The sequence below is a fragment of the Mauremys mutica genome, chromosome 5, assembly GCF_020497125.1.
Source record: "Mauremys mutica isolate MM-2020 ecotype Southern chromosome 5, ASM2049712v1, whole genome shotgun sequence".
In the NCBI taxonomy this organism is placed as follows: domain Eukaryota; kingdom Metazoa; phylum Chordata; order Testudines; family Geoemydidae; genus Mauremys; species Mauremys mutica.
Window position 1 is genome coordinate 12341874 of NC_059076.1, and position 110948 is coordinate 12452821.

The 110948-nt window shown below is 48.4% G+C and overlaps 3 protein-coding genes across 9 annotated transcripts; all 3 read right to left on the minus strand.

Moving 5' to 3' along the window:
* Positions 1 to 8182: 8182 nt before the first annotated feature.
* Positions 8183 to 21407, minus strand: LOC123371281 (uro-adherence factor A-like). The gene is made up of 4 exons (XM_045018687.1): positions 21119 to 21407; positions 18888 to 18948; positions 12998 to 15588; positions 8183 to 8338 (listed from the first exon to the last, which is right to left on the minus strand). The coding sequence occupies exons 3-4, from the start codon at positions 15250 to 15252 to the stop codon at positions 8245 to 8247; spliced, it is 2349 nt and encodes a 782-aa protein (XP_044874622.1). The 5' UTR covers positions 15253 to 15588; positions 18888 to 18948; positions 21119 to 21407; the 3' UTR covers positions 8183 to 8244.
* An 8102-nt stretch (positions 21408 to 29509) lies between these two features.
* Positions 29510 to 43505, minus strand: LOC123371191 (sulfotransferase 1 family member D1-like). Its single transcript, XM_045018492.1, has 11 exons — positions 43358 to 43505; positions 41910 to 42035; positions 40685 to 40782; positions 37292 to 37357; positions 36498 to 36642; positions 36168 to 36265; positions 34667 to 34772; positions 34178 to 34278; positions 32135 to 32315; positions 30758 to 30801; positions 29510 to 29896 (listed from the first exon to the last, which is right to left on the minus strand). Exons 1-11 carry the CDS (start codon positions 43503 to 43505, stop codon positions 29828 to 29830), a joined length of 1182 nt encoding a protein of 393 aa, XP_044874427.1. The 3' UTR covers positions 29510 to 29827.
* Positions 43506 to 58473: 14968 nt separating this feature from the next.
* On the minus strand, positions 58474 to 109399 carry LOC123371282 (UDP-glucuronosyltransferase 2A1-like). Of its 7 annotated transcripts, none has more exons than XM_045018694.1 (7): positions 92843 to 93398; positions 87040 to 87082; positions 76556 to 76704; positions 69649 to 69780; positions 68866 to 68953; positions 62226 to 62445; positions 58474 to 59166 (listed from the first exon to the last, which is right to left on the minus strand). In XM_045018694.1, the coding sequence occupies exons 1-7, from the start codon at positions 93311 to 93313 to the stop codon at positions 58887 to 58889; spliced, it is 1383 nt and encodes a 460-aa protein (XP_044874629.1). In that variant the 5' UTR covers positions 93314 to 93398; the 3' UTR covers positions 58474 to 58886. The 7 variants fall into 7 exon arrangements, with proteins under 7 accessions (XP_044874629.1, XP_044874627.1, XP_044874628.1 ...); XM_045018692.1 differs by lacking the exons at positions 87040 to 87082; positions 92843 to 93398 and adding exons at positions 80242 to 80893; positions 83647 to 84449; XM_045018693.1 differs by lacking the exons at positions 87040 to 87082; positions 92843 to 93398 and adding an exon at positions 108516 to 109399.
* Between the last annotated feature and the right edge of the window lie 1549 nt (positions 109400 to 110948).

A 110948-nucleotide genomic window follows, 5' to 3' on the forward strand; every position in this document is an offset into this window, starting at 1 on the left:
TTTAATCATTAGTTTCGGCTGAGGAGAAAGACGGCCAATAGAAATCCTAAACATTAGTTAAGTCTTCAAAAACAGGGCTTCAAATGAGACTTAAGTGGCACATAAGCCTTGTGTTGATCCCTCTGATAGGGGTGAATTTAATCCTTTGGCTTTATCTGTGGTAGTACCACAGTATTTCCAGACAAAAATATTAACCATGGAAATGAGGGTAAGTACGGACTGTCTCATGATGCTCTTCATATATCGATTTGTTAGGGAAGTATGAGGATATGCCTCCTGTTAATTTTCCCATGCAGGGCCACTGGAAAGCATGTCACCGTCTCAGGGCTGTGAAGGTTAGCTTTTTTAACTGTAGCATGATTGGTATTTATTTGTTCTAATGTTTGTGTTACTTAGTATAGTAACTTACAGGGATTTTTTTTGGTCTAAATATTTTCTTTTCTCCCCCCCTTTTTAGAAAAAGATGTGGTGACACTAGTGGCCGCCAGCAGGTGGTGCGGTTATAAGCGGTGTGATAAGGTCTATTCAAGAAAGGCTTATTGGCATTGGGGAGGCAACCTGCCACCACAGCACTGAGCCTTGCCTGGGGAGAGGCTGCTATAGCAGGGGCCAGAGGTGGTGAATCCCCCATAGGGCTCTCTGCAATGAGGAGGGGCTGGTGCCTCCCATAGCCATCTGCTCCAAGGCTGGTGGGGAGAGCACCACTTTCCTGGCCCTCTGCCCTGAGGATGGGTGACCCATAGAACAGGAATACTGGGCCAGGGTAGCCCCCTCCCCTCAAAGTCTCATGAGTGGCAGCACCAGCTGTGGTGGGTTAGGGAGGAGTGAGCTTTGCCTGCTCACTGAAGGACCAGTGGTGGAGGCTGGAGGGCTTCCTCCTCCCTAAGGAGAGCCAGCAGCAGCGGTCAAAGGCTCCCCTGCTCCCATAGTAACCTGGGCTCCAACCCCTCATCCCTATCAGCTGCCTGAAGAGCAGAAACACACTAAGATTCATCTTAACCTTACTCACTGATAGCTTGGCTATCTACCAACTCACATCACTGTGTACATAAGGACATAAGAATGGCCATACTGGTCAAACCCATGTTCCACCTAGCCCAGTAGCCGATGCCAGGTGCTTTGAAGGGAATGAACAGAACAGGGCAATTATCAAGTGATCCACCTCTGGTCATCCAGTCTCACCTTTTGACACTCAAAGGTTTAGCCACTGATGGACCTATACTCCATGAACTTATACAATTCTTTTTTTAATCCACTTACACTTTTGGCCTTCACAACATCCCTGGCAATGAGTTCCACAGGTTGACTGTGTGTTGTGTGAAGTACTTCCTTTTGTGTGTTTTAAACCTGCTGCCTATTCATCTCATTGGCTGTTCCCTTGTTTTTGTGTTATGTGAAGGGGTAAAGAATTCTTCCCTATTCCCTTTCCACACCAATAATGATTTTATAGACCAATATCGTATCCCTGTTTTGCCATCTCTTTTCCAAGATAAACAATTCCAGTCTTTTTAATCTCTCCTTATACGGAAGCTGTTCATCATTTTTGTTGGCCTTCTCTATACCTTTTCCAGTTCCAGTGTTCAAGGTAGTGGCGTACCAGGGGTTTCTATAGTGGCACTATGATATTTTCTGTCTTATTATCTTTCCCTTTCCTAATGGTTCCTTACACAATAGCTTTTTTGACTGCTGCTGCACATTTGATGGCCACTGCACACTGAGTGGAGGATTTCAGAGAACTATCTAAAATGACTCCAAGATCTTTCTTGAGTGACAACCACTAATTTAGACCCCATCATTTTGTATGTATAATTGAGATGATGTTTTCCAATGTGCATTATTTTGCACTTATCAACATTGAATTTTGTGACATCTGTAAATGTTGCCACTTCACTATTTGTCCCCTTTTTCAGGTCATTTATGAATATGTTGACCAGCATAAGTTCTGATGCGGTTCAACAAGGACAAGTGCAGAGTCCTGCACTTAGGACGGAAGACTCCCATGCACTGCTACAGACTAGGGACCGAGTGGCTAGGCAGCAGTTCTGCAGAAAAGGACCTAGGGGTCACAGTGGACGAGAAGCTGGATATGAGTCGACAGTGCCCTTGTTGCCAAGAAGGCTAATGGCATTTTGGACGTATAAGTAGGAGCATTGCCAGCAGATCGAGGGACATGATCGTTCCTCTCTATTCAGCACTGGTGAGGACTCATTTGGAGTTCTGTGTCCAGTTTTGGGCCCCACACTACAAGAAGGATGTGGAAAAATTGGAAAGAGTTCAGCGGAGGGCAACAAAAATGATTAGGGGGCAGGAGCACATGACTTATGAGGAGAGGCTGAGGGAACTGGGATTGCAGAAGAAAAGAATGAGGGGGGGATTTGATAGCTGCTTTCAACTACCTGAAAGGGGGTTCCAAAGAGAATGGATCTAGACTGTTCTCAGTGGTAGCAGATGACAGAACAAGGAGTAAAGGTCTCAAGTTGCAGTGGTGGAGGTTTAGGTTGGATATTAGGAAAAACTGTTTCACTAGGAGGGTGGTGAAGCACTAGAATGGGTTACCTAGGGAGGTTGTGAAATCTCCTTCCTTGGAGGTTTTTAAGGTCAGGCTTGACAAAGCCCTGGCTGGGATGATTTAGTTGGGGTTGGTTCTGCTTTGAGCAGGGGGTTGGACTAGAACCTCCTGAAGTCCCTTCTAACCCTGATATTTTATGTCCCAGTACAGATCCTTAGGGGACCTTCTATTTATCTTTCTCCATTCTGGAAACTGAACATTTATTACTACACTTTGTTTCCTGTCTTTTAATGAGTTAGTGATCCATGAAAGGACCTTCCCTCTTATCACGACTCCTTACTTTGTTTAAGAGCCTTTTGTGTGGGATCTTTCTGAAAGTCCACGTATACTACATCAACTGGATCACCCCTGTCCACGTGTGCTGACACCCTCAAAGAAATAGATTGGTGAGGCATGATTTCCCCTTTACAAAAGCCATCTTGACTCTTCCCCAAGATATTGTGTTCATCTATGTGTCTAATAATTCTGTTCCTTACTACCAGATTGCCTAGAACTGAAGTTAGACTTACTGGCCTGGAATTGCCAACATCATCTCAGCAGTCTTTTTTAAAAAATAGGCATTACATTAGCCCTCCTCTAATCAGCTAGTAGTACTAGTACAGAGGCTGATTTAACAATGTTTTCTGACTGCCATGACCTTCTGAGCCTCTGTCAACACCCGTGAATATTTGTCACTCCCAATACCATCCAGCATAACTAGTAATTCACACATGACAACATTTAAAACACAGGCACCGCAAGTTCAACCCCATAGTTTCTACTTAGGTACCTAAATAAGTATCCTATGAAGCTTTTTCTGACTAATAGAAGTTGTGGGTACTCAAACCCTCTGAAAATCAGACCCGTTATTTAGATGCCTAAATGTGGATGTAGGAGTCTAACATGACATCCCCAATTTTGAAATTTTTGGTCTTTTTCATATTCAGACTTTTTAAATTGACAAAATTCCCCAAATCCATGAATCTAAAGCAAATTAAGGCAGTGTCCTGGAACAGTACAGTATATCTCAAATCAAAATCATTTACCATCACAATAATAATTCATACCTAGTTCTTATAATCAACAGGTAGTTTTTCAATTGCTACTAATTCTATGATTTAAGTAGACAAGTGGGGTTCACTTATATACCCCAATGCAGTTCACCACCAACCTCGTAACATTAACTATTCTGCCAGTGCCCGATTTTCACTAATCAATTTTACTGTTATGCGGTGGCTATTCCGGAATAGCCCCGCTGTGGACACACTATTCCAGAATAAAAATCACTGTATTCCAGAATAATCTGTGCACTCACAAAGTCCACTAATAATTCCAGAATAAAGTGACTTTTAGTCTGGAATAGACTGCCCAAACTGGGAGGTATTCTGGTTAATTTCCCCATGTAAACAAGCCCTAAGAGCTGATGCATATACATGTACCAGAAAGCAGTCTTCTTGGGCCCTAATCCGGCAACTGGTTCCTCTTAGTCAGATTTCTCCTTTGAAGCCTGAAAGCACAGATGCAGTTGCAAGACCTGGGCTTTGGTTTGCCTGTCATTATCTCAACAAGATGATCTTGTAAGAAGTCGATATAAAATTACATCACCAAACAAACAAAATATGGAACTTCCCCACAGAAAATTGCAGAAAAAAATCATGCAAAAATCTCTTACCTAACGGAACATCCTGATATATATTTAAACTAATTACTTCTTTTTCTTCATAATTAAGTCCAGTTTATGTCAACCTAATGTATTACCAACTGCACACTCTGTCCCATTGCTACTCACCTGATCTTTCCCTTGGAAGCTCTGGCAGCACTTGTGCTCTCGCAAAAATAAAAGGAGCTTAAATATGTTTACCCCGAATAGAGCTCTTAAACAGGAAGAAAGTAATATGATAAGCACCAGGAAATATTTTTAGGAATCATTTATCACCTTTTTATGCTCCAATTACTAAATAATAAATATTATTTCCACAGATCTAGTATGTGGGGGAACATCGTAATTGGCAACCTCCAATAGCCAAATAGGGCCAGATTTTCAAGTGCTAAGTATCTACTAGGGCCAGATTTTCAGAAGAGATCAATTCAGTTTAGGCATCTAAATCGATCAATTCAGTTTAGGCATCCAAATTCTCAAAAATGCTCAGCTCCACTGAAAAACGTGGGAACTTCTGAGTGCTGAGCCTTTTTAAAAATCTGCTCAGTTCATTTAAGTGCCTTTTCTGAAAATTTGACCCTTAAATAAAAGCCTAATTTTCAAAGTTGCTGAGCACTCAGTAGTTCCCCACCAAAGTCCAGAGAGAAACTATTGCTTGTGGTTTTTATTTACAATTTTCAGAAATGCTCAGTGGCTCACAGCTCCCATTGACTTCAGCAGGAGCTGCTGGGTCTGCAGCACTTTTGAAAATCAGGACTCGTACTTATGCATTTCATACACACTTAGGAGCCACCATTTTAGAAAATGTTGACCTTAGTATCACATTTCAATTTAAACCTTTCCGAAAAACCTTCAGAATGTAGGGCACATTCTACCATTAAAATCAGGCCAGAAAGGTGACTGTGAGGCAAGATTTTCAACAGTACCTATGGCCTTGTCTACATGGGAAAGTATAACCTATGATGTGAATTTAAACCAACATTGTCATACCACTATAACCTCACGTCAACACTTATTATGATATAACAGTATTTTTTTTGGTTTTGTTTATGTTGCGTTGGAAAGGATTTTGTTAAATCAAGATAAGGCATTCCTATACCATAAGTAGTGTCGACACAAGGGATTATATCTGTATAACTCTATTGACACAACTGGCAAAACTTTCTTAGGTAGACAAGAGATTAAGGGTATGTCTAAACCACAAATTAAGGTGTGATTGTAACACAGGTAGGCGTACAGTGCTTGCTTTAATCCAGTTTGTGCAGGTAACAACAGCAGCGAAAATGCGGTGGTACAAGACCTCCAGGGACTCTAGGTATGTACTTGAGTTGCTGACTTGCGCCGGGGTCCTTGCTGTCATATCTTCACTGATGTTGTTACCTGAAGGTAGTGGCAGGTATACCTGCTCATGTTGCAATTATACCTTTATTTGTGGTGTAGACCAACCCGTAGAAGCAAAAGTCCCTGTGAAAGTCAATGGAAGCAGTACTTCTAAATCTTTTAGGTGCTTTTGAAAACCTCCTTCTTAATAAATAGCTCCATGGGAAATTAGAGTCACTTCTAATGGAAGCAAAAAGGTTTCAAGTTCCAGTATTCTCAGTGGTTACTTTTCAAAGCTGATAATCAAATTATCCATAATGCAAAAAGGAGAAGAAAAGCCTTTTGAGAGGATTAACTGACAAAGAATTTTTTTAAGGTTTGTGTGGCAAACAAATGAGAAAGTAGGTTGGAAAATTGCAGGTGTTATGTTTCAGACCTGTTTCACAGTTCCAGTATTACAAATCCCAAATCCCATAGTAATTGACACATCTCTAACCTGCTTTAGTGGCCACTGGTTCTTCAAGGTTGAGATTTAGTCACACAAAAGTTATGAAATTCAGAGTTATGGTTCCCACGGAGACCTCTGGGACTTAAGCATATGCTAAAATTTAAGTACATGTACAAATTAAGTACTTTGATGAATCGTGGTCTAGGTGTATATGCAGCAAAGAATCCTGTGGCACCTTATAGACTAACAGACGTTTTGGAGCATGAGTTTTCGTGGGTGAATACCCACTTCGTTGGATGCAAGTAGTGGAAATTTCCAGGGGCAGGTATATATATGCAAGAAAGAAGCAAGCTAGAGATAACGAGGTTAGTTCAATCAGGGAGGATGAGGCCCTGTTCTAGCAGTTAAGGTGTGAAAACCAAGGGAGGAGAAACTGGTTTTGTAGTTGGCAAGCCATTCACAGTCTTTGTTTAATCCTGAGCTGATGGTGTCAAATTTGCAGATGAACTGAAGCTCAGCAGTTTGTCTTTGGAGTCTGGTCCTGAAGTTTTTTTTGCTGCAGGATGGCCACCTTAAGATCTGCTATTGTGTGGCCAGGGAGATTGAAGTGTTCTCCTACAGGTTTTTGTATATTGCCATTCCTAATATCTGATTTGTGTCTTTATATCCTTTTCCGTAGAGACTGTCCAGTTTGACCGATGTACATAGCAGAGGGGCATTGCTGGCATATGATGGCGTATATTACATTGGTGGACGTGCAGGTGAATGAACCGGTGATGGTGTGGCTGATCTGGTTAGGTCCTGTGATGGTGTCGCTGGTGTAGATATGTGGGCAGAGTTGGCATCGAAGTTTGTTGCATGGATTGGTTCCTGAGCTAGAGTTACTATGGTGCGGTGTGCAGTTACTGGTGAGAATATGCTTCAGGTTGGCAGGTTGTCTATGGGCGAGGACTGGCCTGCCACCCAAGGCCTGTGAAAGTGTGGGGTCATTGTCCAGGATGGGTTGTAGATCCCTGATGATGCGTTGGAGACCTTTTAGCTGGGGACTGTATGTGATGGCCAGTGGAATCCTGTTGGTTTCTTTCTTGGGTTTGTCTTGCAGCAGGAGGCTTCTGGGTACACGTCTGGCTCTGTTGATCTGTTTCCTTATTTCCTCGTGCGGGTATTGTAGTTTTGAGAATGCTTGGTGGAGATTTTGTAGGTGTTGGTCTCTGTCTAAGGGGTTAGAGCAGATGCAGTTGTACCTCAGTGCTTGGCTGTAGACAATGGATCGTGTGGTGTGCCCGGGATGGAAGCTGGAGGCATGAAGGTAGGCATAGCGGTCGGTAGGTTTCGGTATAGGGTGGTGGTAATGTGACCATCACTTATTTGCACCGTGGTGTCTAGGTGTATATGACATTTCTATTTTATTTCCAAATCATTTTTGAGCCATCCATAGCCAAGAAGATTCTGAACAGGAAAACAATGTTTCTTCATGTTGGGATCACTCCAAACAACTGCAGTTTTCCGTTAATTCTTCTGAAAAAAAGCAACTTCTGAACTGAAGGCTCCATTAGGAATCAAAGCCCAAAAAGCTCATTTTATTTGGGAAAATGATCAGACTGATAAAAGAAGAGGTCTATAATTTAAATCCCAATTCATTCCTAACTAGGGATGCTAGTTACAGTGCAATCATGCAGACGTAACATCAAGTTGAAATATCTGCAGTGGCACAAGTGTAACTGTTCAGTAAAGCAAGGCTTATGCTTTTATTATGGCAGAAGTAGTATCCACTGGAAATTTGTCCCAACTGGAGCAATTAATGGCCAGCCAATGATGTATCTGAACTGGTACAAACTCATAGTGTAGACAAGGAAAGTTGTGATTTGTATTGACCAAGCTTTGCCTGGTTTACGGCATGAGGCCTCATTTGAGCACTATGTTCCAAATTTTACTAGAATGTGGTGTAGCAACACAGTTTTGTGTGTGAATTACACAGTGTGCAATCTAGCAAATTAGTAAGGATGGGGACAGGACCAAAACCGGAGTTTACCATGCCAAGCAACTAACTATAACAGAGATTATGAAATGACAAAGTAAGAAATTACAGGTCAGATCTGCAGCTGGTGTGTATCTGCACAACTCCAATTACTTCAGTGAAGCTATGCCAATAAACACTAGCTGGGGCATGGCCCTGTGCATTCAAACTGTGAGGCCCATCTCCAGAAAAATCTCACAGGTTAAGTTTGTTATTTTACAAGGTTTTATTTGTTTAAATTCAAGTTTTTACTAGTTCTTTTTATTCCCATTCCGGCGCCGTGGAGTCATCTTTACATGTAAGTGCACAGATATTGGTGTTGCTCGTGTCGAGGTTTTTGCTAGTCTGCAACAAAAAGACAAACAATAAAAGGAAAGGGGTTTAACTATCCATGCCTTGTGATATATACTCATTTTCAATCCTTAGGTGGTGCCACCTCATTTTTTGGCTGGGACTACTATAAAATATGGTAACAGATTATTCAGAGCTGCTTAAAAGATCAGGACAACCAGTTCTTGCCAAAATTAATGGGTTTTTAGCACCAAATCCCCAAGGTTTGTAAACCTCACTTGATATAGGTCAACACATCTTAAAATGTTGACAATAACATTGGGCAAATTCTAATTTTCTTTTTGGCGCACTTCTGCAAAACTTGCTCCTCAAGATCTGAGGTGCTTTGGATATAGGACCCTTACATCCACATCCCCACAGTTTCAGGGCATAATAGATAAATGCTTCAGGCTCTGACCCATCTCTAGCTGCCAAGCATCTCAAGCTGCCAATCAGGGTTCAAACCAAATAATTTGTTTAGGGATGAGGGCAAGATAAGGCATTGCTAGGTCGATTCTCTGCCAGGAAATGCTGCTTATTTGGAGCAACTGGAGTCATTCCAAAGGAGAAAAGAAATTACTCTCCAAATATAAATAAATCATAATAAGAATAAGAATGTTTTAGTAGATATATAGTGCTTTTCATCTTGAAAGCACGTAATGTTAAAAGTAAAATAAATACATATATATCGTTATCATAAAAAAATAAAAATACACCAATTGCCTAAAGAGGATGAGCACATGAATAACAATCCAACATTTTAGGTGCATTTAAGGGAATACAACCTACTCTTCAGTTAAAAATTCAATCTTTCTGAACATACAAAAGAGCTATGCACTGAATGTTATAACGAACTCTTTCAGACAATTGAGAAACCCCCAAAAAGCCACCCCATTACTAGTCTCCAGACATCCAGACCCTTGAGTGTGTAAACAGGGGAAGTGATTTTGCCTCTGAACACAGCATTGGTGAGACCAATACCAGAATACTGCATCCACACCGATGCCATATTTTAAAAAGGATGTCAAAAAATTGAAGAGGATGCAGAAAAGAGCCACAAAAAGGATTTGAGGGCTGGTGAAAATGTCTTGCAGTAAGAAACTTAAAGAGCTACTTAGCTTATCAAAAGGCAGATAGAGAGGGGACTTGATTACAGTATCTAAGGGTATGTCTTCACTATCGCCGGATCTGCGGGCAGCAATTGACCCAGTGGGGATAGATTTATTGTGTCTAGACTAGACATGATAAATCGATCCCCAAATGCTCTCCCATCGACTCCTGTACTCCAGCTCGGTGAGAGGCACAGGCAGAGTCGACGGGGGAACGGCAGCAGTCGATGCACCATGGTGAAGACATCATGGTAAGTCGATCTAAGTATGTCGACTTCAGCCATGTTATTCATGTAGCTGAAGTTGCCTAACTTGGATCGATCCCCTTCAGTGTAGACCTGGCCTAAGTAAAAACAGTGAGGAGCCCGGTGGCACCTTAAAGACGAACAGATTTATTTGGGCATAAGCTTTCATGGGTAAAAAAAACCCCCACTTCTTCAGATGCATCTAAGTACCTTCACAAGAAGAAAACAACAGGTACTAAAGGTCTCTTTAATCATCAGAGAAAGACAGTACAAAAACCAATGGCTGAAAGCTGAAGCCAGACAATTTCAAATGAGAAAAAAGGCACATTTTTAACAAGGAGGGTGATTAACCATTAGAACATACTACCAAGGGAAGTGGCGGATTCTCCCTCTCTTGATGTCTTCAGATCAACATGGGATGACTTTCTGGTAGGGCTGTCAATTAATTGCCGTTAACTCAAGCGATTAACTCAAAAAATTAATCACAATTTTAAAAAATTATCACGATTAATCGCACTGTCAAACAACAGAATACCAATTGAAATTTATGAAATATTTTTGGATGTTTTTCCACATTTTAAAATATATTGATTTCTATTACATCACAGAGTACAAAGTGTACAGTGCTCACTTTATATTATTTTTATTACAAATATTTGCACTGTAAAATGATAAACAAGAAAGAATATAATATTATAATAATATATGGAGATATACCTATCTCATAGAACTGGAAGGGACCTTGAAGGGTCATTGAGTCCAGCCACCTGCTTTCACTAGCAGGACCAAGTGCTGATTTTGCCCCGGATCTCTAGGTGGCCCCCTCAAGGATTGAACTCACAACCCTGGGTTTAGCAGGCCAGTTCACCTTGTACAAATACTGTAGCGCAGCGGTTCCTCAAACTGTAGTCCATGAGTTCCATTCAGGTGGTCCATGGATAGTTCCTCTAAGGTGTGCGTCTGGGCGGCCGCATATGAGAGAATGAAGAGCCACAAACCTAATTAGTGGAGCCACACAGGCATGGCTCCGCTAATTAGGTGCCTGGAACCTGGAGAAGACGCACATGTAAGGTGAGTCGGTGGCCTTGGGGGGAATAGGGCATAGGTGGAAGGGGGCAGTGGAGTGAAATGAGCGAGTGTGGGGAACTTGGGACATGCAGGGCTGAAGCAGCCAGAGAAAGAGGAGACTTTCCCCAGCTCCAGGGCTGTGCCTGCTGGGGAGAGATGGCCCTCCTTCACAGCCTCAGCTCTATGGCTGTTGCAGCAGGGGAGAGAGCCCTCTCCTTCCCACCCCCAGCTCAGGGGCTGCTGTGGTGGGGGAGAGAGGGCACATCCATTAGAAAGGTAACACTACTGATATTAAAATATGAGTTGTGTGCTTTTATTTGTAGAACAAAAAAAATTAAATATATTTTTTTAAATACAGTATAGTGCTTTTATCCAAAGCACTTTACAATAGTTAGCTAATTGTACAAACAATATTTGGAAAGATCATTAAGTGGTCTGCCGAAACCCCCAGAAATTTTCAAGTGGTCTGCTGGAAAAAAAGTTTGAGAACCACTGCTGTAGTGCAATCTCTTTATCATGAAAGTGCAACTTACAAAGGTAGATTTTTTTTTGTTAAATAACTGCACTCAAAAACAAAACAATGTAAAACTTTAGAGCCTACAAGTCCACTCAGTCCTACTTCTTGTTCAGCCAATCACTAAGAGAAACAAGTCTGTTTACATTCACAGGAGATGCTGCTGCCCGCTTCTTATTTACATCACCTGAAAGTGAGAACAGGCATTCACATGGCACTTTTGTAGTCGGTGTTGCAAGGTATTTATGTGCCAGATATGCTAAACATTCGTATGTCCCTTCATGCTTCAGCCACCATTCCAGAGGACATGCTTCCATGCTGATGACGCTCGTTAAAAAATAAGGTGTTAATTAAAATTGTGTGACTGAACTCCTTGGGGGAGAACTGTATGTCTTCGGCTATGTTTTCCCCATGTTCTGCCATATATCTCATGTTATAGCAGTCTCGGATGATGACCCAGCACATTTGCATTAAAAATACTTTCACTGAAGATTTGACAAAACGCAAAGATAGCAGTGTGAGATTTCTAAACACAGCTACAGCACTAGACCCAAGGTTTAAGAATAAGAAGTGCCTTCCAAAATCTGAGAGGAACAAGGTGTGGAGCATGCTTTCAGAAGTCTTAAAAGAGCAACACTCAGATCTGGAAACTACAGAACCCAAACCACCAAAAAAGAAAATGAACCTTCTGCTAGTAGCATCTGACTCAGATGATGAAAATGAACATGCATCGGTCCTTTTTGCTTTGGATTGTTATCAAGCAGAACCCATCATCAGCATGGATGCATGCCCTATAGAAGGGTGGTTGAAGCATGAAGGAACATATGAATCTTTAGTGCATCTGGCACGTAAATATATTGTGACACCGGCTACAACAGTGCCATGCAAATGCCTGTTCTCACTTTCAGGTGATATTTGTACACAAGAAGTGGGCAGCAGTATCTCCTGCAAACTGTAACCAAGTTTGTTTGTCTGAGTGATTGGCTGAAGTAGGACTGAGCAGACTTGTAGGCTCTAAAGTTTTACATTGAAAAATAAAACAACGCAGTTATTTTTTTGTACATAATTCTACATTTGTAAGTTCAACTTTCATGATAAAGAGATTATACTACAGTACTTGTATGAGGTGAATTAAAAATACTATTTCTTTTGTCTTTTACAGTGCAAATATTTGTAATAAAAAATAAATGTAAAGTGAGCACTACACTTTGTATTCTGTGTTGTAATTGAATCAATATATTTGAAAATATAGAAAGCGTCCAAAAATATTTAAATAAATGGTATTCCATTATTGTTTAACAATGCAATTAATCACAATTCTTTTTTTTAATCACATGATTAATCAGGATTAATTTTTTTAATCGCTTGACAGCCCTAATTTCTGGAAGAGATGCTTTAGCCAAACAAGTTACTGGGCTCAGTACAGGAGTAACTGGGTGAAATGTAATGGCCTGTGCTATACAGAAGCTCAGATTAGATGATCGAATGGCTCCTTCTGCTCTCAAATCCTCTGAATCTATGGATACAAAGAATGTACTGGTGGTACAAGAGCTACAGGTTTTTCTGAAGAGATGAGTAAACGGTAAATGACTTCACAGCTAACTTTCAACCCAATCCTTTCAAATCTGCACAAAACTGAACACTGTATTAGCTTTCTACAATGCTGATCTAGAAGAAAAGATTGGATGCTCAGCCCTGCAGCAGGGAAAGTATGGCAGAACTAGCTTTTTCTACTTACTTCTTCGATGCTGCATGCTCAGTGACCTTCTTTACCACCCCAGTACCTTGTGGAGGCAAAGTCTTGCTCTTCACAACTGGGAGTTCTTGATATGAAGTTTGCACCTGGGCCTCGGTACATAAACGGGATGAACGCCTCTTCTGCCCCACAGGTATTTCAACAAGTGAGGTCTGCACCAGGGCCTCGGTATATTCAGGGCATGGAAGCTTCAGCTCTACCTCCTCCTTCAGCATCTCCTCTTCTAATATTTTAACATCTGGAGGAGTCAGAGGTGCTGCTTTCTCTTCTGTTATTTCAACCCTGGTGGTTTGCATCTCAGCCTGTGTTTGGGATAGGGAAGGAGCCTTCTCTTTTGCTTCTGGCAGTTCAAGCCTGGAGGTTTGCACCTTGGCTTCCACTTGTAGTCGTGACGAACGCCACTTATTCCCTGCTGGTATGTCTACATACGAAGTTTGCACCTGGGCCTCCATCAGTGTTAGGGGGAGGGGCTTCTCTTTGATTGGGGTTCTGGGCATCTCATCCTCCAACTCTGGTACTTCAAAATACGAAGACTGGATGTGAACCTCAGTTTGTGATGGGGAAGGAAAGGTCGTCTTTGCTTCTGCTTCTGCAAGTTTGGAGGTTTGCATCTCGACCTGAGTTAGTGAGGGGGAAAGAGGCATCTCCTCCACTTCCGTTACTGCAAGTTTGGAGGTTTGCACCTGGGCCACGGTTAGTGAGGGGGAAAGAGGCACCTCCTCTGCTTCTGCTACTGCAAGTTTGGAGGTTTGCACCTGGGCCTCGGTTAGTGATGGGGAAGAAAGCGTCTTCAGTAACTCAATACTTGACGTTTGCACCTGGGCCTCAGTTACTAAGAGGGAAGAAAGCGTCTTCAGTAACTCAATACTTGACGTTTGCACCTGGGCCTCAGTTACTAAGAGGGAAGAAAGCGTCTTCAGTAACTCAATACTTGACGTTTGCACCTGGGCCTCAGTTACTAAGAGGGAAGAAAGCTTCTTTAGTAACTCAATACTTGACGTTTGTACCTGAGCCTCAGCTTGTAGCCGTGACAAGCGCCACTTATTCCCTACCTGTATGTCCACATATGAGATTTGCACAGCAGCGTCAGCTACGGTTTGGGTGAGAGGCTTTTCTTCTATTGGGAATGGGGCTTCCTCCTCCTCTGCTTCTGTTACTGCAAGTTTGGAGGTTTGCACCTGGGCCTCGGTTAGTGATGGGGAAGAAAGCTTCTTCAGTAACTCAATACTTGACGTTTGCACCTGGGCCTTGTTTACTAAGAGGGAAGAAAGCTTTTTCAGTAACTTAATACCTGAGGTTTGCACTTGGGCCTCAGCTTGTAGCCGTGTCAAAAGCCATTTATTCCCTGCTGGTATGTCCACATATGAGGTTTGCACAGCAGCGTCAGCTACGGTTTTGGTGAGAGGCTTTTCTTCTATTGGGAATGGGGCTTCCTCCTCCTCTGCTTCTGTTACTGCAAGTTCGGAGGTTTGCACCTGGGCCTCGGTTAGTGAGGGGGAAAGAGGCACCTCCTCTGCTTCTGTTACTGCAAGTTCAGAGGTTTGCACCTGGGTCTCGGTTAGTGAGGAGGAAAGAGGCACCTCCTCTGCTTCTGTTACTGCAAGTTCAGAGGTTTGCACCTGGGTCTCGGTTAGTGAGGAGGAAAGAGGCACCTCCTCTGCTTCTGTTACTGCAAGTTTAGAGGTTTGCACCTGGGCCTCGGTTAGCGATGGGGAAGAAAGCGTCTTCAGTAACTCAATACTTGACGTTTGCACCTGGGCCTCAGTTACTAAGAGGGAAGAAAGCTTCTTCAGTAACTCAATACTTGACGTTTGTACCTGGGCCTCAGCTTGTAGCCGTGTCGAACGCCACTTATTCCCTGCTGGTATGTCCACATACGAGGTTTGCACAGCAGCTTCACTTTGAGTTGTGGGGACAGGCTTTTCTTCTACCAGGAATGGGGCCACCTCCTCCTCCATTTCTGTTAATGCAAGTCTTGAAGTTTGCACCTGGGCCTCGGTTAGTGATGGGAAAAGAGGCACCTCCTCTGCTTCTGTTATTGAAAGTTTGGAGGTTTGCACCTGGGCTTCCTTTTGTGAGAGGGAAGAAAGTGTCTTTAATAATTCATGATTTGAGGTTTGCACTTGGGCCTCGGCTTGTAGTTGTGTCGAACGCCACTTATTCCCTGCTGGTATGTCTACATATGAGGTTTGCACTTCAACTTCAACAAATAATGGGAATAAATTCTTCACCTGCATGTCTTGAAAGTCAAGATCTGGGGTCTGCTCCAGGGGCTCACTTTCGATGGGGAATAAACTCTCCGTATCTAGTACTTCAATAAGTGATGTTTGCACCTGGGCCTCCGTTTGCGATGGCAATGAAGTCTCCTCCTCTAATATTTCAAGATCTGAGGTTTGTACCTGGACCTCACTTTCAAATGGGAGGAAAGTCTCTTCGTCTGGTAGTTCAAGATTTGAGGTTTGCACCTGAGCTTCTGTTTGTAATCACGACCAACGCCACCTATTTCCTGGTGGTATGTCAACATAGGAAGTTTGCACCTGGACATCAGCACAGAATGAGTCTTCTGCAATATGCTGTAAACGACAAAAACCAAACCCCCATAAATATGGCCATCTACTTTTCAAAGCAAAAATGAAGCTCCTGTGATGTTGCCCTCCATATGTTTTATGGAAATATGCTTATGAGTGTAAATATGATGTAACAGGAACATGCTTTATGCAAAAGGTCTCTTGTAAGGTATCATAACAAAGGTTATAACCTACTGAATATATTCCTCCTATTTGTATGTATGTATCATTCTTGTATCTGAAGCTAGAAAAATATAAAGTAAAACTCTGGGGTCCTATTGTAATTATGCAAAGTGTTGGCCATTGATGGTGGTTTAGAATCTTGATGGCTCTCATTGACTAGGACAATTGGTTGTAAATGGCTCTGTTTACTTGCAAGCCTTCCTGTGTTTGTTTAAGCCAGCCCAGGAAGAATGGAGGCTGGGGGGGTCTCACAGGACATGTGACCATGTCACATGATGCTGAAATCCATCTTAAATCTGGTACTTTTCCATTTAGAAGGAGGATGGGGACCCAGAGAAACAAAAGATTCCTGACTTGGGCCAAAGCTATAAAAAGGGGTAGAACAGAACAAAGGGGGCTGCCAGTCATGAGAAATCCCCTAGTTACCACTTGAGCTGGAACTAACAAGGACTGTACCCGGGGAAAGGATGGGGCCCAGACTAGGAAGGCGTCTAGTCTGTGAAAGAAGCTTATTGGAATATCTCTGAGGGTGAGATTTTACCTATAAACAGTTTCTTAATGTATTAGGCTTAGACTTGCGGTTTTTTTGCTTTATTTTGCTTGGTGACTTACTTTGTTCTGTCTGTTATTACTTGAAACCACTTAAATCCTATTTTTGATACTTAATAAAATCATTTTATGTATTAGTAAACCCAGAGTAAGTGATTAATACCTGCAGGAGCAAACAGCCGTGCATATCTCTCTATCAGTGTTATAGAGGGTGAACAATTTATGAGTTTACCCTGTATACGCTTTATCAGAGTAAAACGGATTTATTTGGGGTTTGGATCCCATTGGTTGTTGGGTGTCTGGGTGCTGGAGATAGGGGACCTGCTGAGCAGTTTTTGGTTAAAGTCTGCAGCTTTGGGGGTGTGGACTAGACCTGGGTCTGTGTTGCAGCAGGCTAGCATGTCTGGCTCAACAAGGCAGGGTTCTGGAGTCCCAAGCTGGCAGGGATAGTGGGCTCAGAGGTAATTCCAGCATGTCAGGTGACAGTCCCAAGGGGATCTCTGTGACAGAACCTGTCACAGTGGTGCAGTCAGGAGGATCTGTGCACAGCTGATAGCTTTGAGACACTGGTAGTGATTTTTAAGTGTGGTGGCCAGAAAACAGAAAATGGATACTGGTTTGTTATTTTCTGTTTGCTTATTTCGGGTAAAGGAAATGGAGGCAGGAAAATCAACAAAAAAAGTGAGAGTGAAGCTCCGAAGAAGCTAGAACTGCACAGGTTTCAGACTGTTGAGAAGGAAAATGAACATAGAAGACAGATGGAATCAAGACAAATGGAAATTGATGAGCAAATTGCCAGGGAAAAAGCTGCTCACGAAAGAGCCATGGAAGCCCTCAGCTTAGCCCAACAAGCTGCTCAAGAAGAGAGACAGCATGCTCAGGAGAAGGAGGAAAGAGAGAAGCAGCTAGCCCTGGAGTTAAAAGACAAAGAAATCGAGGCCTAGATTGCGGCCCAGAAGCATGAACTGGCTGTAATGGAGTGGAAGAGGCAAAACCCTCCAGCAGCTGGCCCCACTTCCCCAAGAATTCACAAATGGGAACGGTTATGCCCTCAGTATGACGAATCCATTGATATATTGCTGAATATTTCATCACCTTTGAGAGACCGTGCACTCTACATGCGATTCCTGAGGACCAAAAAATGACCACTTTGGTTGCAAAATTGACTGGGAGAGCTCTGGACATATTCAATAAGATGCCTATTGCTGATGCTTCAAACTATGGTAAATTTAAGGAACTGGTTTTGAAACCGTTCCAGATTACAACTGAAGCCTACAGGGTAAAATTCAGGAGTCTTAAGAGGGGATCTGGATTGAGTAATCAAAGATTATTGGATGGTGGGGGAAAACACATGAAACAAATCAAAGGACAAATAAATTCCAAATCCTGTTAGAAACAGGAGGGCGGGAGGAGCTGTAGGATTTCATTATGTGCACAGTGGAAAAAGATAAAAACAGAAAGACATTTTATTCTTGAAATCAATGGAAGAATAAAATTACTTTTATATCCCTTGACAGTGTTTCTTTAAATTTTAAAAGGACTCATTCTTTGTAGCATAACAATAAATTGCAAGCTATTAAGAGCTAAATTCTGATACAGGTACTCCCAATGAATAGGACCTTACTCCACAAGTAGCACCTGTATGAATAAACGGGACTACTTCCGGAGTACACTAGCATTCAGCGTGCAGTAAGAGTATCAGGGGCTAGCCTTACATGATATATATTGTGATTTTCAAAAGCGCCTAAGAGAGGTAGATGCCCAACTCCCATTAAAATCCATGCACACACACAAATGGGGTAGGACATATCGAAAAGGCTAGTATCTTTCTGGAACGTACTAACAGGAGTGTTATTTGAAAGACACAGAAAATAATTGTCCCACGGCACTGGGGAGGCCTCAGCTGGAGTACTTGTCCAGTTCTGGGTGCCACACTTTAGGAAAGATGCTGACAAACTGGAAAGAGTCCAGAGCAAAGCAACAAAAATGAGGTTTAAAAAACCTGACCTGTGAGGAAAGGTTAAAAAAAATGGGCATGTTTAGTCCTGAGAAAAGAAGACTGAGGGGAGACCTGATGACAGTCTTCGAATATGCTAAGAGCTACTACGAAAGAGGATGGTTCTCCATGTTCACTGAAGGTAGGACTAGAAGTAATGAGCTTAATCTGAAGCAAGAGAGATTAGGAAAAACTTTCTAACTATAAGGGTAGTTACGCTCTGGAATACTCTTCCAAGGATGGTTGTGGAATCCCATCACTGAAGGTTTTTAAGAACAGGCTGGACAAACACCTGGGGATGGTCTAAGTTTACTTGGTTCTGCCTCTCAAGATCCCTTCCAGGCCTATAGGTCTATGATTTCTATGATATTATAACCCAAAGGCACTCCAGATGATGTCTATGTTTATCATAGTGAATTTAGCAGAGAGGCTGTCGGAAAGATGAGACTCAAAGTGCACACAACCCATGTGATTATATATAACAACACGCGCTGCGTCATGCATTATTTACTTAAAAGAGCATATGTAATTAAAGCTACCACTCACCACGGGTGCTTCTGCTCATGCAAATATTTACCTGTTTTATTTCTTCTGCCTCCTCAGCAGGTTCCTCTGGCTCAACATTGTTTATATTTATACTGCAACACGGGATGGGACAGAGAGATTCAGAGCCTGTTAATCTCTCTGTAATGGTGCATTTAATTAATACAATAAAACAGGGGTCCCCAACGCGGTGCCTGCAGGCACCATGGTGCCCGCTGGGGTATCTATGTGCGCCCGCCTACTGGCCACCGCACAAGCAGCCGCTGAAATGCCGCCGAGAACCAGCGTCATCAAGAAGCGTCACCGCTGAAATGCTGCTGATTTTCGGCAGCATTTCGACGGCGACACCTCTTGATGACGCTGATTCTCAGCGGCTGCTTGTCCGGCACCCGCCACACTAAAAGGTTGGGGACTCCTGCAATAAAATAATGCGTAGCTATCATAATACACAACACAGAAAATCTGTAAAATAGGAAGGACACGACCCCAACAGATTCTAACAATTTTGGGGTGACTTCAAGCAGAATGTCTTTCCCTCACGTTTGGCACAGGAAGGAATGATACTTGTAGAGGTGCTGTGCTTTCTCCCTTGCCACCCCTTATGTGTAGGAAAACTTCCTCATACAAATGCATAAAGTTGCCACCCTATATTCTTTCAGTCCCTCCTTAAAACCCACCTCTGCCAAAACACCTATAAATCCCTCCTGTCTGGCATTTTGGCAGGCAACCGGCAAGCTGAGACTTAAGCTTTCCTGCTAAACCTTCATTTTATTGTTACTTCACCTTCCAAACTTCAACCCAACACCCTCTCTGCAATCCACATTTGTTTTGTCCACCTAGCACATCCTGTCATATGTGAAATCCTGGTCCCAGTGACGTCAATGAGAATTTTGCCATTAACTTCAATGGGGCCAAGATTTCACCCCTATGTTGCCGGCACAGAGTGCCCGAGAGGCGGGGGCAACAGCGGGGTTCGTTGCCCGGTGTGCGTTGCGCCAATAAACACACCAGAGTGGAGAAGCTAACACAAGTTTATTTGAGCTCAAATAAGGTGCAAGGGAGAAATAGCAATCTCAAATCCTGCACACCCGCATGCAGGCGGGGTCCCAGTATTTATACCCCCTTTGTTTTTCTCTTTCTGTACTTTCCCACTGTGTGGGCTACTTTCTCATGCATATAACCTTGGTTACAGCATTTGTTTTCCATCTATTTTATCTAGTAGTGGCTGCATCTAGTGCTAACCGGCCTTGCAGCTGCTAGCAGTCAGCACATAGCACAGGAGGTTACAAAAGTTTAATAAGGCTAACAGAAGCGCTTAACATGGAGGTACTTTGGTTCACATAGGCCTAGAGCAAGAAGACTTCATCGACACTCGTGGTCTTCCATCCTCCCGAGTTACCTAGATTTATGCCTAGTGACACCAACACCTAGATTGTACACTCTCTAGGCCAGGGACTGGAGATTTTGCTACACATCTCTATACCTACAAACAGCAAAACACAAAACTGTCCTTTCTGAATTTCCATCTTTAACAATCCAGTGCTGAACATGCTTTCTGGGTGGAGGGCCAGAGGTGATGGCAAAGGTGGTTTTAAGCCCTCTTTGCAGTGAAATCTTCAATCACAGGGCCAGCTGGCTGTCAGTCTGGCCCCCAGCATAAAGTAGAGCAACCTCAAGGCTGTTCTACTTCACACTTGGCTGCCTACAGTCCCACACCCCTTTTTGTCTAGCCATGCCATCTCCCACTGGTGGAGAGCTGCTGGAGGAGCACCAAGCCAGTCCCCAGCCCCAGGTGCAGGGTTCATGTCGGGGCAAGGGGCACGAAGGGGCTGGAGCCAGAGCATACTGTGCTCCAGTTACTCTCTGCTTGGCTGGGTCCTTGAGGGCTATGGGAAACGGAGTGTGGGCCAGCAGCGGTTCTCAAACTGTGGGTCAGGACCCCAAAGTGGGCTGTGACCCCATTTTATTGGGGTTGCCAGGGCCAGCGACCCAGGGCTGAAGCTGAAATCGGAGCTCCACCTCCACCTGGGGCGGCAAGAGGCCTGGGCTCCGGCCCCATCTCCCCCCACTCAGGGCAGTGAGAGGCCCAGGCCCTGCCCCTCCTCCCCCCCCCGGGGATCACGTAGAAATGTTGTTGTCAGAAGGGGTCAGGCAGGGCCCAGAGGACGGAGAACAAAGCCGACCTCGAGCCCCTCCACCCTCCCCTGTGCTGGGCGTAGGACAGAGAGCTCAGACTGGCGCTGGGCTCTCGCCTCATGATTTTACCTCAGCTGGTGGAGCTTGAGCCGACGGCCCCTTGTTGTGTCTGCTGGGGGCAGGGCGCCCTGCTCTGGACTCACTCACACTCTCCCCTGGCCATGCCTGTGGCTGGCTGGAGGCCCTGAGAGTCCCCTGGTGACTCCTCTCAGCTCAGACCGCACCGTCCCTCCCACACACCCAGCCCAGCGGAGCCTGTCCAGGCCTGGCTCTGCACGGAGCCCACTTGGCCACCGGGGCAGCCAGGGTGCTAGCACCAAGGGCAGCAAGATGGCCTCTTTTCCTTGTGGGCACCCTGCCCGTGGAGCCACGGAGAGGGCACAGCTGGATGCCGCAGGGCCTTGCCAGCAGCCAGGTAAGACAGACACAATGAGGGGCAAATTGCTCGGGGGCCTGGCTGGGGGGAGGGAAGAGGACTTAAGAGGGAACAAGGTAGAGGGACAGCAGCTCCAAGAAGGAACATGGGGGTTCCCCTTGAGCCCTTCTACCTCCAGTCTGCCCTTCCATGAAGGGGGAGATTGGCAGGTCAGTCCCAGTCTCAGTTTGGGTCACTCTGTCCCAGCAGGATAAGCTCTGTGCACTCAAACCACCTGCACCGTGTCCCTGAAACATGCCACAGCCAGGGCTGGGATATCCATACAGACCATAGTATCCTCGTACTGCATTAGTAGCTGATGGCTGTGAACACTGTCCCTAGTATGCAGGAAGGTCAGGCCCAAGCTTTGTCTGCTTTGAACAGGGTCAGATGGTAAAGAGTTTGGGACCTGCTGGTCCAGCTAGGCCACCATTTGCTGACTTTCAGAGTGTTGCAAGGAACTATTATAAACATGCTATTTCCAGGAAGATAGGTGAATGGGAGAGAAGGGCTAAGGGGAAAGGCTCTGAATTTTATGGATTGGGAAGAATAATTATGGTTGAACTGAGTCAGTTTGAACTTTTGCATGTAATTGATGGCATTGTACAGGACTTGGGAGCACTGGAAAAGTGCATTTGATAAGGATGAACACCCAGTATTACTGTATTGTATTTCAGTTACCAACTTTTTGTTAAAGACAAAAATAAATTGCTGATAGTACATTTTCTTACATAAGGATTAAAAGGGAGCATAACAAATGCAAAAGGTAAGGGACTACAGCAGAGCTATGAGGAAAAGGGAATAAACAACATGCCATAATCACAGCATCTTCCTCACTTCCTTTCGTAAAGCATTGTGTAGTGTTCTTGTGAGCAATTAAACAGCTGCCGTGTTCTACCACAGAGGTGGCTGCATTTCAGTGAAGGATGAAGTGAGCCCTACATACTGTTATGCATAACTGTGCCCATAACCAGTCACACATTTAATACCTTCTGACAATCACAAACTGCATTGCTTTTACAAAATACCTGCAGCAACTTTGTTTAGCAAAGGTAATAAAAGGTAATAAAGGTAATAAAGCACCTTTCATCTCAAGGTTTCCTGAAGTGCTTTACAAGATTATATATGCAATGTATTGTTAAACTGTCTAACACCACTCAGCCCTCCATCAAAGGGCAGAACAAAGCCATGGAAAGCAGAACTGTTCTGGAAATGCCAACATCTCCCTATTAAAAGGGCCCCATCTCTCCCCTACCTTCCCCAGGGCCACGTATTGTCTCATACCAGACTTACAACTAAGGCCTTGTCTACACTAGATGGGGTGCCTATTTAGCTATAGTGGAAAAACACTCTTAGGGGAGACACAGTCTATACTGTGTGGCAAAGTACCTTCTTCTCCTCAGCAGGCTCAGTTCTTTTTAGCCTCAGGGTACGTCTTCACTACCCGCCGTATCGGCGGGTAGCAATCGATTTCTCGGGGATCGATATATTCATCTCATCTAGACGCGATATATCGATCCCCAAACGCGCTCCTGTCGACTCCGGAACTCCACCAACCTGAACGGCGGTAGCGGAGTCGACATGGGGAGCCGCGGACATCGATCCCGCGCTGTGAGGACGGTAGGTAATTCGATATAAGATACTTCGACTTCAGCTACGTTATTCACGTAGCTGAAGTTGCATATCTTATATCGATATTCCCCTGTAGTGTAGACCAGCCCTCAGAGACACAGGCTTGGGCAAGGCAAATCCTTACAGGTAGCACAGGGTTTGGCTAGTCCTTTCCTCAGTCAATCCCTTGTGCTGGTTTTCCTTCCCTTCTGGGGAGGGAGTGCAGCCTTCCTTCCTAGAAGGGTTCAATGTCTTGCTACACCTAGCCTACTGGCAACTTCCCTGCTTCTCTCACCCCTCCATGCAAGGGAGGGTTTAAAAAGGTCACAAGCAGTTGGAGCCAGCTGAACCTAATTAGTTCCCTGGTAACCCCTTTTCCAGCTGAACCTTATTTCCCCGTGGTTCTCTCTTGCAGTGGGTCGGCTGAGTCCTTTTAACCCCCTGGGACTAATCCCCCCCGCCCCGGCAGCTGTTTGTCCTGGGTTTACCACAACTAGCAAAAGAATTCTTACTGCTTATACCAGTTCCCTAAACAAAATAAGCTATACCAGCAAAAGGATGTTAGTATAACCGCATCTACATGAGCGTTTTTGCTGGCACAGCTGCTATATCAGATAGGGGGCAATTTTTCCACACTACCTACCTAGATAGATAAGCCAACAAAACTTTCAAGTTAGTCAATTCCTTAGAAACAGAAACGTGCCTTACCTTATTGAAGATTTTGTTTGCGGAGGGCCAGCACAGCAAAAACATTGTTTCCAGCTCCCTGTGAGCAGAACAGCAAAAGACAGAAGGACAGTAGGGCTTTTGCCTTCCAGTTTATTCATCCCAGGGATTTCAATGTACCCTAAACCTGGAAAGCGATTGATTTATAGCTTCCCAAGGTCAGAAGGGACATCTAGTTTGATCTCCTGTATAAGATAGGTGCTAGAATGCCCCCAAAATAGTTCCTAGAGCATATATTTTAGAAAAACATCCAATCTGGATTTAAAAATTATCAGGGATGGAGACTTTACCATGGTAAATTGTTTCCATGATTGATTACACTCACCATTAAAAATTTACACCGTATTAAGATGAACCCTGACTCTGGCTGAACTCTCTAAACCTAAACACAAACTGAGCAACTGGTGCTGATTAGACGCATAGGCTAGGTCTATACTAGGAAATGTTTGCAAAAGATTGCTACCATTGCAATGTTAGGAGCCCCAGTGTAGGTAGCTTTCTGGCTCTATCAGCCATTTTCAGCATCCGCTTATTTAAGCGAGCCTAGCTGACACAGTGCTGACACACTTCCTCACATGGCTAACACAGAAATATTAGCAACAGTGGAAACTCTTCTAGACAAGGCCATTCAGAAAAGAAAAATCTTAAAGGCATTGGGGACTCCTGTTTCTGTTAAGTGAGCATTTTTTTTGGAGTGGGAAGACATGACCAAATTAGTTCCATCATCAAACAACTCTACTGCCTCCCTATGCATTGCAAAATCCAGTTCTAAACTGACCACTTTAACTCATGCCCCTGGGATGCCAATCTCACAGATTTTGTCTAGCCCCTCTCCTTTCGCTTTTCACATCTCTTGTTTTAATGTGGCCGCCTCTGCTTCCCTCCGTGCAACCGGGTGCTGCCTGTGAAGGAGGCTTCTCCTTTGCCGTTATTGCCATCTGAAACAGCCTGATTGAATCTCTCTGCCTCTCCAGTTATCCATCTCATTTCAAACAGCTGGTGGAAACATAACTTTTCTCTCTGCTGTTATTGTGTTGTTTAACTCAGCAAAGCAATTTGGGATACAATTTGAATGAAAGAGAGAAAAAAGTAAGGTTTCAGAGTAGCAGCTGTGTTAGTCTGTATCCGCAAAAAGAACAGGAGTACTTGTGGCACCTTAGAGACTAACAAATTTATTTCAGCATAAGCTTTTGTGGGCTACAGCTCACTTCTTCGGATGCATAGAATGGAACTTAAAAAATTAAGCTGCATAGTGTACCAGTTATTCCTCAAAAATGCCATGTAAGAATCCTTGTGACAATTAGGTGATTTGGAAGCACCATAGAGGGACCCCAACATTTCTCATATGTGATGTAGCGCTATAATATAATAATGAAGTGGTACTTTGTGAAATAAGTTTTAGGTATCTCAGCTCTGCCTTGATATAACCCAGTAAAGGCTTCAGAGCATGATGCAAAATCCATGGATTTGTTGAGCCGCTCAGGAGACATCAGAGGACTGAGACACAATGACAACAGGCTCCCACATCAGAAACCCAAAGATGCTAGTGACTTTTCAAGCATTGTTACTATACACCAAGAGAAATACATAGACTCCCTGAACTGGTATAACCCCCAGCACAGACCATGTTTTAAACAACCTCAGGAGAAGGACATGAAACAGAAGTGTAAACACACCTCCTGGGGATCTGTGGCTTACTAAAGCTTTCCTGAGTTTTAGCCACATGGACTTGTCTGGATGGAGGGGCTTTTCTTAGATCACCAGGGCTGCTCTTGCTGACAAGTCCCAAGACTTTATTGTCTGGCCAGGGCATTTCCAGGTCAGGATCCAAATTTCTCCCTTTCTGGGTCCAAGGTATATTTGTTCTGGCAGGCCTTTCAGGAATCATCATGCTGGTAAATCTGCAGTTTAGTATTTTGGGCCAGCTGACTTGGACTGCGACTCCTGAGGGCAGAGTTGGGCTTGAACTGCCGCCATGCTCCCTGGATGCTAGCGCAATGGGTGTCATTTAAAATACATCTGGGGGAGCAGAGGGAGCCGGCAGCATTTCCAGCCTGGGGCCCAGGGCAGCTGCCAGCTGAGTGTGGGCTGGGACACCAGTGCTAAAGTGAGGCTGGGTACACAGGGAGAGCTGGGAGCCGGCCCTGTGCCCTATAGCTGGGGTTGCTGCGCCCCGCTGGCGCAGAGGGGCAGCCTGGTCTCTGTGCAGGGAAGCTCCACAGGGCAAGCCCCCTCCCTCTTAGGGTGACCAGATGTCCTGGTCCCTCTCACCTTTCTTCTCCCCCATAGCATCAGCTGCCTCTGCCCCTCTCAGCCCCACGCAGTGGGGCTGGGCAGCCGGTGGGGGGCGCTGGCTGGCTGCCTTCTCCGCCCCGCGCACTAAACCCCCTCCATCCCTCCCGCCCCGTGGGAAACTCAGGGACCCCGTGACGTCCCGAGGGGCTTTTCTGACGTCACGTGGGCAAATACCCAGCACGCAATACAGCCGGGCGCCTTTAGCTGGAGAGGAGCGTCCTGCTTGGGGTGGGCACGGCAGGGCTGCAGGCTGCCGGCTCGCCCCGCTGCGCTCCGGAGTCAGCGATCCGGGCTGCGCGCAACGTGGATCGAGCAGGCTCATCCGTGTGCACTGCCCTGCTGCGTCCACATGATTGTACCATGTCCACATGGTTGTATCGCTGCAGCCAGTGGCGATCTGGCGCTGTAATCTATGTGGATCCAGGAATACAGGCTATGTCCAGTGTCGAATCAGCAGTGTAATCCATGTACAAGTGTAATCATGATGTATGATTCATCAGCATGGTCCATGTGCAATATGGATTCACCACTGTAATCTGTCTGCTGTACTGGAGCTGGTGATTTGGATCTGATCATCTCTTTGCAGGCAGGCAAGAAGAGCATAGCAAGAAGTATTCATTCGTTTTGAGGGTATATATTAATATGTACTATTCTTATTTGATTTTTAGCAAAACAGAACAAAGTGCAGTAACTGCCAGTAAAAAATAAACTCTTGTAATGTATATATACCAAGAATGTATAATTTGATTTCTTGAAGCATTCTTTTCTAGGGGTACTTTATATTTAAAGAGTAGTGAGACTAGTTAATTGCTGGTGTGTTTAATCAACCCTTTCTCAGTGGTTAACGCTACAAAGAACTCACCCAGGGGTCACCCCAGAAGGGAACAGTCATGTTATTTGTTAAACTGAGATTTATAGTCAAAACTTCATTGTACAGTGAATACAAATATAATTATAAAGTTAGGAGTGCTCATAATAGTGAACTCTCTCTATATATATTCTAGCTGGTAGGCCTCCAGGTTTTCAGAGCAGCACAAGTCAAACAAGGCCAGTCGTTAAGTGTGAAAACGTGCAGTTGAAGATGACCAGTTTAAGTAACACTTCATCATAAAGACATTTTATTTTCCACTCATGTGAACCCTGCTGATATTTTTGCTCACTGCCCTGCTCATTAACAAAACTAGGGGGCAGCCTTTCCTCATGTTAAGCAGCACTTATTTGCAGAAGAGATCCCATTGTGCACCCAGGCACACACTCAAAAGTCCCCACTTGCAAGTGTTGAAGAAGGAGGCACACGCTGCTTGTTGCATGGGTGAATGGAAGGTGCACAGATACCAGGGTGACAGGAAGGCTACAAGAACCTGAATAGACTAAGCTACACAGGTGAGCAAGCACTTTTCAGTTGTAGAATTTGACTTTGTGTCAGCATAAACTAGAAGAAGGAGAAGTGGTTTTATACAGGAGTTCTCATATTTAGTCAGAATGGGGACCACTTCTTAAGAGAGAACTGGTCGCCCACCTCCCTGGCACTATCCCCTTTATGAGCCACCATTCTCTAGAGAAATTACAATACTTGATGAATCTGTACATTCAGAATTAATACCTTCAAGATCAAGAAAGCCTCCTTTCCCAAACCAAATTCCACTATTTCATTTTTCTCTTCATTGAATCTCCCCAGCACCTCCCTCCCCACCAAGCTACCTCTCCCCTCCTGTTTGCCCCACTCCCTTGTTAAAGTGTCTTAGGCCTGGTCTACACTAGGAGTTTATGTCGAATTTAGCAGCGTTAATTCAACTTAACCGTGCACCCGTCCACACCAGGAAGCTAATTAGTTCGACCTAGAGGGCTCTTTAGTTCGAATTCTGTACTCCTCCCCAACGAGGGGAGTAGCGCTAAATTCGACATGGCTATGTCGAATTAGCCTATGTGTGGACAGAAATCGACCTTAGTAGCTCCGGGAGCTATCCCACAGTGCACCACTCTGTTGACGCTCTGGACAGCAGTCCAAGCTTGGATGTTCCGACCAGCCACACAGGAAATGCCCAGGGAAAATTTGACACGCTCCGGCGCCTTGTGGATGTTCTGCAGGACCGCAGGCAGGAGGACAGAGCCCCCCTGCACTGTATCTGCAACCGCTCTCCCCTGCCACAAAGTCCCAAACCCCCCTCACCCAAAGTAACAAGAAGGAGGGGCAACAGGGGCCGTGAAAACTGTCACTGCACCCCTGCAGAGTGCACAAATACAAGAAGGCTCTCATTCCCTAAATGTTGAGAAGTCCTTCCCTTCCTGGCTCACCGAAGCCCCAATCCCAGTTTCATCCCCTAACTGTGTAGTTGATTATTAAAAGTAGTTTGCTGTTAATTACTATTTCCGTCAAGTTTTTCTACAGAAGACTGTCTGTGAAGGGGGGGAGGAAGGGGGTTGTTAATTGCATAGGACAGTCACTTTTATCAGGGTACAGACACGGGGGTCACACACACAGTGCAGTCAGTAGGCACCCTGGTCAGTCTGGGAGGTGTTTTCCATGTTCTGTGTGGGTGGGGGGTACGTGACTTTGTGGCATGGGAGGGCGGTTACAGAACTTATGCAGCGGTCCTTGTCCCGGACCACAGAGCCACGCAGCAGGGGAATCTGTAACCGTCCTCCCCCACCACAAGGTCACGTAGCCCCCGCACACAGAGTCCCGAAAAGGAGGGATGGCAGGCTCCGTTGAAACAACCAGTCCGGCACTGCAGACCGCTCTAGGAGCAGGATCCTATCATTCCTCGAGTGTAGAAGCGGTGTTAACATCACTGCACACCCTACCCACCACAGTCTGCATCCCTGTTTCAACCCTTTAACGCGAATTCATTAATAAAGAAAACGTTGTTAATTAACAATGTTCCATTAACTTTATTTTTAAACGTGTGTTGGAAGGGGGGAAAACGTGGTGAATGGGGTATGTAACCGCAGAAGAAAGTCAACAGTAACTGAAGCAGGGGCAGGTTCAGCTTCTCTGTAAAGAAACTGAACAGTCACAGGTTACCCTGCTCCCTGAGGAACCTAGCTTTCAAAGCCTCCTGGATGCACAGTGCTTCCCGCTGGGCTCTTCTAATTGCACGGCTGTCTGGCTGAGCGTAATCAGCAGCCAGGCGATTTGCCTCAACCTCCCATCCCGCCATAAAGGTCTCCCCCTTGCTCTCACAGAGATTGTGGAGCACACAGCAAGCTGCAATAACAATGGGGATATTGGTTTCGCTGAGATCCGAGCGAGTCAGTAAGCTTCGCCATCTCCCCTTGAGACGTCCGAAAGCACGTTGAATGATGACAGTTACCCAAGACCACGCTCGACACATTTTTCCCCCCAGCATGCATTGTGGGGAAATCCCAGAATTCAAATGGGCAGCGGGGACTGCGGGAACTGTGGGATAGCTTCCCACAGTGCACCGCTTCCAGTGTCGACGCTTGCCCCGTTAGTGTGGACTCACAAAGTCGAATTAGTGTCCTTAGTGTGGACACACAAATTCGACTTTGTGAGGTCGATTCCACAATTCCTCTGCTCTGGAGTGTAACTGCACCATGGTCTAGATGGCCCAAGACTCCAGGTTCAAGTGTCTGACCATCACCAGGGCACAGACACTTCTCAGTGTACTACTTCTAGTTGAAGAAAGGAGGTGGGGGGGAAAGCTATTCTCAACAGAAACGACAGAGAACCGTGAATTAGAACTACAGCACTAAGATGCCAGGCTCCTTCAGATCTCTGTTCGGAACTGCAGGTTGGTCCCAGCCATTTTCCTCTCGTAATCTTCATTGAATGTCTCATTCTGGTAGGGTGACCAGACGTCCCGATTTTATCGGGACTGTCCCGATATTTGCTTGTTTGTCCCGCGTCCCGACCGATGTTTGGTCGGGACACGGGACAAACAAGCAATTTTGCCCTCCGCTCCGGTGCATAGACGGAGCCCGGAGGGGCTTTCACCCCCCCACTTCCCCCGACCATCCCTCTTCTTCCCCCATTGGACCCCTCCCCAAATCCCTGCCCTGGACCCGCCCCAACCCTGCCCCTCACTGCCCCATTGGATCCCTCCCCAACTCCCCGCCCTGGCCCCGCCTCTTCCCCAAGCACGCAGCATTCCTCCTCCCTCCCAGGTTTGCACACGGGCCATGGCCGGGGCTGGGAGTGCAGTACGGAGGCTGCTCCAGCCCTGCAGCCTGCAGGGCAGCGTGGAGCAGGCAGGGGGCAGAGACACGTGTGGGGCAGACACGCTCCTGCCAGGAGGGGCCGGGCCCGGCTGCCTGGTTCGCCCCCTGCCCGGGGGGGGGGGGTGTCCCCGAGTTCCCTGCAGCCGGAGCGGGGCTGCCCGGGGCGAGTGTCCCAGGCGGGGCAGAGTGGAGCAGCCTCTGCTGAGGGGCTGGTGCTATGAAGCCCGGGAGCGGCTGGGCCAGGAGCTGCAAGAGGGGTCCGGAGCGTGGCTCGGCTGCACAGCTCGGGGCCCAGGAGCGAGGGGATGGGGGAGCTGGGAGTGTATTGGGGGTCAGAGCTGAGAGTTGGGTGAAGACGGGGCGCTCTGGCTTTTTTTTTTTTTTTGCTCCACACACCCCCCCCCCCCGCGTCTCGATATTTTCTCCACCCCCGCCCCCCCGCGTCCCGATATTTCATGTTTGTCATCTGGTCACCCTACATTCTGGGCCACAGTAAAGTGATTCTTCCAGTCCCCAGCAATCCCTGAAACAAAAACAAAAACAAAACAAAACAAAAAACAAAAAGACAGTGAATGAAACAGCAGAGCTCTTGGTGAAGCAAGAGAACTCCCAGTGGTGGAAATGCAATAGAAAAAGAGTATCAAGAAAACACTAATGGTCTAAATTCTACTCTCAGTTACATTCTTTTCTCTGGCTCAGGGGTTCTCAAACTGGGGATCATGACCCCTCAGGGGGTCACAAGGTTATTACATGGGGGGTCATGAGCTGTCAGCCTCCGCCCCAAACCCCACTTCACCTCCATCATTTATAATAGTGTTAGATATTTAAAATGCGTTTTTAATTTATAACGGGGTCACACTCAGAGGCTTGCTATGGGAAAGGGGTCACCAGGACAAAAGTTTGAGAACCACTGCCTCAAGCTCCAAAAGATTTGTGAGGGTGTAACTGAGAATTTGAACCTCGATCTATTAAGTGAATACATTTTTCTGTGCATCACAAACAAAAATATAGTTAAACTGAATGTTCATTGGATAAAAACTCCTAACAGCTTAACACTTTGAGCACCTTTTCCATATAATGAGCACAAAAAGGCATCAAGAAAAATGCTGGTGTCCAGGATAGCGAATTGATAAAAAGAGCAGACTTTGAAAAAAATGTTTTGGTAGCAATTAGCTTTTAACTGGAAATTAGTCACTGGAAAATTGGTGAACTGAAATATTGTATTGGTCAATTTGCTAACAGTTTGTGGAAGCACTGGGTGGATGCCAGAGAAAGCAAACCAGCTAACCAGATCCTGCATTCCATATTGATTGTTTTAAACATAGTTTTAGTATGGAAATTATTCCCTCTCACCTATATTATTATTAGTAAACATGTTTATTACGGTAGTGTCCAGGGAACAGCAAAACTGGGTCCCCATTGTGCTAGGCGCTGTACACACAGAGTAATAAAGAGGCTTAGTCCCAAATGGCTCACGCTGTATCATTCTGTCTTGTGGCAGAGCTCCGGCTTTGCCTCAGGGGGTCCTGCGCTTCTAGGCGGTTAGGGCTGGCCTCAGAGGTTTGCTGTGACCCTCAATTGAGCCTCTCTCCCCTCCTAGAGAGGAGGGTTACAGCTTACTGAGCCACCTTCAGCATCGGTCAGTCAATGGGTTTGGTGTCAGAGCCCTCTTGACTCCCTGTCTTCCTACTCAGGGAGCGCTTTTGTAGAGGTGTGGAGAGGGTTGGGGGGAACCCAGGCCCACCCTCTTCTCCAGGTTCCAGCCCAGGGTCCCTAATGGCACCAGCAACAGGTAGTTTTCCTACACTACCGGAGCGATAGCCCTTCCCTTCGCTAGTGCCTGTGCGAATCCTTACCTTTACGCATGAAAGGGGAGATGCTTTGATCCATAACATCATTTGGGGTCATCTTATAATTTGTGGTGGGATTCTCTTTCATCATTTCAAATGAAGTGTGATAGACGATCCTGTCCAGAACCTCTTCCTTCAGATCCTTCCCCAGGAAATGCATCACCTTGCGAATTTCACGCTTTGGATCCTACAGAAAAACAAGTGGCACTTCAGGTGGTGGGACCCAGTGGCTCAACTAGTCAGGTTACCACCATGTAACACAGTGAAAGTCTAGAACTTTTATGAGATGCCAGCAACCTTAGTTGTTCCACTGTATCAAAACTAATATCCAGCAACCCATCAATACATTTCATCAACCTTGCACCCAATTCTTACACACTTTCCCAAAACAGAACGGAGATTAATAGCCCAAAAAGAAAAAAACCCTTCTTTGTCTCCCTCCCTAGCATTAGCACATTGCACAGGCCAGCTTAATTCTGGCTCTGCCTAACTTTTGAGTACTGGGCTTTGCTACCCAAATAATGTTATTTTAACATAGTTTTTTGGGGGGTGCAAGATGTGTAGAGAGAGAGAGACCAAGACTGGTCTGTAACTCACCAATCCCATCACTTTATTTAGAAAGTGATGCAGACGGCCACTCCAGAGGGACCCTCATTTCAGCCACATCTTCCCCAGCCACGCACAGAATTCTTAGGGCCAGATCCGCAGCTGCTGCAGCCCTAACGACTACAGCAGTGGAACTCTGCTGATTTAAGGACCTGGCCCTTGCTCTCAAACGTCACTTCCTGTTCTTCAGCAATACGTGGATGCTAAGCTTCAGGATAACCCAGCTCCAAATACTAGCCCATATTACTGTTACTTGGGAAGGTAGTGATTCATTCCATTTCGTGTGGTTCAAAGCTATAGTTGGGATGTTTATCCAAATCTCTCTGGTACGGAAATCACCCAAGATCAGGCTCTCATGAGATTTCTGGTACTGCTGGGTTGGAAATACCCAATTCCTCTCCCAGCTAAAACCAGGAATTCCAGAGTGAAATTAAAGGGAACAGGAACAACTGTTCTTTTTCAAATCCCCATCTAAGGTTCACTTTGGGCCTGAGCAAGAGGTTAAGTCCCTTCTAGACTAGCTCCCCCATCTTTAATTATATGCTTCCCTAACTTCCCCCTCCCCTTCCTGCCTCTTAATAAATGTGCTACCTCAGCATTTTTAAATTAGAGGGGTAAAAGTCTCTTTAAAGAAAGGAGCTCTCTTTTGGTGCTTGCTCTTCAAGAGAAGCACTCCCACAAGCCTGAACTCCAGCATGGGCAAGAGGCTTTCGGAAAGCAAAATGGCCCAGTGGTTAGGGCACTAGCTTGGGACTCAGGACACCTGGATTCAGTTCCTTGTTCTGCCACACACTTCCTGTGTGACCCTGGGCAAGTCACTTAACCTCTTTATGCCTCAGTTCCGTAAAAATGGGGAATAGCAGCACTGACCTCCCTCACAGGGGTGTTATGAGGATAAATCCATTTGATATCATGAGGCTCATGATAAATCTAGACACATGGGGGAGGTTTAGGTTGGATATTAGGAAAAACTTTTTCACTAGTAGGGTGGTGAAGAACTGGAATGGGTTACCTAGGGAGGTAGTGGAATCTCCTTCCTTAGAGGTTTTTAAGGTCAGGCTTGACAAAGCCCTGGCTGGGATGATTTAGTTGGGTTTGGTCCTGCTTTGAGCAGGGGGTTGGACTAGATGACCTCCTGAGGTCCCTTCCAACCCTGAGATTCTATGATTCTATGATTTCTAGATAAGGGAGAATAAGTGGGGAAGGAGGGAGCTCAGGGGTAGTATTAGCACCAGCCAAAGCATTTAACGAGTCACAGTCTGGCCCTTTTACTCATGGTGGACCGCACTACCCTAGAGAGACAAATTCTCTTCAGGACAGCCAGACTGCTCTTCAGATGGACATTGCACAGTAGGGTAAGGCATTCAACAGGTGTCAGATTCGTTGCCTCCATCCTGGTGTGTGTGGAGTGGCCCCTCAAGTGGGTACCTCTTGCCCTCTCACCTCTTTCATGTCCTCATAGAACAGGTATAAAATGGGATGGTCCTTTCTCTTCTCCCACCAGCCTTTCACATGGTCATACCAGGAACCATACGCAACTAAACTTAGAGAAAAAGGCACACACACAAATACTCTTAGTAACATGAGCGTGTCAGGTCCCTGGGGGTCATGTTCTCTTTTGGCTCAATGCCACTGAAATGCATTGTGTGTGCAATTACTATGACATCACGTGTAAATTGGGTAACTGGGCACAAACCACCAGTTGCAGCTATTCGCCTACACTAGGTCAAATTCTTTGTCCCTTTGGTTCCACTGTCAGGTTAGAATCTTCATCTATTATTTTGTGTGACTGGAGCAGAAACTAGATATTAACAAACTCTTATATAAATACAGCTTAGGGCCAGATCCCAGCTGGTACTGGCATACTTTCAATGAAGTCAATCCACAGCTGGTGTAAATCAGTGTAGCTTCATTAAAGAAAATGGGCCAGATCCTTAGCTAGTGATCCCCAGCCGGGGTCTGGATGCAGCTTGTTCATCAGGTCAAAATGGTAGAAGGAGACAGCTACATCTTTGGCATTTCGGGCAACATAGATCATCTGTGGCAGGAAGAAGAGAAGAATCCATATTGCCTCGGTGTCCTTGAGTTCTGAGTGGCTCTAGACTTGGATTTTCAGAGGTGGCTAAGGGAGTTGGGTGCCTAATTGCCTTAGTCTCCTTTCAAAATCCCAGCCCTACTGCAGGGGATCCAAACTGTGGCTCAAGGCCCAGATTAAAGCTGCAGGGACTGGAAGTGCCCCTGGACACTGTGGTCTGAGAGTAGCGCACCATGGACTGGGCATGGGAATGGAAGCTACAGGAGCTCTAATCCTGGCTCGGACACTAGCTTTTCCACTGGCTCTGTGGTCTTGGGTCGAGCTCTCTGTTTCTCAGCTTCCCCATCTGTAAAAATGGGGAAAACAACACCACACATTTCTGCCAGTGTAACCTAGTGCACAGGCCCCGCAGGGATGGGAAATCTGGCGGTACTAGTACTCCACTAGGGGAACAACAAGCAGTCAGCACAACTGCCAAAGGGAGTGGTGTTTGCCAAGGAGGGATTGTGACCAGGATGCCTGGGGGATTAGTTAAGTCAGTGCATCCCCCTGGGGACCTCCTATGGAGCCTGAGTCGCAGGTTAAACCAGCCTACCTCTGAAGGATGGAAACAATGCGATCCCGATGTGCCCGGCCCTTGGGGCACATCGTCCTACTCCCCTGGGTGTAGCAGTCAGTGGGTCTGCTCCCATGTGTATTCAGACATAGCCATTCATATCATGGCAAAATACATCATGCCCTGCAGGGCCAACATGGCTACAGAGGAGTGAGCTGGATTGTACTCTGGCTCTCATACCATCAGGCGGAACTGTTAGTTGAGTTGCAATTGCAAGACCACATTTACCCCCCAGTTATGGGTTGGATAACCCCATTGAAGACAATGGGGATTGTCCAGGAAACAGTATTTTAAGTCAATGGCTGTTGCACAGATGTTGGTGATGTTGGCAAAATTTGCTTTCCAGGATCTTTGTTACTGATGGTGATGTATGAGCCAGGAAGAACCCAGTCTGATTGTCAGATCCCAGGGGGAGCCTGCAAAGCTGAAGGCTGGAAAAACACTCAACTAAAGGCACTGGAATCCCATGAGGCCAATTTTAATGGGAACTGGATGTCCGGATCCCTTAGGGATCTTTGAAAATCTCAGCCTAACTATGAATACAAACTTGCATCCCAATGTTGTCAAGGTAAAGCTGCAAAAATGCTGCTCTAGGTAGATATCACCATGGAAACTCACAATTAAACCTCTTCCCACTGGAGAAAAGAGTCAGTGGGTAAAAATGAGGAAGAGGAACCTGGCGGAGGGTGGGACTACCATGAGTATTCTGTGTGCTCAAGGCAAACGATACTTCCCCTATCATCCTATTGTCCAGAAGGTCTGAGTTCCCAGCTACTGGTTACCTTGCAGCCATTTTCCCAGAAGGACATTGGAAGGAGCTGGACTGGGAGGTGGGTTTTCACTAAACGAGGAGATGACTTCTCGGCCAGTTTCTCTGTACCTGGGAAGCAGAGGTTCAAAGGGATCATTGATGCCGCTAGAGAAGGCATTAAAGGTAACATTTCCAAAAGCATCCAAGTCTCACTGAAAGTCAGGAACCAAACCAAGATCTTCTGAGTCTTAGGCCAGTGCTCTAGCCACAATCCCTTCTTTCCTCTCCTGAGCTGCAAGCCAGCCACACAGAATCATTGACCTTTTTGTCTGGAATCACCCGACACTAGTCCTACGTTTACCTGGTGGCATCTTTCCAGGGGCAGCAAATTCCAACATGGGCACTTTGTTGAAAATTGCATCCCTCTTGCATTTGTCAGGATCTCCATCGTTCAGAATCATGTCCACAATTTCACTCATCCATGTAGTGCCTGGAAAGAAGACGAGAGAACAAAAATCCAGTCAAGAACCAAGTTTATCCCGCAAGGAACAGTCAAGCAGGAACCCCATCCACTGTTCTTCCAGCCAAAACAGCACTTACGGTATTCAGCCTATTCATTTAGGATCTTCAATATTCTAGCTCAGCGGTTCTCCCCTGTGGGTCGGGACCCCAAAGTGAGTCATGACCCCATTTTAATGGAGTTGCCAGGGCTGGCTTAGACTTGCTGGGACCCCCACCTGCCTGGGACTGAAGCCCTTGGGCTTTGTCTTTGGACTCCTCCCGCACCTGAGGCAGTGGGGGCGGGGCTCAGGCTTTGGCTATGGCCTCCAACCGGGGCGGCAGGGCTCCGGTGGACTCGGGCTTTGGTCCTCCCTCCTGGGGTCATGTAGCAATTTGTGTTGTCAGAAGGGGGGGTTGCAGAGTGGAATGAAGTTTGAGAACCGCTGTTCTAGTGACATCTCTTCTGCTCGCCTGAGGCTGAGGAGCAATGGAATAGCATTAATCTGTAGTCAAACATGATAGTGTGTGCCAGCGTTGTCAAATGCAGGTACTGATGGCAAGCGGCTCACTCCACAGCTCTTTTTGTGGCAGGCCTGCAAGCCCATGCCACCACACCCATTTTCAGGGATGGCGAGAGGCCTCTCCTAGGCCAACACAACTGCTAGTTGATTTTCCATTGTTATGTTTTTGATGGGCGTCATCACTGTGCTCAGCAGCTACCTACATGACACAGGAGAAGACATGGTTGCAGCCCCGAGGGGAGTTTACCATTTATATAATGCACCACACTGGCCTATCCCAGCTAATGTGGGACAAGAGAGATGCTGCTGCCCCCTCTCACATCCCAATGCTGGCCTTCAACATCTTAATTTCCCCTCTTCTAACCCCTGCCGGCTTCCCTATGAGCCAGTGCAGCAGAGCTGCTTGTGCTACAATCCTCCAAGCTATGCCATAGAGTCACAGCAAGGTTTGCCGACTGTGACTGGTTCCTTGCTGGAATGGTAGGTGATCTCTGTTTGGAAAGATGAATCAGTAATTTGAACTCTGAGCCCTTCTGGCTCACAACCATTTAAACCATCCACAGCATAATGGAGAAAATCCAGACCTTTAATTCCACCTCTTCTGAGCCTGCTGCTTTGTTTATGCTTAAAGTAAAATAAACAAACCACTCAAAATCAACCTATCAATTCCAGGGCCAGATTCTGCCGATGTTGCTTACATTTAATATTACTTCACTCTGGGAGCTATCCCCGGCAGGAAAGTGCTAATCAGCATGAGTGAAGGTGACAGAAACTGCTGCAAAAACCAGTAAATATTAATTAAATAAATAAATAAGACATTATTGGTCAGATGGCAAATGAACTGCCTGAGATTGCTCAGAATTCACCCGTCCCTGGAACCAAAGACCTTTTACTTGTTAAATGATTCATGGGTGCCTCAATTTCCCTCTTCTTCTATAGCACCTGGGCTCTAAGGCGCTGCACTGCGGTGATCACAGTTTGTGCACTGGTCTCCCTCCTTAATCAACCAGAACAACTCAAAGTATCCCAGGACCTGACCTTAGTGACTCCACAAAGTCTCCAGCCCCTTACAACTGAATAGTGTTATTCTGGAAACAAACATTAATAAATCGACCTAACGCAGCTTATGTCAGCCTAACTTTGTAGTGTAGACCAGGCCTGAGTCTCCAGCCTAGCAAGGCACATCCCCAAACACTAGGACAGCCCAAGAAAATACACCTCTACCCCAATATAACGTGACCCGATATAACACAAATTCAGCTATAACGTGGTAAAGCAGTGCTCGGCGGGGGGAGGGAATGCGGGGCTGCGCAGTCCGGTGGATCAAAGCAAGTTCAATATAACCTGCGGTAAGATTTTTTGGCTCCCCAGGACAGCGTTATATTGAGGTAGAGGTGTACTATGTTAAGTTTGTGCCTTTACGTTCTCAGGGAGGGGACGTGCCCATTCATCTCCCTGTGACTGCATGGTGCCTGGGTATTCCTCTTTCAGATGCTAGAGGCCATAGAAAGATAATTTCAGAAAGGAACCAATCCCAGTCCAGAAGGGTTTGGCATTACATTTGATGTGATCGTTTCCAACAGGGCCGGCTCTGGCTTTTTTGCTGCCCCAAGCAAAAAAAAAAAAAAGGGGGGGGGGGTGGCCGGAGCGGCAAAGCAGGGGAAAAAAACAAACAAAAACACAGCGCGGCCGGAGCGGCAAAGCGGGAGGGGGGGTAACCATGCGGCTGGAGCGGCAAAGCGGGGGGGGGAAAACACGGCGCGGCCGGAGCCGCAAAGCAGGGGGGACAGGACCGTGCGGCTGAAGCAGCAAAGCGGGGACGGGGGAACACAGCACGGCCGGAGCGGCAAAGCGGGGGAGGTGCGGGGGAACACAGCACGGCCGGAGTGGCAAAGTGGGGGGGGGGAACCGTGCGGCTGGAGCAGCAAAGTGGGGGGGGAACATGGCATGGCTGGAGCAGTAAAGTGGGGGGGAAACACGGCACGGCTGGAGCGGCAAAGCGGGGGGGGAACATGGCATGGCTGGAGCGGTAAAGTGGGGGGGAAACACGGCACGGCTGGAGCGGCAAAGCGGGGGGGGGGAACCGTGCGGCTGGAGCAGCAAAGTGGGGGGGAAACACGGCACGGCTGGAGCGGCAAAGCGGGGGGGGGCAGGGGAACAGTGTGGCTGGAGTGGCAAAGGGGGCGGGGGAATATGGCGCAGCCAGCAAAGCAGGGTTAAAAAACAAAACAAAAAAAAACCCCCGCATCTGGGTGAGGCGGCTGTGGAACATGGGGAGGAGGGCAGGCGGTTAGACAGTGGATGCAGTGGGGGTCTCTGCTCTTGTTGGTTTTCCTGCAGCTCCAACAGATGCTTTATCATGTCCGTTTGCTCCCCCATTAGCCTCAGCATCATGTCCTGCCTCCGCTCTTTGTGCTCACTTAATTCTTTCCTGGCCTCTGCCACTGAAGGCCTCCATGCATTAAGCTGGGCCCTATCAGTGCGGGAGGAGAGCATGAGCTCGCATGAGCATCGCGAGTGAGTTTTATACACAATAGACTGTTACGTAAATTAAGTTGTCATGGGATAAAAGGGAAGGTCTTTTCATGGATTGAGAACTGGTTAAAAGAGAGGGAACAAAGGGTAGGAATTAATGGTAAATTCTCAGAATGGAGAGGGGTAACTAGTGGAATGATCTGGAGAAAGGGGTAAACAGTGAGGTGGCAAAGTTTGCAGATGATACTAAACTGCTCAAGATAGTTAAGACAAAAGCAGACTGTGAAGAACTTCAAAAAGATCTCACAAAACTAAGTGATTGGGTGACAAAATGGCAAATGAAATTTAATGTGGATAAATGTAAAGTAATGCACATTGGAAAAAATAACCCCAACTATACATACAATATGATGGGAGCTAATTTAGCTACAATGAGTCAGGAAAAAGATTTTGGAGTCATCGTGGATAGTTCTCTGAAGATGTGCACGCAGTGTGCAAGGGCGGTCAAAAAAGCAAACTGCTGAGGGTATCAAATATGTCTGCAAAGTGCATGGATTGTAGAAATTCAGGGATGATATCTCATGTCAAATTAGGCTCATTTGAGTGATGCATTGAGTGATGCATCAGTACTTAGGATGGTGGTTGGATTTAGTCACTGAGAATCTCTGTGTATGTTTAAAAAAAACAACTAAACACACAGTAGCACTAGAATCCTATGGAAACTCCAGCTTAATCCATTAGTGTATTAATTTCCAGTGGCAAATCTCAGATAGAAGGCTGCTCATATGGAGAAGGCACTGCCTGAGATCTAGGTTCAGCTGCCGGATCTCTCACAGATTCATTATGTGATCTTGGGCAAGTCACTTAATCTCTCCATTCCTTAGTCCTCCATCTGTAAAATGGGTATAGTAGTGCTTCCTTTGTCTATTTATATTGCAAACTCTGCAGGGCAGGAATTTTCTCTTGCATGTGTATTCACAGAGTGTAGTGCAATGGGATGTCCATCTTGGTTGGAGCCTCTGCTACCGCAATGCAAAGAAATAATAATAACCTTGCAGTTGTTTTCCCAGAAGGAGTCAGGAAGGAGTTGAACAGGAAGATGGGTCTTTACTAATCGGGGAGAGGGCATTTTAGCCAGCTGTGCGACACCTAAAAAATACAAAAGGGATTAAAGGGAAAAACAGGACTATTACAGCTTTGATCGTAAACTGTTTATACTCAGAGGGCCATTGTTACGAAGAGAGGAATTGGGCCCGCAGCCACTAATAATCCTGAGCTGCCATTCTGTCTCTCTCTACTGGATGAAGTCCAGATAGATGTGGATAAGGATAGAAGTAGATTTAAGCAACTAAAGAACCATACATTGGTTCTGAAAGTGAAGCTGGTGAAATCTCCCTCACTGCTGGGTAGGCAAGTTGTGTGCACATCTGGCAGAGTTTCCACAGGGGGTAGTTTTCAGGAAGTGAGACTAGATCATCTAATCAGCCGTGTCCATCTCTAACTTTTCTGATACAAGTGAAATGTACTTATGTGAAGCTGTATGAGAAATCTTCTCTCCCCCACCCCCATCTTTTAATGAGGTGGGAATATAGCTCTGTAAAAATATAGTAGCACATCTTTAAAATGTCAGGGTGTGAACATATAATATTCTATACCCCTTTTAGGGCCAGATTTTCAAAAGAGCTCAGCACCTAACAACTCCCCTTGCAAACAGTGGAAATCTTACCTTTACGGTGGGATTTTCAAAAGAAAATATGAGAGTTAGGTGCTCAACCTCTGTTGATCATAACTGGGAATTCGGCACCTAATTCCTATAAACTCTTTTGAAAATCCCACCTTAATCCATTTTTGTATTAAGTTATTTTTAAAACATTTCAGTTCATATTTAAGTTCTTTGTGCACAGGATCCTAATACCATTGACAGTTTGCACTTATATAGGGTCAGATCCAGTGGGAATCTTTCCACTGACTTCAGTGCACTATGGATCAGATTCAGAGTGCCTTTCATTCCAAAGAACTCAGAGTGCTTTAGAAACAGTAAAGGCTAAATTCTATCCTCAGATCTATACATGCATCTCCCAGCACAGTCTGGGAGATTGGCTTGTATATATCTGAGGACAGAATTTGGCGCCAGTTAACCAAACCTCCCAACAGCCCAGGGAGGTAAGTATATATCCTCGTATTCAGTTTTGGGCAACACAATTCCTAAAGGGAGGGTTGTCAAAGCTGCAGCTCCAATCTCTCCGGGAGCCTGCCTGCAGTGTGCGAATCATTACCATTTGAAATTCCTGGGATGATCAGCTCCATGAAAGGGACCCGAACGTAAATCGCATCCCGTTTACACTTCTCAGCATCACCGTTGTTATAGATCATGTCCACAATTTCACTGATCCAGGTTGTGCCTGGAAATATAAAGCAACCTCGCTAAATACTCTTCTAGCATGCAGTAGGCAGGTCATAAACATGGAGTCAGATCCTCTCCCAGTGTACATTGAAGACAATGGAGTTATGCCAATTTACACCAGATGATGATCCCTTCTAGCCTCTGGCCTTTAGCAACAGACTTTGAGGGTGGTGAAATCAGTGCTCCTGGGCTTTCTTGGCCTGCGCTTGAATATGTGATGTCAGTAACGAAGTGACTCAAAGGGCCTATCATCATGGAAGTCCAATATCAACAAACTTGATATAACATCACAATGTTTCTGCTATTGCCTGAAGACCCAATGCAAATTTCCCACTAGGCTTGTGGGAAATAAACTACTCACAAATGGAGGTGTGAATTGATAGAATCCTGCCACTCTTCAGGGCTGAGCCTATGTTGAGGGCAAAAAGCCACTTCATCCATCCTGTGAAAGAAGAACTCACCCCCGGCTCATGTTGGTCAGAATCAAGTTGACAATTTCCCTTCCTGAACACTGAGTGAGGGCACTCCAGTGTTAGCCCACAAAGTCTATGGCATTCAGCAACAGGAGAGTCTATGGTAAATGATGGTAAGAGAGCAACATGGAAGGAATGTTTTGCCACTTTTTGAACACATCCCTGTTAGGACAAAGGGGGTTGTGGTCTTATTCTCTTTCTATGCACAGCATTGTCCCAGGGCATGGCTTCTCCCCAGCTTCCAAACACTCCCTGCCCTGCCCAGTCACCTTTGAGAAGGCTTATTTGCATAACACAGGCAAGAAGAGCAACAGAAAACAGTCTGGCACTTCTCCTCCTGGTAGTTCCCCACTGAGTTCTAATCAGCTCTGCTCCCTTCCTGGAGCAGTAGGCTCAGCGCTGCTTTCCTCAGCACCTAGCCCTTTGCTCCAGGGACCCACTGCAGGAGTTAGCTCTACTCCACCATGGCTTCCCTTCCCCAGGCACAGCCTATCCCACCCACTTCCTTCACCTCTTATTTCCTGCTCTCTGGCAGCCCTTTATAGGCCCAGGTGTAACCCAGCCCCCTTTAATTGGATGGATTGGGCTCACGTGCTCTGATGCAGGAAAGCTGGGCCCAGTTCTACTCACAGGGACCAGCTACTGAAGAAAAGGGATCACGAAGGCACAGATGGAGGAGGCTTTGAGTAAGAGATTTCTATACCTAACTGAGGAACTGATAAAGGGGTTATGATGTGAATGTGGCATGTATGTAGTATAAGAGTTGGGCAGTAGCCTCCATTTCTGCCCTGGGTTTGTGCCTTTAAGCTGCATAAGAAGAATCTCCTAATAGATCAGTGGCACTCACCTGATTTCGGGTAGGTGGAAATGAGAAGGTCATCTGGCCTCGCTTGGAATGATTCCACCTGGGCCCATTCTTCAACAATACTCCAGAATAGGGGAACACCACAGACCATTTCTAATTTCCTCCTTAATGCACTTTCATCATTTTCCATCCTGGTAATGCTAGGCTAAAGGAAGAGAAAAGAATGTAAATGGAAGTGGTCTGCTTCCATTAAAAAGTGCTGGGAGACCCTCTCTTCCACTTAGCATTTATTTTGCACAGTGGAGTTTGGGAGACTTGTCAATATTAAATTGCTAGTGATAACCCGAGCAACATTCCTGCTTGTGTAATAGTTTTAGGGCTTGTGTGCAATGTTGAATGTTGCCACTAGAAGGTGACGTGGCAAATAGACTTGAGCCTATCCCTAGAAGAGGGAAGCACAATTTACATATTCATTGGGCCAGATCCCCAGCTGGTTTAAACTGGCATAAAGTCAATGGGGCTCTACTGTACGCTACTGAAGAGCTGGTCCATAAAGTCCTGAATGTTAGAAGAGTTCTATCCTAATTCTCAGCAGCAGAAGTAGCCATGCTCTCAGCTGAAGGAAGGAACAAGATGAGAATAGTGGGGACAAGGGGAAAAATGGGGTATGGAATGGCTTCCGTATGAGAAGAGATTAAAAAGACTGGGACTTCTTAGCATGGAAAAGAGACAACTAAGGGGGGATATGATGGAGGTCTATAAAATCATGACTGGTGTGGAGAAAGTAAATAAGGAGCGTTATTTACTCCTCACAACACAAGAATCAGGGGTCACCAAATGAAATTATTAGGCAGCAGGTTTAAAACAAACAAAAGGAAGTATTTTTTCACACAGTGCACAGTCAACCTGTGGAACTCCTTGCCAGAGGATGTTGTGAAGGCCAAGGGTTCAAAAAAGAACTAGATAAGTTCATGGAGGATAGGTCCATCAATGGCTATTGGCCAGGATGGGCAGGGATGGCATCCTTAGCCTCCGTTTGCCAGAAGCTGGGAATGGGCGACAGGATGGATCATTTGATGATTCCCTGTTCTGTTCATTCTCTTTGGGGCACCTGGCATTGGCCACTGTCAGAAGACAGGATACTGGGTGAGATGGACCTTTGGTCTGACCCAGTATGGACACTCTTATGTTCTTAAACTGAATATGCATAGACATTTCTGTGGAAACCACTTCTTTTTTAGTGGACGTTTCATGTAGATTTAAAAATTGTTGTTGCCAGGTGAATCCAACTTGCCTCATTCTAGAATAAATCATTTTATGAGAGCTCATTAAACCTGGGCGGTGTCTTGCATGCAAGAGACTAGCTCTCTCTCAAAATAATGGACTACAATCTCTAAGCACGAGAGCATGAGAATGTTCTAGCTTCTGTAGCTGTAAAGCAGACCTTTCACCGAATATGAGGGCTTATCTATATTAGCAAAGATCACCAGTATATGTGAATCAATGTTAAATTGTTTTATTACATCAGAGCAAACTCCTAGTGCAGACACATTTAAACTACTTTAAACCATGTTTATACTGGTTCTCTGAATTCAGTAAAATAATCAGATCAAGCTAAACTGCTTTAAAAGTGACAAACCAGTTTAACTGCATGTACATTAAAAGTTTGCATTGGTGTAAGTTGATTAGGTTACAAAAGAGCAAAATACCATGTGGAGGTGTGCCCTCTAGATACCTGTATTTTATCCCTTTCACTCTAGCTAACTGATTAACCACCCAAAACAAAGCACAAATTGAGGGGATAGGTGGTTCTGTTATGCCCACATGTCTCAGTGATGCCAATAAGAAAAAACATGTTAAAAGGGGTGGGAAAAGTTGGCACATATCAACATTTATTCTTCCATTTACAGCAGCTCTCCACTCTGCAGTCAATACCAGGAATAGGCAACTATAGATTTTTAAAAATTTCATCTGCCTGGTGTGACAAAGTTCCTCTTCTACCTTGGTGGGTCCTGCGCTTCTTGGCGGATTTGCTCACCTCAGTGATCTTCCTCTCTGGTGGAACCCCCAGTCTGGGTCAACTCCTCCTGTGTCTGATCAGGAGTTGGGAGGTTTGGGGGGAACCCAGGCCCGCCCTCTACTCCAGGTTCCAGCCCAGGGCCCTGTGGATTGCAGCTGTCTAAAGTGCCTCTTGTAACAGCTGCAGGGCCACCCAGAGGATTCCGGGGGCCCGGGGTCTTCGGCGGCGGGGGCCCTTCCGTTCCGGGACCCGCCGCCGAAGTGCCCCGAAGACCCGCGGCGGGAGCCCCCCGCCGCCGAATTACCGCCAAAGCGGGACCCGCCGCCAAAGTGCAGCCCGGTCTTCGGCGGTAATTCGGCGGCGGGGGGGGGGTCCCCGCCGCGGGTCTTCGGGGCACTTCGGCGGCGGGTCCCAGAACGGAAGGGGCCCCCCGCCACCGAAGACCGGGCTGCGCTTCGGCGGCGGGTCCCGCTTCCCCCCCGCCCCAGCCCCAGCCCCAGCCTCTTACCCCCGGCTCCCTCCTCACCCGGAGTCTCAGCGCCTCGCCCGACAACCGCAGCGTCCCTCCAGCGGGGCCTGAGCTCCGTCCCGCTCAGAGCCGCGTGGTGAGGGGGTGGGGCTGGGAGCTCCACGCTGAGCGGAGGGAGCTGAGCTCAGCCCGGAGCTCCCAGCCCCGCCCCCTCACCACGCGGCTCCGAGCGGGGCGGGGCTCAGGGGCTCGGCCGGAGACATGTCGCTTGATGCGCTGAGGCTCCAGGAGAGGGGCGGAGGCAGGAGCCTCCGCTGTTCTCTTGGGGGCCCCTGCGGAGCCCGGGGCAAATTGCCCCCTTTGCCTCCCCCTCTGGGTGGCCCTGAACAGCTGCATGACAGCTACAACTCCCTGGGCTACTTCCCCATGGCCTCCTCCAAACACCTTTTTATCCTCACCACAGGTCCTTCCTGCTGGTGTCTGATAATGCTGGATTGTAAGATAATTCCTCAATCCTCCAGCAGCACACGCTCTCAGTCTCAGCTCCTTGTGCCTCTTGCTCCCAGCTCCTCACACGCACTTCTCTCCTCTGGCTCCTCCTCCCCTGACTAGCGTGAGCTCCCCTTTTAAACCAGGTGCCCTGATTAGCCTGCCTTGATTGGCTGCAGGTGTTCTAATCAGTGTAGCTATCTCCACTGCCTTCTAGAAAGATCTTAATTGACCCCAGGTGCCCTGATTAGCCTGCCTTGATTAACCTGGAGCAAATGCCATTTGGTTACCACAGTGCTAGGGATTTGTCCCATCACATATCCACCCCCTCTGCTCAACACCATAGGGTTGGGCAACTTGGGATGCCAGGCAGTGTGCTCGTGAAAGACCATCAGCGTTGCCGTGGTGGCATCCAGCCCTGTGCCGTATGCGGAACTGGAATGGTTGGAGGGATAAGAACCACCTGGTGACCCTTGCATTCTTTTCCTTATTTCTCTGCATCCACTGGAGGGGTGCATGGTCCGCCACAAGAGTAAATCGCCGGCCCAAGAGATAATAACGCAGTGTCTCCATGGCCCATTTGACAGCAAGGCATTCTCTCTTGACTACTGCATACTTCTGTTCTCTTGGCAGCAGCTTTCTGCTTAGGTAGAGAATCGGGTGTTCTTCATCTCCAATCATTTGTGACAGAACTGCCCCCAACCCCACCTCAGAAGCATCTGTCTGTAAAATAAATTCCTTGGTAAAGTCCGGGGCTATGAGTATGGGGTCATTACAGAGGGCTGTCCGAAGGTCTATGAATGCCCCCTCTGCAGCGTCGGGCCACTTCACCATGTCTGGACCTCGAGCCTTCACCAGGTCTGTCAGAGGACTCGCCCTACAGGCGAAGTGGGGAATAAAACGTCGGTAATAGCCTACCACGCCTAGGAACGCACGGACCTGCTTCTTTCGGGTCGGCCGGGGCCAGTTTTGAATCGCCTCTAGCTTATTAGTTTGGGGCTTCACTATACCCCTTCCTACAATATATCCCAGGTACCTAGCCTCTGCTAGTCCTATGGCACATTTAGCAGGATTAGCGGTGAGGCCAGCCCGCCTTAAGGTGCGTAGTACTGCCTCAACTTTCTCCAAGTGGGTTCCCCAGTCTGGCGTATGGATGATGACATCATCTAGGTATGCAGCTGCATAGCTAGTATGGGGGCGCAGCAGCTTATCCATGAGGCGCTGGAATGTGGCTGGGGCCTCATGTAACCCAAAAGGGAGAACAGTGTACTGGAATAGCCCGTCTGGGGTGGAGAACGCTGTCTTTTCTTTAGCTTCTTTGGTCAGGGGAATCTGCCAGTACCCTTTTGTCAGATCCAGTGTAGTCAAGAATCGGGCACTACCCAGTCGGTCAACCAGTTCGTCGATGCGTGGTATGGGGTATGCATCAAATTGGGATACTTCATTCAGTCGGCGAAAGTCATTACAGAATCTCGTGGTACCATCAGGTTTGGGCACTAGAACAATTGGACTGCACCATTGACTATAGGATTCTTCAATAACGCCTAATTCTAACATTTTCTTTACTTCGGCCTTGATTTCTTCTCTTTTGGCTGCTGGGATTCGGTAGGGTCTCAGTGTTACCTTGGCTCCAGGGATCGTGCGGATATGGTAATAGGTCTCAGTCGTCCGCCCCGGTTTTGTAGAGAACACATCTCGGTTGCGATTAATCATGTCGGCTGCCTCGATCTTTTGGATTGGCGTCAAGTCGGGTGATATCTTCACTTGCTCATGTAAGTTATCCTCCTGGGGAAGGGTCGCCCGGGTGACTAAGCATGCCTCTCGATCATGCCAAGGTTTTAGAAGATTAATGTGGTAAATTTGCTCCGGTTTCCTGCCGCCTGGCTGCCGCACCTTATAGTTTACCTCTCCCACGGCTTCAATCACTTCATAGGGTCCCTGCCAGGGGTGAGCTGCAGACGGTTCGCAACGGTTCGCGTGAACCGTTTGCTAAAATTAGACGCCGGACAGAGAACCGGATGCTAAAGTTCTCTGTCCGGCGTCTAATTTTAGCAAACAGTTGGCGCGAACCGTTGCGAATTCTACCTCCACCTCCTGCCATGAAGCTCCTCCTTGCTTCTCCTCCCCCACGGCTTCCCGCGAATCAGCTGTTCGCGCGGGAAGCCTGGGAGGGCTGAGAAGCAGGCAGGCTTCCCCGGCCCAGGAAGACGACCCTAAGGTAGGAAACTAGGGGGGCGTGTGTCCCGGCCGGTCCCTGGCCGCGGCCCGTCCCCGCCTCCCCGGCCGCGACCCTGCCCGGCCCCGCGTCCCCGACTCCCCCCGAACCCCTGCCCGGCTCCGGCCGCACCCGCCCCCCGGCCCTGCCGTGCCCCCACCTACCGTCCCCGGGTCCCCGCCCGACCCTCCCTGGCCGCGTCCCCCCCCCCCCCGCCCGGCCCCCCCCCCGGCCCCCCCCCCCGGCCCCGGGTCCCTGCCCGACCCGCACGGGCCTCCCTGGCCGCGTCCCCCCCCGCGTTCCCGGCCGCGCCCCTGCCCGGCCACCCGCCCCCCCCCCGTCCCCGGGTCCCCGCCCGACCCTCCCTGGCCGCACCCCCCCCCCCCCGCGGTCCGGGCTCCGCGGGCCCGGCCACGAGCCTGCCCGGCCCCCCCACCCTGGCCCCGGGTCCCCGCCCGACCCTCACTGGCCTCCCTGGCCGCGTCCCCCCCCGCGTTCCCGGCCGCGACCCTGCCCGGCCACCCGCCCCCCCCCCGTCCCCGGGTCCCCGCCTGACCCTCCCTGGCCGCATCCCCGGCCCCGCGTTCGCGGCCCTGCCCGGCCCCCCCCCACCCCCGGGTCCCCGCCTGACCCTCCCGGGCCGCATCCCCCCCCCCCCGCGGCCCTGCCCGGCCCCGGCCCCCCCCCCGTCCCCGGGTCCCCGCCCGACCCTCCCTGGCCGCATCCCCCCCCCGTGGCCCTGCCCGGCCCCCCCCGTCCCCGGGTCCCCGCCCGACCCTCTCTGGCCGCGTCCCCCCCCCGCGTTCCCGGCCGGGACCCTGCCCGGCCACCCGGCCACCCCCCGACCCTCACCGGCTGCGGCACGTCCCCGCGTCCCCGACCCCCCCCCGAACCCCTCCCCGGCCGCCCGGCTCCGGCCGCAACCCCCCCGGCCCTGCCATGCCCCCACCTACCGGGATGCTCGGCTCTGGACACGGCCCCCCACCTCCAGCCCGGCCTGGCCCCGTGGCTCCAGCCGCCCCTGCTGTTTTGCCAGGGGGCCGGGCTCCGGCAGCGCGGGTCTGGGCGTGGCGGCGGCCCCGGCTGCCCGGCTCCAGCTCTGGCCGCAGCCCTCCCTGGCTCCACCCGGCCAGCCACCTGGCTCCGGCCGCTGGGCTCCCGTCCTCCGGCTCCGGCTGCGTGACTCCTGTCCTGGCCCAGCCACGTCCAGGCAGCGTGGTAAGGGGGCAGAGAGGGGGTGTTGGAGAGAGGGTAGGGGAGTTTGGGGGTGGGGGGGTCAGAGGGCAGGGAACAGGGGGATTGAATGGGGGCAAGGGTCCGGGGGAGCAGTCAGGAAAGAGCAGGGTTGGATGAGGTGGTGGGGGCACTCAGGGACAGAGAGAAGGGGTAGTTGTATGGGGTAGGGGTTCTGGGGGGCCATTGAGAATGAGAGGAGGGGTTGGGTGGGGCGGCAAGGGGCAGTCAGGGGACAGGGAAGGGGGGGATGGGTCAGGGGTCTCGGAGTGTGTGTGTCAAGGAACATGAGGGTTGGATGGGGCACGACCCCCCACCCCCGGAGAGGGGGGGGGAATGAGCAGGGCCGTCCTTAGGATTTATGGTGCCCTAGGCAGGATTATTAAACTGGTGCCCCTGTGCCTGTCTTGCTCTTAGCAACACAAACATAAGCTTACACTGTTGGAAAACTTGCCACATGCATGTTATTAAAACCAGTTTAACTTAATGAAGGACACTGTAATGATGATGGACTAGCACTAAAGAAGTAGCACTATAGAAAAAATTCTGGTTTGACAGAATGATGCAAATAATATAATTTTTTTAATTTGTCAACATTTTATTGGCAATTTCTATGAAGAGGTATTGAAACAAGGATTAGTTTTTAATTAAAAGCATCTTTCTGGCTTTTTTGGCTGCAAAATCAGTAATAATGTCATTGTATGACAAAGACAAAGTGATGTCTTGTTTGATTGCAAGAATAGCAAGACCAGTCAAGTGTTCCTGACTCCTTGTAGAGTGGAGATAGTTTTTAATGAGCTTTAGTTTTGAGAAACTCCGTTCTCCTGATGCTACTGTTACAGGAATTGTCAGTAGAATACGAGTGGCAATGTACACATTAGGATATATGTCAACAAGTTTGCTGGTATGAGTAAACTGTACAATGTCCATTATCGATTTTGCATGTGGCAACATTGATGACAGTGTCCTCAATTCTTCATACAGTTCAAGTCCATTTAAAACGATCGCCGTGCTTCAGGAGGCTCTCTAGGTCAGGGGTCCACAACGCGGTGCCTGCGGGTGCCATGGCGCCCACAGGGGCCTCTCAGTGCACCTGCGTACTGGCTGGTGGATGAGCATCCGCCGAAATGCCGCCAAAATTCGGCGCCATTTCGGCAGCGACTCCTCTGGATGACGCTGCTTGCCGCCGATAAGCAGTGTCATCCAGAGGCGTCGCCGCTGAAATGCCGCCGAAATTCGGCTGATGCTCGTCCACTGCCACGGTCCTTCGTCTGGCGACCACTGCTCTCGGTTCTTGCACTTTGTCATTAGTTGCTCTTGTTTTCCTATTTCGTTGAATTTAGTCCTGCTCAGCCCGTTACCAGCTGAGTGAATGGAACCCCAGGCCGACAGTGGCTCAGCCAGGGTATCAGCCCCCGGCCTGCTCAGCCTGCTGCCAGCCTGGGGTTCCTTGGGGGTCCCCAGGCCAGCAGTGGGTGCTGAGTGGGGCTGGCAGCCGGGACCCCGGGTGGCAATGGGGCAGCAGCCAGAACCCCAGAGCAGTGTGCCATCGAAAATCAGCTCACGTGCCACCTTTGGCACGTGTGCCGTAGGTTGCCGACCCCTGCTCTATACATTAGTAAGGAGATGAGCATATTACAGTTGTTGGAGGGCTCTATTTAGCAGTAACAGAGCTATAGGAAAGTCAGTCAACATTTTTTGTTTCTCTGATGAAAACTGGCCCACTCCCTTCCCCATACCAAACTTGTCACAAATAATTGCCAACAACTTAATTTTCTGTTTTTGGCTAAGATATTGATTTAAAAAAAATATTGAAATTGAATTCAGGATTGTTAGCAAGCTCTTTTGGCAAACAAAGTTGTTAAATGACAATCTAAATGGCAACTCAGTACTGCTTCCTTGCTTGGCTCACCCCCCAGCCTGCTGGTCCAACAGCTGCAGTAGAGGAGGAGATAGGTGGAAAACTGCAGGACCCCAAAATCCACCTCTTGGGGTGCAGAGTGGCAACAGCAGCAGCAAACCCTCATCTCCGATCACATGCCAATGAGCACCACCGCCAGCCCAATGACCATGGTGAAGTTAGCACAGCATCTGATCTCAGGGACGGGGCACCCATGGAGCCACAGCAGCTCATCCTGCCCTGTGCAGCTCCCCCCGGGATGAGATGGATCACTGCCAGCCCGGGGGAGAGACGCACTCCCCAGCTAGGGTGATCAGATCCAGATGTCCTAATTTTATAGGGCCAGTCCCAATATTTGGGGCTTTTTCTTATATAGGTACCAATCACCCCCACCTAGGGTGACCAGACAGCAAATGTGAAAAATCGGGACGGGGGTGGGGGGAATAGGAGCCTATATAAGAAAAAGACCCAAAAATCAGGACTGTCCCTATAAAATCAGGACATCTGGTCACCCTACAGGTGAGTTCCTTCCCAGAGACCCCAGCAGCCCATCCCCTCCCTCAGACTGTTTTGCATTCGGCTCTCTTTAGGACTCAGCAGCCCTGCTCTTACATGCTCCACTGCTTCCCGTCTGTCCGGGCTCCCAGCAGAGCGGTGCCCCCAGACCTAGTGGTGCCCTAGGCGGCTGCCTGTTCTGCCTATGGCTAAGGAAGGCCCTGGGAAGGAGGGAACCCGTTGTTAAAAATTTGGCAGCTCATCACTGGTCCCTGCTACTGGGCCAACAGCTTGCTTTCTGCTGTGGGCACCAGGACCATTACTCGATCCCCTGTTTGGAACCGTCGAAGCTTTGCTTGGTGGTTATAATGGGTCCGTTGGGTCTCCTGTGCTTTCTCCAAATGTTCTCGTACAATGGGTGTAACTTGGGCTATCCGATCCCTCATCTGTAGTACATGCTCGACTATGTTCCTTCCGGGATTTGGCTCCTCTTCCCAGGCTTCTCTGGCTATATCCAATATGCCTCAGGGGTGGCGCCCATATAGTAGTTCAAACGGAGAGAAACCTGTGGAGGCTTGTGGAACTTCCCGGATGGCGAACATGAGGTAAGGCAATAGGGTATCCCAGTCTTTCCCATCTATCTCAGCCACCTCTTTCCTGACGTTATGATATCTAGGGTCCTCTGCCTGGTCCCGTCCGAAAGTCTCTCTCCCAGGACTAACCTGCCTGAGCTCCCTGGGGCCGGCTTCTGCTTCTTCCAACGGCTCGTCGCCATCACGGCCGGGGCCAGCCTCTGGCTCACCTTCCGTGTTGGTAGTTTCTCTGATGGCTGCTCGTGTCCATCTACCTACTAGCGTGGTCTTCTGGCCCTGGGTCAGGATCCGGGTTCCCAAAGCCTTCGCGGCCTTCCTTTCTTTTTTTGTCTTCCGGGCCTTTTGGGCGGCTGACAATAGATCCTGAGAAAACTCAGAAAACATTGGGGGTTGACATTCCCCCAATGATGAGTCGCTGCCAACAGGGTCTCCACCTCCCTCCAGCCTCTCTGGGGGGAGTAAATTATCAAACCCTGGATAGTCCCTCCCAATAACTACAGGATATGGGAGTTTAGGAACAACGCCCACTGTCACCTCAATGGGGTTCCCCTGGACCTCTGTCTCCACTGGGATGGTGGGGTAATGGCTCATGGCCCCATGCACACACGTCACTGCTACACGTTTGGCTTGCAGCAGCCAAATCAGTGTAGCTATCTCCACTGCCTTCTAGAAAGATCTTATTTGACCCCAGGTGCCCTGATTAGCCTGCCTTGATTAACCTGGAGAAACTGACATTTGGTTACCATGGTGCTAGGGATTTGTTTAGCCTGGGGCTAACATACCTGTTCCTCAGTACTTTACTGTAGCCATCTGGCCTTGCCCCATCACACTGGCTTTTGAAAATAAAAAGTTACTTTCTGCGTTGGAGATTTTAAAGCCATCAGGGATCATTATGATCATCTAATCTAACTAGCTGCATTACACAGGCCTGAGAATTTCATCCAGTGATTCCTACATCCATCCCAATCACTGATTTTAGAAGCCTCTCTCAGCACTACACAAAAGACCCAGAGAGCCATTATGGCAGCACTCTCCATAGAGAAAACCATAACACATAATACAAAGAGTGTTGAAAAAGTACTGGCCTCTGTCTTTTCAGCCCACTAATACTCAGCAGTGGCTTAAGCTGTTTCAGTAATTAGAGGAGTTTCTAGTTTCCTTTATAACACTCTTGTTTACTTTGTGGTGTAGGAGGTCATGAGAGATTAGCAAATTCCAGAGACTGACGTTAATAGTCTGAAAAGGTCTTTGCTGCTGCAAGTTTTCATTAACCCATATTTGTGCCATATTTGCCCGATAACTTGTCACATCACCCACTGTTATGCAGTCAGCCTATACTGATGAGTATGCCTGTAAATAAACCATGTAAGGAAAGGTCCTGCTATCATTAGGGTGACCAGACAGCAAGTGTGAAAAATCGGGATGGGGTGGGGAGTAATAGGAGCCTATATAAGAAAAAGCCCCAAATATTGGGACTGTCCCTATAAAATTGGGACATCTGGTCACCCTAGCTATCATTCACTTGCACATGAGCTTATGCTGCCATGAGAATTGAACAGTTTTCTCTCTGTTTTTGTTTTAAAATCTCAGACTTAACATTGCACTCACATAGATTGTCCCCTCTGGCATTAATAGCCATGACAGGGGAATGTTTACTGAAAATCCTCATGAAGATGAACCCAAATTGCCCCATTGGGAGCAAGGTTGCCATCTCCCAGACCTTTCGATTCCACAAGATTCACCTCGATCCTGGGGGGATCTGCAAGAGGCCACGGCCATCTGTACAAAGGCCCCACATTCCTTCTCTTGTTTGTTGGACACCCGAACCCCCTGCCAGTGCCATTGGATTCCCCCTGTGGCTGTGGAAGTTCCCAGGTTCCTGGGACAAGGGCTGCCAAGATAAGTCAATATGGCCTGGAACAGTATTATTTTTTTCAGGCATCTTCTGGGGAGTTGGAGGGTGGATGATATGCATCTCCCTGATTCTACTCCAGCCCTCTCCTCCCCCAGTGTGGATCTTAGAGCCTGCAGTGAGCCCTCTGCAGAGTCTAGGAAGTGCAGGGGGATGGTGCCAGGGAGGATCTGGAGCTCCAGTTACATGTGGAGGAGGGGAGATGCACACACCGGATCTCCATGCAGCTCTCAGCAGGGATGATTCTTACACTAGTCCTACTGTATGTGTTAGGCAGTGGAAGAGTTAACTGAGCTTATGGTTGTTTGGAGACCATAGGTGCCTATGTTAGCCTGGATTGGGAAAACAGGATGGCAGCTGCAGATTGGTTGTCATGATTGTGTCCCCATTAGGGCTTAGCTCTTTTATAATGTGTATTGGCCAAGGCCCTACTTAACTTGCAGAAACTGGGGATTCCGCAATATTAGGCTTCCACCACGATTTTGACAGTGGGAGCCCCCACTGTCAGCCCCATGTTCCTGCTCTCAGCCCCAGGCCCCTGCTCTCAGCCCCGGGTGGCCGATAGTGGAAAATGGCGGAAAAGTAATAATGGACTTTATTATTGCAAATAACAAGGTAATTACTTTTCCACAGCTTGTCTGCAAGTGAGCTGCAATTTTTTGACAATTGTGGAAGTAGGGAAAGAATTAACAAGGATTTGAAGGGGATCTTAATGCATGTCAGTCAGTTAGCAAGAGTCAGGCTAGTAGTTAGCAAGAGTTAGGCCACACTGTAACCCTAATGACGTGAGACTTGTAGAAGCAAGGATGGTGTGAGGCGAGAGGGAAAGAACTGTGTAAGAAGTTATTACGACCTTGCAACTGATGAACAAATATGTAGACTGGCGTCTCCTAGAAGTGAGAAAAATAAGATAGCAGGATGGCTTATGTATAAACAAAATGCAGTTGTTGCTCATTATTGTCTGTATTATTGCTTGTTATTGTCTGTAACAAAGGTATAAAGGCTTGCTGTAATTGTTTACCAGTTCAGAGACCTGTCCGGGACTGAGGCGACCCTGTGTCCTAGGATACTCCCTCCCTCTATTGAAGCAGCAAAGAATCCTGTGGCACCTTATAGACTAACAGACGTTTTGCAGCATGAGCTTTCGGGGGTGAATACCCACTTCTTCGGATGCAAGAAGAAGTGGGTATTCACCCACGAAAGCTCATGCTGCAAAACGTCTTTTAGTCTATAAGGTGCCACAGGATTCTTTGCTGCTTCTATAGAACCAAACTAACACGGCTACCCCTCTGATACCTCCCTCTATTGTAATTACTGGAGAAATAATAAAGTATTTGATTTTGCTGCACCCAAAGAAAAAGCGAGAACTGAGTTTTTCTCCAACAATTTGGGGGCTCGTCCGGGATGGCAACGCCCACGGACCCACAGACGGCTACTACGGATCGTTCCCCTTCGAACCCCATGGCGCCACATGAGAGGTATGAGACCTTTTGAAATCTCTATTGGGGTATCGGAGGAGGACTGTCCGTGGGGACGTCTGTCTCTGTTGGGCTCACGCCATCTGAACTTATTGACTGTGCAGCAAGATCAGATGCAAGTGGTATTGGGGAAAGGCCCCAACAAGGTTAGTTTATAGCAGTACTGGGGAACTGCTGGGTTGGCCAACAAAGTTAATGCATAGGTAAATACATTAGGTAATGCATAGGTAAATGCATTAGGTATGCACCGGTGCTGAGGGGTTTTTACTGCCTCAAGAGGGGTTGTCATACCGCCTCATGGTATTGGGTCCGGACGTAAGGTAAAGATGCATCGTGGTAATAGGAAATAAAGGCCTTGGTGTGTGTGTGTGTACACCAGTGTGAGTGACTGTTACCGGAAGATGACTAGAGTACCCTGTGAAGCGAAAGCTTGTGACCAGGACTACTCTAACGCAAGCACGGTGGGCTGACTCGGCCTGGCATCATCCGGCGAGGAAGCTACCTGGGTCCTGGAGCATGTGAACCCATCTTCCCTCCCCTTTCCTTTCCGTGTGGGCTACTGACAGTCTGATCATCTAACTGGATGCAATCAGAGTAAGCGGCGCCGTCTCCCAGAGACTAGCCGACACTCTTTGCTGAAGGGAGGTGTAGGAGAGTCGTGGTCATCCTCGTTAGTCTCTACTGTGTGAGTACCCTGTAGGGAGAGGCCCTTAGTTTATGAGCCGCTGGATCATATTTACAAATGCAACCCAACTCTGACAATGAAGGCAAGTTTAAAGGCACTCTTAGACACGATCTGTAGCAAGCCCCAGGCTCATAAGTGGGACAGACCTCAGCTGTTATAAAATTGGCACAGCTTCATGGCGCTCACCAGAATAACTGATACGGATCTACAGCTGCTGAGGAGTTGTTCCACTAGGCCGATAGTAGGTTTGCCCATTATGGAGGGAAATTCCACTTGGCGGTTCCAGGAGCATTTTAAGACAACCTCTTACAGACCAATGAAGCCACAGGGCCCATTATTCAGCAGGTCTCCTCTCCAGAAGCTCTGGAATGCTGTAGCACAGGTGCACCACTCCTGTGTATGGCAGCAGACGCTTGGGAATTAGTGATGGCACGATGAGCTAAGCCAGTAAAGGCCTGCGCCAAAGCCCGCTGACGTTAATACGAGTCTTCAGGGAGCGTTGGCAGCTGGCAGGATGTACAAGTTGCTGGTTCTGCTGTGGAGGCCAGCTAGCAAGATAAACAGAGACCATGTGCCCTAAGGCTAACTCCATGCCCCACAGAAGGGGGACCACGGGGAAGAGGGAATCCTGCAGCACAGGACTCCCTATACAGCAGGCCAGAAGAATGCATGGATGTGTGTATGGAGGGGATGGGACACAGTGGAATGCCTTCCCCCCACCAGTCTGTCTCCACACCTTGGTTGGGCAGAGCAGCTGTTTTCTTCAGCTTGCTGAGTTGCTTTGGGCCGGGGCTGGAGACTGAGCACTGGACTAGGGAGCAAAGGGGGCAGACCTATGCACATAAAACCCCTTGAGTTAGTCTGCCATTTCCTGGATCCCCTTGTGTACTGGTTTGACCATTGGGAGTTCTACGCTGTAGAGACTGATATTCCCAGCATATAGAGTTACTGCCCTTCAATTGCACGTCTGGGAAGGCTGCCGTTCTAACAGCCACCCCCTTTCTTGGGCCCATGCTCTAGCACATGCCTACTGAATTCCCAGCGCTATAATTCTCAGCCATCAAATTGTGGCTTCACCCACAGAAATTAAACTCAGGATAAAGTTTCATTAAATGTTGGAAAGATTTTTCACGAAAGCCAAAGCAGAAGGGATCCAATTGGAGCCCCCATAGCACTACACAAACCATTCCCATTTTATACTCCAGATGAGGCTTTCAGACACAGGCCATGAAGTTCTTCTCTTTGGCTGAGATTCTGAAAGGAGGCCAAGAGAGTATGGTGAAATTCAATGGGAGTGGCACACCTCACTAACATTGGATTTTCAAAGGAGCCTATTCCTCGATCCTCACCATGGTTGCTAAAAAAATCCCTGATTTTCAAACATGTTGAGCACCCAGCATCTCCAACTGAAGTCAGACGGAGCTGCTGCATGCCCAGAACATTTGAAAATCAGGTTATCTATTAAGACACTTAAATATGGACATAGGAACCTACAGGCAGATGGCTATTTTCAGAAGTCTTGGCCTTGTTAGGTGGGCATCTTCTAGGAGCATCTGACCACTTATCTGAGCTCCGAACTAGTCAGTGTCTGCTTTTCCAGGAGCCATACAACAGAGACACAGATATTCTGGTTCTGGGTGATCTAGTGAGGACACACTCTCACAGATCACAGGGTGGGCAAATCAACTTTAATACCTGCAGGTGGAAGACACAGCAAAGGACCTAAAACATATGGGCTTTGTCCTTTTAAAATAAAGTCTCCGGAAAGTTACATTCTGAAAATCATTGCCACAGTTAGCATATGACAAGTCCCTGTGTAATCACCGAAGGAGTCCGATTGGTGGATCAAGCTAATGATTCATTCTTATTCAAGCCAAAAGGAAATTACTGTAAACATCACATTTGCTAAGTGTGCAGCTTTCCTGATACATCACCAGAACATGGCCCTGATTACGCATGGGTATTACAGCGTGCGCCTCATTTTCAGCATATGCCTTGATCGACAGGACCACGAACAAGCTGAAGTACCTGGCTGAACCACGGCCTAACCAGAGACAAGTGTGGCCAATGGGAACAGCAAATCTACTCCGTTTTCTTTTTCTTTACAATCCTACCGCATTTCTTACAGCAAAACAAGCAGCACCTGACAGCAATGAAAACAGCAGCTGCTGCACAGATGAGCAAGAACGCCAGGACGTCCAGGCAGTGATACTGGTACCAGGTGAGCTCATGAGCTGCTGGTCTCAAGTGCTTCGCTCCTTTATGGCGCATGACAAATTCGATCCAGAAGACAGCTCGGTCCAGAGGCTTTATGGGCTGGTCGTGGTGAATCTCGGATAACCTCACTGCATTTTCCTTATAGCTGAAGAAATGGGGGGAAAACCAAAACAAGTGGTGGTTATTCTGAAACAGCGCTTTCCTCAACACAGCTACAGTATGGGGCACCTTGCAAGCAAAGGGATCGCTGACCAGACTCCCTGCTCCAAACTACAGGGTCAGGTCAATGTAAGCTGCGGAAGCATCTTCACTTAAATTTGGCGCTCACCGACGTAGGTGCCTCTCTATGCCAACTGAGTAACACCCCCTCCCCGAGCAGTGTAGAGTCATGGTCGATGTCATTAGGTCCATGCAGTGTCAGCGCAGACACTGCATTGCTTATGGAGACTGCTTTTAGGAGTAACAAGAAGGGTTTCTTTAGGTATGTTAGCAACAGGAAGAAAGTCAAGGAAAATGTGGGCCCCTTGCTGAATGAGGGAGGGAACCTAGTGACGGAGGATGTGGAGAAAGCTAGTGTACTCAATGCTTTTTTTGCCTCTGTCTTCACAGACAAGGTCAGCTCCCAGACAGCTGCACTCTGCAGCACGGTATGGGGAGGAGGTGACCAGCTCTCTGTGGAGAAAGAAGTAGTTCGGGGCTATTTAGGAAAGCTGGACGAGCACATGTCTATGGGGCTGGATGCGCTGCATCCGAGGGTGCTAAAGGAGTTGGCCGATGAGATTGCAGAGCCATTGGCCATTATCTTTGAAAAATCATGGCGATCGGGGGAGGTCCCGGATAACTGGAAAAAAGCTAATGTAGTGCCCATCTTTTAAAAAAGGGAAGAAGGAAGATCCAGGGAACTACAGGCCAGTCAGTCTCACCTCAGTCCCTGGAAAAATCATGGAACAGGTCCTCAAGGAATCAATCCTGAACCACTTAAAGGAGGGGAAAGTGATCAGGAACAGTCAGCATGGATTCACCAAGGGCAAGTCATGCCTGACTAACCTAATTGCCTTCTATGACAAGATAACCGGCTCTGTGGATGAGGGGAAAGCAGTGGATGTGCTATTTCTGGACTTTAGCAAAGCTTTTGATACAGTCTCCCACAGTATTCTTGCCAGCAAGTTAAAGAAGTATGGGCTGGATGAATGGACGGTAAGGTGGATAGAAAACTGGCTAGATGGTCGGGCTCAACGGGTGGTGATCAATGGTTCCATGTCTAGTTGGCAGCCGGTATCAAGTGGAGTGCCCCAAGGGTCGGTGCTGGGGCCGGTTTTAGTCAATATCTTCATTAACGATCTGGAGGATGGTGTGGACTGCACCCTTAGCAAGTTTGCAGATGACACTAAACTGGGAGGAGTGGTTGATACGCTGGAGGGTAGGGCTAGGATACAGAGGGACCTAGACAAATTAGAGGATTGGGCCAAAAGAAATATGATGAGGTTCAACAAGGACAAGTGCAGAGTCCTGCACTTAGGACGGAAGAATCCCATGCACTGCTACAGACTAGGGATCGAATGGCTGGGCAGCAGTTCTGCAGAAAAGGACCTAGGGGTTACGGTGGACGAAAAGCTGAATATGAGTCAACAGTGTGCCCTTGTTGCCAAGAAGGCTAATGGCATTTTGGGTTGTATAAGTAGGGTCATTTCCAGCAGATCAAGGGATGTGATCATTCCCCTCTACTCAGCACTGGTGAGGCCTCATTTGGAGTACTGTGTCCAGTTTTGGGCCCCACACTACAAGAAGGATGTGGATAAATTGGAGAGAGTCCAGCGGAGGGCAACAAAAATGATTAGGGGGCTGGAGCACATGACTTATGAGGAGAGGCTGAGGGAACTGGGATTGTTTAGTCTGCAGAAGAGAAGAATGAGGGGGGATTTGATAGCTGCTTTCAACTACCTGAAAGGGGGTTCCAAAGAGGATGGATCTAGACTGTTCTCAGTGGTAGAAGATGACAGAACAAGGAGTAATGGTCTCAAGTTGCAGAGGGGGAGGTTTAGGCTGGATATTAGGAAAAACTTTTTCACTAGTAGGGTGGTGAAGAACTGGAATGGGTTACCTAGGAGGTAGTGGAATCTCCTTCCTTAGAGGTTTTTAAGGTCAGGCTTGACAAAGCCCTGGCTGGGATGATTTAGTTGGGTTTGGTCCTGCTTTGAGCAGGGGGTTGGACTAGATGACCTCCTGAGGTCCCTTCCAACCCTGAGATTCTATGATTCTATGATTCTATGACTGCTACCGGCTTTCAGGAGCCATCCCACAATGCCCCACACTGACAATGCAGTCAACAGACGCGCTCCTGCTGAGGACGCGCACCGCCGACACAAGGACCCAAGCGTGTGCGCACACAAGCGATTTAATAACTGCGGTGACTGCTGACATAAGTTAGATCAACTTAATTGTGGAGTGTAGGCATGGCCTCGGTCAAGATGTAAAGTGAGCCGAAAAGGTGAACTAGCCCCTTTTTCTATTACATAATGAGACTCCTTCAGAGGGTTTGCCACAAGACACTCCTACCCTCCAGCTTTTTCTATTGTAATTTTCCCTTGCAAAAAATACTTCTGGGAAGATAATTTGCAGGGTTTTCCCTCCTGATCTGGTGTTTCGCAGCTTGAGACAGGTGGAATTCCCCCAGTGCCCTATGGACAGTGGTAGCAAGTTGGGAAGCTAAGATGCAGGGTCACAAACTAGCCAAGAAGGAAGTTTGCCTGTCGTCGCATGTGTGCATTGGAAAGGGCTGGGTGACTTCATTCGAACTCGCTGCAAGAAGGGAGCAGAAAACACAATCTCAGGGGCTGCTCAAGGCCTTTTCAGAGGGATCTTTCCCAAAGAGATCACAAAATACAGTGTGAGAGAAATTGATTTCCGGCCCACCCCTTCCAGGAGCTGTTGCTTGTGCAGATAGAGACATGCTTAATGCAAGAATCTGTGAGGTTACCACTTGGTTTATGCTCAGATTGTTCAGCATTTTTGGTGACAGAGTTCCCAGAAGAGAGAGCCAGCTGGGTTTCTCGCCTCAGCAGCACTGGGTTTCAGTAAACTGACCCTGTCCCATTAGAGATACAAGGTAATAAAAGATACCACCTCGCCCACCTTGTCTTCTTAGTATCCTTAAACCAACACAGCTACCACAACCCTGTCCCATTAGGCAGAGACTGAACTCACCTGGAGTTGTTAATGACCATATCCAATGCATCGATTAAATCCTGGGTTTGCATTGTGTTAAAATCCAGCTGCACTGCCATCCCTTTCGCTTTCATGTGAGCAATGTTATCCGGCTGGTCAGCGAAGATGGGAATCCCAACCATGGGAATCCCATGGTAGATAGCTTCATAGATCCCATTGGTTCCACCGTGAGTAATAAAGGCTTTGGTCTTGGGGTGGCCTGGAATAGGAGGAGAGAAGCGTTTAGGAACGATGGGTACATAAATGCTCAGATTCCAGAGAAAAGGCAACAATTTTGTACTAACTAGGTAAATAATGGTTTGTTTGACAAGGGGCTAGTCATGATTACTCCACATTAGCATTAGAAACGGATAATGGTGTGTACATGCACAAACGCCAGCCAATGGGGAAGTACCTTGCAAAACTTTACAAACTCTGCTATTGATCTCCGATTAAGGCTGACCCAGCAGGAAGTTATATTTCATTCACACCGATCCCTGCACAGGTTATGCTGCATGGGTGGAGCTGGAGAAGTAGGTCTCCTGGAGCCAGGCTGGCTCACATGTTCTGGGACCGGGACACAATCCTTATAGCTAGACGTAGGCAGGAGGGTTACGATGATGATAGATACAGAACCTCCCTAAAAACTACTTCCCCGAAGTGTGCTTTGGGATCTATCCAGTGATGAGCTGCCAAAATCTTAACAACGGGTTCCCTATAAAAAGTTCTGATTTAACAACGGGTTCCCTATAAAAAGTTCTGATTTAAGGGATGTGCGACAGCATGTATTTTTTGTACCAATAGGGTTACCATACGTCCATATTTTCCCAGGAGGTGATTAAGAACCGAAAAGCCTGACATGTCCAGGAAAATACAGATGTATTTTAACCCTACCTAAAGTTCTTTTTTAAAAAGATGGGGCTGAACTAGAAATGAGCTCCGTTTCACATGTGTGGGTGGTGATCAGGGACAGTCTCAATTTTTGGGTCTTTTTCTTATATAGGCTCCTATTACCCCTCACCCCCGTCCCGATTTTTCACACTTGCTGTCTGGTCACTCTAGGGTGTGCACATGTGTGGGTCCCAGCTGCTCCCTGCCCCCCCATCATTAAAGCAGGTGTGCAGGGTTACTGCCCTGGGAACTGCAGGGCACCAGTGGATGTGGGGCTGGCTGCAGATAGGGGCGTGGGGCAGGGCTAGCTGGAGGCAGGGAGTGACACGGGCTGGCTGTGGGCAGGTGATGCAGATGGGCGGGCTGCGGGTGGCTGTGGGCAGGGGGTGGCTGCGGGCGGCTGTGGGCAGAGGCTGGCTGCAGGCAGGGGGTGGCTGTGACAGGGGCTGCAGGCAGAGGCTGGCTGCGGGCAGAGGGTGGCTGTGGGCAGGGGCTGGCTGTGGGTGGCTGTGGGCAGAGGGTGGGGCAGAGGGCGGCTGTGGGCAGGGGCTGGCTGGGGGTGGCTGTGGCAAGGGCTGGCTGTGGGCAGAGGGCGGCTGTGGGCAGGGGCTGGCTGCGGGTGGCTGTGGGCAGGGGCTGCAGGCAGAGGCTGGCTGCGGGCAGGGGGTGGCTGTGGGCAGGGGCTGGCTGGGGCAGGGGGTGGCTGTGGCTGGCTGGGGGCAGGGGGTGGCTAGGGGTGGCTGTGGGTAGGGGCTGGCTGTGGGCAGGGGCTGGCTGCGGGTGGCTGTGGGCAGAGGGCGGCTGTGGGCAGGGGCTGGCTCCGGGCAGGGGCTGGCTGGGGGAGGGGGGCGGCTGTGGGTGGCTGGGGGCAGAGGCTGGCTCCGGGCAGGGGCTGGCTGCGGGCAGGGGGGCGGCTGTGGGTGGCTGGGGGCAGGGGGTGGCTGTGGGTAGGGGCGGGCTGGGGCAGGGGCTGGCTGTGGGTGGCTGGGGGCAGGGGGTGGCTGTGGGTAGGGGCTGGCTGCTGGGGGCAGGGGGTGGCTGCGGGCAGGGGGGCGGCTGTGGGCAGGGGCTGGCTGGGGCAGGGGCTGGCTGTGGGTGGCTGGGGGCAGGGGGTGGCTGGGGGTGGCTGTGGGTAGGGGCTGGCTGCTGGGGGCAGGGGGTGGCTGGGGGTGGCTGGGGGCGGCTGGGGGCAGGGGCTGGCTGCGGGCAGGGGGTGGCTGGGGGTGGCTGGGGGCGGCTGGGGGCAGGGGCTGGCTGTGGGTGGCTGTGGGCAGGGGGTGGCTAGGGGTGGCTGTGGGTAGGGGCTGGCTGTGGGCAGGGGCTGGCTGCGGGCAGGGGGTGGCTGGGGGTGGCTGGGGGCGGCTGGGGGCAGGGGCTGGCTGTGGGTGGCTGTGGGCAGGGGGTGGCTAGGGGTGGCTGTGGGTAGGGGCTGGCTGTGGGCAGGGGCTGGCTGCTGGGGGCAGGGGGTGGCTGTAGCAGGGGGTGGCTGGGGGCAGGGAAGGCGGGGGAGGGGCGCAGATACTCACACGGGGGGGGGGGGGCTGGGAGCAGCAGGAGGCAGCCGGGGACTCACGGGGCAGCAGCAGGAGCCCCAGGGCCAGAGGTCCAAAGAGCAGGAGCAGCAACAGGGCCAGGAGGCAGCTCACATGGCTCTCGCAGCACAGCACAGCGCCCCCCGGCGGCCGGGAGGAGGAATTACAGGCTTCCCAGGCAGAGCCCATCAAAGCTTCCCTCGCAGGGAAGCTAGTTAACAAGCGGTTCTAAAACCGCTTCTAAATTTAACAACGGGTTCACGCGAACCGGTGCGAACCGGCTCCAGCTCACCCCTGGATCTATCCCATCAGCTGGGCAACTCTCCAACTCACAGAAAGCTCGGCTCTCTAGAGCCAGGCTTCTAGCCAGACAACTGATTGCTCAGCTAGATTCCTGGCTCAGTGGCTTTGCTGACCTGGCAGTTAAAGGGCGGGTACCGTTTCAGAGAAGAGGGACCTCAGACCAAGTATTTTCAAATTGGTTAAACTTTTTGAAACTTTTGACTAATCCCTAGCGGATGGAAACAGAGATGTTACTCTCCTTCCCCCGCCCTTTCCTTCCCCTCTTTCTTTCCTTTCCTTCCCCTCCTTCACTTCTTGCTCTTTTTACTCCCTGGTTCTCCCCTTATTTTCATAAAAAGCAGATTCAATAGAATACAAATAAAAAGGGAAAGGCAGTGGCTGCCTTCTAGATACTGATGTTTAAATGCTACACACCAGTTACTGGGTCTGATTCACTCCCGTTTATCCCAGTGTAACTCCAGTTTTTGCACCACTTCTGCTCCCCTTCTTTGTGTTTACTCTAGTTTTTGTCACGGGAGCCACACACACTGATTCCAAGGGTAGTAGCACCAGGACAAAGCAATATTGTTCTCTCTGGTTTTATGGCAATGGTGTTTCAGGCCATGCAGCTGAGAACAGCACTGGCTGGTTTCAGGACTTTAGACCCAAAGCTGCTACCCAGATAGAGCTTTACCGTCGCTCCCACTTGGCTCACTGCTTTCCTAACAGTCAAGTGTGCAGTTTACACCCCGCTGCCCCCGGAGAAGAGTCTCCACTTGGCCATACTGAGTCTCACTCAGGTTGTTGCCTGTTCCACTCTCTCCATAGCTCTGGTCCCCAACACGCTTGTCTAACTGATCCCACGTAGGCCAACAGCAACCTGGGACACACACAGCTAGAAGAACACGTCTTCACTGCTGAAGCTGAACTACGAAGGGCCAGGGCCACACAGGTATTCAGGCTTCTAACTTCCACTGTTATCAGGGAGAGTTAAGCACCTTAGGGCTTGGCTACACTTGCAAGTTGCAGCGCTGGTGGAGGCTTTCCAGCGCTGCAATTATTCTCCATCCACACTTGCAAGGCACATCCAGCGCTGCAACTCCCTGGCTGCAGCGCTGGCTGTACACCCGGTCGGGTTGGGGTGTAGCGGTTGCAGCGCTGGTGATCCAGCGCTGCTCATCAGGTGTGGACACACACCAGCGCTTTAATTGGCCTCCAGGGAATAAGGAGATATCCCAGAATTCCTGTTCAGCCACTCTGCTCATCAGTTTGCACTGTACTGCTCTGGCCTCAGGTGACCCGCCCTTTAAGTGCCCCAGGAATTTTAAAAATCCCCTTCCTGTTTGCTGCAGCCAGGTGTGGAGTGCAATCAGTTAATCTTTCCAGGTGACCATGCCTCCACGTAGCAAATGAGCCCCAGCATGGAGCACTGGCGAGTTGCTGGACCTCATTAGTGTTTGGGGGGAGGAAGCTGTGCAGTCCCAGCTGCGCTCCAGCCATAGGAATTATGATATCTTTGAGCAGGTGTCAAGGTCCATGCTGGATAGGGGCCATGAGCGGGACGCGCTGCAATGCAGGGTTAAAGTAAAGGAGCTGCGGAGTGCCTATTACAAAGCCCGCGAGGGAAACCGCCGCTCCGGCGCTGCCCCCACGACCTGCCGTTTTTACAGGGAGATGGACGCGATACTTGGGGGTGACCCCACTGCCAATCCGAGGACCACGATGGACACTTCTGAGCAGGGTGGGGGACAGGAGCAGCAGGAGGAGGAGGAGGAGGAGGAGGAGGCAGGGGGGTGTGGAAACCGCAAGTGAAGCTACTGGGATGGGGGAAGACACCCCAGAGTCCCTAGAGGCATGCAGCCAGGAGCTCTTCTCAAGCCAGGACGAAGGAAGCCAATCGCAGCAGCCAGCAGTTGCTGAAGGACAAACAGAGGAGCGAGTTACCGGTAAGCGGCTTTTGTTTTCAGGGTGGAAATGTTTCGGGTGAGGAGGGGGGGTTAGGGCTGCATACATGCATGCCTAGATGTGGAATAGCCCATTGATGTGGTCTATCACGTCGCGGTAATCGGCTGCAGTACTCTCCTCAAAAGTTTCAGCCAGAGCGTGGGCAATGTGCCTGCGCAGGTTTATAGGGAGAGACACTGTGGTCCTTGTCCCAGTCAGGCTAACGCGTCCGCGCCACTGTGCCGCGAGGGTGGGGGGACCATTGCTGCACACTGGCAAGCTGCATAGGGGCCAGGGCGGAATCCGCATTGCTGTAGAAGACCTTCCCGCTCTTCCCTGGTGACCTGCAGCAGGGAGATATCTTCCAGGAGTAACTCCTGTGGAAAATGTTGGGAGACTGTTTAGTGCAGATCCCCCCTGTAGCTGTTTGCTGTCCCCAACGCACAGAAACCCCTGCACAGCCCTGAAGCAATCAGTACCCCTTACTCACCATTTCCTGTCTCCTGTTGTGTTATGTGTGGTCTTATTTGGTATGGGAAAAGAATGCTAAAGTGAACACTGAAAACTCCTTCAGTGTGTGGGAATTACTGCTTGGATGAGATAATTAACAATGCTACCCTGTTAAATGTTGCCATTTTTGCCTTCAAGAAGTGACCTTGACTGCTGGACTGCCCAGATCTACCACAGCACAGAGACTACAGAATCTGAGGAAAAAACCGCGAAAAACCAGGGAAGACATGCTGAAAACAGTTATTGATCACTCTGCTCGAGAGAGTAAACAGCTGCAGGAGTGGAGAGAAAGGGAAAGCAGGATCCGCCAGAGGGACAGCAGGATCCGCCAGAGAAACACAGTGGCCAAGAGGAAGAGCACAGAGCAGCTGCTAGGCATCCTGTCGCGCCAAGCGGACTCTATTGAGTCACTCGCAGCTATGCAAGCAGAGCAGTCCCGTGCTACTCCCCCGCCCCCCGTCCCAAAGCTTTTCCCCTTGTGCCCCAATGTCAGCTCAAACCCCCCTTCCCCAGCATCCAGGTTCTTACCACCACCAGCTGCCTCCAACACCTGTACGTTCACCAACCAGCCCTGAGAACTACGACCCTTACCCTCTGCACTCAACCCCCATCACCATGCAGTATATGCACCCTGAAGTGCAGCAGCCATTCCACAGCACTGCAGACAGGACATATGCAAACCTGTGACTGTACAGTTCACCAACCCACCCCCCTGCCCTTTTAGGTTCCTGAAATGTTGTGTGTCTGTCAAGGAAGTTTTTTTCTTTTCAATAAAATAAATCTTGGCTTTGAAAACAGTCTTTATTATTGCAGATGGTGAAAGATACCTTAGCCCAGTAAAGAAACAGGCACTGCAAATCATGTTAGGGATAATAGAATCCTAACAGTGTAACCACTGCACTTCACTCCCATGCAAGGCAGCAAACATTACTGTTGGCTTTCAGCCTCAAATTCTTCCCTCAAGGCATCCCTAATGACCCGCACCCTTCTGTCCCCTTCCCACAACCCACAGCGCCAAAATGGGACGAGGTGCTCTGTGGGATAGCTGCCCACAATGCACCTCTCAATACAGTGCTGCAAATGCTGCAAGTGTGGCCACACGGCAGCGCTGGTAGCTGTCAGTGTGGCCACACACCAGCGCTGTCCCTACACGGCTGCACGACCAGCGCTGTAACTCCCAGCGCTGCAATTTTCAAGTGTAGCCAAGCCCTCAGTACCTTTTGTGAATCCTATCCTTGTTCTGCTACCGTCACCAGTGTAATTAAGGCTGAGTAAGCACCTCTCCCTAGATCACCAACACACTAAATACCCTGGCCTCCAAGTGACCTCAGGTGCTGCATTTGGCTAGGGGATGAGCTTGTGTGTGTATAATGGGCAATCTAGTCTCTTTTTGTCATAAATGAAATGAGTAAAGAGGGGAGGGAACACGCTTGTCAATACTGAGAAAAGCTCAACTAGGAACAGTTCCAGCAGAGTCTTACCAAGCAGGTCATTCTGGGGTATCCAGTCATAAATCCTAGTGTTGGGTCCTAAAGTTTCTGGTTTCTTCCCTTTGTACCGCCAAAGAACCTGGAATGAAAACGTTTGAAGATACACGTGCTGTAGTTCAAGCTGCACCATCGCACTGCAGTGCAATCTGGGGCCCGAGCCAAAGCCCACTGACGTCTACTGGAGCCTTTCCATTGATTTCAGTGGGTTTAGATGAGGCCCTTGGTTAGCAAGGCTTCTTTTGAGCTGCTTGAGTTATTTACACGCACGTTTATAGTAAGGTATTATACTATTGATTAGATCTCCCACACAGCGCTTTGAGAGCAGTATCATTATCCCCATTGTACAGATGGGGAAACTGAGGCATGGGTGGGGACGTAACTTGCCCAAGGTCACCCAGCAGGCCAGTGGCCAAACCAGGAATGGAACCCAGTCCTGCTCTCTATCCACTAGTCCACACTGCCTCATTGTGGCATGGGAACTCACCCCACATGGTTTTATTCAAGTGAGTCATATACAAGAAAAATACTATCAAGTTAATTTCTGTGACCACTCAGGACTCAACCCTGTTTCTTTGCAAGCCCCAAACCCAGTTACTTCAATTGAAGCTGCAGGAGAAGAAAAAAATAAAAAATCAGAGCACTTATATTGAGAGGAAGTAAAGAGCCTACCTTTAGGCAATGCAGTTTGAAAGCTGTGGCCTGAGGGAAGCAGGGATTTTACAGGAGTGCTGCTGATCTTGTTGGCAGGAAAGCAGTTCACTGACAATAACTGACCTTTTGTGGAATCTGGCTGAGGGCCAAGGCAACCATGTTACTTTTCTCCTCGGTTAAGTTGTAAATCATCGAGCCAAGAGAAAACACCACGATACCATGTTCCCCTGAACTCTGGACAAACTCTTCCATTTCCTGGAGAGAGACAAGAGCCTTTTAATGTTGCAAAGCAGCCACACCATCCAGTGCTATTGTGTTCTGTTCACAGCACACCTACGAAATAAAACCGAAATACTCTAACCTGAAAGTCTAAGCGTAACACTGTTTTTTCCCTTAGACTCCAGAAATCTCTCACACAACCACCAAATCCAGAGCCGCACCTCAGGAAGAGAGGCACAACTCAATTGACCATGCCCTAGGCTGGCTCTTTTGCAGACTGACTGCTGATCTCCGCTTCCCTACAGGGTAGTCTGCAAACAGGAGCAGAAAACCCCTTAAAATGACACGCTATCCCTTTAAATTCTAACCCACTTTTCAAGGCACTGCATAGTGAACTAGGTGAAAGGTACTCAGTAGAAATACACATGGGAAGAGACATATTAATGTAAATACAAAGCTTATCAAAGAGAAGGCTAAAATGTTATTTGATCATGGTCTCTAAGCTCCTACATGGGGAAATTTCTTACCGCAGAGGGTTCTTGAATCTAGCTGACACAGGTATAATGAGCCAATGGCTAGCTTTTAAAAAAGGCGATTGCATGGGCAGCTGGTTTAACAAAGCTTTCATCGTCATCGTTTATTAGCTGCTCAGCACAGCAGGGCCGCCCGGGGGGGGGCAAGAGGGGCAATTTGCCCCAGGCCCTGGGCCTCGCAGGGGCCCCCACAAGAGTTTTTCAGGGCCCCTGGAGCAGGGTCCCTCACTCGCTCCTGGTCTTCGCCTGCGGGGGGGTCCTTCCGCTCCGGGGCGGAAGGACCCCCCCGCCGCCGCCAAATTACCGCCAAAGTGGGACCCGCCGCCGAAGTTCAGCTCGGTCTTCGGCGGTAATTTGGCGGCGGGGGGCCCTTCCGTTCCGGGACCAGCCGCCAAAGTGCCCCGAAGACCCGTGGCGGGGCCCCCCGCGGCCGAAGTCCCGCCGAAGACCGGGCTGCACTTCGGCGGCAGGTCCCGCTTCGGCGGTAATTCAGCGGCAGGGGGGCCCCGCCGCGGGTCTTCGGGACACTTCAACGGCGAGTCCTGGAACGGAAGGGGCCCCCGCCGCCGAAGACCCCAGGCCCCCGGAATTCTCTGGGCGGCCCTGCAGCACAGGCACATGCCTGGCGCCAAGCAGTTCAATCTGTCCATCATTCCTATCTGACTCAGGCGACGTCTACGCTACACACCACTTTCGTCGGCGCGAAAGGGCTCTGGCAGGGGGGGAGGCAGCAAGGAAAGCCTCAGTCTGTCCCTGCTGCCTTTTCCCGCTGCCAGAGCCTTTCCCTGTGGAGGGAGGGACCCTTTTCCTGATGCTTCCCCCCGCCAAAGGCTCCAGCGGCCAGATGTGATGCTGCTAAAAACAGCAATACAGAGGTGGGAGGCACAGCTTGGGTGAGTAGAGAGCCATGGGATGAGGGGTGTACTCGGGTATTTTTTAAGCTGAGCACTGGATTCACCACTGCTGTGCCTTAATGACCCTCTCCCCATAAAGATCCACAGGTGGGTCCTACACAGGGTCCTACCTCATCCAGTGCACTAAATACCTCAACCACAACTATGGGGTGGAGCCAGATAATAGCTACACTCTCGAATGAACTCACCCAGGAAAACGATAACAGACAAAAACACCCTGTCACCTGTGGGTGAGCATTTTTCACAGAACGATCGCTCCATATCGGAGCTCTCAGGCCTCATCCTCAAAGGAAACCTGCCCAGCACTTTCAAATGCCGAGCCTGGGAGCTTAAATTCACGACTCTGCTAGAGACTAAAAATCATGGACTGACACTGGATTTATTGTGGAAAAGCAACATCACTTGCCCCATAACCTAAGCCGTGCTGAACACAATGCCATCAACAGCCTCAAGAACAACTCTGACATCATAATCAAACAGGCAGACAAAGGAGGTGCTGTCGTCATCATGAATAGGTCGGAATATGAACAAGAGGCTGCTAGGCAGCTCTCTAACTCCACATTCTACAAGCCATTACCCTCTGATCCCACTGATGATTACCAAAAGAAACTACACCATCTGCTCAAAAAACTCCCTGAGAAAGCACAGGAACAGATCTGTACAGACACATGCCTAGAACCCCGACCAGGTGTATTCTATTTGCTACCCAAGATCCATAAACCTGGAAATCTTGGACGCCCCATCATCTCAAGCATTGGCACCTTAACAGCAGGATTGTCTGGCTATGTGGACTCTCTCCTCAGGCCCTATGCTACCAGCAGCCCCAGCTATCTTCAAGACACCACTGACTTCCTGAGGAAACTACAATCCATCGGTGATCTTCCAGAAAACACCATTCTGGCCACTATGGATGTGGAAACCCTCTACACCAACATTCCACACAAAGATGGACTACAAGCCATCAGGAACAGTATCCCCGATAATATCACAGCTAACATGGTGGCTGAACTTTGTGACTTTGTCCTCACCCACAACTATTTCACATTTGGGGACAATATATATCTTCAAGTCAGCGGCACTGCTATGGGTACCCGCATGGCCCCTCAGTATGCTCACATCTTTATGGCTGACTTAGAACAACGCTTCCTTAGCTCTCGTTCCCTAACGCCCCTACTCTACTTGCGCTACATTGATGACATCTTCATCATCTGGACTCATGGAAAAGAAGCCCTCGAGGAATTCCACCGTGATTTCAACAATTTCCATCCCACCATCAACCTCAGCCTAGACCAATCCACACAAGCGGTCCATTTCCTAGACACTACTGTGCTAATAAACGATGGTCACATAAATACTACCCTATACCGGAAACGTACTGACCGCTATACTTACCTACATGCCTCCAGCTTCCATCCCGGACACACCACACGATCCATTGTCTACAGCCAAGCTCTAAGATACAACCGTATTTGCTCCAATCCCTAAGACAGAGACAAACACCTACAAGATCTCTATCAAGCATTCTTAAAACTACAATACCCACCTGCTGAAGTGAAAAAACAGATTGACAGAGCCAGAAGAGTACCCAGAAGTCACCTACTACAAGACAGGCCTAAAAAAGAAAATAACAGAACACCACTAGCCATCACCTACAGCCCCCAACTAAAACCTCTCCAGCGCATCATCAAAGATCTACAACCTATCCTTAAAGATGATCCCTCACTCTCACAGATCTTGGGAGACAGGCCAGTCCTCGCTTACACACAGCCTCCCAACCTGAAGCAAATACTCACCAGCAACCGCACGCCATACAACATAAACACTAACCCAGGAACCTATCCTTGCAACAAAGCCCGATGCCAGCTCTGTCCACATATCCATTCAAGTGACACCATCATAGGACCTAATCACATCAGACACGCCATCAGGGGCTCGTACACCTGCACATCTACCAACGTGATATATGCCATCATGTGCCAGCAATGCCCCTCTGCCATGTACATTGGCCAAACCGGACAGTCTCTACGCAAAAGAATAAATGGACACAAATCTGACATCAGGAATCATAACATTCAAAAACCAGTGGGAGAACACTTCAACCTCTCTAACCACTCAGTGACAGACTTGAAGGTGGCAATTTTGCAACAAAAAAACTTCAAAAACAGACTCCAAAGAGAAACTGCTGAACTCGAATTAATATGCAAATTAGATACAATTAACTCTGGCCTAAACAGAGACTGGGAATGGTTGGGTCATTACACTAATTGAATCTATTTCCCTATGTTAAGTTCTCCTCACACCTTCTATGGGCCATCTTAATTATCACTTCAAAAAGTTTTTTTTCCTCCTGCTGACGATAGCTCATCTCAATTGATTAGACTTTTCCTGTTGGTATGCATACTTCCACCTTTTCATGTTCTCTGTATGTATAAATATCCCCTGTCTGTGTGCTCCATTCTATGCATCCGAAGAAGTGAGCTGCAGCTCACGAAAGCTCATGCTACAATAAATTTGTTAGTCTTTAAGGTGCCACAAGTACTCCTGTTCTTTTTGTGGATACAGACTAACACGGCTGCTACTCTGAAACCTGGATTTATGGCTTATTACAACAATCTGTAACCCCCTAAATGACACCCCCCCACAGGTGCTTTCCCCCCTGCCCCTTCCTTTCCTCCTAGCAGGGCCGGCTCTAGGTTTTTTGCCGCCCCAAGCAAAAACATTTTTGGCTGCCCTCCATCCCAGCCCTGGGCTCTCACTCCCTGCCCCCACCAGTGCCCTCCTCCAACGACACCCCCTGCCGCCCCAGCCCTGGGCTCTCTCTCCCCCTCACCCGCACCCCCTGCCGCCCCAGCCCTGGGCTCTCTCTCCCCCTCACCCGCACCCCCTGCCGCCCCAGCCCTGGGCTCTCTCTCCCCCTCACCCGCACCCCCTGCCGCCCCAGCCCTGGGCTCTCTCTCCCCCTCACCCGCACCCCCTGCCGCCCCAGCCCTGGGCTCTCTCTCCCCCTGTCCCGGACCCACGACCGCCCCTGCCGTGTGCTCTCTATCCCCCTGACCTGCACCCCCTGCCGCCCCAGCCCTGGGCTCTCTCTCCCCCTCACCCGCACCCCCTGCCGCCCCAGCCCTCGGCCCCCGCACCCCCCTCTCCCGCACCACCTGGCGCCCCAGGGCTTGTCTCTCTCACGGCCCCTCACCCGCACCCCCTGCCGCCCCAGCCCTGGGCTCTCTCTCCCCCCTCACCCGCACCCCCTGCCGCCCCAGGGCTGGGCTCTCTCCCCCCTCACCCGCACCCCCTGCCGCCCCAGGGCTGGGCTCTCTCTCCCCCTCACCCGCACCCCCTGCCGCCCCAGCCCTGGGCTCTCTCTCCCCTCACCCGCACCCCCTGCCGCCCCAGCCCTGGGCTCTCCCTCCCCCTCACCCGCACCCCCTGCCGCCCCAGCCCTGGGCTCTCTCTCCCCCTCACCCGCACCCCCTGCCGCCCCAGCCCTGGGCTCTCTCTCCCCCTCACCCGCCCCCCCTGCCGCCCCAGCCCTGGGCTCTCTCTCCCCCTCACCCGCACCCCTTGCCGCCCCAGCCCTGGGCTCTCTCTCCCCCCTCCCCCGCACCCCCTGCCGCCCCAGCCCAGGGCTCTCTCCCCCTCACCCGCACCCCCTGCCGCCCCAGCCCTGGGCTCTCTCCCCCTCACCCGCACCCCTGCCGCCCCAGCCCTGGGCTCTCTCTCCCCCTCACCCGCACCCCCTGCCGCCCCAGCCCTGGGCTCTCTCTCCCACCTCACCCGCACCCCCTGCCGCCCCAGCCCTGGGCTCTCTCTCCCACCTCACCCGCACCCCCTGCCGCCCCAGCCCTGGGCTCTCTCTTCCCCCTCACCCGCACCCCCTGCCGCCCCAGCCCTGGGCTCTCTTCCCCCTCACCCGCACCCCCTGCCGCCCCAGCCCTGGGCTCTCTCTCCACCCACACCCCCTGCCGCCCCAGCCCTGGGCTCTCTCTCCCCCCTCACCCGCACCCCCTGCCGCCCCAGCCCTGGGCTCTCTCTCCCCCTCACCCGCACCCCCTCCCGCCCCAGCCCTGGGCTCTCTCTCCCCCTCACCCGCACCCCTGCCGCCCCAGCCCTGGGCTCTCTCTCCCCCTCACCCGCACCCCCTGCCGCCCCAGCCCTGGGCTCTCTCTCCCCCTCACCCGCACCCCCTGCCGCCCCAGCCCTGGGCTCTCTCTTCCCCCTCACCCGCACCCCCTGCCGCCCCAGGGCTGGGCTCCCCCCCACCAGTGCTGACTCCGCCCGCTCCCCCCTCGCCTCCAGCCGGTCCGGCGCTGGCAGGGTCGGGGTAAGCAGCGGAGTCCCTCCAGCCAGGGCTCCCGTCTCCAGGACTGGCCGGGACCCGGGAGGGCAGAGCCAGGGGAGCACCCCGGCAGGGGGCTGAGGAGCCGGGGCAGGGCAGCTCCAGAGGGAGCGGGATGCGGGCCTCGCACGGCAGTGCCCCGCCCTCTATGGTTCTGCTGCTGCTTCTGGCCGCCCTGCTGCAGTCCCTGGGCGGCTCGGGCCACTTCGCCCAGCCCCAGCTGTGGCGCTGGGGGGTGGCCACCCTGCAGCACCTGCAGGCGGCTCCATGTGCCCTGTGGGGCAGCCCCAAGCCCGAGTGTCCCCCACTCAGAGCCTGCCTGGCCCAGCCACAAGGTGCGGGTGCTGCTCCCCACGGTGCAAACCGCAGCGGCCCCCAGCCACCCCCACGCACGACGCGCTGCTGCTGCCAGGGCCGACTCTAGGCTTTTGCCGCCCAAAGTAAACAAAATAAATAAATAAAAAGGGGAGGCCGGAATGCCACCCCTGAAAATGTGCCGCCTCAAGCACGTGCTTGGTTTGCTGGTGCCTAGAGCTGGCCCTGCACCCTATCACCGGAGAGATGTTAACAGGTCACTTCACTTCAAATGGTCACGTGAAACGTGGTAGTTACTTGTGCTAAACAATCTGTTCCTCCTTGCATTTAGATATGACACTCTGTTTCCCAGACCTGAAGAAGAGCCGTGTGTGGCTGGAAAGTTTGTCTCTCTCGCCAGTAGAAGTTGGTCCAATAAAATATATTACCTCACCCATCCTGTCCCCCCAGCAGGCAGAGAGGCGATTGACTACAGGCCAGCTCCTGAGCTGGTGTAAATCAGCACAGCTCTGAAACTGGCCCTGTATTTTCAATCAGCAACAGAGCATCATCCAACATTGCAGTGATGCGTAGCAGATTTCTCTTGCCCAAAGCTGACATTGTTCTCAGCGAGTTTCTCAGGATATGGCATACCCTGCGTGTGGAAACCAGAGAAACAAACAGCCGTTGATCTGATGGGCAGATGACTAGACCAAGGGAGAGTATTAAGGTACCTCAGGTAAAGGCTTTGCAGGCTTGCAGTGGAGTCCCCCGACAAACTCAAAGTTAGGCAGGAAAGGGCGAGGGAATTCAAAGTCCCAGTACGTCCGGATCAGCCACATCTCTGCTTTGCCCATCGTTTCACACAGCGTCGTGGGCCTTCCTGCAAGCCAAAGATAGGGAGTTAAAATTAGTCGCAGGAGGGAGCATCTTGCTCATTGTCTATTGAAACATACGAGCCCTGCATCTGAGACCTGGCACTCCTGGACACTGTTCAGTGCAGTGTGGCCTAGTGAACAGAGCTGGGACTCAGGAAACCTGGGTTTTATCACAGCTCTGCCACTGAGTTGTTGCATGGCCTTGGGCAGGTGACCTCAACGCTCTCTCCTCTTCCATCCTTCAGGCTGACACACTGCAGCTTCACTGATTTACCTTAAATTGGGTTTGTTCAAATGGTGCAACGGTGTCTCTGGACTTTCTTATAATTTGTTTTAGTCAGATCTACCAGTTGAACTGGTGCCTGTACACTTATGTATGTAAAGTGAATCAATAGCAGTGGCCACACAAAGTCACAGAGGTTTAACTAAACTGGTATAAAGTTACACCTTTAGCTGAATCCTACAACTGTGTGTTTAGACCAGGCCTTAGATTGCAAACTCTTCAGGGCAGGGATTATGCGTTTGTCCAGGGCTTAGCACAGGGGACACTCTAGCTGCTACTCTCAGATAAAGAATAGGAAACTTTGTCTACAGTCTCAATCAGGCTGATCACAGCTAGGAATTAAGATTGTCAATGATGCAGCCCCATGACCTGCCCTGTTCAGAGCTGAAGTGCTGACTAACAGGATTTCATACCCACGTGACACCATGATACAGTCAACTTTGATCATGACACAGGTTAGTTAGTATGCAGTGTTGTTGTAGCTGTGTCGGTCCCAGGATATTAGAGAGACAAGGTGGGTGAAGTCACCACTTTTATTGGACAAACTTCTATTGGTGAGAGAGACAAGCTTTTGAGCTACACAGATCTTTCCTTCAGGCCTGGTCTACACTACACGGTTAGGTCAATGTAAGCTGCCTTGCGTCGACCTAATGCCTCTGTACGCCGAGTTAGTAACACCATCCCCACAGGCAGCCCACAGGGCATCCCTGCCCTGAGCGACTGATCTCTGCTGAGCACAACCTAACTGGAGAAGGGGAGCGGTGGGGAGGCAGAGAAGACTCTGCAAGAACCAAATCCTGTCCCGGGTGACTGGTTGTTCTGCTAAAGGAGCCAAGAAGTTCAACAGCAGTCCCAGCAAACTGCTCCCCTGCTGGGCAGCTGATAATCATATAGGTGTTTGCTCTCCTTTCTGCATAGACACAGTTTGGAAAACAGTCCATAGCTGACAACACTATATAAAGACCTCCCAAATCATCAGGCTACAGCACGTCTGTGCTTTGCTGGGCCAAGCGTTCTATTGGGCTTGCAGTGCTTACCCACATCTTTAAAGTGTGTTGGGCTGTACAGATAAAGCACTACAGACATATACATCATTGTTAGTAGCCTTATCTTTTTCAGATGGGTTAACCAAGGCCCGGCGAGGGTCAGGGGCTTGGTTGGGAGGGCCACAGGCCTAGGGCTTAGGGTATTGGCTGCCTTCTGTCTGATACTTCATTTGCTCTGATCATTGATCACTTTTTCCTGATGTTGAGAGGGAAGGCCGGCTGTGCTGCACACACCTCGCCGGTGCAGGCCTCAAGCCTGCGCATACAACTTTACTCCAGGAAATTGTCTCAATGCGCATAAATTTCAAAAGCTCCCATCTCACGGGGCTCTAGAGCCCAAGCCCAGACACCTACACTGCAGTTAAACAGCCCCACAGTCTGCCTGAGTCCAGATCAGCCGGCCTGGAACAGCCGCGGGGTTTCAACTGCAGTGTAGACATATCCTAAGTGTCTTAGGGGTAGATTTTCAAAGGTATTTAAGTGCCTAAAGATGCCGCAGGTGGCAGTGTGGAATTTATAGATGTGCCGAGGCAGGTTAGGTGTTTAGCTCCCATTGAAACTCAAAGGGACAAACTCACAGAGAATCATAGAATCATAGAATCCCAGGGTTGGAAGGGACCTCAGGAGGTCATCTAGTCCAACCCCCTGCTCAAAGCAGGACCAAACCCAGCTAAATCATCCCAGCCAGGGCTTTGTCAAGCCTGACCTTAAAAACCTCTAAGGAAGGAGATTCCACTACCTCCCTAGGTAACCCATTCCAGTTCTTCACCACCCTACTAGTGAAAAAGTTTTTTCTAATATCCAACTTAGACCTCCCCCTCTGCAACTTGAGACCATTACTCCTTGTTCTGTCATCTTCTACCACAGAGAACTGTCTAGATCCATCCTCTTTGGAACCCCCTTTCAGGTAGTTGAAAGCAGCTATCAAATCCCCCCTCATTCTTCTCTTCTGCAGACTAAACAATCCCAGTTCCCTCATAAGTCATGTGCTCCAGCCCCCTAATCAGTTTTGTTGCCCTCCGCTGGACTCTCTACAATTTATCCACATCCTTCTTGTAGCGTGGAGCCCAAAACTGGACACAGTACTCCAAATGAGGCCTCACCAGTGCTGAGTAGAGGGGAATGATCACATCCCTCGATCTGCTGGAAATGCCCCTACTTATACAACCCAAAATGCCATTAGCCTTCTTGGCAACAAGGGCACACTGTTCACTCATATTCAGCTTTTCATCCACTGTAACACAGAGGCACTGTTGTAAATCCCACTAGGAGCCTAAATTCCCTTTGTCAGTCGGTTCCTTAGTCACTTTCAAAAACGGGACTTCATTGTGCTTGAAAATGTTGCCTATTGACTGCACTAGAACTAGCACATGAGCCTGCAAAGATGATGACCAAGTCTTCAGGCTGCTCTCTGAAAGCCGCGGTCTCACCTCTCATGGCCATTACAAAACTCAAGCACGTACGAGCAAGAAAACCAGCATTTAAGATCACACCTCTTACATTGCCCATATAATAAACATTATTTTTATAATATACAAGGTAATTAAGATCTCAGCACAATCTGGCCCCAATTCCGGAAAGCACATAAACATGTGCTTAGATCCCATTGTCTTCAAGTTAAAGCACATGCTTAGGCACCCTTCTTGAGTAGGGATACTTTACTGAATTGGGGGCTTAACTTTGACCCTAGGCCTCATTTAGATATTTCCCAGGGAGATGAGACTAAGACTGCAAAGGTGGTTAATTGGAGATCAGTGGTAAAGCTTAGCTCCTGTTTATTAAAAAGGGAGCGGAACTGTGCCCACATTCAGGGCATGTTTGGCTGACTCTTGAGGCTTTGTGAATACAAGTTTCTACAAAACCTAGGACGTTAAATTTCATTTAAAATGTAAACAACTTATCCTTAAGGAATCCTCCGTGGTCTCTGCAGGACTGTGCTCACATGGGAAAACCAGGAAGTGAAATGTATTCGAAACTTTTATAAAACTAATTGTCCCAACTCAGAGAAATGCAAAAATTGATCGAACAGTGAAAAGAAAATTACATCTAAAATTTCGTTCAATGTTTATATCTGGCTTTGGAGGTGAAAGTGCTCAGTCCTCTTCAAAAAGAAGACCACTTAGGGACCTAAATTCAGTTCCTAATTTGAGGCCCCTAATTTTTAAAGTCTTGGCCTGGGCAAAAATGCTATGTCTGTCCAGTCGCTGTCTCACCTAAGACATCACTGTAATACTGAGTCAATTCATCCACCCAGAAATGCAGGAAAAACACATCATGGTAAATATAAAGCGGCAAGTTTGTCATCTTCTCTGTGAAGGACATCCTGTCCGTCAGTCCCCCTGTGCTGGCAGGTACGTACGAAGGAGGGGCTGGAAGCCCCCCACACAGCCGCTCCGCTGTGTTCCCGTCAGAGAACCGGAAAGTATAGACAAAAGGGATTTCAAGCAACTCTGCTACCAGCTCACCGCCCGGAGAAAGAGGATCTGAGATTAGCACATCAAACCCCACTTGCCGGAGCTTTGCTATCAGCCTGGGGTTCAGCACCACACTGTCACAGGTCTGCTTGAACATCTTGATAGAGACTTCCATGAATTCTTTAATTTTCAACATGAACTTCCAGTAGGACAGATGGGGAAGCTCGTACATCCACAGGTGCAGGAAGTCCTCCAACAGGGCCGCCTTTGTCTCCTTGGTAAAGGGCACCGGCAGGACCTCAAAGTCAAATGGGGAAGAGGACTCATTGTGATCGATGAGCAAATTTGCTGAAGGCACCAGCACAGTCACATCGTGGCCCCGAAGGGAGAGTTCCTCCAGCACCCGTTTTATGTTGAGCCAGTGACTGGCATCGGTGGGCCAGACCAGCACCTTCCCACAGGATCCTGAGCCCCAGCAGCTCATGTGAACCCACAGCACCAGCAAAAGCCACTTCTTCAACATCCTGGCTGCACCTCTCACTGGAGCTAAGTTCAGTTCTAAAGTCCACAGTGTAAACACTTCTAAGCACAGCCCTCAAAGACTGGATCTTGAACGTCGCAATCTTCATATAAGGTCATTTCAGTGCAAAATTACCATATGTGGGTGGGGACAGGCTCAGCAAGTACCAAACTCTGCTGTGGATCACCTAGGATTCTCCTACAGGAGAAGGCACTGCTACCTCTGCAGGACAACTGTTGTAATGCAATGTGTGGAGAAGGTGGCTGAGGATGCAGCTGAGGCCTCTTTCCAAGGAGGAGAGCGCGATCCATCCTTGGGTGATAGCGCATGGATCACTATATTATCTTCCCACAGGAAACTCTGCATCACCCTTACCGCCTAGCCTGCCCTACTTACGGATCACTGGGGCACAATCAGAGCCAGAGCTTGTTGCATTCAATGCCCAGCGCGATACTGCTAGTGCATACAGGTCACAGAGCAGCCATCACACACTCACAGCCTCGAACATGAGCATCTGTTCTTATCAGTCAGGGGGAAGTTGGTTAGGAACCAGACCTCTCTGCTTAGCGTTCTCTTCAGCAACTCGGGGAATGCCATTATTGGATCAATCAATTAACCTTTGGGAGTTGAAAGGCGTAACCCTCCTTCTGGTGAAGTTTCCATTCTCAGAGCAGGTAGCTGGCAAACACCCAGCTTCCTCGTTACCTTGCCTGTGGGCAAATGCTGTGTCTGTGGTGTGTTCTCAGAACTAGTCCCATCCCACAAACTCACACAGGTTTAACTACCTCTATCACGATGCCAACAAATAACTCGGCTCTGGCACGGTTTATGCATGTGACAAACTGAAACTGCTACTTGTCTATACAGGCACCTTTTACTTCAGCTACTTGTTTGCATTTAATATTTGCTTTACCTGAGCCACATCTTTAAAGGAAATGTCCACATAATGAATTTGTAAGAGACCTTTTCTTGGCATTTATTGTTAAATGTCTGGTCTTCCCCAACTCCTCCAGCTGGCTCATCCAGGGGCCGCCTTTCGCTGTGGTCTGTGACCCTTTGATTTTCTTTTCAAGGCGATTTCTCAGCTCCTGAAATCCTTCTGCAGCTCATCTCTGTTAGCAAGTTCCAAATTAGCCAGAGTTTTCTTTGGTCTCCGCTAATTCATGGAAACCCTTCTGGTCTATGGCAGTCAGGTAATCTGATTTACTGATCTGATCTGTCTTACTATTGCAAACTGGCAGTGTTGCAACTCCAGACTCTTTGTAGTTGCCACTCCAATAGAGATTTCACCTCTGCCTACAAGTCGTCCCTCAGGCTATTCTGGGAAGACTCCGGATGCTGCTTTCATTCCTTTTGCAAAGTCTCCACTTGTTTTAGGTCTTGTTATACTTCCTTTTGTCCAGCTTTGATTTCTCTGAGCACTTCCATTATCTGTTCCATCTTGGTTCAACAGAAAGGCCAACTCACAAGCTCTCTCCTTGAAAACTGGATCCCATTTTTTGCCCTGAAGGGTTAACCAAAGTTCAGAGCCCTGTGGGTTGTTTCTGTTAGCAAGAGAAATTGAGAACGGAGACAGGTCTCTCTGTGAAGCAATCCTGTTTACTTGTAAAGAGTGCACAAAGTCCAGTTTCCTTCCACACAGGAGGAATCAGACAGCAGGAGGCAGTGTCTTCCAGCCAGCACGATGCTCAAAAAGCTCCCTATAGAAGCTTTTTCCACCCCCTAAGGGCCATTCTCCCAGTCCCAGTGCTTGTTCAGCTGTCTCCTTGGCTTTCTGTTCCTTTTCTCCTAGCTTCTCCGGTATGTTAATCTGCTTCTCTGACGCAATCCAATCCAATAAATCCCCTGCCCCCAAGACTGTTATCAGATCACAGAGGAACGCTGTGGGTCACATGACAACTCCTACTCCAGCCTTCCACGTGACTTTGTTCTGGGCAGAGGACGCCCCTAACTGGTTCAGCTATCTGGTTCCATGAAGAAGTTTGTTTATTTAATCATTTATTTTTTACATTTATCTGGAATGCGGGGCACTGATACACCCACCAGTTTCAACAAGGTTTAACCCAACCTATGACTGTATTTATCTGACCAGCACATCACAATGTTTAATATATTTGTCCTGACAACACCCCTGTGAGGTAATGCACTGCTAGCATCCCTATATACAGAAATGGAACTGAGACACAGAGAGATGGAGGCCTTATCTAAACAGGTTTTTTGTGTGTGTTTGTTTTTAACCAGTACAAAAATTTCCATCAAGGTATGTTTGAAGTTTTTTAAAAAAAACCAAAATAACTATACCAGTATAATCGCTAGCGAGGACTCAGTGATGTTGACTGAAATGTGCCTTATACCCATATAACGTATTCCCCTTTCCACATGGGAAGAGGCGATGCTGCTATAAACACCTTAACACGTCCCTCCTCAGTCCAGGGGCGGTACCATTTTAGCTACAATGGTATAGCTAAACCAGTACAACTTTTATCTACAGACAAGCCTTATGTGACTTGCCCAAGGTCATCCAGGAAATGTGTGGCAGAGCATGAAGTTGAACCAAGGTGTCTGGAGTCCCGGGGTAGCACCCTACCCACTGGACCAGACTTCCTCTCAGAAACTGCGGCCCTACATTTTTGATATTATGGTTTAGACACAATCACGGCAAACAAAAGCACCTTACCTAAAACATCGCTGTAGTACTGATTCCATTCTTTCCACAAAACCTGGTGAAACAGAACATCCTGAAGAGCATAAAAGAGCAGATTTTGCAATCTCTCCATGTAGGACATCCTGTCCGTCAGTCCCCCCGTGCTGGCAGGTACGTACGAAGGAGGGGCTGGAAGCCCCCCACACAGCCGCTCCGCTGTGTTCCCATCAGAGAACCGGAAAGTATAGACAAAAGGGATTTCAAGCAACTCTGCTATCAGCTCACCGCCCGGAGAAAGAGGGTCTGAGATTAGCATATCAAACCCCGCTTGCCGGAGCTTTGCTATCAGCCTGGGGTTCAGCACCACACTGTCACAGGTCTGCTTGAACATCTTGTGAAAGACTTCCACGCTATTCATCATTTTCACCAGGCCCTTCCAGTAGGACAGATGGGGAAGCTCATACATCCACAGGTGCAGCAAGTCCTCCAACAGGGCCACCATGGTCTCCTCGGTAAAGGGCACCGGCAGGACCTCAAAGTCAAATGGGGAAGAGGACTCATTGTAATCGATGAGCAAATTTGCTGAAGGCACCAGCACAGTCACATCATGGCCCCGAAGGGAGAGTTCCTCCAGCACCCGTTTTATGTTGAGCCAGTGACTGGCATCGGTGGGCCAGACCAGCACCTTCCCACAGGATCCTGAGCCCCAGTAGCTCATGTGAACCCACAGCACCAGCAAAAGCCACTTCTTCAACATCCTGGCTGCACCTCTCACTGGAGCTAAGTTCAGTTCTAAAGTCCACAGTGTAAACACTTCTAAGCACAGTCCTCAAAGACTGGATCTTGAACGTCACAATCTTCATATAAGGTCATTTCAGTGCAAAATTACCATATGTGGGTGGGGACAGGCTCAGCAAGTACAAACTCTGTCGTGGATCACCTAGGATTCTCCTACAGGAGAAGGCACTCTTACCTCTGCAGGACAACTGTTGTAATGCAATGTGTGGAGAAGGTGGCTGTGGATGCAGCTGAGGCCTCTTTCCAAGGAGGAGAGCGCGATCCATCCTTGGGTGATAGCGCATGGATCACTATATTATCTTCCCACAGGAAACTCTGCATCACCCTTACCGCCTAGCCTGCCCTACTCACGGATCACTGGGGCACAATCAGAGCCAGAGCTTGTTGCATTCAATGCCCAGCGCGATACTGCTAGTGCATACAGGTCACAGAGCAGCCATCACACACTCACAGCCTCGAACATGAGCATCTGTTCTTATCAGTCAGAGGGAAGTTGGTTAGGAACCAGACCTCTCTGCTTAGCGTTCTCTTCAGCAACTCGGGGAATGCCATTATTGGATCAATCAATTAACCTTTGGGAGTTGAAAGGCGTAACCCTCCTTCTGGTGAAGTTTCCATTCTCAGAGCAGGTAGCTGGCAAACACCCAGCTTCCTCATTACCTTGCCTGTGGGCAAATGCTGTGTCTGTGGTGTGTTCTCAGAACTAGTCCCATCCCACAAACTCACACAGATTTAACTACCTCTATGACGATGCCAACAAATAACTCGGCTCTGGCACGGTTTATGCATGTGACAAACTGAAACTGCTACTTGTCTACACAGGCACCTTTTACTTCAGCTACTTGTTTGCATTTAATATTTGCTTTACCTGAGCCACATCTTTAAAGGAAATATCCACATAATGAATCTGTAAGACACCTTTTCTTGGCATTTATTGTTAAATGTCTGGTCTTCCCCAACTCCTCCAGCTGGCTCATCTAGGGGCCGCCTTTCACTGTGGTCTGTGACCCTTTGATTTTCTTTTCAAGGCGATTTCTCAGATCCTGAAATCCTTCTGCAGCTCATCTCTGTTAGCAAGTCCCAAATTAGCCAGAGTTTTCTTTGGTCTCCGCTAATTCATGGAAACCCTTCTGGTCTATGGCAGTCAGGTAATCTGACTTACTGATCTGATCTGTCTTACTATTGCAAACTGGCAGTGTTGCAACTCCAGACTCTTTGTAGTTGCCACTCCAATAGAGATTTCACCTCTGCCTGCAAGTCGTCCCTCAGGCTATTCTGGGAAGACTCCGGATGCTGCTTTCATTCCTTTTGCAAAGTCTCCACTTGTTTTAGGTCTTGTTATACTTCCTTTTGTCCAGCTTTGATTTCTCTGAGCACTTCCATTATCTGTTCCATCTTGGTTCAACAGAAAGGCCAACTCACAAGCTCTCTCCTTGAAAACTGGATCCCATTTTTTGCCCTGAAGGGTTAACCAAAGTTCAGAGTCCTGTGGGTTGTTTCTGTTAGCAAGAGAAATTGAGAACGGAGACAGGTCTCTCTGTGAAGCAATCCTGTTTACTTGTAAAGAGTGCACAAAGTCCGTTTCCTTCCACACAGGAGGAATCAGACAGCAGGAGGCAGTGTCTTCCAGCCAGCACGATGCTCAAAAAGCTCCCTATAGAAGCTCTTCCCGCCCCCCAAGGGCCATTCTCCCAGTCCCAGTGCTTGTTCAGCTGTCTCCTTGGCTTTCTGTTCCTTTTCTCCTAGCTTCTCCGGTATGTTAATCTGCTTCTCTGACGCAATCCAATCCAATAAATCCCCTGCCCCCAAGACTGTTATCAGATCACAGAGGAACGCTGTGGGTCACATGACAACTCCTACTCCAGCCTTCCACGTGACTTTGTTCTGGGCAGTGGCCGCCCCTAACTGGTTCAGCTATCTGGTTCCATGAAGAAGTTTGTTTATTTATTTATTTATTTATTACATTTATCTGGAATGAGGGGCACTGAAACACCCACCAGTTTCAACAAGGTTTAACCCAACCTATGACTGTATTTATCTGACCAGCACATCACAATGTTTAATATATTTGTCCTGAAAACACCCCTGTGAGGTAATGCACTGCTAGCATCCCTATATACAGAAAGGGAACTGAGGCACAGAGAGATGGAGGCCTTATCTAAACAGGTTTTTAGTGTTTGTTTGTTTTCAACCAGTACAACTATTTCCATCAAGATATGTTTGAGGTTTTTAAAAAAAAAAAACCAAAATAGCTATACCAGTATAATCGCTAGCGAGGACTCAGTGATGTTGACTGAAACGTGCCTTATACCCATATAACGTATTCCCCTTTCCACATGGGAAGAGGCAATGCTGCTATAAACACCTTAACACGTCCCTCCTCAGTCCAGGGGCGGTACCATTATAGCTACAATGGTATAGCTAAAGCAGTACAACTTTTATCTACAGACAAGCCTTATGTGACTTGCCCAAGGTCATCCAGGAAATGTGTGGCAGAGCATGAAGTTGAACCAACATGTCCGGAGTCCCAGAGTAGCACCCTACCCACTGGACTAGACTTCCTTTCGGAAACTGCGGCCCTACATTTTTGATGTTATGGTATAAACACAATCACGGCAAACAAGAGCAGCCTTACCTAAAACATCGCTGTAGTACTGATTCCATTCTTTCCACAAAACCTGGTGAAACAGAACATCCTGAAGAGCATAAAAGAGCAGATTTTGCAATCTCTCCATGTAGGACATCCTGTCTGTCAGTCCCCCCGTGCTGGCAGGTACGTACGAAGGAGGGGCTGGAAGCCCCCCACACAGCCGCTCCGCTGTGTTCCCTTCAGAGAACCGGAAAGTATAGACAAAAGGGATTTCAAGCAACTCTGCTATCAGCTCACCGCCCGGAGAAAGAGGGTCTGAGATTAGCATATCAAACCCCGCTTGCCGGAGCTTTGCTATCCGCCTGGGGTTCAGCACCACACTGTCACAGGTCTGCTTCGACATGTTGAGAAAGACTTCCACGCTATTCATCATTTTCACCAGGCCCTCCCAGTAGGACAGATGGGGAAGCTCGTACATCCACAGGTGCAGGAAGTCCTCCAACTGGGCAACCATGGTCTCCTTGGTAAAGGGCACCGGCAGGACTTCAAAGTCAAATGGGAAAGAGGACTCATTGTAATCGATGAGCAAATTTGCTGAAGGCACCAGCACAGTCACATCGTGGCCCCGAAGGGAGAGTTCCTCCAGCACCAGTTTTATGTTGAGCCAGTGACTGGCATCGGTGGGCCAGACCAGCACCTTCCCACAGGATCCTGAGCCCCAGTGGCTCATGTGAACCCACAGCACCAGCAAAAGCCACTTCTTCAACATCCTGGCTGCACCTCTCACTGGAGCTAAGTTCAGTTCTATAGTCCACAGTGTAAACACTTCTAAGCACAGCCCACAAAGACTGGATCTTGAACGTTGCAATCTTCATATAAGGTCATTTCAATGCAAAATTACCATATGTGAGGAAACACTCAGCAAGTACCAAATCCTGTTCTGGATCACCTAGAATTCTCCTTCTGGAATGAAACTGATGGATTCTCCTGCAGGATTGAAAACAACCTGCTCCCTCGGCTGGACAGCTATTGTTACACAATGTGCATTTTCAGATCTGCAGGAAAATTGTCATCTTTGAATTGCAAACTATGGCCCCAATCCAAAGCTCACTACATCAACGCGAGTCTTTCCTATGATTGCCGTGGGCTTTAGAGCAGACCCTTATTACCAGGACTTGACCCTGTAATCACTGGTTTCTCTTCCACCAATCATGACTCACTGTCACCAACTTATTCATGATTTGTGATTGGCTGACGAATAGTTTTACAGATGCATTTGGGTCTGCGGTATTTGGGAACACTTGTCCTGAATGTGAATGTCGCCTGGCTTCTGCCTCCGCGCTGGGTGATAGGAGTAGTGCTGGAGGAGGTCCCTGGGGATTGTGGCAGGAACTCCAGGAGACAGGCAGGCAGAGGAAGCTTTAGAGGGAGGGATAGCTCAGTGGTTTGAGCATTGGTCTGCTAAACCCAGGCTTATGAGTTCAATCCTTGAGGGGGCCATTTGGGGAACTGGGGTAAAAATCTGGGGATTGGTCCTGCTTTGAGCAGGCGGTTGGACTAGATGACCTCCTGAGGTCCCTTCCAATCCTATGATTCTATGATCATCAGAGTTTCACAGTTCTTGCCCACTTGGGCTGCTGCTGTGGCTTCCCTTGCTCCCCAAGTGAAGCGCTTAAACTGGCTCCCAATTTCTCCGTGGTGGTGGGGGCACGGCAGCGGAGCCTCTGTGTCACACGGGCCAGCACCTATTACACACAAAACATAGGGCCGAATTGCCCCTCCCCCTGTGGGAAAACCCCCAGGGCAAAGTAAAGGGGGGGCGGGTTCTCCTGAGATGCTCCACGGAGGACGGCCCCACACAGAATGGGGCATCCCACTAACCCCACCATCCCCCAAGAGCCACGTGGATCTCACCAAATCAGCAAGAGGCCTGGGCAAATTGCATGGACGCCCTGCGCCTCCACACTTGCACAGAGGGACTCTGAGCCATTCCCTAGCCATGGCCCAATGGAGCCAGGATCACAGGGACCCCACCAAAGACAGATGTCTCCACGATCCCTCCTGTAAGTGGGGGACTCACACAGTGGGGGAGGGGCAGAATGATAACAGAGCTGGGGACAGGATTATCTCTCTCTGGGAAACTGCAGGGCTGATGGTGGGACAATCCTAGTCACCCTCCCCCAGCCCTGTGTGCGCACAGATCCCTGACCCCACAGGGAGCTCTGTGCCAGCTCTGGGAGCAACCGAGGAGGTGGCCATGAAGGCAACTGAAGGATGGGGCACAGATCACTGTATTATCTTTCCATGGGACACTGCATCACCTCTACCTCGGCCTCATCCCACTCCATCACTAGGGCACAGTCAGGGCCAAAGGTTTTTGCATACACTGCAAAGTGCGATACTGCTAGTGCATTTAGATAATAGCACAGCTATGACACACACAGCCTTGAACATTAGAGCCTGCTTTTATCATTAAGAGGGAAACCGGTTAGGAGCCAGGTCTCTCAGCTTAATGTTCTCTTCTGCACTTGGAGGAATGCCATTTTTGATCAACCAGTTAAGCCTTTGGGAGTAGAGGGTTTCATGTAAGTGTCCGTTCTCAGAGCAGGGGTAATGCTGACAGATCCCGGTTGTCATCAGGCAGGATCAAACCGGGGACCTCTGGAGCTAAATGCACGAACCTCTACTGCATGAGCTAAAAGTCACATGGCTGTTAGCAGGGGCGGCTCTATGTATTTTGCTGCCCCAAGCATGGCAGTCAGGCAGCCTTCGGCTGCATGCCTGCGGGAGGTCCGCTGGTAACGTGGATTCGGTGGCATGCCTGCGGGAGGTCCACCAGTCCTGTGTCTTCGGCATACCCGCCGCCAAATTGCCACCGAAGCCGCGGGACCGGCGGATCTCCCGCAGGCATGCCACCAAAGTCTACCTGACTGCCGTCCTCATGGCTTCTGGCAGGCCTCCCCTCGCGGCTTTCCGACCCAGGCACGCGCTTGGTGTGCTGGTGCCTGGAGCCGCCCCAGCTGTTAGCTAAAGCTGTAGAGCAGACTCAATCTCTCCAAGTGGTCTCGGTGCTACTACATGGGACAGAACACCACACCCAGGAGGTGCGGGGGTTACACAGGTACATTGTCAATGCCTGGATTCCTCATAATATTGCCTGTAGTTTATTTAATAAAACTCTGATAAAAATCAAACGCCAACAAGTTTTAACTACTTCTGCCATGATGCCAACAAATCATTCCTGTCTGGCACCTCTTGGCATATGGCAAGCTGACAATTTCGCTTCTCTGCTGAACTCACATCAATGTATTGTTCCCACATCCTCTCAATAGCATGTATCCGTTTTGTCCACCTCTCACATCAGGTCTGACACCCAGATTACAAGAGCTCTGAGTCAGGGCTTATCTTTTCTGTTACTTATCTGTACAAGGCTTAGCACAGGGGCCTTGATTGTGGTTCACAGGAGCTACCACAGAATAAACAGCCAACTACCATGAGCATAATAAATTAAATTAGTATCTAGAAAAGTAGCTAGTCGATTTGAATAAATAATAGGAGGGGTTTCAAAAAACACCCAAAGGATTTAGAAGCTTAAGTCCCTCAATGGTGCTTGTGCTCCTAAATCCCTACACACTTTTGAAAATCTCTCCTTTGGTCTAGATTTTTTATTTTGTAAAGACAGTCGAAACTCTTTGTACATAAGACAAAGAGCCAACTACCTAGTGACTTTAGATCAGTGGGTTTAAATTCTTTTTTCGGTGAGCAATGTTGGTCAATCAAACCAGGGAAAGCAAACCAGCATGACTCCATTTTATATCCGGGTTCACATGGGGAATGATTCATCTTCTCCCTCTTTGCACAGCAGCATTATTTGCAGGGCGGTAGCCCCTGATATAGGCTAAGTCCTGTACGGACGCACAGGACAGCAGGCTGGTTCCCAAAGAGATGACAGTCTCAAAAGACAAAACCAGATGAATGTGACAACTCTACAGCTACCCCTTGTCATTCAGGAAACTCACTATGCTGCACCTTCACTGGGTGATGTCTCCATTTCAACAGCGCTAGGCACTTCTAACTAGCTACCCCTTGTTCCATTACAGTATTTGCCCTGATGACACCTTAATTGGGGCCATTTGAAACACATTCTTTGAAAAGGTGGATTAGTCAGGACCTGACTGATGAGCCCTGGCAGCTTTGTTTACGTCAAGGGGACCCGCACACGCTTAGCCCCTTTGGAAATCAGGCCTCATTTTGTTATTCTTATAATAAAGTTCAAAAATAGAAACTAGAGCCCAGAGTGTAACATTTGATCAATTCACTGCAAACAGCCAACAGCTTTCAAAATGGTTCCTGGTATACCTATTGTGAGCCACCTTATTATTACTAATGTCACAATACAACCTAGAAGCCCCAATTGAAAATCTGGCCCCGTTGTGCTAGGAGCTGTACAAACACACAGCAAGAAAGCTTGCCCTCGAAACAGGTGAGATGACAAACAGATGGGAGAGAGGAAGGACTATTTGACCCATAGTAAATGGAGCCATGAAGAAGTGAAGTGAGGTACCCAAGGTCACATGGGTAGTCTGTGGCAGAGCTGGGACTAGAATCCAGATCTCTTGCATCCCCAGTCCAGTGCTTTCACCACAAGGCCTGGTGGTTACTTGTTGTGCTGCTTTCTAGGATCATGCCAAAAGAAACTGATGGAATGATTTTAGGCCCCAATTTCCTCTACCGGGATATAATCCATGGAGGGGAGAGAAAAAGCTGGGTGTTTCAACCAGCAGGGTGTCCGAGGGTCTTTCCCTTTCTCCTCTGCCTCCCACCTGCTCGGCTGCCCCATGTAGAGCAGGAAGTTGGCACAGCCGGACACTGCGACCAAGGCTTTTTCTTCACTCCCCTTTCTAGCTGTGAAGGGAAGTGGCAAGGCTGGAAATGCCACAAGGATGTACAGCTGGGGAACTAAGCACAGCGCGATGAAGGGGTGGGCTCCACGCAGTTCTTGTATTGATGGACCTTTTCGGTTTAGGGATGTCATTTTTTACCAAAATACCTATGCCGGGACAGCCCCTGGTGCAGACATAGTTAAACTGATACAGAAGTGCCTTGGGCCAGGAGTGTTAAGCCAGTATCCTAGCTTGGCAAGTGTTCCTTAGAGGACTGCAGCTTATACCAGCAAAACTGGGCTCTTCCGGTGTAGCTTATTCCAGCCCCTCTCAGCAAAACAAGCTATACAAGTAAAGGGGCAGTTTTTCCGATACAACTTTGTTTATGCTAGGGGCTAGTACCGGCACAGCTGCCGGCAGAGATCACAGCCCTGATGGACATCACTATGCTGGCAAAAGCTTGCAGTCTAGACTCGGCCCAGGAAATTGAAGCTGGGTGCCTGGAATCCTCCCCCACTGGACTAGGCTTCCTTTCGCACAATGCAGCCCACAGTAAAGACACAATCACGGCAAACAAGAGCAGCCTTACCTAAAACATCGCTGTAGTACTGATTCCATTCTCTGCAGAAAACCTGGTGAAACAGAACATCCTGAAGAGCATAAAAGAACATGTTTTTCATCCTCTCCATGAAGGACATCCTGTCCATCAGGCTGCCCATGCTGGCAGGCACGTACGAAGGAGGGGCGGGAAGCCCGCCACACAGCCGCTCCACTGTGTTCCCCATAGAGAACCGGAAAGTATAGACAAATGGGACACCAAGCTTCTCTGCCACTAGCTCCCCACCCAGCACTAACGGATCTGCAAGGAGAATGTCGAAGGCAGCCTCTCTCAGCATCTCCATCAGCTCCTCATTCCACACCACCGAATCACAAGTTGCTTTGTTCATAGACAGCAGCTGTGATACTAAGTTACACATCCTGGAAGTGGTCTCCCAGTATGAAAAGTTGGGCAGTTCATAAAGCCACACGTGGATAAAGTCTTCCATCAGGGACGCCATATCCTCCTTTGTGAATGGCACAGGGATCACCTCAAAATTGAAAGGGGAAGGTCTGGTGGGATCTATGCCCAGGAAGGATGAAGACAACAGCACAGTCACCTCATGGCCCCTGTCTGCGAGCTCTTCTAAAATGGACTTTACATTGAGCCAGTGACTGTTATCAGCTGGCCAGACCAGCACCTTCCCACAGGACCCTGAGCCCAAGCCAGAGCCCAGAACCAAAAAGAGTGCTGCAATATACTTCCCCGACATCATGTGGCTGCGTTTCCTTGGAAGCTGTTGCACTCTGCTTGCTTGCTTGCCTACTTCTTTCGATCCAGGTGCCAGTACACAAGAGGACAGCCCACGGTGGAGATTATGTTCTAAAACTTCCAACATTAATTAACCTTAGTTGTCTCAGAGCACAGGGAATACCTTGGCAGTAAAATCAATCTGTGCTAGCACATAATCCTGTCCTGGATAAGACCGTATGAATTGCCTGCTTCAATCCACAGCAGGAAACAAGATTCGAGGTAGACCACTCCCTCTGTTGAGCAATCACTAACAGTCATTCTTGCTCTGGATGAATCACTGCTCTTCGTACTAACTGCTACTGCCCCTACTGCAGAGAGAGAACTAGCCACCAGATAAAGGAAGGACTCTAGAAAAATAATATTGCCTCACTACAGGAGAAAGAGCATTAAGGAGAAAGAAAGAAATGCATTGCCAACTGTATTGCAGCATGTGGGTTTCTGTAACCATTTTCCAGCGATAGATCCTACAGGAGCTGTGATAGGGAAGCCAGGAAAGTGACAGCATGTCTACTATAGCCAGTCTGTAAGGTTAGGGGCTTGCTTTTGTGAAAGTGAAATGAATTATATTAAAGAAATATAATGAATTAAAGAATGCTGGATGTGCCTTTAAGTAGAAATGAAAAGAATGCTGTGATCCAGGTGTCAGGAAAGCAGACATTAAGGTAGAACAATTGCTCCGCTTAAGGGCGATTGGTGAAGTATTAGCCTTAGATCGATAAGAGTTAGTAAGGAAGTAGGAGATGCATGCTGTGCCCCAGGTAAATGTTACAGTTTTGCTCTCTTTGTCCCTTTGTGTAGTTCGCGCCCTTTTATCTGTATAAATAAGACTGTTTGGGTCTTGCATGGGGGCTCACATTATCTGGATGTTATTAGCAGAGCGCTGTGCTAATAAAACAGAGTGGTCTGACAAACTGAGAGTCCTGAGTCTAACTTTGACAATTTGGAGGTCCCACTGAGATGGCAACCGTCTTCACTGGTGCCGTGTGATTCCTGACCGTTTTTGTAGGACGACCGTGGCAGCCGGCACCTGGGCATTTGGCCCGAGCGGTCCTCCACCAGAACAGAAAGGCGCACGACCACAGTTACGTCTACGCCATCGAACCTGTTGGTTCCCACTCTGTTCTGGTAGCTATCCTGGGATCTACATCAGGAATCTGGTCAGGTAATTATTTCTGTGTTTTGTCTGGACTGAGGACTGTCCTGTCTGTGTGTCTATCCAGCCTCCCTCTAGAGTGTTTGAGTCTGGGTGCCATCTCCGTCTGGGGATCAGCCGACCAAGGGGTTCCTGTCCCCGCGGTCTGAGTAAGTGGAACCTGCACAATCGCAGCCGCAATGCACTTTGGGTAAAACCCTTGGTGTGAAAGCAAGGGCGATTGAGGCAGTAGCCTGTGGGCTCCTTTTGTGTGTTGCACTGGGCATCGCTCTGACGAACCCGAATTTCCTTCTTGTGCGATTAGTGTGTGAAGTCCTCCTGTATGGGTAACCAGACGTCTAAATCGGGAGAGTTCCCTAAACGAACGCCGGCTCATTTTATGTATTTTAGGAAGGGTCCGGACTCTTGTAAAAAGGGTCCGGACTCCTGTAAATTTCTGGGAAAATGGTCTAGGCTAACTCAGAGGGATCCCAAAACTCAGTGGCCACTGTTAAAATCTTGGAACAAAGACCGAGTGGATGTCTTAAAAGACAAACTCGGCCAACCTAAAACTAAATTGGCTAAAGGAAAGGTTAATTGTTTCATGCAGTGGTGGGAAGAGGCAAATCGTAGGCGGACAAAATCAAAACTCGCCTCTCTCAAATATTCACATAATAAGTTAAAAGCTTCATTAAAAGCCTCCTCTCCCACCACCAGACCGAGTGCTCCCCTTTACCCCGTTCTCCAAACCCCAGATCAATCCCAACTCCCTTCATACTCCCATCTCATTGTAAAAAGGACAAAGCCCCTTGTTCTGTTCCCCTTTGTTGTCTGCCTCAGAAACTGATTCTTTAGTGTTCCACTACCAATTCAGCAAGGGGGGGGGCCTCCTCAACTAGCCCCCACCCTTCCTGGTCCCTTTCCTTAAACATTTCTTTCAAAATTGTGAAATGACCACAAATCACTCACAAACGGTTCATTGGAAAAAACAAGATCGGGCCCAGAAAAGCTGGCAAGCAACAGATATAGAAACTGAAAAACAGGTTGGAAGCCCTAAGGGCATAGTGTCGGGAGTAAGAAAAGCAGTAAGTGCAGGCATGAACCCCTGGAACAATACTTAAAATAGTTAAATTTGAGTTCATAAAGGTGTCGTTTTGGGAGATAAACAAGTGATTTAAGGAAAGAGAGTGAAAAGTTAACTCTACAGAGGCTGGACAGAATTAAGCAGTTAAACTTTGTGAAAATGTTAAAAAGGACCATGTTAAAAAGAGAAAATTCTTGGTTTCTTTGCAGCCATTCTGAAGGGAAAATGAGCCCTTTTCCAAAACAATGCCTGTAAATAATCCAAATAAAGAGACTATTTGATTGAAATCATTTGACTATGGACAATTTAGTCAAATTCACTAAAAAAACATGAGGAGGTTCTATTGAAACTTAACTGCCCCATATGTATAAAGGGAATGTAATCAACTCAAATGTATAAAGAGAATGTAATCTATGTACAGGTATGTAAAAACAAAACAGTGTAAAAGGAATGTTAAGGAAAAGAAAATGTGTGTATCTATTTGTCTGTGGAAATATGTAAGGTTCTGAGAATCTAAACCAGCATATCTGGTTTGTAAAACTCCTGTTTTGTAGATTTAAGATACATTGTTTTTGTTTTTAATGCCACTAAAAATTCATTTAATTCTTTAATTCAGAGTTGCAAAACTGACAAGACCTTTTGCCAGACACAGGTCATCAGTGTTGTTTGGCTTTGGGATTTGGCATTTAACCCTTAAGGGGTAACTTGATTCTTTTACAAAATTTAAAATGTTTTTAAATAAAGACCAACTCATGGCTGCAGCAGGGCAGTCAAAATCAGAAGAATAGGAAAAGATTCTGGATTCTTTTTGTTTGTTTTTGTAACAAAATAGCAGATAAGAGCTGTAGTAGAAGAATTAAAAAGACAGTGCCCCTCTGAAGCAACAGCAGAGGTGATGTGCACAAAACAAAAAGAATTAATGTTAAAAACACTGAGCCTCAAAATGGCTCTGTGTAATCAGACTGTCACCTTGATAAGGGTACATGAAAACTCTGTAAGAACAAAATAAACAGTTACACCTTATGTAAAAATTGATATGGCTAATGTTTTAAAAGTTATAGTATAGAAGGAATGTGCATTTTCCCTAGGACATGTGCAGTGTATATTGTACAAAGGGGTAAAAGAAATGCAAATGAAACATGCTACTGAATTAAAATCCTATTAGGGCTCCAAAAAGAGCCGCCATAGACTGTGGGCTTGGCTACACTTGAAAGTTGCAGCGCTGGTCATGCAGCTGTGCAGGAACAGTGCTGGTGTGTGGCCACACTCACAGCTACCAGCGCTGGTGTGTGGCCACATTTGCAGCATTTGCCCCGCTGTTGGGAGTGCTGCATTATGGGCAGCTATCCCAGCATTCAAGTGGCAACAACGTGCTTTTCAAAAGAGGGGGGTGGAGGGTGGTGTACTGTGACAGGGAGCGGGGAGGATAGAGAGAGTGGATTTTTGGAGCCAACACTGTGTGTTAGCTTCCCTGGATTGAAAAATCACAAAATGTTCGTGAACCCTTAGTCTTAATTGCAAACAGCCTGCATCCAACGCTGTTTCTCTGTCAAGCAAACATTCACTCCCTGCTTGCCTCTCATTTGATCGTTCACAGCCAGGTACAGATAGCTCCTGTTTGCTGTGATCAGTGTTTGTTTTTTAGATAAGCAGTTCAACGGAGCTCCGATCAGAGTTCACAACAAAACAAAGAGAGGCTGCATAACAAAACAAAGAGAGTAATTTAGTTAAAAGCATTCTGGGATATCTCCTTATTCCCTGGAGGACAATAAAAGCACTGGTGTGTGTCCACACTTGATGAGCAGCGCTGGATCACCAGCGCTGCAATCGCTACACCCCAACCTGACCAGGTGTACAGCCAGCGCTGCAGCCAGGGAGTTGCAGCGCTGGATGTGCCTTGCAGGTGTGGACGGTTACTAATTGCAGCGCTGGAAAGCCTCTACCAGCGCTGCAACTTGCAAGTGTAGCCAAGCCCTGTGTTTTCTTTTTCAGATCTCTGTGTGTTTTGTAAGCAGGAGTTGAAAGTGGAAAGAAATCAAAACTCTGGTGGAAGTTGATTGTGTCCCTTTTAAGACAGAGTTTCTGAGCTCTGCTGATGGCTTTGAATCCAAAAGCCAAGTCTGTGTTGATGCAAATTACTTAACTGATAAAGGAAGGTGAGAACTGCCAGCACAGAAGAAGCTGCAAGTAAAGGACATACCTGGTCAGCAAACAAATTGCCTAAATAAAAAGCCTGGTATAACAAGATCCCTTTAATAGATTTGACGCTAATGTTATTGTTAATATTAAACATTGAAATAAATTTAATGTTAATAAGTACCCCTGTAACATATAGTGTGTATGATTTTTGGAAAAATCCTTTAAGGTAATATGGTAATGATGCTTCTGAGGGCTTGGCTACACTTACAAATTTGCAGCGCTGCAGCAGGGTGTGAAAACACACCCTCTCCAGCGCTGCAAATTGCGGCGCTGCAAAGCGCCAGTGTGGTCAAAGCCCCAGCGCTGGGAGCGCGGCTCCCAGCGCTGTACGTTATTCCCCACAGGGAGGTGGAGTACGGACAGCGCTGGGAGAGCTCTCTCCCAGCGCAGGCGCTTTGACTACACTTAGCGCTTCAAAGCGCTGCCGCGGCAGCACTTAGAAGCGCTAAGTGTAGCCACAGCCTCAGTTATTAGCTGTGAATAAACTTAAAGCTTAACACAGCAGGAAAAACATTACAAACTTGGTCTGCTATATAAGAAGAAAAACTAAGGTACACCACCTCATTAATCTAATGACTAAACAGTGGGATAATTTCCCCAAAACCCTTAAAAAGTAAAAGGCATTAAAACCTGGCCTGCCTATGGAACAAAAACACAGGAAAATATGGGGGTAATTCCTCTGTTTTGCCTGCAATCAGCAAGGGTATTTGTAAAAGAAAGGAATCTTTTAAGCAATAATCATTGCCACCCCCGAAAGGGGTAGAAAAATGTTATTTTTTTCTTTCAGAAAATCAGAAAAAGCTAATACCAGCTACAGAACAACCTATTACAAAAACAAATGAAAGTAAAAAAAAAACAAACATACTGTGATAGCTATGGAATGCACTGCAATGCAGATATTTAGAACATAAGATGTTTTGGGTAATATCAGAGAATATTAAGGTTTTGATGCATCTGTGGTTCACAGGAGCTACCACAGAATAAACAGCCAATTACCATGAGCATAATAAATTAGATTGGTATCTAGAAAAGTAGCTAGTCGATTTGAATAAATAATAGGAGGGGTTTCAAAAAACACCCAAAGGATTTAGAAGCTTAAGTCCCTCAATGGTGCTTGTGCTCCTAAATCCCTGCACACTTTTGAAAATCTCTCCTTTGGTCTAGATCTTTTATCTTGTAAAGACAGTCGAAACTCTTTGTACATAAGACAAAGAGCCAACTACCTAGTGACTTTAGATCAGTGGGTTTAAATTCTTTTTTCGGTGAGCAATGTCGGTCAATCAAACCAGGGAAAGCAAACCAGCATGACTCCATTTTATATCCGGGTTCACATGGGGAATGATTCATCTTCTCCCTCTTTGCACAGCAGCATTATTTGCAGGGCGGTAGCCCCTGATATAGGCTAAGTCCTGTACGGACGCACAGGACAGCAGGCTGGGCCCCAAAGAGACGACAGTCTCAAAAGACAAAACCAGATGAATGTGACAACAACTCTACTGCTACCCCTTCTCATTCGGGAAACTCACTAGGCTGCACCTTCACTGGGTGATGTCTCCATTTCAACAGCGCTAGGCACTTCTAACTAGCTACCCCTTGTTCCATTACAGTATTTGCCCTGATGACACCTTAATTGGGGCCATTTGAAACACATTCTTTGAAAAGGCGGATTAGTCAGGACCTGACTGATGAGCCCTGGCAGCTTTGTTTACGTCAAGGGGACCCGCACACGCTTAGCCCCTTTGGAAATCAGGCCTCATTTTGTTATTCTTATAATAAAGTTCAAAATAGAAACTAGAGCCCAGAGTGTAACATTTGATCAATTCACTGCAAACAGCCAACAGCTTTCAAAATGGTTCCTGGTATACCTATTGTGAGCCACCCTATTATTACTAATGTCACAATAAAACCTAGAAGCCCCAATTGAAAATCTGGCCCCGTTGTGCTAGGAGCTGTACAAACACACAGCAAGAAAGCTTGCCCTCGAAACAGGTGAGATGACAAACAGATGGGAGAGAGGAAGGATTATTTGACCCATAGTAAATGGAGCCATGAAGAAGTGAAGTGAGGTACCCAAGGTCACATGGGTAGTCTGCGGCAGAGCTGGGACTAGAATCCAGATCTCTTGCATCCCCAGTCCAGTGCTTTCACCACAAGGCCTGGTGGTTACTTGTTGTGCTGCTTTATAGGATCATGCCAAAAGAAACTGATGGAATGATTTTAGGCCCCAATTTCCTCTACCGGGAAATAATCCATGGAGGGGAGAGAAAAAGCTGGATGTTTCAACCAGCAGAGTGTCCGAGGGTCTTTCCCTTTCTCCTCTGCCTCCCACCCGCTCGGCTGCCCCATACCAGCTTATACCAGCAAAACTGGGCTCTTCCGGTGTAGCTTATTCCAGCCCCTCTCAGCAAAACAAGCTATACAAGTAAAGGGGCAGTTTTTCCGATACAACTTTGTTTATGCTAGGGGCTAGTACCGGCACAGCTGCCGGCAGAGATCACAGCCCTGATGGACATCACTATGCTGGCAAAAGCTTGCAGTCTAGACTCGGCCCAGGAAATTGAAGCTGGGTGCCTGGAATCCTCCCCCACTGGACTAGGCTTCCTTTCGCACAATGCAGCCCACAGTAAAGACACAATCACGGCAAACAAGAGCAGCCTTACCTAAAACATCACTGTAGTACTGACTCCATTCTCTCCAGAAAACCTGGTGAAACAGAACATCCTGAAGAGTATAAAAGAACATGTTTTTCATCCTCTCCATGAAGGACATCCTGTCCGTCAGGCTGCCCATGCTGGCAGGCACGTACGAAGGAGGGGCGGGAAGCCCGCCACACAGCCGCTCCACTGTGTTCCCCATAGAGAACCGGAAAGTATAGACAAATGGGACACCAAGCTTCTCTGCCACTAGCTCCCCACCCGGCAATAATGGATCTGCAAGGAGAATGTCGAAGGCAGCCTCTCTCAGCATCTTCATCAGCTCCTCATTCCACACCACCGAATCACAAGTTGCTTTGCTCATTGACAGCAGCCGTGATACTAAGTTACACATCCTGGAAGTGGTCTCCCAGTATGAAAAGTTGGGCAGTTCATAAAGCCACATGTGGAGAATGTCTTCCATCAGGGATGCCATATCCTCCTTTGTGAATGGCACAGGGATCACCTCAAAATTGAAAGGGGAAGGTCTGGTGGCATCTATGCCCAGGAAGGATGAAGACAACAGCACAGTCACCTCATGGCCCCTGTCTGCGAGCTCTTCTAAAATGGACTTTACATTGAGCCAGTGACTGTTATCAGCTGGCCAGACCAGCACCTTCCCACAGGACCCTGAGCCCAAGCCAGAGCCCAGAACCAAAAAGAGTGCTGCAATATACTTCCCCGACATCATGTGGCTGCGTTTCCTTGTAAGCTGTTGCACTTGCCTACTTCTTTCGATCCAGGTGCCAGTACACAAGAGGACAGCCCACGGAGGAGTTTATGTTCTAAAACTTCCAACATTGATTAACCTTAATTGTCTCAGAGCACAGGGAATACTTTGGCAGTAAAAGTCAATCTGTGCTAGCACATAATCCTGTCCTGGATAAGACCATATGAATTGCCTGCTTCAATCCACAGCAGGAAACAAGATTCGAGTCAGATCACTCCCTCTGTTGAGCAATCACTAACAGTCATTCTTGCTCTGGATGAATCACTGCTCTTCGTACTAACTGCTACTGCCCCTACTGCAGAGAGAGAACTAGCCACCAGATAAAGGAAGGACTCTAGAAAAATAATATTGCCTTACTGTAGGAGAAAGAGCATTAAGGAGAAAGAAAGAAATGCATTGCCAACTGTATTGCAGCATGTGGGTTTCTGTAACTGTTTTCCAGCGATAGATCCTACAGGAGCTGTGATAGGGAAGCCAGGAAAGTGACAGCATGTCTACTATAGCCAGTCTGTAAAGTTAGGGGCTTGCTTTTGTGAAAGTGAAATGAATTATATTAAAGAAATAGAATGAATTAAAGAATGCTGGATGTGCCTTTAAGTAGAAATGAAAAGAATGCTGTGATCCAGGTGTCAGGAAAGCAGACATTAAGGTAGAACAATTGCTCCGCTTAAGGGCGATTGGTGAAGTATTAGCCTTAGATCGATAAGAGTTAGTAAGGAAGTAGGAGATGCATGCTGTGCCCCAGGTAAATTTTACAATTTTGCTCTTTTTGTCCCTTTGTGTAGTTCGCGCCCTTTTATCTGTATAAAAAAGACTGTTTGGGTCTTGTATGGGGGCTCACATTATCTGGGTGTTATTAGCAGAGCGCTGTGCTAATAAAACAGAGTGGTCTGACAAACTGAGTCCTGAGTCTGACACTTTCACAAGACTTTTATACCTGGAGTTAATTGATTGCCAATTAACTTGAGGTAATTAACAGATTTGTAAAGGCTGGTGTGGACACAGTGCACACAGGGGCGGCTCCAGCACACCAAGCGCGTGCTTGGGGCGGCAAGCCACGGGGGGCGCTCTGCCGGCTCCGCGAGTGCGGCAGGCAGCCTGCCTGCCGTGCTTGGGGCGGCAAAATGCCTAGAGCCGCCCCTGAGTGCACACATTTCATCATGTTACACAGGTCTTGTTCTTTTCTCTAGGGATCAGCACAGCCTGTCTGCAGTGGGGAGAGTCCACAGTAAGTCTTTAGGAACATGTTAAATTACCTGGAGTTAACTGGCAATCAAGTACCTCAAGCTAATTGTCAATCAATTATCTCCAGCTACAAAAGTCCAGTGAAGACAAGCACAGGCCCCTTCTATTTGGGATAGTTCATCTGTGACTCTTTTGGCCTCTGTTTTCACCAGCGTTTTTTTCTTCCTTCTGCTTTGTCTTGTTTCCTATGTTGGCTGCTTCTCCCTAGGCTAGTAGGCTAGGTTAAATACCCTGGGTCTCTTCTCACTCTGTCATGCCCTCCTTCTATCACTCTATAGCATAAAAGGGCCCCAAAGCCAGCTGACCTGGCCACCTGGGAATTCTTCTTATGCAGGGAATATACAGCCTTTAATCCTCTTCATGGAAGGGTTTCCCTCTTACGTGTCAGAAGGGCTCAGTTAAGCCAATGGGATTCTTTCCAACGGGCTGTCAATCAGGCCTAAACTTTAAGTAGTCCCCAAAAGAAAATAAATGCAGTTTCATCATGAAGCAATTGGAAGAAGCCATGCAGAAAAGCAACAGAACAATTGCAGTCATCAGCTCCAGCTCCTTCGTACGCATTAGATACCCTCAGATGTATCTCGCAGTTTCAAAATTAGGTATAACCTCCATTATCTGAATGCAGGGAAGGCAAGAATAAGCTGAGATAAGTGAGGTTTCAGATAGCAGAAGAGTTTCTGGTGTAAGGGCTTGTCTATGTGCAAAGATGGTTTAACCAAAGATGGACATGACCTTAGTTTGGATAACTGAGGCGGCCTGTGCTGCATTTGACATGAGAAACAAGAAGTGTCCGACTGAGGAGGGAAATTTTCAACCCATGTGCATGATGGCATCCTCCTGTTCTAAAGAAATATTGCACCATGACAAAGAAAATAATTGGAAGTGAACTATTCATGGATCCTCTTGTTATTCTCTTCCAATGGCATTCCAGGCCAGTTGTGGTTTGGTGAAACATACTGGTAGCAGCCACATGTGACACCACTGCACATAAACAACAAAAGGAGTCTTCATTCCTGCAAGGTTTTCACAAGTGCTTCAGAGGAGATTCCAGCCACACACTTCCATCATCAGAATGGACAGCGTCACTGGCTGAGTAGAAGGGGAAGGAGGAGAGTCGTATGGATTCAATGTAGCTGCTATAATCAGAGGGTCCTGGACCTCATTTATCTCTGTTTTAGGCCAATGTCTCTGTTGACTTCAACAGAGTCACTCCTGAGTTACAACAGTGTCAGAGAAGAGGCAGCCCCACTGACTTCATCAACTATCTTCCTCTGTGTGAGAGGAAACAGACCATTGATTATGTTTCCCTACTTCTGATATACAGATGTTTACCCTCCAGGGAAACCTCTACGTTGACAAGGCCACATACTCAGCTCATAGAAACCAGTGTCACTCCACTGAAGTCCATTTACACCAGCTGAGGATCTGGCCCTGTCCTCAATCATTTTGTCACCTTATGTTACCCATCCCTTTCGAAAATAGAGGTGAGTACTTATGGAAACTCACCCAATACGCTGCTATAATAGGAGTCCCATTCCTTCCAAATCAGGAGCTGCAGAAGGTCATGAATGAGGTAGAGCAATAGGTTTTCAGTCCTTTCCAAGAAGGACATCTTTTCTTGTAGCTCAGAGGTGGCAGCTGGCACGTAAGAAGGAGGAGCCAATATCTGACCACACAGTCTCTCAAATGCAAAGCCTGGGGAAAACCTCAGGGTGAAGATAAACGGCACCCTCAGCAGCTCCGCCAGCAGCTCCCCACAGGGCAGCACTGGGTCTGAGAGGAGGACATCATACTGGGACATCTGCAGCTTTTCCAGCAGCTTCCTGCTTTTTACTGCCCCATCACATATCTGCCTCTGCGTGTGAGAAACGCTACGTGAGAGGCTCCTCATCGTGCTATGCATTTCCCAGAAGGAGACCTGAGCTTTCTCATAGACCCAGAAACGCAGGAATTTTTCCCACAGTGATCGCAGCCTGTCAGATGTAAATCCAACCTCGATGGGTTCAAAATGAAGAGCGGAAGCTGAAGTAGCGTTGACAGAAAGGGATGCTGAATGGACCAGCACTGTAATGTTATGGCCCATGCTTGCCAGTTCTTCAGTCACCAGTTTCAGATTCATCCAGTGGCTGTAATCCGCAGGCCACACCAGCACCTTCCCAGAGAGCACATTCTCAGCCAGCACGGAGAGGCAAACTAGTACCCTGCAGGTGCACTGCAAATTTAGCATCGCTGCAGCAGCTGTGAATCAGCAGACAAAGGCTGTGTTCACACAGGGATCTGCCTTAAAAGAGTGAGTCATAAAAAATTCATGCTGTCAGTAAGAAACATCCCATGATTTATGATACACCCATCTCTTTCTGGAAAACCTGGATGGGAATTCTATTCAGCATGGAATGGAGCAAACTTTGCAGATCTCCCTATCAGACGGTACAAACAGTGAACACCATGAACTTGCTGTTTCATGTGATTTTTAAAGCTAACGGCACAACTGGGAGTTCGGCACCCACCGACTTTTAATCAGAGATAAGGGCCAAATTTACAAAGGTCTTTAGGTGCCTAATGAGGCAGACAGGTGCTTAACCTGCTTAGGTGCCTAGTGGTATTTAGGCAAGTGCCTAACTCCCCTTAGCTTCAAAGGGAGTTAGGCACCTAACCTGCTTAGAATGAAACCGCTCTAAAGCAACACTGTTTGACCACACACACATAGGGAAGTGGGTTGAAGAACTTGCCTCCTCTACAGCATCCCCAGCGATCAAGGGTGTCTTTCTGCAGCTTGGGGTCCTTCTGGACTCCTCAGTGTTACTGGCTGGCCAAATAACCCTGGCAGCAAACAATACCCACCCAACTGCCACCTGCTGAAGAGAATGAAATACCCACGTGCACCAAGCCCAGGGCTCTGTTGAAACAAAAGGGTTTGCAGGTAGCCTGTTCTCTCAGTAACTGGGTGGATGAGAGGCCTACTGTGGCCATTGAATCTGCGCTGCACTCCAAGTTCAAACTCCAAGTTCTGCCCTTGGCAGAAATGTGAGAATGAGCTACAGGCCTGTTGCTACCATCTGCTTCTGATAAATGGGTTTCCTCTTCCTAGGAATGGGCCCTGAGTAGAACAGCTAATTTAGAAGGGGCTCTAACTTTGGGGGGGGGGCTCTCCTCAAACCCCCATGCAAGCTGGGATCTGGGGGACTGGGTCTGAGCTCCTTCCCTGCCCCCTGTATGCGAGCCAGGATCTGAGGGCCCCTGCCCCTTTGGGGGAGGGGAAGTTGAGCTCCTTTCCCTGACCCCCCTGGGAGCTGAGGTGGCCCTGACTCTGTACAATGGAGACAATAGCACTTCCTTACCTCACAGGGGTGTTGGGAGGATAAATACATGAAAGATGGTGAAATGCTCAGATGCTATAGTAACAAAGGACAAATAAGTACCTGAAATGGAACTAGACTAGATACCATGCAATGAGATGTTTGGTATAAGAGCTGCTTGCTCTTCTGTATGCCACTAGGGGACAGTAACGTACTGTAGACTGGATTTGAAAGTCTGGTAAAGCACTAGCTTTTTCCGGGTAACCTATTTTCCCTGCACTTAAGAAATCACTTAAAGTCCCTTTCACTGTGAGAGAAAAATAGCTTCTAAGCTTCTGCTCTGCAAAAGTTCTCATTGTTTACCAAGTCACATTGTTATTGTCCTAATGTTTTTCATTGCAGCTTATGCGTACGGTTTGGATCATTCTTTCCTTTTTCATTCTCTCTGTCCATTCTTCCCATACAAAAGCAGACAGGTATTGTAATGGAATAGCTATGGGAAACCAAGGGGAGTCAAGTGATCTGCTGTGACTGCAGTATGACAATAGAGGTTCATTTTCTTAAAGCATGAAGGGCTCAGTCTTGCAAGGTGCCGAGCCTCGGTCAGGTGCTGGAGTCAGTGAGAGTTGAAGGTGCAGTTCACAGTTCCAAACCTATTAAAATGTCATTCACTGATCCTATGTAACTAATATTTAAGTAAACTATCAGCGTTACAAGACAGATTAGCTCCACTGACAACAATTCAAAACAAAGGGTTCTATGTGAAATGAAAGAAATCGCAGTGCCCTCATTGCTTATTACCGGATGCAGTGTATGTAAGCATAATTTGTTTTGAAAAGAGAGGCTCGGTTTTAACTAACCTGTGATGTAAGTATGGGCTTTGGTTACAAAGCCATGCTTGATTTCAGTATATCCGCTGAGAACCTCTGAATTTTCCTCTCATTCACCCGGCCAAATTGCCATGCTGAACAGTTAGGGCAGAGTGTATTTTGCCTTCAGGCTTTATCCACAACTGATCATCTAATCTGATCTCCTGTGTAACACAGGCCAGAGAATTTCACCAGTTACCCCTATATTGAGCCCTATATCACAGAAGAGCCTCCAAAGTTAACGTATCTTGCCATTAGGGGAAAACATGGCTTGGGTTCTAGGTCATATCAGTGCTACCCAATATGGAAGCGGTTCAAGGAGGAGAGTATCCGGGGTGGTTGTTTAGAACATTGTGGCAGCAGCCTCTCTATAATTTAGGCTGTAGCTAGGATTCTAAAAATGCCCCAGAAAAGACAGTTCATTGTGAATGTTGGCAGGTTGTGCCATGGGCCAGGGTTCGCTTCATGGGGAGAATCTCAAGTCAGTTGAACTAGGGGTTCCTAAGACATAGCACACTAAAAAATGGACTCTTTTGAAAATAAAAAAAAATTGTAACGTTTTCTGCTCACCCTCTGTGAGGGGTGAAACATCTAGCCCTGTGCTTTTGTGGCTGACATCTTGTGCCTGGGACTACAAAGTAAATTTGGCACATAAAATACAGAAAGGTATTAGCAAAAAGAACGAGGAGTTCTTGTGGCACCTGAAGTGGGCACAAGTACTCCTCGTTCGTTTTGCTGATACAGACTAACATGGCTTCCACTCAGAAAGGTATTAGGATTTTTTTTTTGAGCTATGGAAAGACCACGGGGACTGCTGGTGATTCATGGATAGAGGTCAGACTAAGGGATCTAATGGTCCTGTCTGGCCTTAAAATCCATCAATGTCTGGCTCACTAGCATTGTCTGCAGACTCCTGACTGAGTTCAGCACTAGCTCTCCTCTGAACCTAACAAAAAGCACAGAGGGAATGGGCAAAATGATGTGCTTGCTTGCTTCTCAGCTGGATTTGAACTCAGGACCTCCAACACCACAGTATAGATCTTTACCACTTGAGCTAAAACAGTAGCTACCTCAATGAGCTAGCAGCCCTTGTAGGTTTTATCATCTTATGGGAACCAGCCACTTGAAGAGGACACATAATATCACTGAACCAGTGAGTTACACTTATATACACCCATCAAACATCCTTTGGTCTAGGAGCAGTGCTGGGCTAGGGACTAGGATTTCTAGTGTCACCTCTTCCAACACCTGGCTCTAGTAGTTCCCTCACACCCCTTATTACTGAGATAGTCATTGTGCCCCTGTCCTGGAAGAGAAACAAGCATCATTAACCCTCTTTTAGAGATGAGATAACTGTCGTCCACTGGAGACATGAGTTCACTTCTGGCACCGCTGGGACTAGAACCTCATCTATCCTCTTGTAAGTACACATTATAACAATCTGTAATTACATGACCACATGCAATTTGTTCTACAGGACCCCTACCTCATTCAGTGCATTGGAGGGACAGTAAATGAGACAGACAGTTGGAAAGGTTGGATTGTAAGGTCCTTAAAGTGCCTCGCACAATCGGGTCCCAGGGTGACCAGGCAGCAAGTGTGAAAAATGAGGACAGTGGGCAGGGAGTAATAGGTGCCTATATAAGACAAAGCTCCAAATATCAAGACTGTCCCTGTAAAATCAGGACATCTGGTCACCCTATGGGGTTCTGGTCCATGAGTTGGACTCCCAGGTCCTACAGTAATACAAATAATAAATAATAATTATAATAATAAAGGCTGTTCTCCCATGGTTAAGGCACTGGACTGGAACCTAAGAGAACTGAATTCTATTCCTAGCTGTGCCACAATGGTGTGGTGTGGGGCAAGGCTCAGTTATGCCTATGCAGATGCACAGTGGGGCCGGACTGATGTTGTCTGGGGCAACTTAAAAGTTAGGAGGTACCAGAATTAAAGCGCTTGTCTTTGCAACATGAACATTCTTCTGACATAGATTTTTGGAAGTAATATCATTAAGAATGAAAGAGTGAAATGCTTACCTAGAATGTTACTGTAATACGAATCCCATTCTCCCCAGTAGCTCTCAAACACATAGTCTTGTAGGAGGTAAGACAGTATGTTTTTTATTCTTTCGCTGAATGACAACTTGTCTGTGAGCTCAGACAGGGCTGCGGGTGCATACGAAGGCGGAGAGGGCATCTTCCCACAATGCCTCTCCACTGTTGAGGCGGGTGTGAAACGCAGAGAGTACACAAATGGAATTCCGAGTTTGAGAGCAACTAGGTCACCGCCGATAGTCACCGGATCGGCGAGAAGCACATCGTACTTGTCCCTCTGCAGCCGGGCCATTAAATCCCGGTTGCCTAGCACGCCATCACACAGCTGTCTAGTCATCTCATTCGCTTTGCTGATCAGCTTCCCCAGTTCCTTGTAGAACTGCCAGAAGGTCAGTGCAGTTGGTCTGTTATACACCCACAAGCTCACGATCTCCTTGATCAAGGAGTCAATGTAGTTCTTTCCGAAGGGCACAGGGTACACCTCGAACCTCTCGGCCGTCTCAGCATGCGGTGTGATGAAGAGGGAAGCATTTGCCACTAGGATGGTGACATTGTGCTCTCGGCGTATCAGTTCCTGTATAATGATCTTAACATTTAGCCAGTGACTGGCTTCCGCAGGCCAAATCAGCACATTCCCACAGAAGACCGTTCCTATCAGAGTGACCTGAAAAGCTATAAATTGGATGTGCTTCTTTGACACACTGGTTCGGGCTGTGGCGGAGGCCATGGCAGGTTTGGTGACTGGACAGGAATATATTTTTCACTCTCAATCACTTTCTCAGCCTCTCTCAGTGATGTGGAATAGCCACTTGACCAGTACTCCTAACGATGAACAGACACGCTCCAGAAGAGTGGGTTTTCCAAACCTGGATGGCGATGGATACACCTGGAACACAAGTACAGTTTAGGTGTCTGGAATAAAAAGACAGAAAGGGTTATGACATTTCTTTCTTGCTTAGCTCTTCTCTTTCCACTTGTTTTTTAATCATTAGTTTCGGCTGAGGAGAAAGACGGCCAATAGAAATCCTAAACATTAGTTAAGTCTTCAAAAACAGGGCTTCAAATGAGACTTAAGTGGCACATAAGCCTTGTGTTGATCCCTCTGATAGGGGTGAATTTAATCCTTTGGCTTTATCTGTGGTAGTACCACAGTATTTCCAGACAAAAATATTAACCATGGAAATGAGGGTAAGTACAGACTGTCTCATGATGCTCTTCATGTATCGATTTGTTAGGGAAGTATGAGGATATGCCTCCTGTTAATTTTCCCATGCAGGGCCACTGGAAAGCATGTCACCGTCTCAGGGCTGTGAAGGTTAGCTTTTTTAACTGTAGCATGATTGGTATTTATTTGTTCTAATGTTTGTGTTACTTAGTATAGTAACTTACAGGGATTTTTTTTGGTCTAAATATTTTCTTTTCTCCCCCCCTTTTTAGAAAAAGATGTGGTGACACTAGTGGCCGCCAGCAGGTGGTGCGGTTATAAGCGGTGTGATAAGGTCTATTCAAGAAAGGCTTATTGGCATTGGGGAGGCAACCTGCCACCACAGCACTGAGCCTTGCGTGGGGAGAGGCTGCTATAGCAGGGGCCAGAGGTGGTGAATCCCCCATAGGGCTATCTGCAATGAGGAGGGGCTGGTGCCTCCCATAGCCATCTGCTCCAAGGCTGGTGGGGAGAGCACCACTTTCCTGGCCCTCTGCCCTGAGGATGGGTGACCCATAGAACAGGAATACTGGGCCAGGGTAGCCCCCTCCCCTCAAAGTCTCATGAGTGGCAGCACCAGCTGTGGTGGGTTAGGGAGGAGTGAGCTTTGCCTGCTCACTGAAGGACCAGTGGTGGAGGCTGGAGGGCTTCCTCCTCCCTAAGGAGAGCCAGCAGCAGCGGTCAAAGGCTCCCCTGCTCCCATAGTAACCTGGGCTCCAACCCCTCATCCCTATCAGCTGCCTGAAGAGCAGAAACACACTAAGATTCATCTTAACCTTACTCACTGATAGCTTGGCTATCTACCAACTCACATCACTGTGTACATAAGGACATAAGAATGGCCATACTGGTCAAACCCATGTTCCACCTAGCCCAGTAGCCGATGCCAGGTGCTTTGAAGGGAATGAACAGAACAGGGCAATTATCAAGTGATCCACCTCTGGTCATCCAGTCTCACCTTTTGACACTCAAAGGTTTAGCCACTGATGGACCTATACTCCATGAACTTATACAATTCTTTTTTTAATCCACTTACACTTTTGGCCTTCACAACATCCCTGGCAATGAGTTCCACAGGTTGACTGTGTGTTGTGTGAAGTACTTCCTTTTGTGTGTTTTAAACCTGCTGCCTATTCATCTCATTGGCTGTTCCCTTGTTTTTGTGTTATGTGAAGGGGTAAAGAATTCTTCCCTATTCCCTTTCCACACCA

Bases quoted from the DNA above. Each gene is read 5' to 3' on its own strand.
- LOC123371281 (XM_045018687.1), bottom strand. From the start codon at position 15,252: ATGCAGGTGAAGAATTTATTCCCATTATTTGTTGAAGTTGAAGTGCAA. The intron at 8,339-12,997 runs GTAAGTAGAAAA...TTTTTGTTGCAG, and splicing joins GAGCATGCAGCATCGAAGAA to ACTAGCAAAAACCTCGACAC.
- LOC123371191 (XM_045018492.1), bottom strand. From the start codon at position 43,505: ATGGAAAATGATGAAAGTGCATTAAGGAGGAAATTAGAAATGGTCTGT. The intron at 40,783-41,909 runs GTAATGATTCGC...TGTATTTTTTAG, and splicing joins CATCCCAGGAATTTCAAATG to GTGTCGCACAGCTGGCTAAA. The intron at 36,266-36,497 runs GTAAACGTAGGA...TCTGCTTCCCAG, and splicing joins CCCTGGAAAGATGCCACCAG to GTACAGAGAAACTGGCCGAG.
- LOC123371282 (XM_045018692.1), bottom strand. From the start codon at position 84,363: ATGTTGAAGAAGTGGCTTTTGCTGGTGCTGTGGGTTCACATGAGCTAC. The intron at 80,894-83,646 runs GTTTTAGGTAAG...TCCTGTGGGAAG, and splicing joins GGAATCAGTACTACAGCGAT to GTGCTGGTCTGGCCCACCGA. The intron at 69,781-76,555 runs GTACCTTAATAC...GTCTCTCTCCAG, and splicing joins CTGCAAAGCCTTTACCTGAG to GAAATGGAAGAGTTTGTCCA.